Source organism: Amphiura filiformis, chromosome 10 (assembly GCF_039555335.1).
Source record: "Amphiura filiformis chromosome 10, Afil_fr2py, whole genome shotgun sequence".
Taxonomy (NCBI): Eukaryota; Metazoa; Echinodermata; class Ophiuroidea; order Amphilepidida; family Amphiuridae; genus Amphiura; species Amphiura filiformis.
The window spans coordinates 43,630,151-43,752,046 of NC_092637.1; the positions used below are offsets into that span (position 1 = coordinate 43,630,151).

The following is a 121,896-nucleotide window of genomic DNA, read 5'->3' on the forward strand; positions in this document are numbered from 1 at the left end:
ATTTTATGACACTGAAGTAGCACTGAGTTCCCAAATTGTTATTGCAATTGTTATTGCCCCTGGTCTTGATTAAATAGGAGAAAAATTATTTGTTGTTGTTTTATCATTTACCTTTAATTTAAAGATGTTCATTTTCTGTAAATTTTAAAATTACTGAATGAAGAAAGATACAAATTTGTGGGTAAGTTTTTTTCAAAAAGGAAGGAAATGCGTGCAAATTGGACTTATGGGGAATAAAAAAATTGGAGTTTCAGTCGTGCGAGGTATGAAGGACTTAGGTAATGTTAGAACAAAGAAAGGATTAACAGAATGTTCTTCTTGCCAAAACCATGCAAATATATTTTACTGACCTGACAGTTTCGGCCAACTTGGTCGAAGGCCACCATCGGAGTGATGGTACTTGATCTTCCTTCTGGTTGATTGGTCACCAACAGAGCGCACTAGCGCCCAGAAGTGGATCGTATACGTGACTGAGAAAATGGGCCCCATATCTCAGTCACGTATACAATCCACTTCTGGGCACTAGTGCGCCCTCTGTTGGTGACCAATCAACCAGAAGAAAGGATCAAGTACCATCACTTCGATGATGGCCTTCAACCATGATGGCCGAAACTGCCAGTTTAGTAAAATATATTTGGTTTCTATTGTCTGTATTGATTTGTTATGTTGTGCCACATGCATGACATGGGTCGATAGTGGTTCACTCCTGGCACCGCCACTGGAAATATACCTCAGTGAATAAGTGAATAGAGCACATCCAGATCTTGCAAAATATATTTATTTCTTGGCTAGCGACCCATGTTCAGAAAGTCTATTCTAAATATGAAAACAAAGGAAAGTTGTACATAAGTATTGGGAGCGCAATTGTTGAAATGAGGGGATGTATTATGTGGGAAAGGATTTTGGGAAGGGTAAGATATCTTTTTCTGGGTTTTAGTTGCAAAATTTAGCCAATAACACATTTTATTATTGCTTCTTGACAAACATGGGGAAAAGTGCCCTTATTCACTGTATACCAAATATGGTCTGAACCTTTTTAATTGTTATACAGGGTTTTTTAAAAGACTTGGGCTTTGCGCAAGCGCGCGAAGCAAGTTTCTAAACCAGCCTGTCAGATTTTAATTTCCTTGATTTTATTTAAAATTCGGCCACCATTTAAGGTAATTTTACTTATATTACACAAAATCTAATTTTAAAAACTGGTGAAATTCGTTGAAATTTAACCAAGAGACGACAAAGTACGAAAACGAATTTTTCATGTTTACATTTCGTAACCGTCACTTTGCCGTTTACCATTTAAAATTAAAAAAAGACCCAAACAATAGGAAATGATGTCCTTCGCAACCGGCAGACTGTAATGTTGTGATTGCCGTAGGCTTACATAACCTTTAAGGATCCGATTTTAACCGCAGAAAGGTTTCACACACTGACCATAATTATATTAAAAGTTCAAACAATAATGGGATAGCACATAGGAGGAAATTCATTTTTCGATATGGATGCACAGTGTGGCAGAAGTATTGTGCAGCCACTGTGACATCCTTAATATTATATGCTTATAGCAGATTTTCAGCAAAATTTGTCGTTAAAATGAAAAAATGAAAAAATAAAAAAACAAGAAAAGAAATAGAAATTAAATTCAACTTCTGCAATTTTTCATGAGCAAACGCGCAGCATAAATCTAATGCGAACGGGGGACATGAGACAAATCTTTCTTTTTATTTGTACCAAGGCCTGAATACATTTGGAGCAAGGTGGATGTTTGGCACAAAAGTTTTGCTAAAACATTTTGTTCTTCTGAAAATGTATAACTTGATTCGATGCCTAACTCACAAAAACAAAAAACCCATAATTATTATTTATAATTTCTTTTGTTTCTCTGAAAAGCACTTACAACATCTTGTCCGTGTGGAGTAAGTCAAACTGCATTCACAGACGATTACACTGTTGGATCAGTAACCTTTGAGAGAGGACAAACGGAGAAAGAAGTTTCAGTGACTATCAAGAACGATGATATGGACGAAGTTACGGAAATATTTTGCCTGACAATCGCTACGGACACTGGAAGCAATTCAACAACATTGATTGAAATACCCGGAAATGATTGTAAGTTGTTTTAGACCTAAAATCGGGTTCGTGGGGACCCCGGTGGACGGGGACTCATAGACATGTGTCACAAACATGACAAACGTCTCTTACGTAACAAACACTGTCAGAACATATATTATTAAATTTTTTAACCAACACGGTGAACCACGGAATTGTTTGATTAAAATGTTAACCAACAAGTTTAAACTTTTTCACCCACGTTAACAGAAGTCTAAACATGTTGGATACAAATGTTATCTCAATGTTAATGTCTATATTTTCAAGTGTTCAATAAAAAATATACATAATAATAATTATTATTATTCCATCTGTCTTTACCCGATGCAATCGATCATAGCAATAAACACCCCTCCTTAATAATTCGTCAATAATCAATATCCTCAATACAACACAAACCCACATTATACCATTCCCAACCATTTACAACCAAAATCAAATACCAATTTATACCTTTCACTTTCAAGCCAATCTTGTTCAATCCCATGCGTTCCCTGTACACCTCGCCTACTCCAATACATATCCTTTAAGGGGGTACTACACCCCTGGCCAACTTTGTGCCTGATTTTGCATTTTTCTCAAAAATTATAGCGCATTGGTGACAAGTTAGATATGCATGTTGTAGGGGCAAGGACTACAACTATTGCTCTGAAAATTTAGCAACTCAAGGCAAGTAGTTAATATTGATTTATTGATCAAATACTGATTTTCCCTCATTTTTGACTGCAACTCCACAACTGCTGTCTGTGCCGAAATAAAATTTCCAGTGCAGTAGTTGTAGTCCTTGCCCCTATAATATACATATCTTACTTGTCACCAATGCGCTATAATTCCTCAGAAAAATGCAAAAATAGGCACAAAATTGGACAGGGGTGTAGTACTCCCTTAAATTTAATATTCTTCCCTTCGTTACTGATGAAATTCTTTGAACATATCAAACCCCTTGCATTTTCTCACATCACATCCAAGCTCACATTGGCCGGCCCATTCCTTTTTAAAGGAATTATTGGCTAGGTTTATCAAAACAATAAATGGGTACTAGATTGGCACAATTTGGAAATCTTAGGTAAAAATCCGAGGTCTAAGTTTATAAATGGGCCATTTGAATTATGTGTAAACTTTGACCTTTGAATTCCGGGATTGCCCAAGGGCGCCTCTGGAGTCGCAACCCTCAATATTGAGCATGATGCACTTATGGTCCATGGCAAGCCCGATTCGACCTTTGTGGCATTAAACCCAGTTAACAGGAAATTAATCCAGTAAATCGATTCAATAAAGCAAATAAGCTCATGCATTCGATCACTAACGGCAACCAGCTTCGGTCGATTACCCCAGCTGCAGCGTGTGTAAACTCTAATTTGCATAGAGGCTGTACGTAAAATTATTGATTGGCTCCAAACAAAGGATTTGAACCGGTGCACGTAATCATGGCGCAGTGCAGTCCATTCAATCAAATGTTGTCATCAACCTATTTGATCGCAGTGCATTGTTATGTGTGTGAGACGAACTGTCGCGGTTGATTGCAATCAAACAAACGATGTCTTATGTATTACTTTGTTCCGTGATGAAAATCGTGATGTTTTATTTCATCACGGTTTAAAACAAACGATTTCTTATGTATTACTTTGTTTCGTGATGAAAACCGTGATGTTTTATTTCATCATCACGCTCTAAAACAAACGATTTCTTATGCATTATATTTGTTTTGTGATGAAAATCGTGATGTTTTATTTCATCACGCTCTAAACAATAATTATAGTTACATGCATTTCAAGAAAAAATCTTATTAAAACGGTAGGCCCTATGTTGTTTAGAAAAATGTAGAAAGTGATGATGATGATGATGTCGATGATGATGATGATGATGATGATGATGATGATGATGATGATGATGATGATGATGATGATGATGTCTCCAAAAGTGTCCCGGTTTTTTTTTTCTTGCCCTAAATCGTGCGTATCTATTAATAAGGCACTTCAATAATCAATAATCAGTCCGTGACGGTCTCCACTAACTAGCTACTAACTTGGGTTATGGGCCCTGATTTTCATGTTCTCTGTCACTTACTCATCAGCGAAGTACGACCCTTTGTCAATTACCTACAGTACCAAATTTCGGCATACTATTTAAAAACTCATCATGATGATCGAACAGAGAGTACTTTAAATGTAGCTTGTACCGTTTTCGTGTGGCATTCTTCAGAAGTGAGCGGTCCGTTTACCAACATTTTCGGTCAAATCTCCATTCAATTAACACGGGATTTGGCTAGCTATGCCTTGCCCTCACTCACTGTTTTACCAAAGTACGAATATTTCTGAACATCTAACCTAGCTGTAATTTTAGGTCATGTTAGAGAAATATATTTGCTAGCAGTTTTTTGAGAGTACTTTTAATATTGGCCGGTTATTTTTCACACATTGACGTTAACTAGGCAAATGCCTATCCTTTTAACGAGAGCACTGTGTATTGTGTATAGGAAAACGGACAGTAACTGCAGTATGGTACCCGTAATTCCATCAGGATGCCCACCAAGCTCGCACACGTAATATCCTTATTCTTCACGACTTTTAAAGGAGTATTTCGTGATCCTAGCATCCTCTTTTTATGACATTTTTTAGTATATATCCACGGAAAAAACTTTTTCCCAAAATTTCAGTTGATTCCGATTTTGTGTTTGCGAGTTATGCATGATTATGTGTATTCCATTGCTCCATAGACAATACGTTGTAATTTCGTTCTGGTGCACCAGAACGAAATTCAAATTTCGCGATATCTTTGCTAAACGAATTAATCTGCAAGAAATATTTTGTACATAAACATTATGTAGCCAGAGTATTCCAGTGATATAAAAATCTTTTTTTTTTGAGAAAAGTGGGGGATGAGGCTGTGGATCACGAAATGCCCTTTTAATAATGGAAAAAACTATATAGGCCAATCAAAAAAAAAAAATCACTAATTGTAACAGAAACCATTTAATTTCAGAAAAGTATACTTAAGAAGATATTAAAAATCCCCGAAAGTCCAAGTAGTGGAAAAGTGCCTAATTTGCATAAATCCAAAATGGCCGCCTATGTAGGGATGAAATTTCAAATTTGGTCAATTGTTGTTCAAAACCATACCAGTGTATTCCTTTCGTCATAAGGAATCAGAAAAAGTATAGCTTAGCCTATCTCCGATAGATATTTCCTTAGTTATGGGGGAAAAGGTCAAAGGTCAAAAATGATTTTAATAAAAAAAATGGTTTTATATTGCTCCGCTTGCAGAAACATTAAAAAAAGAATATCTCAGGTGGTTTGTTACCTTGGTAACATGGTAAAGAAGATCGAATTCTATTGAGCCCTGTTGACCTTGACCTATTTTGTGATGTTACCTATGTAACAAAATATTCAAAACAATGCAACTTTTTCCATTTTGAGTTATTTTTGCCAACATTTTTGAGACCAGTTGGATTAAAATTGGAGCATAATTTCCATTGTAAACGACAGTGGACCCCAAAATTTGACCTATGACCTTTTTGCCTATAACTCAAGAACTGTATGTCGGAGACTGTTCGAACCAGCCTGTACATTTTCTGAATCCTTATGATGAGAGTAATACATTGGTATGGTTAAAACAAGATTTGACCAACTTTGTAATTTCACCCCGCATAAGAGGCCATTTTGAATTTATGCAAATTAGGCACTGTTCCACAACTTGGACTTTTGGGGACATTTGATATTTTCTTTCATACACTTTTATGAAATGATTTGTGATTAAATGGTTTTTGTTACAATTAGTTGTGGGTTAAGCCTTGACAGTGGCGTAGCGTGGGTCATCCGATGGGGGGGGGCACCGACCATGATTGGGGGGCACCGGGTCTGATGGGGGGGGGGGGCACAAGCCGTTTTTTAGATTTTGCATTTACGCTACGCCACTGAGCCCTGATTTTCCTTCATTTGATTGGCTTAATTATACGGTCATACTCAAGTTCTACCTGACTTTGATACACAATTTTGTTTATTTTATTATATATATGCTTTTGCCCCATTTCGTTATAGTCTGCTACCGAGGTATTAGCTATGGTTGTTACGGCACTGTTATTGGAAACACCTATTTCGTTGATATATGGGATACAATCAATTCACGGTTAGACGTTGAAGTAACGGTCGACGGTGGACAATCTTTTGGTTTATATCTGTCTAATCGACACCGATCTCAGATTTCTGATCCAAATCAGCTCTACTACATACTCTGTAAGTATGTACAATGTATTATTTCTATCATGAAAGTAAACAGTTGGACATGCGGTCAGGGATCGATACGAAGGGATAAGCATCCTAGACTGCTGCCCTCTTGTGAAATATGTATCCTAGGTCTAGACAATAGGCGGATTAGCGGCCATTTTGTCTTCGACATGATTTTATTCACGTGTCCTTATACTTTAGTACACAAATATATAAGTTAACAGGTTTACAATTTTAAAATTATATTTTGTGTATACAATATATTCTGTAGTAAATCGATCAAATGACGGTGATTGTTCAGGTATTATACATGTATGCTTGATATAATTAAATTGTCTGACCAGCTAGTATTCTCCTACGCCGTCAGTGTGATTCCAGTCACTCCACGTACCGTGTTGCGAAGGTGGAGGAGACTAAAGCTGTATTGACGAACACGCATGCGTTAAAAACGATGTAGCCTTAGTCGAACAATAGCGTGACGTAGTTTCCGGCATTGTTCCTATGCACTTTCACCCTCCTGATGCGGTGGTGGGCTGTGGCTCCCAGTCATCATGGTCTGTCAGCCCAGTTTGTCAGTACATGATAAGCAGACAGTCTCGACGGTCTCGGGACAGACGACGGTCTCGGCGTCGTGTATCCCGACAGTACATAATTAAATTTGCGTCCGTGCTAGATCACCAGCAATAATCGACCCGGTATATTATTAGGGTATCAACCTGAGCTAATAAATTATATTAAGGGTAAGGATTAAGATTTTGGAGTTGACTGAAATTTTAAGCTTAATAAGCTTACCTCTTCATTAAGTTTACGCTAACCTTTCCATTTCAAGAAATCATTTCTCAATTCTCCCAGCTGGTTAAAGGTATACGGAGATGTGCCACGGTTTGGGGGCACCATTTCAGAGATGGCTGGGTTTTCAGTGGAGTCCATTGTGCCCAATTTGGCGCATTTGGGCAAAAGTGCTCTTAAAAGTGCCCAATTAGGGCACATTTGGGTGCTTTTGTAAAACATGTGTATACTGATGGGTTGCAAACAGCAAAAAGTAGGTATAGAGAAACTCTGCATCTGAAAGTCTGCGTGGCACATCCCCCAACAACATTTTTCGAAGATTCCCCCGGGTCAATTTCCTGAAATACTAAATCATACTGTTTTTGAAGAGATATAAAATGTATCCTGTACACGGAAGCTTGATCAATGTAGACAGTGTGGCGACTAGTACAGAACTCACTAGAAATCTATTTTATCATGCATTTATCAATGTTTATCATGTTTCTTTAGTTTTCGACCTGCACATTGGTGAGGATCGTACTCCAAGCGGCGGTAATGATGGGGATATAGTATCCTATTCCTCCAGGGTTATATGGCCAGTGACTATCTGGATACTATAGCACCTGCCTCTGCCAATTTCATCCTTGATGGTGAACCCTCAAAATTCTGGATTCGATATGACAAATCAACAGGCACTATCAGCGTTGGAACACCCGATGATTTTGATGTTCCATACTGGAGTTACGAACACGGTGCAGGCAATGCTATTGACGTGCAATATGTTTATATTGCACCTTGGTATACCCCTGCGCCCTTTAAAATATGCCCTGCATATGGTAAACCCTTTTAGAATTCTTAAAATATGTGCGTCTCGGGTTGTCTTTTGTGTGTGTGGGGGTGTGTGGGGGTGTGTGGGTAGGGGTGTTCGGGTATGTTGTGTGGATGTATAGTGTGTGTCCGGACCGGGGGTGGTTGATTTGTACACGTGTAAAGATTGGAGCTTAGAAAAATATTCCAAAATCTTCTTTTCAATTAAAGAAATGTTTGTCTATTTGCCTCTTTTCTGTGGCGTTTACATATCACAAATTTCTATTTAGACACAGGTGTTCCTGTAAGGAAAATCCAGCCTGTGATTGTATCTTCTAGTGATTACCAATATGAAGCGATCCCAGATAAAGCGTTTGATGGTGCTCCGAGTCCTAACGGCTTTTATGACTCCACGATTTTCATATCAGGTTGGTGTACAGATATAATGAAAGACAGAGATAAAAAGACTAGTTCGCGTCTGACGTCAGGGCAAAGGCGCGCCGTGATTGGTTGCCGACCTGCGCACTACGGCATTTTATGTCTAGTTGTCAGAATTTCAGACGCGAACTAGTCTTTTTTATCTCTGTCTTTCATTATAACATTATTTGTTCAAGCTGAAATAAATTCAGAATCTTTAGCGATGTAGATGTTAAGGAGTATGGACAAAAGGTCTTTTGCACAGTCGTCCATTATGGGCAAGTAATACCCATTCGGATCCGACAGATTAATTGCTGGGATTTCGAGGCGCAAAAAAAAAAAAATACTGCATTTACCATGTGGCATTTATTTAAACGACCTATTGACTCTGATTACGATCATGTAATACCCAGTTTTGACTGTTCAAGACAGCAATGTCTCTGAATGTCGAATCGGTATTGTTCCTGATGGCTGCGTTCGAGTGAGTCAGCTATATGTGATTTTTACCAAAAAAAATGTATGTTTTTCATGTTTAAACCGATTATTTATAGGAATATATTATCTGCCAAAGCTTTCACTGAACAGTGATGCATGTCGGGAGAAATTCACGTGGTCGGGAAATGTTTGTACTGACTTTTCATAGTATTTAATAACAGTGAATCTTTGAGTTACATTGTTAATGTCATTTGCTAGTGGTAGTCCTAAGGTAAGATTATAAACCTAAGCTTTTGTCTTGTTCTGCTTGGTAATCCTGTTTTAGCTAGACAAAATTTGTAGGTTCACTTTGCCCCGAGTTCCACCTACACGCATTCCTCCATCCACTTGTTCGACATGCAATTAAAATCAATGACCGGATTAGGTTTAGGATTATCATGATTATGGTTAAGATTAAGGTTTAGGGGGCTGTGCAATAATTATGCGGCCTGGGAGGGTAACATTGGTAGGCCGGGGGAGCACTGGCGGCGCTACGGGGGACAAGGGGGGCATTACAAGTATTTTTCTTGCCCCCCAGTTTTCCACTTTTTTCGGCCATTTTGGGCAATATTTTTCGATTTTGTCCACCCTGAAATTCACTTTGCCCCACATGCCCTCCCCCCGAAAAAAATCCTACAGCCGCCACTGGGGGCAAGCAATTCTGACACACATATTTTGAGGAGCACCATTTAAATAACACGCTCTAAAAGACTTGAGAAACCACTACGTTCAAATATGCTGTTGCGAGTCGTTAATGACTCACGGCCAAAAACACCTTTTACTCAAATTCACTTCAGAATGCAATACAAAAAACACACTTTTTGTATAAGTTAACAAAATCTGAATTTTTTAATAAAAATATATAATAATTGGACATTTTTTTCTGGCATATAAACATGCATGCATCAACAAGTTACAAGGTTAATGCTTCAATGTTTACAAGTACTTATCCTATCATCTTCTTGTTGATGATTACAAGTGAAGACCTGAGCGCAAGAAGACCGTAAATCTACTTGGCCCCTCTACATGTATACACTAAAGTTGCGTATAGTTTCGTATAGTTTGATAAAATATGTTTAAAAAAATTCCTGGTTGCTTGTTTCACCTATTCCAACTGTTTTAATAGCAGTATTAATCACCTACCCCTTGCAAATAAAGAAATATGATTTAGAATAAATAGCGCCATCTATAGTTTGCATTTAGTTAATAATGAAGCCAATTCTATATACATCAAACAACCGTGTGACTGAATGGGGTACTCAAGAAGTCATAACAATGATAAGAGACTGTATACAATTTTAACTCTATTAGGCAAGTTGTCACATACATGTCCTAACCTGTTAAGGATACGATACACGATTTACCGACAAGTTACTCATTTATTTTGAAGAAAAATAGTTTCCACAGGCTTCGATGGTACTCGAACCAACGATTCCAAGCATCATTGATTATTATCAGTCCCGGTCTTTACCGCTCGGCCACGGAGGCAGATGATCAGAGGAGTGTAATAATAAAACATAAATCTCATAATGCTATCTTTAGCCTTTTGTTTACATAAGAAAGATGCATTTTGTAAAGATAGATTGGCCGTTTTATGCATAAATAGCACGAACGTTTGGAAAAGGCCTCAAACAAATAATAAAGACACTATCAGTGATGATTAAATTGCAAAAGTCGGGGAATATCTGCGTCGCCATGTTTTGTTTTGATTTTAGAAATTTGACCTTAAAATTTACGACGTTAAGACATTATCATATGAAATCAACAAAAGATATTTCAGCAGTATATGGCCACATTCTTTATCTAGAGTGTTTTGAACATGTATGTGAAATAGCTTCAACAATGGTTCGCTGTATAATGGTAAAAACAGCCTTGACCTAAAAAAGGGCGAGAGGTGCCATATTTACCGATTCAGGCTAAATTCAAAATTGGTATAAAACGTTTGGTTTTTGATCGATTACAAAAATTCATTTTTGTCATTAAAAGAAATTGTGTCTGGCGTGACACTACAATTTTTATTCCTAGAGCTCTTTGATTTCTTCAAATATTTTTTATAATGATAGAGTGAATCCCCTGGCCCTCTATAATTACGCACAAAAGATCGCCTCCCCTTAACCACACACAGCTGCACTGAATTGAAGCTCACTTGCATCTTTTGCCATGGTAGGGGGGTAAACTTTAAACAATTTTTAGCAATTTTAAAAGTATTAGAAGTAGAATATTGTATTTCGTACTTTGTTCTCTTTCATTTAACTCAACTAATTGGTTCTTTGCATCTTGTTTATTTTTCTAAGTTCCCTGAACTTGAATTCAGAAGTTTGCATTACTTAAAAAGTTGACGCAACGACTTACATCAACTTTTTAAGTAATGCCAACGAAGTTGATTAGTTGACGGAACTTTTTGGGCTTTTTCAGCATTTTTTAAGTTCGGATAACTAAAATGAATTTTGTTTTGGCAACTTTTACACTCTTTTTGAGTTGTCCAAACTTACTCTTTTTGAATTGCGCCAATAAGGCGAACAAGTATGAGTGTGGGAATTACCCGTGATAACGGTGATACGGTGAACATTAAGAGTGATTCACAACCTTCATGAAATAGCTTTAATAAGTAAAAAAAAAAAAAATAATTACTCAGGGCACATCACAAAATTTCCTGGTCGCCACGTTTACATCATATATTTATACCATTTAAAGTTGCCAATTGGGAACCAACAAATTTGGCATGTCTCCAAAGGGAAGTGGTAGAGATTTTTTGGCGGGCCGAGAGGGGGATGGCAAGCAATTTTTGGCAGGCTGAGAAGGGGCAAGTAATTTTTGGCACACCATTTGAAAATTTTCCGTGGGGACGGGGGGGGTTCGTAATTTGTGCACATCCCCCGGGCTAGAGTTTATTGTGTCGAGCAAATGAAGTGTAAAATTACACAACCTAATGGAAACAATCCATTTTGTTTTTTGTTTTTAAATATTATTGTAGGTGTCACTCAAAACCCGTGGTTGTGGATCGACATGGGCCAAGTATATGAAGTGAAATATATACGCATGTACTTCACAGCTAGTTCATTACCTTTAGATACTGATATAGACCGTAAGTACGATACTAACCTAAAAAAAAAAAAAAAATAGTTGGCACACTTTGACAATATTGCTGGAACTCTTCATTGTCGCTCTGCGAATTCAGTGAAATTAGTATATCTATGTTTGATGAGAAGTACAAACCTTCCCCTTTCCCATGCTCCAAACCAATGTTGGGGAGACTCGAGAGCTCAATGTAAAAAATTCTGTCATCAACATTGAATTGGGGGAGAGGGGTGGTGATTTTTAGTTAGTATGCCAAAGTGTGCCAACGTAATTTTCCTTGATTGTAGGTTTGATTAGGCCTATATTTCGTGGACCGTAGTCCAAATCCGAATATAAGGTCATCGGTAATCCCATCCTCCCAGGTTAAAAATCAAGCCCAGTGGCGTGACGAGGGGGGATATAGGTCAAAGGGTCACGTGCCTTGGGCGCCATCCTTAGGGGCGCCGAATATAAAGTTTTATTTTTATCTTATACAATCTGCTTGTGATAGACAGGAGCCGGTTGTCTTGTACTCTTTTTGGTGTCTGCATCTATGCATTATATACTGGACAATGGCCATCTGCTAGGCTATCACGTGAAGATTACATCACATTACTGGTACTGGTTGCAACTAAATTTTGGCATGGTAACGCTTTGTTAAGTTATTGCTATTATAGGTTGTCCATTTTTATTCTTCAACGCAGAGTGTTGGGAAGGATGTTCCATCAGGGCTCTTAACATGATATTGGGAAGTGCTTCTCACGCATGATCGCACACAGTGACGCGGGGCATAAGTGGTACCCCATGTCTATAAAAATAACTGACTTAGGCCAGCGTACGGCAATAACAATTATATTGACATAGGCCAGCATATGGCAATGTCATTCCCGACATGCTTAGTAGCCAAGTCCGTTATTATTCGGATGTGATCCACACACTATGTACACATTTACATTTTTACTAACCATGGTAACAAATATTCTCCAGCAAATCGGTTATACGATGGAACTGGTAGGTATATTATAAATTCGGGACATTAAACACCTTCCTGACCAGCCAGAATATGGTATGGGTGGTTGAACGTGGAGGGCTGGCTTATTTATGATGAGTGATGACGCTATCTGCGCATGGTCAAAGACGATTCCTTACTAGCCACAGAGCGTCCGCTGGAATTAGTTAGTACAGGAACCATTCGTTATACTGGAACAAATTGGCTGCTGGTGGTATCTCATGTCACGGCCCTGCAAGGTGCTAACACTTCAAAGTGTTCATAGTTCTGGTCGCTGGGGTTCAAATCCCCGCACAGGCATGGATTCCTACGTAATATGTATCATGTTCGCTTCCATCTAGCGATCAATAACCTGAATAACCATTGTGTAATTCAATTCACTGCACAAGCTCATACACATGTGGTTCTTTGATGTCAATCGCATACAATATAACCCGTGATCAATAATGAACGTTGGTCAAAAGACAAGCTTACTGAAGTGAAAAATAATGTAAATGCAGATTCATCATTTATGCATATTGCGTTAAAAATCATAAAAAGCGATTGCTTGATCAACCCAAATGATTTTATTAGCGTTATTTCTAAACCAAATTTCAAAACCACAAAGTTTTTTTACCTGACTTTTGACCCAGAAATGTATGAATTTGATGAGAAATTGTGATGAAAAATAATGTTTTATAAGTCAGATTCAGAAAGAGAAAATCTCATTACACATGTTAATTACATCACAATCCAAACATAGATGGTCAGGTTCATGGAGTATGTTGTATGTTTTGTCATTTCGTTTTTCTATAGGGATTAATGTTTTATCGTTAAAATCGGACATGAAAACCTATCAAAAGCACAACTAAAACGCGTGCATCGCTATTTGTTTGCATAAAACAAATTATAAGAATTGGACAGAAGTGACCTAACACTTATAAAAGCTGTATCTTGAGAAAGCGAATGGTCTGATGCTAGAATCTTGGCAAGGACACTCTGGTGAAATAAAGAAAAGATTAATATATCCGATTGATTTGGTGTGACTTTTGAGCATTTTAAATGCTTCAAAATTTAAAAATGAACAAAATGCGAGTAACTATGATGTCATCACCATGACAATAATATTCATGATAAATAATTATTGCTCCCTAAAAAAGAAATGGTTAACAAATGGTTTGAATACATCGCACGACCTTATAGTAACTGTATCTAGAAATGTGTGCAAGTTACTTGTCAATTTTCATGATGCAGTCATGTCTACAGTAGAATTCACCACGACCTTTGCAGGACTTAAACCCCATTAAAAGCTATTAAGATAAGGATAATGAACTGAGTGCAATGCATTAGTCAAGATAATCGCACGCGCCGTGGAGTTATTGCATTTAGCTCGAGAGCCGATAGGCTCGAGAGCTAAATGCAATAACTCCATGGCAAGTGCATTAGTCAAGATAATCGCACGCGCCGTGGAGTTATTGCATTTAGCTCGAGTGCCGATAGGCTCGAGAGCTAAATGCAATAACTCCATGGCAAGTGCGATTATCTTGACGAATGCATTTGTACGAGTACATTATCCGTCATATACTTTGAGTGTATTAAAACAATAGGCAATATTAATTGCTGCATTCATTATATTAGTTTGAATATTAGGTAAAATATCTTAAATTTTAAAAACACCGTCAGGTCATTGACCAGGTAGCATTTACTAGTAACTGGTCAAGAAAATCAATCACTGTATAAGTTAGCTATCAATGGTATCGATTGCGCCATACGTCATACTTTAGTAACTTATTCACGCATGGTTTGTAACCAATTGACTTTATGTTGTGATCATTTAATATCGTGGTTCCGAACACAGAGAGCACTGAATCAGTTGACCTGGAAACAATCGATTTTGACGTCCCACTACATGTAGTACTACGTTGAATAGAGATGAGAGAATACACTTATATATCAATATCAACTGGACTTCATAGTTCTACAATTTGAACTTTGAAATCTACTAATATTGTTAAAACACACGACAGTGGAATTTTTCAAGCACGATCATGATAGCATTTTCAAGCATGATCATAGGGCTACATATAATTCATTTGTAAAATGCTGAATATTTTTTAGTGGTGTCATCTTGTATAATTATGGGCCACCTGTTTTTATCCCTTTTTAATTAATAGAGCTCGATTATTCTCATTTGATGTTTGATTTATTTGAGTTCATTAATCATAATTTATGGCAATGATAGTTGCAAAATAGAACAGTTTGTAACCTATGATTTACAAAGTGCGCATGAAAAATACCATACCCTATAACTATTTTAACACCACAGAATGTATATTCGTACTTTTTGGTGGTATATATATCGAACATAGTTATATAAGTTATATAGTAATGTAGAAGTAGTATTTCTAGTATTTGAGCGTGCACGTATTAATCTATTGTTTAGCGTGCGGGTTTTAGATAATGTATTGTTTAGCGTGCAGGTTTATATAAACCTGCACGCGAAGTAGTTCGCGAAAATAATGCACGAGAGAAGAATACATAACGATGAATAGAAACGGGCACTAGAAGTATATACCAAGATAACACTCATTGAAAACAGCTCAACTGATTAAATCAGATCTTCTCTGGTTGTGCACATGTGTCTGTTTTACATGTGCGGTATCGCAATGAGCTGGTATTATAGTTTCAGTTGGGTAACCGATTATAAAGGAAACGCAAGGAAACAATGGTATGTGGACCTTTGTTCACGAAATGAGACAATGGTCTGCTTTTTGTTAACCAGCATTTTTGAAAATGAGCAACATAATGATTGTTCACTTAATTTTTGGTGTTATCTGTCGTTTACATATTCTTCCTAAAACACAAAAGTGCGACTATTTCCAAACACCTAAATTAGGTAAAAATTTAGGACATGTTACAAAACTATATTTTCTAGAATTTCATAGAATAATTTAAATGTAGCTTGTACCGTTTTTGTGGCATCCTTCAGAACTGAGCGGTCCGTTACCAATATTTTCGGTCAAATCTCCATTCAATTAACACGGGGAGTTGGCTAGCTATGAGCTAGCTATGCCTTGCCCTCAATCATATTTTACGAAAGTGCGACTATTTCTGAACATCTAACCTAGCTGTAATTTTAGGTAATGTTAGAGAAATATATTTGCTAGAAGTTTGGAGAATACTTTAGATATTGGCCGGTTATTTTTCACACAGTGATGTTAACTAGGAAAATGCATATACTTCTAACGATACACTATTTGTAAAGGTCGCGCGTCAATTGTGAGAGCTCTGTGTATTGTGTATAGGAAAACGGACAGTAACTGCTGGCAGTATGTCGCCAGAAACGAGCTTTTTCTACGGTTACTGACAAGCTCATTAGCGCGATATGGGATATTCTTTACCTCGAGTTTACTGCCCTCTGTTGACGATAGGGCTTCGAACTCTTATCAAGGCGATCTAAGAAGTGCAGGGCCGTGATGTTATATCGCATCGACTTTGACCTTTAGTCTCCGACATTGCCCTTATGAACGCATATCCTCCTGGTTCCATTCTGGTATGGCGCATGGGTGTAGGGTCTGCAGATAGCTATTTTTGTTGGCCCTAATTCTGTCATAGCTGATCATCTGAAAACTATCTGGTTGATCTGTGTGTGTGGTTTGTGTCTGGCTAAGATGTGATTTGTTGCCATGGATAATATCATGAGTCACTTTAAATAGGGGGGGCTATCATTTTTTCTTTGGAAGGGGGTCATAAAAATTTGATGACCAAAAGTTAGGGAATAACAAGATGACCACAGATAATGTGTGTATTTTATTCAAAAATACTGATTTCAATAACACTTTAGCCTGTTTTGTGTTGGTGGTCGGCAGACTTGTAGTATTGGGACCCGTCATGAGTACGGGTACGGGTACGGGTCCGAGCCATAAGTACGGGTACGGGTCCCAGACCATGGGTACGGGTACGGGTCCCAGGCCATGGGTACGGGTACGGGTACGGGTCCGAAGCCATGAGTACGGGTACGGGTCCGGGTCCGAACCCAAAATAGGGTGCGGGTACGGGTACGGGTCCGGAGCCATGAGTACGGGTACGGGTACGGAAATTGGGGAGTACGGGTCCCGGGTCCCAGTATGGGTACGGGTACAGGCCATGGGTACGGGTACAGATATTGGGACTAGAAACATTGTATGAGTCCCATTATGGGTACATGGGTATAAACAAAGCTATATGGTTATTGATTATTGACATTAATTTATTGGCTATTATACCTTGCTGTAAATACACTCTTTGATGTAATTTATACCACAACAAATGAATTAAACTACATTTCGCACCAACAGAATTAGAGAAATTAGTTTTGTCATAAGCATATACAACATTTTAATTTGTTGTGTGTGCCATGAGTTGCTGAGATATTTCTATTTGCTAAGAAGTACTTCCATTTACAGAAAATTGTAGAACTGGTTTTGTGGAATTAATCAAATACAAAAAGAGATTGGTGATGGTCTTAGTGAATCTAGCTTAAACATTTTGGGATGCCAAAATCATGCAAACTATGTCTGTGTATTGACACACAGACTGTACAATACTAATTTCAACATACATTTAGCAGTGATATAGCATTCAAGTTATTATTCACCTCAAAACATCAACTGGATTTCAAATTTGATCCCAAATTTGTAGACTTAATTGTCAATATCAAATTTAGTGAAGCCTTTCATGCACATCCACACATCCCAGCACACATCCACCAGATTATCCATTAGCTTAATATAATTATTATCATTAATTATGCACATCTGGATAATTATTAATGTTTTGCCTATAAGCTCCAATAAATCATTTATGTAAACATGGTATTGCAAAGGAAGATCATTTGACTCAAGTGCACACACTGCCCAAGTACATGTGGTGGGAAAATGTAGTTTTGATGTGTGCACTTGTGCTAGGGGAGTGTATTTGGATGGGGAATATTAAAATGATGAATAAAATAACGCTATAATAATGATATCAAAACATGATAGCTTGAAATTCACCACAAACATCAATTTCTTGAAATGTTTTACTTCAGTTTGCATCAGTCACAGAGTGTGAATGCTACATGTGGTATGTATGAGTGGCATACAGTGTGCATAGGCTGGATGCTGTCACAATCATGACATTGTAGGTATCTACCTTGTGTGTAGCAGACATGTGCATTTTGTGTAGCCAGGACTAGATTTACCTTTTTCAGGGCCCTGGGCCAGGCTACAATTTAGGGCACTTGCTATCTGGATCCATGCATGTGTTACTCCCCACCCAACCCCATCCATGTAAGCTATTGTTTTGATTATGTCTATGATCAGAGGACTCAGTGCATGAGTGGAGTTAACAGGCTTGTGAGAAGTGAGAGTAGATCTAATCACATTTTCTTACATGCATGTAGGAAGACACTGTATGGTATGGTACCCGTACCCATGGTACCCGTGTCCACGTGTACGGGTACGGGTCCCGGGCCATGAGTACGGTTACGGGTACGGGTCCCAGGCCATGAGTACGGGTACGGGTACGGGTCCCGGGCCATGAGTACGGGTACGGGTACAGGTCCCAGGTCATGAGTACGGGTACGGGTACGGGTCCCAGTCCATGAGTACGGGTACGTGTACGGGTGCGAAGCCAAAATAGGGCATGAGTATGGGTACGGGTACGGGTCCGGAGCCATGGGTACGGGTACGGGTAAGGGTACGGAAATTGGGACTCGAGTACGGGTACGGGTACGAGTACGGGTACCGGTACTACAAGTCTGGTGGTCGGGGTCATAAAAATTGTGTTGCCGAAATAGGGGGTCGCAATTTTATTGACGCCGACTTTTTGTAAATTTGGGACCTCTTTCCGAAGAAAATGATAGCCCCCTTGAAGCCCACATGTGCACCATTTACAAAGCAAATATCTTGGACCTGAATTTGGTACGGCTTGGCTCTCCAGCGCCTCCCACTCTAGATTGTTTATCATTTCAGAGACGCTGGGTGATCTTGCCTATTTTAGTCGTTACAAACGTTTGTTAAACCTTTATGCATTAACACCCCAGCAAACACAAAACGTTTTCGACATCATTCGCAAATGATTATAAAAGGTTGTCAGAAAACGTTTAAATGTCGGGTTATATAAAGTGTACATCAATGGTATAAAACGTTTTCATAACATATTTGTTGGTAATTTACTGCCCAGCAAACACAAATGTTTTACAGAAAACATTTAAATGTCGGGTTATATAAAGGGTATAAAAACGTTTTAATAACATTCCAAAAACATTTTTGAAAACTTGGTACAAACCATTCTAAACAGAATGTTATTTTGGGGTTGAAAAAATATTTTGCAAAAAATGTTTGCCCAAAATATTTACAATAACGTTTTTAAAATGTTTTCACGACCTTTATATAACCCGACATTTAAATGTTATTAAAACGTTTTGTAAAAAACATTTTAAGAACATTTCTGTGTTTGCTGGGTGCAAATATTTTAACATAATGTTATTTAAGTGTTGACAAAATATTTGGCCAAAAATGTTTGCAAAAATAGTTTACAATGACATTTCGAAAACATTTTAAAAATATTGTTGTAGTGTGTTTTCATACCAAACGTTTTACAACGATTTCATGACCTTTATATAACCCGACATTTTAATGTTATTAAAATGTTTTTACCTAAACCAAAACCCAAAATATAACTTATTTAAAACGTTTTAAAAACGTTTTGTGTTTGCTGGGACTATGTTTCAGTTTAACCAATGCTACTTCCACCCACAGGTACTGATTTGGACGACGTAGACATCTTGGTTGGTTCTTGCCCGACTATAGATTCACCTGCACACCAATTTTGTTACAATACAGGCGATGAAATAGATTCAGGCGGTTTCGGGGGAACGTTTTCGTATCCGGGTCCGCGATGCAACCCTGGTACCTACGGTCAATATGTGATCCTTACCAAGGCTTCGTATGGATTAATTTGGGCTAGCGAAGTTGAAATATACGGCAATGAAGGTAATTCATGTCACTTTTTACAGTGTTGCAGTTTTACTTCTGTCAATGTAACACATGACAAAACTTGGCCCAAAAATAAACTGCCCGTGATCACACAATTACATTCAACCGTGGGGTCAAAGGTTACGTATATTAAAAAATGTGATTTTGAGCTCAAACTGCCTCTTCTCCCACAAATAATATAGTACGATAATGTTACCTGCACTCATGCATTAAAATTAGCCAGTGTCTATGAGATGCTCACAGATTTGGGGTCAAAGGTCATCAATGGGTCATTTTTAGTCTGACAGTACTTTCCAAATACTTCTCTGCCACAAATAACATAGAAAAATGATGCCCTTGCATATATGCATTGACATTAGCCAATATATGTGGGGTGTGTTTGTAGATTTGAGGTGAAAGGTCATGAACTGGTCATTTCTGGTATGAGGCAAAATACATTTAAAATTCGCCATCTACAAGTAGATGCAACGTAGCTCTGTAATACCACTCCCGAATATAATTTGTCACTATGCAGTATCTATATCCAATATTTAAATGACATGGGTCAAGGTTCATATGTTTAAAAATTTGATTCTCAGCCGTAAATGTATCTCCTTCCTCAAATTACGTACTTGTACATTGTGCATTTGCATATAGGTTCTATGATTGACATTAGCCTGTGTAATTTATATGTCCGATGCGTTCACATACAAGCCTCAAATAAACAGATCTGGACCAGGAGCCACACATTTGGAAAAGCAGCTCCTGGACCTGAGATTATCTAGTGAACCAGGAGCCGATTTTAAAGAGCTAACATGGCTAAGAGCCATTTACATTTAAATTTAAAACATTTCAATTTCAAATACAAAACCTACTTTAACTACCAGGCTCTATTTTAGCCTGATTCGTATGATTTTGGTGTGGACCAGGAGCCAAAATGCTATGACCATTGGGCGATTGGCTCCTGGGTGCCTGTATATTTTGAAGCTTGTTCACATATTTCAGGTCAAAGGTTATTAAAGAGTCATTTAATTCTGATACGAATATTTTGGTGTACATGTGCACCACATGCATTGAGATTAGGCATTGTCTATGTGATGTTCGTTTTACTGTTTATATGGGGCAAAGATAGCATAATCTGTGATAACAACATGTTTAGTTGTCATTTCGTCATTTGACATCTTGCACATGTAAAACTTTTTGATATTACGCACGTTTACCTTTTGCTTATTTATTGTGGTGCAATAATTATGTGTACCCCTGGGGGTGAATTCTCAAAATGGTCTGCCAAAATCGCTTGCCCCCCTTTGGCCGTGCCAAAAATCTTTGCCCCCCTTTCGACGTGCCAAAAACCTTTGCCCCCCTTTCGACGTGCCAAAAAATCTTTGCCCCCCCCCTTACACGTGCAAGATTTTGGGGAACCCGAATTTAAAACATTAAATTGTCTTATCATATAATGCGAGCGCAGCGAGCAGGAAATTTTACATATTTGAATGTGTTCCTAATTTTTTCCTACGCTTTTTAGGGCGTAATATAGAAACGGTACCAAAATATCTGTGCCAAAAATTGCTTGCCACCCCTTTCGACCTGCCAAAAATCGCTTGACCCCCCCTTGACCTGCCGAAAATGCTTGCCCCCTTCTGGCCTGCCAAAAATCTTTTCCCTATAATTCACCCCGGGGTACACATAATTATTGCACCACCCCTTATGATCAGTGGCGTAACTAGGGGGGGCAGGGGGGCAACATGCCCCGGGCGCTACCGTTAGGGGGGCGCCAAATTGACCAATTCAGCCAGGACCAGCATCAATTCTGCGCCCCTCCAAGGGATGAAAGTTAAAATTTTCGCGCGCTTCGCGCGCATTTCAACACAAAATCAATTCAAAGAACATTTTAAGATCGATATTCAACTTCTAGTAACCAAAATTAATTAGTGGTAGGCCTTATTTGTCCAAAATTTCGCGCGCTCCGCGCACAATTCTTTCAGGTATTAAAAAATTCGCGGGGGGGGGGGGGTGGTAGGGGCGCCAATTTCGTTTCTTGCCCCGGGCGCTACCAACCCTAGTTACGCCACTGCTTATGATTGCATATAGCGTGGTAAAACAATTTTTACCGTATAAATTATGGGCACTAATTTTGTTTTTACATGTTGCATTTTTGCAGTTTCTCATTTGGTTCAAGCCAGATTACAGTTTACTCAGTCACATTTTGAAGTTGATGAGAACGATGGTAGTATAATGATTACGACTAACCGCACAGGGCTAACGGAGAGCTGCACGTCAGCAGGTATTGTCATTTAATTTGTATATCTTGTCTCGCATTTTTATCATTTTCAAAAAAAGCGTCAATTCTCCAAGAAAAGTTTCGTCGAAGTTAAGGCCATAATGATCTTAACGATCTTATGTTATTTTTTGGCACGTTTGTAATATTTACACCTGCCCCAAATTGCTCCTAAATTGAATCAGCCAAATTGATTGCATGATGTAAAAAAAACTCAGTTAACTATTATAATTATTAGTATATGGAATTTGATTTCCGATAGTGGAAATATTTACCCAGGATATTTACAATATATATAGCTAAGCCTATTATATATAATGACCCTTGCAATCATCGAAATATGTCATTTATGAGAACTGTTATATATGCCACTTACACCAATGTGTAATGTTTTCTTTTGTTAGGCTTCTATACTGAGGGTATAACAGCTACTACAAGTGACTTCATAACAGTTCCGTATAACCTCGATGAAAGCAGCTTATTCTCATTCTCACGAGGGGAAAATAAAGCTGCAATCAAGCAGTTTCCCGTTACCATACTTGATGATGATTTATGCGAACCTACGGAGACGTTTAAAGTTATCCTGACCGGTATTAAAGGCGGAACAACTGGCGTGCAGACTTGGGCAACTGTAACAATCAATGACAATGATGGTATAAAATATATTGATAATGTAGGGTCTAGTATAATAATGTAATGCCATTTCAAAACGCGTCTGTCCAGTTAAGTTTATACTTTACATGCTTGTACGACAAGTTTAGGTCCGCTTGTTTTAAAGTCCGCTACTCCTACCCGGCACCTCCTTACCTAATCCAAACACTAAAGTTCGGACTAGCGAATCAATTTTATTTTTCTGTCTAGTAAACCCCGTTTTTCAGTATTATTAGCGAACTATAGTTTTGACGAGATGAAATGTATATTATGAGTTTTTACAAACCTAATAATTAACCTCCTCAAGATAAAAAAGATTTGTGTTTACATTAGTGAAACTGTGTAAGGTAATTTTCTGGAAATGTTACGATACGATACGAAACGATACGATACGAAACGATACGAAACGATACGATACGATACGATACGAAACGGTCCAATGACATAATTTATATAGCGCATTAGCATGAACAAAACGCTTTTACAATGATCTTATAAAGTAAAACTTACACTACATCTTAGCCTGCAATAAAATGTACAACTTAACTAAAAATAAAAAAAACTTAAGATCAATTCCTTAAATGGGTTGTCAGATTAGATTTTAAAAGTGGCCAGACTCATCTTATTCAGTATTCAATAGTGGTCCAAATTTATATCAGTTTCACCAGATTATGAAATTGCGATATTATCGTCTTGCTTCGCATTATCCAAGAAATTTCCAATAAAAATACTCTTTTTTGAAAAATAGTTTAATAAGAACTATCGCAGAGCTTGTGTTTTGTGCGATAAAATATGACTGAAATTTTGAAGTTCGTGTATTAAGCTGTACATATTTAATTATATTTCTTTTGACGTAGGTGATTCAACCCAATTATTTATACTATATTATAGAAACCATGATCTCAACGCAGATAAAGTGAAGACCTGAGCGCAAGAAGACCGTTAGTCTACTTGGCCCCTCAACATGAATACACTAAAGTTACGTATAGTTTCTTAGGTTTTTATATGTTTAATACATGTTCCAGGCTGAAAGCATCATAAAAGGTTGTGAAAAATTAATTTTGGCCCCTGAACATATTATAAAACATTACCAAACTATACGAAACTATACACAACTTAAGGTCCGTTCATACTACCACCGCATTTGCGATGCGTTGCTTTGCGATGCCGATATATCGATTACTTTTGCCGCAACTCAACGCAACTCGTCGCATTTGCAAGTTAAAATGTATTTAACTTCATTGCGATATCGCAATGCAGTAGTTTGCAGTACGATGCGATGCGGCAACGCACCCGCATCGCAAAGCACCGCATCGCAGATGCGGTGGTAGTATGAACGAACCTTTAAGTGTATACATGTGTCTTAATGCGTAATTCGAGTTTTTACTTTATGCTCATTGAAGTACTGAATGTTCTTTTACCTGATCAATTTCCGGGTCCCGATCTAAGCAGTCAAATGAAACATTTGACAAAGTCCCGAGTCCTCGAAAATAATCTTGCTATTTTCTTTGAAGGTGTTATGTTCTCGATAGAGTATGATACGTACAACATAGGTGAAGGAGATGGGACAGTAGACATTGGCATTCGACGCACGGGACAAGGCGTAATGCAACCAGGCAGTGCAGGTATGTATCCACAGCTTTTACATTAAGGCACAACATATTTTTTGGTCCTATAGCGCTATCGGTGCCCGAAGAGGTACCGATGGCACTTTTTATCGCACCCTGAACATTTGTAGAATGCATTTGTTTTTTATTGAACTGAAAAACAATAACTCTATGCAATTACAATTTATCATATCTTCAGGGAGTGATGCTATGAGTCATAGGTGCATCGATAGTTCTATAGGACATAGGACCATATTGGATGTGATGCCTAAGTCAACCATTCCATTTTATATCAAAAATATACAATACAAACATAAACTAAACACAAAAGATTGTTAACATAATTACGACAATTATTTCGTATTATTTTAGTTCTATTTTAGAGAACGTCAGAACCACAGTATAGTGCAAAGTCGAAATACATTTTTTCATTGAGCGCCTTTTGAAAAAACAAGATTTCTTCCAAAATCTATGATCGGGGGTCTTTCACACACCAAATATAATTTAAAGTTAATTAGTCGATATTGTCATGTCTGCCAACATAGAGCATCGTGTTCAAACAGGAAACAGTATTCCTGATTACCCTACTTGCAGCATTACCTGGTATAACGCATGATTATAGATTTATGTATTTATGTGGACCATCTGGTAAAGGCGGGGCAGATGACCCATGATAAAAACAAAATCTCGTTACAGTTGGTTCCGATCAGGGTAATAAGCCCGATTGTTGGCTACACTTGACTGTCCTGTAAAAATTGCCAGACCAGCTATCTACGGCGACCCCCTTCGTTCATCAGGTCACTTGTGCCTGGCCGAAGTATCGTCAGCGTTATCTCCTAGATTTCAGCTGTTAATGCCTAGATATGCTCGACATTAAAAAAAAATAAGCGACTGATACGCAGCATTGTAAGTTGCCTTAATTCTTCGTTGTCTCTATTTTCACAGAACTTACATTTGCTGACAACACAGCAACTTCTCCCGACTTCAACAATGCACCTGTGGTTGTTGACTTTGGAGTATCCACCAATGACGATACCGAATATGGACGCGTGATTGTTAAGGAGGATGATGTGTATGAAGACACTGAGACATTTCAGGTGTCTCTTGGAACATTGACACCTGCAAATGGATGCAGTAAGCCTGGGGACAAAGCGACAGCATATGTTACTGTGCAAGATAATGACTGTAAGCCATGGCAATCCTATTGAAATTCTTGTTGTATATAAGGATGTCAAAATTGACTAGTCAAAATAATGATCAAACACATGTTAGTACATGGTAAGTTTCACGTTAAATAGCATACCCGGCAAACACAAAAATGTTTTAAAAACTTTTTAAATAAGTTATATTTTGGCTTTTGGTTTAGGTAAAAACGTTTTAATAACATTAAAATGTTGTGTTATATAAAGGTCATGAAAACGTTTTGTGTGAAAACACACAACAATATTTTTCAAATGTTTTCAAAATGATTGTTATTGTAAACTATTTTTACAAACATTTTTTGCCAAATATATTGTCAACACCTAAATAACGTTATTTTAAAATATTTGCACCCACCAAACACGTAAATGTTCTTAAAATGTGTTTTGTTTTTTAAAACGTTTTAATAACATGTAAATGTCGGGTTATATAAAGGTCATGAAAACGTTTTTAAAACGTTATTGTAAATATTTTGGGCAAAGAGTTTTCGCAATTTTTTTTTCAACCCCAAATAACATTCTATTTAGAATGTTTTGTAGCAAGGTTTGAGAAATGTTTTTGGAATGTTATTAAAACGTTTTTATACCCTTTATATAACACCACATTAAAACGTTTTCTGTAAGACATTTTGTGTTTGCTGGGCAGTAGATTATCAAAAATGTTTTTTAATGTTATTAAAACGTTTTATACACTTAATATACCCTTTATATAACCCAACATTTTTGATAACCTACCAACACTTTTATAAATTTTTGCGAATGATGTCGAAAACGTTTTGTGTTTGCTGCATGGGTAGTACCTCATAACTAATGGTCTTAGTTTGCTCACGTAAAAATAACGAGGTAGAATACTGCTGATGGTCCTCCTATGCCCGTACAAAACTCAACCACCCAACTCAACACAACAGACTGTAAATGCTGTTAAAACGAATTTAACTTTATTGTGATACTGCAATCCAATATTCTGGGAAGAGACTGCAATGCCGGTAATGCAACTCTTGGTCTTGGGACACCTTACTTGGAAATCGTACTGTCCATGTAGTTGCACTTCGTTAATTAGATGTTTTCCCTGTCAAATCAGAGCTGTCAAATGATCAAATGTATAGTGATTGATATTTAAGTAAAATGTGCTTCAATGAATATTTGAACACAAATTGTTCATCTTTCGAGTTATCAATGTTCATGAATTTTCCTGCCGCCAGATCAAAATAAACTATATCTTGAATGTTTGTTACAACAGAATACTAAACATTTGCATCGTTTGTTTGTTTTTCAGCCCGGTTCTGGTTTAACATGTTGAATAATGATGCAGTTATATCTATAACAGAAGGCGAATCCAGAACCATTGATATCTTACGATTGGGTACCGAACAATCAAAAAACCTTGGTGAGTAAAATACACGAAGAAAATATTTTGGATTAAATTTCTTAAAAAAGAAAACGATAAATGTTGAAGCCTAAATCAAGGGAATGTTATGAGCCTTTTTAGAATATGCACAGCACACAGTGAACAAAGGTATTGCAACATCGAAGAATTTGGCAAACACATTACACATTCAATAAGCCCAATCGGCATCGGCAGTTTTGGGACACTCTATTGGGAAAATTCAAAAAATTGGTTTTTGTGCGTACAAAATATAATCTAAAATGTTTTACAAGAATGAAAAAAAAACCCCCATAAAACATGAGGTTTGAATAAATAAATAATTTAAATATTGACAATAATAAATAAATAAATGAATAATAATTACAGCAATTTCCCCGATATGTCAGAGGTCAAAGTGTCCCAAAACTGCTCTCAAAATGGCGATTGGGCTTATTTCACATTACGTACTAGATGGCAATGTTCTTTGCATGTCCAGATGCCTTTACAATTGTTACCAAATGGCTTAAATTGTTTGCGCGAGTTATCCAGAAAATGTGGGGAGAATGAACAGTCTGAGAAGACCAAGGTCCTTCAAGGTCTGGGGATTCAGAAGAAACAACGGTCATGTAGATACCCCATAAGGCACCGGATGACCTTAAATCACATCAAAAGCATTGTCTTGTGTGTTCAGTACGTGTTTAAATGTATAGTTATATATAGAGTAACCACGTGACCTTAACATTACAATTGAAATTCCTGAGTCCCCTAACCCTGTCAAGACGTTGAACATCTTTGACTGTTATTTTCGTTCAAACACCACTTCCGTGCAAGCGTCTTTCATTACCATTTGACTTTAATACCTTGCAGAAACCATTTGGCGACCATTTTAAAGGCATCTAGATATTTTGTAGACTTTTGTGGACTAAAGATACGGTTTCTGCTTTCAAACGAATTTCTCTTATTTCGCCATTGTAAGCACCGGAATAAGCGGTATGATGTTACTTCGGTTGCCACCTTTCATCCTATTGTTAACATGACCTTATTTATTTCATGCAGATAGCATTGCCATCTAGTACGAAATGTGAAATCCACGGGATATTGGATGAATTGTCAACCTACAGTCTGCCGTATATTTTTTTTTTTCCAAAGATGTTGCAATATTTTTCACGGTTGTTTGATGGGATCATTTATTAGTTTTTCAAACAGAAAATCATGTACAACCACATTTTAGGCTTAAACGGCTAAATGTGATATCATGCTAATGTATACAGATGCTTTTGAGTCATTCTCTACTTTGAATGCCCCTCTTTTACAAAATTATTCACTTTTATAGCATTTTTATGTATCTATTAATGACAAAATTGGTGGCGCTATTTATTTACTGGAAATTACTCTTTACTCTACAGATAATTCCTTTTATTGTTTGATGAAATATGTTTATAAAATTTCCTTGTTGCTGGTTTCACCTATTCCAGCTGTTTTAATGGCAGTATTAATCACCTACCCCTTGCAAATAAAGAAATATGATTTTGGATAAATAGCGCCATCTATAGTTTGCATTTAGTTAATTCTATATGCATCAAACAACCGTGTTTTTGTTTAGTGTTTATAGTTTTAACATTGGATAACACTACTTTCAGTTTCTGTTTTCGAATTTTCTACTGTAACATCCAATGTTTGGTTTGCTAGTCTCATTGACTAGTCTGAGAAATTGTGAAACCCTCGTTAATGGAAATGAGAAACAGTTCAGCCTAGGCGGCTTCGTTTCTGTTTATTGGAGGCAAATTCTTTCTTTTAATTGCTTAGTTGTGCATCCAAATACAGAAAAGTATTCCCCAAAATGTTGGTTAACAATTCATTTTCGAGCCATAAATATATTTATCAACAACTCTTTTAACGATCACGTAAAAATAATTCGATTTGCAGATATTGTCATCAGTGGAATAAATGCTGATACAGCTACTGATTTCAGTATTTCACCCACTCCTAATAACGACGACGTATCTTCAGTAATGTTCGACAGATCTGATGATAGTGAAAGCATCACTATATTAACACTGGACGATTTTGACATAGAAAGTGATGAAGTTTTTACTCTTACCCTTCGCGATCCACTATACCCTGAAGGAAACCGGGCTAACCCATTTACTCTCGCCGTGATTATCGTGGACAATGATGGTATGATGACAATATTTAACGTAAATAAATGAAACACGCTCGATTTATTGATCACACTACGCTGAAAACAACATATTAATCCATGAAGACCAATATTTTAATAATTTCAAAAGTACTACAATTAATTTTTACTGACTTAGAGAAGTAGCTCACGTTTACTTGTAAAACATCGCTCATTAACTTGAGTGTAAATGCAAATTACTATGCACAGCGTCAACTACTCGTTATTTAACCATGGTTACATGAACCGAATTTGACAACCTCACTACACTGTAAAAATATTTTACTCAACACTGAGTAAAAAGGTCACAGCTCAACAGTTGAGTAAAAAATTACTCAACATTGAGCTCATTATAGGTCACAACTCAACTGTTGAGTAAATAAATTGTGACCTAAATGAGCTCAATATTGAGTAATTTTTACTCAACTGTTAAGCTGTGACCTTTTTACTCAATGTTGAGTAAAATATTTTTATAGTGTAATTTGATAATAAAGTACGTATCAGGGTTTGTCCTTCTTTCACCACTTTATTCAATTGCAAAGATTTTTAAACTCGCATACGTTAGCTTTCGTCTACTTCAGGGAGGCTTCATCATAATATCAGATGTGATCTGCTCCATTGCTTTTCCAGCGGTACCTACTGCTGGTAATCTCTTTCACAATCGGGGTTTTCTTGTGATCAAGCCTCCGTCGAAGGAGACCAAAGCTAAAGTATGTGAGTACAATTTTGGGCTTGACAAACATAATCTTTGCAATTGAATACTTGTTATTACAAACCTACCAAAACATATACATATATATTATTATTTATTGTTCATTCGCGCTTGTATGCATGTTCCAAATATGCAAAAAGATGTTGTAGTTTCTTCTAGTTTCGAAAAGTATGTCTCAATCCTAACTTTTGGATGACAGTGAATTGTCTATTTATTTTTGATTTATAGTCTTGTAATTTGTCCATTGTCCTTAAAAGTTTTTACTGTCCAAGTATTCTGATACTAAAACGTGTGCAGGTCTGAGTGATGTTACTCTGGCTTTGATACTATTCCAGCTCGTTATGCGTGGAAGCAGACGGAGTTTTCCATTGAAGAGGAACAAACAAAGCTGAGAGTATGCTTAACCAGAACTGGGTCCGGGGACATTCTGTCAGATGAGAAAGTAGTTGGCAAGTACATTTACTGAAATTAAAACCACATCTTCTATCGTTACAATAACATGTGATAGTTTGATGAAGAAAAATACCATGGATACGACATTGCATTCATTTGTAGTCGATGGTATAACATGCGGCAGCTTTAGTTTTTCTTGATAGCCTTATATAAACGGGTATTTCATTATAATAAAACGAGTATGTATTTATTATTTACATTTTTTCTCATTCATATCAGGCATTACGCCCAGCAAAGAAACCGCAGATCTAGACAGTGATTTCAAGCCCCTGTCGACGATCACATTTACCAGAGGCAGTACCGAGGCTTGTGGATACGTTCAGATTGTTGAAGACACAGAGGTGGAACCTTCTGAAAGCTTCACATTGATTATTACTGATGGACAAGATATTGTCATAGGTGCCGATAACATTGTTAGAGTCACCATTACAGATGACGACAGTAAGTTCAACACATTAATAAATACCTAGAGGCCAATGACTAGATTTATTGTACAAAATGGTAAATATCAATGCACGCGCCGTTTTATTCTTTCTTGGACAATGCATAGGATTTTTTGCTCAGGTACACCTGAGAGAATATATACATCCAGTTGAGACCTTGCAATTATTTCAACCTTTGAATCTAAGTAGATGTTCGTGACTTTTCATTCATTTAAAACAACGGGGATCTAGTTGCAAAAGTAACTTGAAAAAAAAAGGACTTTTACTTATATTATACTTAAACTGAATAAGAATGAGAATAAAAGATAGGATTTTGTCCGTTGCATATCGTGTCATAATGGATGGTCTGGCCAATATTTTAATCGTAGACAACTTGTGGTCAATTTGGTCCCGGTATTTTGAGCGAATGGGGTAACAAATCAAGAAGCATTATTAAAAATCAGAATATGAAAGTTGCACTTTTGGGTCCCACTGACCAGTATTGATTAAACAAGATATTCCTGAAAAAAATTGGTGTCAGTTCCAATTTACAATGTAATTATTATTTGAATGTAATGTTAAAGATGGTTCCGAAAAATCGCCAAAAGCAATTCGACAAATAAAAAAATAGGCAAATGTGGTGACTAATTTGCATATCTTGCGACAAAATTTGCATCGGATCTTACGACTGCCGCTTACCACAACCTCATCAAGTTACATCCCTATACACCTCGCCAGTTCTTCGAAATGGCAAAAAAACCACTTAAAAACAATTTTAAAGTTAAATATGCAAATTAGTTACCTAATTTGCGCCAAAAATTGCATCAAGTCTTAGGGCAGCCACTTACCACCACCCTACCAAGTTATACCCCAATATACCTCACCAGCTCCGTGAAACTGCCGCTTACCACAACCTCATCAAGTTATATCCCTACGCTTCACCAGTTCTTCGAAATAGCAAAAAAAACCAAAAAAATTTTAAGTTCAATATGCAAATTAGCTACTTAATTCGCATATTATGCCCCCACAAATGCATCAAGTCTTAGGGCAGCCACTTACCACCACCATACCAAGTTACACCCAGATACACCTCACCAGCTCCGAGAAACTAACCTGGAAGCCAAAGGCATTTAAAAACAAAGTTCACACAATACAAATGTATAAGACCCCATTATAGCATAAGGCAATTTATAAGTCATTTTAAATGATTTTAAATGTGACGTATACAATTTGTCTATAACACAGGGAGATATAAAATAGCTTAAAATGTAGGGATTTGGGTACTTTTTGTTCAATTTTCACAGAAATTTAAGGATTTTGACCTATGTTTTTGTTTGTCTGTTTACCCCTGGGTCGCTGAAACAAAGAATTATATTAATTAAATCACCTAATTTATAATTAATAAAGGACAAAGAAAGATAAAAGCAAAAGTATGCTTCATTTAGTAGTAACATCCCTGTTGTGTACAAAAAATAACTCTATACGACAATGCAAATCAGGATCAATTCATGAACTTAGTGCACATGGAAATGTTGAGTATGTAAATTAAATGGAACAGCCAAAATGCCAATGGGTATGTAATTTAACTAGAACAGCCTTAAATTGATATCGATATTAATATTGACGTCACAGATTCGATTTGTCACGTGATCGCCAAACCTGTACTAAAGGTGTCAGTTCTGCAGGAACTGACACAAAAACCGCAGTGATTTATATATAGTGCGCTATGCACAAGCACAACGCCTAGACGTTGATCCACAAGCCTCAGCACACTTTACAGGTTAAATGACCCCCGAAGGAACGACCTTTGTATTCTGAGATGAAGTCGATTGTGTATCAAACCTCCAATATTTCTTATCAATTTTAGTCGAAATAGAATAAAATGACAACAACATCTTGTTTTAATACCAGCTGTGGTAGGATTTGCCCAAGACGCATACACATTTGACGAAGGTGATACTGTTTCAGATGTCCTCATAACTAAGATAGGAAATGGACCTGCTTCAATAAGTAAGTATGATAGCAAAAGTATGAAATATACTACAATAAATAAATGCAATAGAGTTGCATTTCACATGTGACAAACAGAAATTACATTCCTTTTTTCCAAACAAAACAGACCTTGGCTAAGCGTATGTACCAACACAGACGTGCCAGCACCAGTTGTGGGGATTCTGCAGTATATACGCATTTGGACAGCACGAATCACACCTTCGACAACAAGGACGTTGTGATCTTAGACAGGGAGCGCAGGTGGTATGAAAGAGGAGTAAAAGAAGCGATCTATGTCAAGAAAGAACAGCCTTCACTCAACAGGGGAGGCGGCCTGCGTCACAACTTGGCGGGGGCCTACAATTCCGTTATTAAGAACATTCCAAAGAAGTTTGGCTCTAAATCTACGACCTCTGGCAACACCATCTCGCCACTGGTCAGTGACCAATTGCCGACAGACCAACAGACGGCCTGAAGATGCACCTAGGATAGGTGTGAAACCGTTGCCTCTCAAAACCATGAGTCCAGTTGAATAGATTTAACGAGTCTAATTTTATATTCCTTTTTTCCATTTTTCAGGACTTGTTGTAACAACTGACGTAGGAGGCCTCGAACAGAATAGTGATTTCCAAATAGATTCTCTTACTATTACCATACCGGCTGGGTTATCAAGTCAGACCGTTCCAATAAGAATCACCGATGATGCAGAAGTTGAGTCTGATGAGAGCTTTACCCTGATTTTGACTCGCGACGACTTTGGTAGCATATCCCAGGCACAAACCATCGTCACGATTGTCGACAATGATATCGATTCAGGTATTTTTGATCTTACTCAATTCAGAACAAATCACTTGTATGTTCAATGCTTAGCCGCTACGAAATACATATAGCTTTCACTTCATTATAAAGGATTGAATGATATGAATGAGGAGAGGACAAAATTGCCAACGCATCACACAGCCCTAACACTTAAATAAGATGTAGCGCCGGTCCTGAGTGGGGCCAGTTTCACGAAGACTGACGAGCGATCTTACGGTCGACTTAATAACATTTTACGTACAATAAAAAAAACACAAGATTGATCGTAAGTCTAACCTGTAGGCACTTCACAAAACGACCCCTCATCGTCACAAACGATCATTTCTCCTTGGATTTGTCACCCAAAGGCCAAATTAGTTTCAACTGAATGACAGGTTGTATTCAGTACTGATTTCATTACTTGTTTTTTTTATAATTTATCTCTCACCGAAAGCTTGCGTCCTTACTTTGAAAAGTTCAGCCTCCGGGGTGGGGACATCATTATTGTTTTCGTGGGTATGCTCCCCCAGAATTTTGAGATGATGGGTCTTTTGAAGCTGACCGAAAAAAGCGGATCTTTTGGAGTTGAGAACGGTCAAAATCAAGAGTCTTTCAGTCTTTCAGTTTAAAAAATAGCGTGAAAAACCCCATAAATGTGGGGAATGAGCAATTTAGGGGTCTTTTACAGCTGAAATTATCAAAATCAAGGGTCTTTTAGAGATCCTTTTGGTAGCATTCATGGGTCTTTGGGAGCTGCGCTGTCCAAACTCAGGGGTCTTTCCGGGGAGCATAGCCGTGTGATCATACGTATTAAGTGCCCCTCCCAATTTTATATGCAAGTTGCACTTTAACCAGGTACTCCCAGAATTCAAGAGCAAAGTTTCTCGCATAATTTTTATACAGGTCTTGGAGAAGGTGCCATTGCTGGCATAGTTGTAGCTGTTGTCATTGGGGGAATAATCACTACCATCGCTGTTGTAGGGTTATGTTATTTTGTGTCTAGAAGAGCCGCTGCATCCCATGCAGCCGCTGCGTTCCGTGCAGCCGCTGCAACCAGTGCGCCCGCTGCAGCTGCAATAGTTCCTGTGGGAAACACTGATATGTTTACCCTTGCCTATGGTTATAATCCAAGTGGATACGGGCTGCCAAATCAACGCAATGTAAGTAATCCACTATTCGCTACTCTGATCTAGAAAACATCACACTACAGGCCAGGAAAACAATTGCCATATTGTTTAAGGCCCAATATAGCGGGATGTCATTTTGAGGTACGGGATGCATGGTATTCCGAACTAGTTTTTTGAGGTTTGGGAAAGGTTGAACGCAATTTGGACCTCAATCATTGCCGAAATTGGTAATTTAATTAATTGAACACAAGTTGCCTACGTTAATGAGTCCATCATTTAATATTACTGCAAATCCATGTGATACGAATTATAGTATATGTGTAGGCCTACGCAAGAGCAGAATTTTGATCCGCTCCGAGATGATTAAATCAATGGAATACGGCATAGGATAGTAGGTTAAGAGGGAAAACTTTGTTACTTGTTTAATAGGCACAACGTCTTGTTGGTCCTATAGCGCTATCGTCGCCCAAAGAGGTACCGAGGGTTCAGTTTTTCATACCCTGAACATTTGTACAGTTCATTCGCTTTTTTATTTAAATGGAAAACAATACTACTATGCAACTGTTAATTATTATGCTTGATACAATTTATTACATCTCCAGGTAGTAATATTAAGAGCCATCGATACCTAACCGGGCACCAATAGTTCTATAGGACCAAATTGGATGTGGTGCCTTAACCTTTAAGATAAAGGTGCTATTTCTGAGATATCAAACGAAACCAAAAGAAAACATTTTTTTAAATTATTTATTATGTTTTGTTTCTTTCAGCCCTACATCTAGACACATGACTCAAACACAGTGTCTCCTAAAGAACTATACAATCGGAAAATGAAATCCTTTGAGTGTGTTGAACCAAACAAAATCGAATAGTTATGCAATTTTATTGTAAAACAGCTTTCACTTACATTTTGAATTTTAAAATTGATCGCTTTGTTTTAGAAATAGACGACTTTTTCAATTATAGTAGTTCATTTAAGGTATTTTCTATGGATTAGTTGATCTGTGACTGGGCATAATGTACATTATTATTGTCTCGTATAGAGTGGATTCAAAATGAGGCGTGATTGTCAGCTGTGATAGCTGATTTATTACTTCATAACATACACTATTACATTTTAAGTCGTGCAAATACAATTTTCTGACGATACAGTTCTTTTAGAGACGCCCTGTGACAACCTCGTAAACCCGAATGGAGGATGACGGATATTACTTTACAATCATTATATATAGAACATTTTAGAGTAACGAAGGGTTAATTATAATATGAAGCATATACCATTGATTTTTGATACTGCAATTTACAGCGCACGATTTTCGGAAAATGCGACGTGATATAACGTGACGTGATATAACTCTGTGCGCAAATGCCAACGTAAGCCAACGCGCTGCAAGAGTGCGATGAAATGATGAATATAAAAACAGTAAATTGCACCAACCAGTGTTGTATATATAATAATAATAATAATAATGATAATGATAATGATAATGATAATAATAATAATAATAATAATAATAATAATAATAATAATAATAATTTTATAATATTGTTATTATCATCTACATGTAGCTTTTCAGAATAAAATATTTTGAAACATATTTTCATACACAGGGGCGGATCCAGGAATTGTCAATAGAGGGGGCGCCGAGCCACCGCCGCTGCCGTGGCGGCTCGGCGCCCATACAAAGTCAGGCGCCGCTCTGCAAATGATACACAAAGTCAGGCGCCGCTCGAAAATTAGAGGGGCGCGCCCCCTCTAAAATCCGCCCCTGATACACATCACAAATCCAATATATATAAAATCAACGTCCGGTCCCTTTGGTTTTCAAGTTATCACACTTTCAATTTGTAACAACAAAACAACATTATTAACGCATCCTAAACGGAATGTGTTTAAAAAGTATTACAGCTAGGGATTTACAGTGTTGTAGTGGTAGCTATTTCGAAGGAGGAAACTATAGCAACAGTGTGTACCAACGTTAGAATGCGGCTACTTTTTTCTTTTAATGACAACAATGTTAAAGCCTATTGTACCTTAAGTAAATGATGTTATCTGACTCAAAATGTTAGTGAAAACTTTTGTTGAAAATGTTATTGGAATTATTTATTGGATTTATATTAGTGGATTTATATATATATTATATGGATATTTAGTGCTGCAGAATGGTGCACCATATCAAACCCATTGTGCATTTTGCTGAAAAGGACATAACTTGGTACAGATGTAGCTAGTGCTTAACTGAATAGGACAAGGGCCAATTTAATTTCTTTCCCAGATGGCGAGAAAAGCTCATCAAAGTTTATAAAGCGGTCAAATTCTAAACTGCGGGTATCTTGTGGAAAACCATACCAAAATACATGTATTTCTCTTGTCACAAGGAGTTAGAAAAGTATAGTTTGACCTACCTGTGACTTAAGGTTATACGTTGTTTGAGCTATAAGCATATTTTGCCCTCCATATGGGCCAAATCCCTTAAAATACTCCGATATTAACCAAAATGGATTCAAATAAATTATCCTCTTGCAAATAATAGTTTTCCATTCTTTACAATGTTTTGTTACCTATGTAACTGGGTTAAGGTTTTAACCCTGGAATTATTGAAACTTTTGGGTCTCATAACTTCTAAATTCTTGGTCTAAAGTGTATAAAAGTATACATGTTTAGAATGGCAAAGACTTGATAAATTCATCTATGAGTCAAATTTGGGCCGAAATGCTCATTGTTGGAACAATGTGAGACCATTTCTCTACGAATTTGACCCCTATGGTGGCTAAAATATAACCTTTGACCTTTTCCCTTCTAACTCAAAAACGTACGTTGCAGATATTTCCAGTAATAAAAATCAAAGCACTTGCGCACACATTATTCCGATTCGCCTTTCTCCAGTTGTTTAGTGTGGTTTTCATCAATATATGAGCAACTTAGAATTTGACCTCTGTATAAACTTTGCTGACCTCTTCCCGACATCTTGAAAAAAGATTAAATTGGCCCTTAAATCAGTTTGCTAAGCCTATCAAGAGCTGCATCTGTGCCAATTTCTGTGCTTTCAGGTACATTGCACAGCTTTAACCATTCTGCAGTACTAACTTGAAATCATGTACAGGAAAACATTTTAAATTAAAAACACTTGAAATTAGTCTCTACATTGCATTGCGTGCCAATAGCATAATTGAAATTATTGTGTGTACTATTACAGGCAGGCCGGAGCCGATGACCTCGCAATTCAATATAGACGAATCCATTTTCACGCATTCCTACACCTCAATGGCAGCCATTACTGGGTCCCCCTTTCAGGTCTATTCCACCTCAAATGTGAAATGATGTGGCCTTGGCGGGGATATTAAACTGCATTTCATCACCCGTGTTACACGTAGACAAAAGAAAGTTTACAACACAATACAATTCAACATCGATTTTTAAGCGGATTTAACCCACCCAATTTGGCAGTAACAACACCAGTTTGGTCATGTTGGTGCAGACAGGACCCAGTAATGGCCGACTGCATTCTGACCATCACTTGGCTCGTTGAATTCGTCTATAGCGTGGAGACCTTGAATTAATGAGTCCTGAAAATTCACTTAGCGAAGGAATCACACAAAATGTACTATAAACATTTACATAATCAATATTTGTAAGCGCTCTTTAGCAAAGTCATAGTTCATTTGAATTTACAACCGTATGACAAAACAGGCGAAAATAGTAACCTTTCGCACAAGATTTTCAATTTTAAGAGAACTGGCCATTGCTCATTCTAATGACGATAGTGTATGAACAATATAAGTGTGATTTTTCAGTTAATGACATAAAGTTAGAAAAATATTTTAAGGAGCATACGAGGTTTTGACTTTTAAAAGCTATATTTTGGTCAAAAATGTGCTTGGATAGGTAGTTTAATTCAACAAATTTACCACATTGGCATTGCTATAACATTGGATTGCGTTATCTGTTGACCTAATTTTGGACTATAACTTGGCTTCTGAGCTCCACATGAAACGTTTAAGTAAAAAGTATTTTTAATTTGATGAAAGAAACATTTTGGCGTTTAAATAATCTTAACCGGACGTTTCATTCCAGAGATATGGCCTCTCGAGTGTCACGGTTTTATATAGGTCTGCTAGAACATGTTAAAAAGTTTAAGTCCAAAAAAATAAAAGAAAATAAAATAAAATAAAGTAAATGTAGATATTTATATAGCGCTTTATGCCGTAAACAGTCTCAAAGCGGTTTACATTTATTCCCCCGTCATTAGAATATGTCGGAAGCACGTTTGCTGCCTACAAATGGCGCATGGTTCATCAGTACAACGACTGTGACTACCCCTAACAGCTTCCCATTGCACCTGGGTGGGTGATACTAACAGATTTTAAGGTACTTTTTCCTAATGTATTTATTTACTAGCGTTATCTGGAGCAATATATTTGCTTAAAGCGATTTTGACATACAACAAAAAATATAAGACCTCAAAACCCATTGAAATTGGACAACATGTTCAAAAGATAGGAACAGTTAAAGAGTTTCCAAAACAATAGGAAACAAAATTAAATATTTCCTTTGTTTGACTGTATCTTAAAATCAATATTTCCGACTTCCTACTTATTTTGCTTGATCACATCACATATTAGATGACATAAAGACCGCTGCATGCCAATGATGAGCGAAATGGGTAGTTATTTTTCAGGATAGTTGTCGAATACAGGATTCCGTAGAAGGTGACAATATTGATCAAACATGTGATATCAATAACAGCAAGACTGCACAAGAAGAAGTTAGACAAGGTCTGCATGCTTACGTCAAAATCAATTTATTTTTTATTTGTGTACATCTCAAAATCGCTTTAATATAGAGCCTTCGAGTTTTAAACCATTTCAACTTTAACTTTTATTGACACTATTTCAACTTCAACTTTTATTTTTCATAATTTACATGAAAATAACATCAAATTACATCAAATGGACAAAACACTCTGGTGAAATTTGTTAATAAAGACATTTTATCATCGCTATATTCATGATACTATATAACAGTTGTGTTTGCATTGTTTTACATTTGAATGTTTTCTACTGCAATTGTTTACACATTTTACACATCATTATCTTTCCAACTTGGAGATTATCGGGAGACATTTCACAAAATGAGAGTTATCCCAAGAGCCATTCACTCTTTCAAACTCTGTACTTCCGTGACGCCATTACTTAATCTATGACCCGCGTCACGAAAGTTGGTATCACAATTGCTTATTGGAATTTGAAAATGGTTGAACCCAGTACCTACGTAATGGCAGACCAAAATATTGTCAAAGCTGATGTTGCAGCAATGTAGTACGAAATATAATACGTATTGATCGTATAGGCGAAAAGGATAACTTATATTTGAATATTCTATCTGTACTCTAATTACGAGTATTATTGTTATGATAGGTAAAGCTAATTACATTTCTTTTTGGCAATGTGATTTTGAGTAAATACTTTAGACGAATATGTTTCTCCAGTTTTATAAATAAACCTACATCGTGAAGAAGAGCCATTTTGTTGAAGAAAAAAAAAAAAGTACTATTCTTTTTCTATTTTTAACAGTTAAACTGACTTTCAGTCCAAAAAATATATTCGAATAATATTCTTATAAGACGCTCATTGTGGTCTCAGTTGTCCTGGATTTTTGGCTTTACGACCAACCTCGTCGATATTTAAGCGACATGCCAATCTAAAAGCTTTGTAAAATGCCCCGCGATACAGTCGACTACTAAATCCATAAATAAATGTATTTCCCATGCAATTTAGAACGAGAAGCCCACGTGCAATAGTAAGCATTGAATCGGCGGCGTGTTGGCTTAACAAGTGTATATCATAAAATTCACAAACATGTACAATTGCAATTAACCTGTCAACAAAATGACACATGAAAAAGAAAATGCAATTTATAATCAACACTCGCGCTACGTGATTCCTTACATTTGCCATGCTCGTATTACTTGCATTTGACACAGTGTTGGTAAGAATGGGGCGATTTGCAAGTTGTTTAATTATTTTATAATACGCAAATATGTTTACAATGAGTAGAACAAAATATAGCACAATTGGGTATATTAAAATAATGACATTCAACTTTTGCGATGTGGGTCCACATGATCTGTGTACGTTAGGATACGACTGGTACTCTTTCGTATCTGGCCAAATAAGGCAATATACCTGTAAGTTATTTGATTTGAATGTATGCAGGCCAGTAAGAGCGATAGCTGTCATGAAACCAATCCCGATTGCCGTTGTTAAGTTTTTCTTACTACGAATCACTTGGTTTCTCAACGGATGACATATAGCGATATATCGCTCAAGTGCCACAAAAGTGATATTAAATATCGAACAGTAAAATACTAGATACGGAATGAAATAAAGACCGCTACATGCCAATGATGATCGAAATGGGTAGTTATTTTTCAGGATAGATGTCGGATACAGGATTCCGTAAAAGGTGACAATACTCATCAAACATGTGATATCAATAACAGCAAGGCTGCACAAGAAGAAGTTAGACAAGGTCTGCATGCTTGGTATCTTGGCAACTGTGTACAGAAATCCTCCATTGGCTGATAATCCGATGAGAACCATCAGCGGACATATCACGGTGATAACAAGTTTGTCTGTTCCTGACCACAGCCAATTCTCGACACCTTCTTCTGTAATGTTCACAGTGGTTTCCAAAGTGCATGATATGCTGTTGTTACCTTCCATTTTTCTCGCGAGCAAAGAACCAGTCCAACCTATTCAAACACCTTCCACCCACGAGTTTTCTGTGGCACGATACTGGGTTGTTTTTGGTCCAAAGATAACTGTAATGGGTTCCTAACCAAACAATGAAGAAACACACAGAGTACCAATGTCTATATTTCTTCAAAAATTATATAAGATATCATTCAGTTTTCTCTTCCAATCATGTAGCACCGGCTGTAAAATCTATTGTTTTTGGTCCAAAGATCTCTTACATAACTGGGTTCCTAACCAAACGCTGACGAAACACGCAGAGTGTCAATGTCTATATTTCTTCAAAAATTATATAAGATAGCATTCAGTTTCCTCATCCAATCCTGCAGAACCGGCTTTAAAATCTCTCTCATTCCTTTGCTCTCCTTAATACTCCACACGATTGGATGAGAGGCAGGGAAGGACAATAAGAGGAGGGGCGTGTGCCAGGTCACATGCAAATTCTCTCATTAGGCTGTATAGCTACTTATGTCAAGAATAAAAATAGAGGGAGGTGTATAAAAGATAACTGACACCTTTACTTAGAGTCCGAAGTTTAACGTTTTCTAAAATCCGTTTTCCGTGTTGTAATCCGTGTTGTAAAATTTGTAAATCCATGTTTTATGAATAAAACTTAAAATGTATAAACAATAACTATGAATGATGTTAATTGACACACACAACTCAAAATTGTTTGTAACATTTATTTCTCTTATCTTTTAACAATTTTTGTCACGTCATACAAAACTGTCATTTTCGTACCTTCGATTCCGTGATTATTTCCCATTTTCCGTAAAACAGAAAACTTCGGACTCTACCTTTACTCAACCATCCAGGGTAGTTATTTCCGAATGGCCGATGCTCTCACGTGACCATTACACACCACACCTAATGGTCCTACCTACATCACTAGGGCAGTACACACACCAAATTGAATTTGGACACTGCGAAGAGACCTTTTCAATGGATTGTTAAGAAACTGTTAGTTTCTTTACATCTCTTTTTTCCTTTCTTGATTAAATCTTTTCTCACATCTATGTGAGTAAAAAGAGAGCCCCTTAACCATCTCCTCCGCCCAGAAAGGAGTTATTAGGGGCTGTGCAATAATTATGATCGCCCCTCGGCCTGGCAAAAAATATTTGCACCCCTCCCCTTTGCACAAGGCAAATTATTGTGATCACAATTTGCAAACCTTTTAAGGTTTAAAAATGGTCTAGATATATGTTACGAGTGCAGCGAGCAGGTAAATTTGCATAAGCGTTTCCGTACTGTTTTCATACGCCTTTTTAGAGCGTTTTTCTTAAAAGGCGGCCCATGAATGTATGTCGAAAATAGTTTGCCCCCTTCTCTCGGCTTGCCAAAAATTGTTTGCGCCCCCCCCACCAGGGCTCATAATTATTACAAAGCCCCTTACATAGTTATTGCACCCTGACTAATAATTTTAATAGTCAGTTCTTGACTTCTCGTTTATGGGGTATTCCGTGAGGAAAGACGAAACCCATAAAAATATTGACATCTGACTCCCTGAGGGATATCACATAAAACAGAAGTCAAGAATCAGCATAGGTTGAAGCTATAATCGTTTAAAGTTCACTCACCACGTATTATCCTTGTGAATCTGCCTGCTTAGCTCATTGTATTTATTCACTAAATTGGGCATATATCATGTAATACTCCCAGTACGAGCGTACAGTTAATTGTTTTTTAGGTTTGTTGTGTTTTTATCAATGAAGTGCATTAGCTTATAAACGTGTTTTCAATGAGTTAGGGGTCAAATTTTAACCCTTAACAAGCCCACATGATGGTCAATCTTTGTGAGCGCAAAATATTGAGAGCAAAATCTGACATGTTTGATTCTTTTTTAAATCAGCTATACAGTTTACAATTAACGTCGAAAACTGAAAACGGTCAAAATATTGTGTACATTTGGATTTATGGACAATATTAGTTTTACATGATTTACGTCTTCTGGTGTTCTAAGTCAAAAGAATATAAAAGTTATATAATTGTATCAGTGCCATTAAGTTGAAGGAAATAATGTTAACTTCCTTCCCGCGTCCTTGTACCATCAGCGTATAGTATTAATTCAAACAATCAATAAAGCATATTTCCAAAATCAAATAACACATGAGGCCAGCAGTGATTGTCCCTGGAAATTATAATAAAGCTGATGAAATCACCCACCACTAATTAGAACAGAATACATTTCACATGCGCCCATCTCCCAAAAGCTCACACAAAAACAAGTCTCCGAAAATCAAAGTTGTGGAACAGTGCGTAATTTGCATAAATCCAAAATGGCAGGCGATAAAATTTCAGAGTTGGTCAAATCTTGTTAAAAACCATACCAATGTATAAATCCTCTCGTCATAAGGATCCAGAAAAAGTATAGTTTGGCCTATCTCCGATGTACAGTTCTTGAGTTATAGGAGGAAAAGGTCAAATGTCAAAAATTGGATTCCACTGGGACGAAATTTAAAAATTCTCTGATTTTGATTTTTTTAAATTGTGTCAGATTGCTAATCTTGCAGAAACATTTAAAAAATAGTTTGCCATTTCGCAGGTGATTTGTTACCTTGGTACCATGGCCACTTACTGTTCTCATTTTAATTAACTTTTGCCAAAGGAACAATTTGAGACCGATTGGATTAAAATTGGAGCATTTTTAAATTGTGACTAGTGGTGGGTTAAGGAATCATGATGCTTCAAATTTCTTAGGAAACAGGCTTATTTGATGCAGTGTGATCTCCATTTTGACACCATTTTCGTCCAAATCGGCCAAAAAATGAGTTGGTGCCGGCCAAAACAAGTATTTGGACAGGGGGGTCTGTGGGGGGTCTGAAAATTAATATTTTCAACAATAATCATTATTATATGCCTAATTCTGTTAAAGTTGGTGCTGATTTGTATGTAATTGATGTCTAGAATTCCATTTATGAAAGTTGCATAAAAATTGGAGTTGTCGTTTTCTTAAAATGGCTGTTTTACCCCTATAAGCCTGTTTCCTAAGAAATATGAAACATCACCCTTTTTAAAAGGCTGTTTAACCTACCCCTTGTGACTCAAGAATTGTATATGTCGGAGACAAGTCAAACTAGCAATACATTGAGAGCAATACATTGACTTTGAAATAACACCCCCTGCATTAGCGGCCATTTTGGATTCATGCAAATTAGGCACTGTTCCACAACTTGGACTTTCGGGGACTTTAGGTGTGTTATTTGATAGGCTTCTCTGAAATGAATGGTGATGAAATAAATTCTGTTCTAATTAGTGGTGGCTTATCCTCCCTTATTTTTCTTAATTTGACAGGAATATATAGCTTCAATAATATTCATTGTATTCAAAATATTTTAACCCTCTGAGCACTACCTGCCGATCTAACATTGCCGCTGATTGGTCAATTACGTGATCTCTTTTCTTTAATCACCAATTAGAATGGATTTTTTTTGCGTGGTGAAATTGTTCTACTGGAATTTTAATTCAGCACAGACAACAGTTGTGGAGTTACAGTCAAAATGAGGGAAAACCAATATTTGATCAATAAATCAATAACTACTTGCCTTGAGTTGCTGAATTTTCAGTGCAGTAGTTGTAGTCCTTGCCCCAATAATATACATATCTTACTTTTCACCAATGTGCTATAATTTTTGAGAAAAATGCAAAAATAGGCATAAAATTTGGCAGGGGTGTAGTACCCCCTTAAAGCTCTTGAATGCACATCAGCGTGTAGTACATGGAGTTTTATTATACATAATCAATGCACTCCGCGTACCTTTGAAACTGCTTTTCTGATTGGCTGCTTTGATATAGGAGTTATGAATATTTTTTTGTTAATCTACATGTATAAAACTACAATGTATAGATGAGTTGACTTCTGACGTCAATGCCTGGCAGTATGCGCACGCATCATCACAATTTCCATTGTATTTTGCCTGGCAGTATGCGCGCGCATCATATTCTGTTCAGGGCTCGTGTTTTTAAAACTCCCGCCACATCACAATAAGACTATTGAACAGTGGAGTGGTTGCATGGGTCTCACTCAAGCATAAAGATATACCAGTCCCTTGCCTTTGTGTTGATAAACATTGAGGTCAACTCATCTATATGGCACAAAATGTTGTTATACACAGCGTGATCACGTATTCGTGTGTATATCTTCATGTATTAGATAGTGACAATTTATAGTCAACTGTTGTTCGGTACTCTGTATTGTTCATAACGATATCACAACAAACACATACATAATTTTCTTTTGTTCATATTTTACTCATACACTGACACTTCGTCGGCTGTATTTCATAGTGGCGTATAGTGGGGCACTGCGAATAAACAGCTTTTCGAGAAAATCGGGTTTGAAGAAATGCCAATTTAAAATCGAGTTGTGTAAATCAGACATTCATTATATTTTGTAAATTATGTGAAATTTCTGTAGTAAACTAAATAGATTTTATTTTTATATATTTTTCAAAAGAAATAAAGGCACAATATTACTGGCAAAATGAAAACAATAAGTACAAAACTATACGTCACTATGGAAAACACACAGAACGCAATACCCTAACCTAACGTTGACCGTACGCCACCTACCGTACGTGTATTCCCTTTACTTTTCGTCGGCTTCATTCCATAGTGGCGTATAGGTCCGATACGTCACTATGGAATGTAGCGAGGTGTACGCCACTATGACATGCAATGTTTTTCATTTTTGCCGATATTTCTTAATTATAAAATGTGTATAAAGGGTGCCGTATGGTCGATACGCCACTATGGAAAACACAAAAATTCATTTTGTAACGATACGCCACATTTAATTAATTAATTATAATTAAATAGTTATTAATTAATTAGCTAATTTTGACTGCTTAGACTTAGAAAAAGGAAAGAGAACATCATTAAAAACATATGTGCCCATTTAAAAAAAAATGACCAAAAATCAATGGAAATGCAGCCGACGAGCTTATTGAAAGAACAAAAATACAAACGTCACATTTGGTAAAATTATGCTACACACCGGTGGTGCCTATAATTAATTTCCACCGGTGGTGCCTATAATTAATTTCCCGAGTATCTAGTCTAGAATCGACTATATAGATTTCATGTATGTGTACATTTTCTCCTTTCTATGAAGACTGAAAACCTGCGATAGAAAACAGAACATAACCAAATTAATTATTATTACTATATCACTTTTTTGGCGCATCGGTACTGGATTCGACTCACGCAAAAGTGTGGCCGAGGATGCCATGCCCAGTTTAAGACCATTTGTAAACCGACTATATACGCCAGTTTAGTTCGGAGACCAGGTTGGTGGTACGCATCCAATTCGACCAAACATAACCATTAATTAATTAATTATGTCATCCGAAGATCCCATTTTTGTCACCAAATGCTGTTTACCATCACAAACGATGACAAATAATCCCTCTTTATGTTGGAGTAAAAGTAAAACATTATTATTTACTGAAAGGGCCTCATTTGCTTAATGTTTGTTACCAATAAGTCTTTTTAAGTATCTAAAAGTAAGACCTTTATTTAGCACTAGTTCGGAAGTGTCTAATGCACTCATACGACATTTTCATACATGAGTATCCTCTGGCAAAATAGGACACGTTGTAAAATGTTTTTAGTTCGTTGTATTACCTTAACATGCTAGAACTTCAAACCGCATACAGATATCACCATACCAAGCTGTGGGCCGAATTCTAATGAATGACGCACGAACCGGAGAAGGAAACAATGCAAGAACTACTGTACTTGAATCAGTGTTTCCATCAAACACCTGCAAATTTTCAAACAGCAAAATTAGAAACCAATTATTTCATAGAATTTCATAGTTTTAGGGCTTCCCTTTAATTTAGTGCTCTTTGAGCACTATTGGGTATTGCCTGTGCTTTTTGCCAAATGTTATAAATAAGTAGTTCAGCACCTCTCAAGCTAATTATTTACATTTATTCGCCCATTATAATCTTATCAAACATCAATCAATAATCACCCGATATTAGACGATGGCAATTTTTTTGTAAGTTCTAGAAATATGCGCAAGTGGCTATATTATTTGTTTACCCTTTATTGGCTTAGTTTATCCGGTAATATGTCTTACAATACAACCAATCCTGACCAGAAAAGCATACATGACTCGTTTCGGAGCATGTCTTCTAATTGATTTATAGAAGAAGCTTTATTTTCCTGGTATTAGGCAGGTCCACTAAAAAGTAAAGTATTTTTAAATTGATGAAAGAAACATTTTGGCGTTTAAATAATCTTAATCGGACGTTTCATTCCAGAGATATGGCCTTTCGAGTGTCACGGTTTTATATAGGGCTGCTAGAACATCTTAAAAAAACACACCAGAAAGTGCAATTTTAAGGTACTTTTTCTAAAATTTATTTATTAACTAGCGTTATCTGGAACAATATATTTCCTTATAACAACTTGAAATAAGATCATCCTGAAAATTTAAGCAATTTTGTTAACACACAACAAAAAATATAAGACCTCAAAACCCATGGTTTGTTTGGTGGAACCTCAAGCATGATCATAGATGGCCGCCATGGAAAATATTTCCATAGAGAAGCTGAACAATAAGTGCATTATTTTAAATGAATAGCGTTTTTTTGCATTTTACATCCTATTTTGGTCGGTTAATGGGTACTTATGTGACGACGACACAAAATATAAAATTTCAAGGTCAAAGGTCATCTCATTTGCATAATAATGGGCGGCCATCTTGGATTTGGGGTACATGTAAATCCCAGAGTTTCTTGGGAAAACGATAAGCTATTTGAATGATTTTTTTCTTCAATACATACAATAAAGTATGTTACAGTGCGTAACAGAGCACTTTTTTGAGATTTTAACACTTCAAGTGTCATTTTTAGGTGCGAAAATCAAAAAATTGAAATGTTGGCCAAATCGGGCAAAATTTCAAAACATATCGTACCGCCACAAAAAAAAATGGAGTACAAATTGCCAAAAAGGCTCTGTTACGCACTGCAGTGTGGTTACCAGAAGAATATGTCCGGATTAAAACTTACAAAAGACACCATTTTCTGGAATATATGGTTTCCTCCCCCCTTAAACATTGTTAGATCTTTTAAGGTCAGCACATTTTATCTTCAAAAATGATTATATTTCATCATGATATAAGTTTGGCAACATTAATCACTACCAATTTTGAGAAATTGCTCCAACTCAAAGGTTATCTTTACTACATTGAGCAATATACTGTATGTGCATGGAGGCCATGTTGGGTAGCATATCTAAAATGGACATGGTGGTCAGAAGTGCAAAATTTGAGATGGGATTTGGAAGGCTTAAACATTCTTTAATTTCTTCTGTCTTCAAAAATAGTTAAATTTTATGACTATGTAAGTTTGCTTGTCTGAATCAATCCAAATTCGGAGATAATTGCGTTTCAACACCTGATGCACAGAAGGGTGTCACTTCAACCTGCTGTAGTTCTCATCTCATTACATTAAAAAAAAAAAGTTGATCCCTTGATAAAGGAAGGTCCTCTCTATTTACTGACCAATCAGGATATAGTTTGGTTAATGTTTTTTGGTAGACAACCAGCTGTGTTAGGTCTAAATTGGGCCAATGCAAATACTACATGCCATTTATCAGGTCTGGGACTTCCTGCATTGAGCTGTGTTTGCATAGACAATACATGGGTGAGTGCACACATACAATAAATGGGAAACCGTTCTAGTAGCAAATGTATTGACAGTGGACATCCCTACTATTATAGCGCGTTGGCATAGTAAGCATATAAAATGGCCTAGACTATAAACTTGTATGCCTAGAGACTACGGCAAGGTTACGCATAACCAACATGGTGTATTCACCATAACTAAAAGGATAGTGATTCCTTAGCACAGCTAATCCTAGACTACGAATTATTCTTACACGTGGTCTAGTCGAAATCAGGCAAATTTCGCTATTATGTGCGTGTCTGTTGAACCCTTCGATGTTTTCTTCTCATATAAAACGTGGTTTATTTTGTCCCAACATTCATTTTGTAGCTTAGATTAAAAAGTATAATCATGGGTAATTTCAATATCCTGACATATAAGATAACAGAGCTGTGATGATGAAGGTAAAACTTTTTTAATTACCCTCTTATTATCATTCTTGTTGTTATTATTAAATTGAACGTAAAACTGATCAACTGGACTCACTTTTATTTGACCTGTGACAAGGTGGTGTTGCCAGAGGTCGTAGATCTTGAATCGAACTACTTAGGAATGTTCTTGATGACATAATTGTAGGCCCCTGCCAAGTTATGGCGCAGACCTCCTCCCCTGTTAGGTAAGGTTGTTCCTTCTTAACGTGGATTGCTTCCTTGACGCCCCTTTCAAACCACCTGCATTCTCTATTATTGTTGTCACAACATCATTGTTGTCAAAAGTGTGATTTGTACTTTTCAAATGCGTGAACACGGCCGATGCCCGCAACCAGTACTAGCACGTCTATGCTGGTACATGCATTTGGCTAATGTCTGTTTGGTTTCCCCTATGTCAAAGTCCTGGCAATCAGCGTCCTTGCGTTGTATTGCGTAAACTAAATTGCTTTGTTTGTCTTTGGACGGCTTGTCCTTGGGGTGAACCAACTGCTGTCTCAAGGTGTTAGTTGGTTTGAACGAGAGAGGATCTGTTGTTTTCCGAAAATTCTCAGACAGTTCAGACACGTAGGGGATGGTGATATTCTTGTGTTCAACCGGTGTGTCGTCGCTTCGCGTATCGCGAGTGTTGGAATCTTTGGAAGCTTTGGTAACAGAAAGCGCTTTGTGGAAGGTCCACTTGCGATATCCGCACACACCCAGCGCTGATTTAAAATACGTGTTCCTCTTCCCTTAGGGTCTCATTCGAAGAGATGGTGTCCGCTCTGTGAAACAGGGTGCGAATTACTCCCAGTATGTGTACTAGGGGTGGTGGGAGTCGAACAGTAGGTACTGATCTGTATGTGTGGCTTTACGGTATACAGATGTTAAAGTTTAGCCATCGTTTCCGACATGAACCGAACAGTGTAGGAAGGCAAGTTTTCATTCTTTGATTGGTTCTTGGGTAACCCTGATGTGCTCGTTCACACAATTAATATGTTCAAAGAAGGGTGTAAACTGATCTTTCCTTAGCTTCACCCAGGTATCGTCGACGTAGCGAAACCAGTGCGTTGGTGGCGTGCCAGTAAACGAATCTAGAGCTGTGTGTTCAGACTGTTCCATGAACAAATTTACCACGATCGGTGACACAGGTGAACCCATCGGGCAACCATGGCGCTGTCTATAAAATTTGCCATTGTAGATTAAATAAGTAGTGTTCAAACACAGTTCCAATAATCCGCACACTTGCGATACACTAAGTTCCGTTCTATCCTTCCAGGTGCTATACTTCTCCAAACAATCGCGTACTTCCTTGGGTAAAAAATGCCGACACGTCATACGAAGTTATCGTCTCTTCCTAACTGTATGTCTTGGATCTTATTAACGAAGTCCTGTGAATTGATGATGTGGTGCTCCGACTTCCCAACCAAAAGGCCATTTTATATGCCAAATGTTTGGCTACATTGTAGGTAACTGAGTCCACACTACTGACAAATGGTCTCAGAGGAGCATGTTCTTTGTGAATCTTGGAAAGGCCGTCAATTTTGTCATCAAGAACATTCCTTAGAAGTTCGACTCAAGATCTACGACCTCTGGCAACACCACCTTGTTACAGGTCAACGACCTATTGCCGCCAGATTATCAGACGGCCTGAAGATGCACCTTGGATAAGGTGCGATACTGTAGCCTCTCAAATAAAAGTGAGTCCAGTTGATCAGTTTTATGTTCAATTTAATATAAATGACAACCTTCACAAATGTTGTTGTTATTGTTATTATTATCGTCATCATAATCATAACGAATAAAATTCCTTACCATATCCGTCTGAGTGTCTGGAGTCTGCACAAACTTCCAATAGTTACCATCGTGACTGTACTGGACTTTGAATTCGGTCACCCACTGTGGTGAGTTTGATCGTCCTTGAATCATTACTCCAGTAACCAATGTTTCTTCTGCCATCTCGGCTTGGATCCACTGGTTGATATCACTGAATGCGGCACTCCAAGTCCCAGTCATGTCAGTCTTTACTGGGTGGTTCAGACGAGCATAATAAGCCCTATGGTATAATACCTTCGCTGTGGCATATTCCGTGGAAGACTTGAGTTGACTGTCGTGTATACGTCCATCCTCAACCCCAGCGGCGTTTTGGCAGATATTAGCTGTTATGGTATTTTTATTCGAATTTGGCAACATTAGTTATTTGTTATGTTGTCATTTTTATTCATTACATTATTGAAAGCTAGAGCTTTATTAACATAAACATGAACAAAGAGACTTAAAAAGTGCCTTTTACGAAGTAGAATATCGATAGAAGAAAGGAATGGAAAAGAGATAAACAGCAGGAAAACGGCGGGTCTTAAGAAGGTGGTGATATTTTCTTGACCTCTTAGTAGAGAGGCCACTTTGAGGCTACATAGGGTCCCGTGCCGGCCGGGTTAGATTTAATCGTCAGAGTCTCCTCTATACCCGCCTGGCACTTCTGAAAAGTGACGTGAACCGAGATATTTTGATTAAAAAATGTGTTTTTTTTGACTTTTCTCAAATATTTACCCAAAAATGACAAACCTAAAAATAGCCATCCGATCCGATTTATGCTTCACACAAGAAATAGGCCTAACTGATACGTTCAACTTGTCGTGCATATTGGGCCAAAACTGTCAAATTTTAGACACATTTTCAGATTGTTGGACGCCCCTGAAATTAAAGTTGTAGCCCCCGCATGTTCTGGTGTCGCCACTGCAAAAGAGGGAACCTTCCAACCCCTTCACATAGCGTCATTGCTAGTATCATCTACCATGGTTTTTAATAAATATGGACTGGGTGCCTGACTGGTCAGTCTGGAACGACTGTGCCATCTTGTTGTCATACTTTGAGCTATCTAGAACATATGTCTTCCTGGAGGGCACTAAACTGTTTTTTGTATGTGCGTGCAGCGCCGAAATTTGGAAACTAAGAACTGTTTTTTGGCAAAATAGAGACTTGATGAGCTGAAATGTCAACATGGGGATCAAGTGAATTAAACTGTGGAGCTAAAAATGGGGCTGAAGAAGTGGTGTATAACTGCCAGAGATAGTAAAAAAGGGACCCTTGATCGCCGCACATACCCATGATTACCCATATCACCTTTACATGAGAGTGCCCCCTCTGGGCATGTCTTACCTTTACAGCCTAGAAGTTCAAATCGCAAGCTGATGTGACCATTCCATGCTATAGGGACTATTCTGATGTAAGATGTTTTTACTGGTGTGGGAAAAAGTTTGGTGACGACCGTATTTTGATCAGTATTTCCATCAAATACCTGTGGTAAAGAAAAGAAGGGTATCAATATAATAAGACCATAATTATGCCATTACTCTATAGAGCTCGATTTACAATCACTGACACTTCGTACAACTTTGCACACACTTAAAAAATAGTTATGTTTTTAATACTGATATTAAAGTCAAACTTATGTTCACTAAGAGATAACGGGATGGGCTTTTAAAGATCAACCAAGCACTGGGTGGCGTGATAAGAGCAAAGAAGAAGTTTTTGGGCAATCGCACAGTTCTTACAGTCAAAATGAAGATACACTTACCATTTCTCCCAGATTTTCTGTTTGCTGCACAAACTTCCAAAAGTCACCATCATTACTGTATTGAACTTTGAATTGGGTCACCCATTGTGATGCATCATGCCGCCCTTGTATTAACACGCCGATAACCCATGTTTGGTCGCCTAAAGCTGTCTGGGGACATTGGTTGCCGTCATTGGTCTGAACGCTGCATGTTGGGTCACCTAGAGCAGCCTGGATCCATTGGTTGCCGTCATTGGTCTGAGCGCTCCATGCCCCAGTAGTACCTTTCTGTTTAACACGGTTCAGTCGAGCATTGCTAGCCCCGTGGTAGACACTATGATCAAATTCAGTGGAAGCTGCGATTTGGCTGTCACCTATCCGACCATTCTCTGCACCAAGACGATCATGGCAAGTGGCTTTAGCTACAATTAATAGTATACAAGTATATCTTTATTGTCAGTTGGTATTTTTTTCCAAGTGCACATTTATTTTGAAACTACATAACGGTGTCATTCATCACACCCAACATTCCCGGCGATAGAGAATACAATTCCCTAATATTTGACAACCAGTAGAGGAAGTTTTGAATGAGAAAACGGACATTTTGGTGAGAAACGGCCAAAATGGAAAGAATTTAAATTTTCTCATTCTTTTGGAATGAGAAAATTTAAATTCTTTCCATTTTGGCCGTTTCTCATCAAAATGTCCGTTTTCTCATCCAAAATTTTGTCTAGTGTTTACAAGGATCATCGAGTGTTGGGATTATGTGTTCTTATTATCAAGTTGGTTGAGTTAAGTAGCATTGGAGGAAGTTTTGCAATGATTATATCAATAACGGATTCATTTACTTAAAATATTAAAATGATTCAACACATTGATCATAAAAAAATGTATAATACTAGGCTCAGCCCAGTATGACATTTTGCTGTATTGTATTTGCCATACCTTATCTCCGCTTTACTAAACAGCTAATAATAACCGAGTACATTACCTGATGCTTGCAGAACTGCTCTTGTCACAAAAATCAGCACGAAGAGTGAAGCTGAATGAAACTGAATTGCAGGCATTGTAGACTTTTTTCGTTTCGTGAGTCTGAAAATGCACCCAAAAATCCAATCTTAGATCTATATATTACAATATCGTCGGCTGTATCGCATACTGACGTATTCGACATTTTTAACATTTTTGAGAAAATTGGTATAAATAGTTTATGTTCTACTCTATATTATAACTCTTTGTTACATGGAATATCGAAGCGATTGCCGAATAGGGTGCAACTCTACTAGTCTTATTACAAGACTGCCCTACCCCAACCCTAAATCCTAACCCTAAACAAGTCTAGCAAGTGGCACCCTATTCGGTAATTGTACCGGAATAACTGTTCAAAACACAAAAACCTACAAAAGATGTTTAAAAAAAACCAGAGCTGCCAGACTTGTTTTCAAGGCAAACCGTATGGAACACATCGCCCCTCTGCTGAAAGAGCTTCACTAGCCACCAGTAAAAGAGTTAATTACCTTCAAACTACTCCGTGTTATAAAATATGACTCTAATTCTAGGGTTAATGACTTTAACACTGTGCTAATAAGTTAGCGAATAAGTGATGTTGAAACGTCTTTATACATTGTACACAATAGTATGCATTACTGTGTAATAAACAAAATAGAAGCAAAAAGAAAATTGAAAATTTACCTTTTCAAATATTCCAGCAACAAATTTCAACACAGTTCTTTCCACTGATTTCTCCGTTAGAAGCCTGTCTGGTGTATTGGTTTCCGTGGCGGTCTATCAGAATAATGCCAACCCAATGCTATTCGCATCCCTTTTAGACCATCAGCACAAAAAAGAAAGTAGTTGCTGTGTTGGAGGTGTGGTGTGGTGGGGTTGTGTGAGGGAGCGGGTGGGGTGGTGTGTGTGTGGGGGAGGTAACTATCCGAGTATAAAGATTCATATAGCGGAAGATGTTAGTGAACTTCTCACTATTTGGGGAGGGGATTTTGCAACCGACTGATTGATGATGATGATAAATACAGTGACCTCCATCTAGATTTATTACTCCGTTGTTAATTGAATATTTATTATTTTGTAATAACCCTGCAATGTGTGAATAACATGTACAATATATTTTCTGTTACTAAATAGTAAAGGGTATTCTGTAAAAGCTAGCAAGGTCACATGTTCAGTGTAATTGATTTACTTTAGTGGCCAATCAAATTGAGGAAGTCCAATATGCTTATGCATGGGTGACATTTCAGTAAAATCTACAAGTTCCAATACGTTTCATAGAATCGTGTCCATGAAATTCTCCAAGAATACTCATCATGATCAGTGCAATACAATGTAATGTAATGTGCGCTATTTTTTTTGGATAAAATAAGCATTTTATGCAACTTTACTGAATTGTATACGTTGTGTGCATCACAGCAAACACAAAAATGTTTATAATACGTTTTAAACATGTTAGATTTTGGGTTTTGGATTTAATAACATTAAATGTCGGGTTATATAAAAGTAATGGAAACGTTTTAAAACCCTTTGTGTGAAAACATGCTACACTAATACCACAGAGAACCTATTCTTGAGAGGGCACTATTCACGTGGTTTCTTTTCCAATGCTAAAAGATCACGAATTTTGGTGGTTTTCAAATGAAAAGTGTCCGCACTATCGGTTGATTACGTAACTGTTATGAATAATTTATTAGGTTTTTCAATGCAATCGCCTCGACCCATTAATACATATTATCTGTATTATCAAAGTACTTGGAATAGCAATCCGGTGAGTTCACTGAACTACGCCCTAATACTGATGGAGTTTTAATGGCGTTTCTCCTCTCCATACACAGTTGAACAAATACAATAGATGAAGGTCAACACGTATGACCTCCTATGTGACATGTTATATGTGATGTACAAAACCTGAATATCATAAAGATCAGTATTCCTTTGTGCATATGAACTGCACGTTTATGTTGCTAAATATTACTCATTATATATTATGACAAATATTGGTATTATGACAATACGGTATCCGCACTATCGATTGATTACGTAACTGTCATGAATAATTTATTAGGTTTTTCAATGCAATCGCCTCGACCCAATGATACATATTATTAGGGATAACCATCAACATTTCATGTTGCCCCTATTGCTACAAAAGATTGTTGTCTGGATAGAACTCACCAATAGAAGTATTTTGGTGGTTAAATGGTCAAAATCGGTCAAAAACTTTTCGAATTATGAATTTTCAAAGTTTCCCATTCTGACCGGTCATTGGAACGAAATAAAATGACAAGGTCCAAAAATATCAATTGGGAGCAAAATTGGCATAAGCATATTATTTACCTTTATATATTTCTTTATTTTAACATATATGCAAACATGAAACAAGCATATTGTGAAAGTATCAAAGGGTTTCTTATGAAATGGCACTTTACTAGTCAATGGCATAAATTATTTTTTCAAACCGAGGCATTGAAATCATGCATTTAGCGAACATTTGCCAAAAATTTGCCGATATGGCACAAAATCAAAATTGCACTAAGTCCAGGTAATTTTTTTTTTCACAACCAAAAATGTCAATGTTATTGGGTTTAATATGACCAATTAGTAGGTGTATGCAAATTAAATCTTAAGCGTCATTGAAGGTCATTGACTCATTGACAACAATAGAGGTTATCCACTTCACTCATCATGCTCATGTGTGACTTCTAACAAAAGGTGCTGGTTCCCGTAGTATTCCTCATTCAAAATAATTCAATACATGACCTCGGAGTTACCTGCATGACTTTCGCGGGCTATTTTGAAACAGTTACGGTTGCACATTCAGGTACTTCTTTTGAAAGTTCTAAACAAGGTATAGCCAGCAGCAAGTTGTAGATGTATAGGCCTAAATATAAGAAAACGTTTAGGGTTGAAATCAGGTGAAAAATACATCGAATGGGCACGGTGATTTAATTTGTAACTCGAGATCTACTTGTTCAATTTTTAACCTTTTTACAGAGGGTATGATAGAGGTATTACTGGCAACTCTGCCAAATTACAGCTCAGTAGGCTACGTTTTTTACCTGAAATTATTGACATGAATATTTTGTGCCATTCTTGAGCAGTGCTGAACTCAGCCACTGGCAATTAAGCGCACTGTGGCGATGGACCAATTTTGACTCGCACTTACAGGAAAATGAAATAAGTTATGTTGCTGTAATTTGCAAGATAGTTACAAAATATAATTGGCATTAACTTCCCCAATGTTTACAGAAAAATATTGAAAAATAAAAGAATGAGATCCATTTAGAAATGTCTGTGCAAGCAGTGCACAGTTGAGCTCCCTGCATGTCTATGGGAGTGTTCTAATCAAGTTGATGGTTCATTGGTCATCCTTAATATTATCTGTATTATCAAAGTACTTGGAATAGCAATCCGGTGAGTTCACTGAACTACGCCCTAATACTGATGGAGTTTTAATGGCGTTTAATGGCGCTAATCATCTCCATACACAGATGAACAAATACAATAGATGAAGGTCAACACGTATGACCTCCTATACATTGTATATAAAACGACTAATAGATCCTGCTATCATGGCGTCAGGTCAATGTTCATCATATCCCGTATGTTTCTTGCAATTCACTCATATTTGAGACAAATTGCTGTGCCCATTTTATAGGTGCACAGGTAGATCCGTGTTGTTTTTATTTTAATTTCTGTTTAATTAAAGAATTAAGGTTTTCCACTGCACGGGGGCCACAGGGGTGATACTAATTTTAATGCTATATTTTCAAAACGAATACGTGTTCCCGGTTGGCTCTATAGCGATTTCACATAAAAGGTATTTCTAGTACAATGCAGCGTCGGACTCTAGCTGAGAGCGTAGCCTAAGTCATTATAGACTCCAATAATGGCTCTCCATACACAAATGAACAAACACAAGGAGGGTAGTCTCCTCCGTGGCCAGCTTGATTTCGATGGAGCGAAACCAAATTGGCTGCGGAGGAGACGGGTAATTTTGCCATGCAAATGAGCTGAGTGTCGTAGACCTGCTAATACTTTTAAAATGTTTTAAAAATGGTATTGTAAAATATTTTGGCAGACTTTTATTGCAAAATTTTTTGTTAACACTTAAGTAACATTATGTTAGAATGTTTGCAGTAGGTTATCAATAAACGTTTTTGAATGTTATGAAAACGTTTTATACCCTTTATATGTCCTTTATTTAAAGACATTTAAACGTTTTTTGGTAAGCTTTTCGAACCTTTTGCGAATGATGTCGAAAACGTTTTGTGTTTGCTTATGAGTCAGCTAAATACAAAAATGACAATTCAATTAAGCGGCTGCTTGACATTTGGAAGGAAACCCTACCCTTCAAAATAAATTTAATTAACGTTTTTAAATTTCTTTTCCAATTAATATTTAGTATATAATTTTATGAACTTGTAGGCACTTGTGTGCATTTTATGCAAAGCTTTTAGAGTTTGTACGCGGTGAGAACTTATTATTATTATTAGTATTATTGTTATTGTTATCATTATTATTATTATTATTATTATTATTATTATTATTATTATTATTATTATTATTATTATTATTATTATTATTATATAAAACATCATAGAATATTGAGCTTGCAGTACCTTTAGAGCCCAACATTGTTAGCGCTCACGTGAGGAAGGTAAACAAGTATGCCGGCCTTGTGTCCGATTTGAAAGATAAAGGGCTCACTGTTGATTTCCTTGCTCTGGAAGTAGGAAGTAGAGGATATATTTCACCTGAGAATTTGAAGGCGTTGAAGCAGCTTGAAATATTTTAACCCTTGTCCAGGAAGTGTTTACTCGAAGCGTGAACATGAACTTTTGATGATAACCAACAGATTTACAATAATAATCAAAATATCATCGAATGTCTAGCTTCACTGACAGATCATCGACTGCAGCGTACCGTCTTTTCATCTATTGTGTCCGATTTGAGCGCTGACATATTGGAAATGTTGCCAATTAATATTCATGAAGTCGTGCGATCAACACCTTTTGTTGTATTATATGCTTCTTTATTATTAGGTATTTTTATTCATACATTGGGAGTATTGCGCTGTATCGATTGGCTGGCAAATCGGATAGGTTGGGTCAGCAATCGCAATATCAATATAGTTATAGCTTGATTTGATTTGATTTGATTTCATTTCATTGACTGATGCTTTCCTTTAAAATTTTACTTTTTTTAAAATATAAATCAGTAATGTTTGATGACGTAGACTAGTAAGGCGTCAGACTTTTAAGTCTTGACGCCTTACTAATCTGTGCCAATTTAAAACCTTTTCTTAATGAATGATTGCATTGCGATTCATGAAAAGTTGAGCAGCTAGTGTACTACAGTTGATTTCAGATCAGTTTCCCTGTATTGTCGAATTTCACAACAAATGGTAATTGCGGGTTTTATGTAGATGCTTGAAATACTATTTTATTTATATTATTCACTTCATGCTTCTTAATACACATAACTCAAATTGAGATGGTAAGGATTCAGAAAGAATATAGTTTGACCTATGTGCGAGGTACAGGTCAAATATATTCATTCATTCATATTTTTTTTCACATTTTATTTCCATAAAAATCAAAGACATTACAAAAATATATAAATATAAACACGGTACATATGGAGGAAAAGGCTGGAAGACCAAAAAGGTCTGAAAGTTAGCCTTTACCTGAAATCAAATGAAATTAACAAAATAATTCAACATTACATAACATAACCAAAAGACAAGGGAACGGGAGGGGGGAGTGTTCACGGAAAAGATTAATTATATTTAGAGATCAGATTTGTTTTGAATTGATTACAGAAATGTTTAACAGATTTTGAAGCTTTCAGATTTTTATCTAAAGAATTCCAAAGAATGGGACCTCTTGTACGTATGGCATGATCAGAAAAGACTTTCTTATTTTTGGTTAGATTTAGGTGATTTACATATCGTGTCTTGTAGTTATGTATGTCAGAACGTTTGGTAAAATAATTATCAAATGAACAGGGCAGCTCATTTATAGAGTGCCTGTACATGAATGTACCTAATTCCAGTGTGTACATATCTTCAACTTTTAATATGTTATAATTAGCAAACAATAGCCCATTTTTGAATTTTTACAATATTTGAATGTTTTGAACTAGTGTGAGTGTACCAAACTATTCTTAACCAATCACAAGCCTCCAAGTAGGCTTAGATATATTAGCATAATACCAATCTCAGGACTAGTAGGATCTAGATCACCAACAGAGTGGGTGGGGTCCCTAGAGATGATCTGAATCTAGGAAAAGGGATGGTTTAGCTAAGGTAGGATCCCAGCAAACACAAAAACGTTTTGAATAAGTTATATTTTGGCTTTTGGTTTAGGTAAAAACGTTTTAATAACATTAAAATGTCGGGTTATATAAAGGTCATGATAACGTTTTAAAACGTTTTGTATGAAAACACACTAGAACAATATTTTGAAATGTTTTCAAGTCTGGTACTTATGGATATGAGCAGTCAAGGGTGAACAGTACAAACAACACATTACACACCAGTGTACGAGATCAATTAATGATGCTTACCCGCCATAGTGAGGCGGATATGTGAAATAGATGTTCACTTCTGGCAGAAATCATAGAAATTGGTTCTTGGGGGTTCTGAAGTATGCTGATTTCAAAAATCTACGGATACAAATGATACGAGTATCCGTTTGGCGGCCATCTTGGATTTCAAAATGGCCGCCCTTGAAATATATAGAATATTCAATATCTCAGCCTGTGAAGGTCACATGATGCTAAAATTGGTGGCAATACCCATATTTGTATTGCCAAGGGACCCATAAAAGTATTTTTAAACATGAGAACTGTTACCTTAAGGGATCAGCTTGAATTTCAAAATGGCCGCCATTTCAACACAGTATGTTGAATAGATTAGCTTGTGAAGGTCACAGGATGCTAAAATATGTGGCAATACTTCAGCAAGTGAAGGTGGCCAGCATGGTTCTCATGTTCAAAGAAAGAATCAATGATTCTATCTCTGGCCTGACATGATACACATTCTTGAAAACAGCTGTACATTACTTTTCATACCTGTGATCTTCATCTTGGACTTTGAGGATTTATTTTTGCCCGACCTGTGTAACACAGTTGCCTTTTAAGAATTGAACAAAAGCACCAGGAAACTGAGCGTGAAGCTGCATAAGATCTCTGACATGGACTGAAAGCAATTTTACTCAGTGATTTTAACCCATAGCAAAGATCCATGGAACAATTTTCCCGTCGTAAAGTGTTTCTACATACAATGGGAAATTTGCCTGACGCTATGCCACGAATTGGAGGAAGAGTAGTTCCAGTTGCAGTGTTGTACTCAAATAGCTGAATTGCCGATGATTGACTTCCATATGATGACACCACTCGCAGAAAGAAGTCTTTCTGACGGAGTTGTACTTTATTGATGTGTTTTGTATGCCTTTCCCCTCATGTTGACTGCAGTGGTAACTTGATGTGCCCATTGTGTTCTTGCTGTGTGAGATCCCTTCTGAAGACTGTCAGCTTTTCCTTTTGTTGTGATATTTGCAGTAGCCAGCAGGGTAATCCAACCACTACCATCCTACCAGTCTTTACTTTCAGCATTTTCATTTCTATAGGGAAACCACCCATTAGTACAGTACAACATACATTTTCCTCACTATATAATAGCTGCTGGGCCAGGACCACTGCATCTTCTTGGCAATTGCATACAAAGGCTGGTCCACCGTCATCACTGGCACCTGACCAGGATTTACATGAGTAGCTGCTTGCCTGATGACATCCATATACCATGCTTAACCATAGCAACTGAATGCGCTACATCTCTAAACAACGGCAGCTGTCCATTTCTTGTTGGTGGTTGAGGAACTGAATCATGTAAATTAGCCAAGTAAGCTGACCAAGATGGTTATCCACTTAGTTTGCATTTCATCTTAAATGATTATTGGTGATTCAGGAATCACACAACTGATTACATTTTAGGGGGTGTGGCATGGTGTAAGGCAGGCCTTGTGGAGGTATCAAAGTGTAGGTCTCAGGCAATGGCTTGATGTGTTTGGATTTAGGAATGGCTGCATTATCTAGAACTATTCTATTGTCCTGGAGTGGAGTACCAGTCTCTTCTGAATACAAATGCTGGGTGAGAGACGGTGTGGTACCATGGAATGCAGCACATGCTGAAGTTGACGTTGGGTTGTGATCTATGATGTCCAGGTTGCCAGTGGTATACAAACAATCGCTCATATATGTCGGATAAATAACCCCATTATGATCATAAATAATGTCTATGACCTTGCAACACGTAAATGCCCTTAACAAAAAGAACTTCGATGAGACCACGATTTCTGGTTTTGATGTGAATCAGAAAGCCTAAGTACATAGGTAGAAGTGTTTCACGTACCACAGTATGGCGTACAGAGTGAATCCCGGTCCTGCATTGCTTCACTGTGTTGAATATAATGAGCTGCGTCAAAGAAGAGACATCACTGCTGATTGTTTTGTTATGTGCTAACGGAGTCACATTTTAAAATAATTACGGCAGCAGTTATTATGAATAATAATATATATGGGACTCTTGACATTACAAATATGGGTATTGCCACCAATTTTAGCATCCTGTGATCTTCACAGGCCATGATATTCAACATACTTTGTTTAAATGGCGGCCATTTTGAAATCAAAGCTGGTCCCTTAAGGTCAGTTTCATGTTTGAAAATAATTTTATTGGACCCTTGACAATTCAAGTATGAGCATTGCCACCATTCTTAGCATCCTGTGACTGTGACCTTCAAGATATTCAACATTCTATGTTCAAATGGCGGCCATTTTGAAATCGAAGCTGGTCCCTTAAGGTAACAGTTTAAAAGTACTTTTTTTGTTTCCCTTTGAAATACAAATATGGGTATTGCCACTGATTTTAGCAACCTGTGACCTTCACAAGCGGAGAAATTTAACATACTATATATCCAAATGGCGGCCATTTTGAATTCCAAGATGGCCGCCAAACGGCTGCTCGGATTATTTGTATCCGTAGCTTTTTGAAATCAGCATACCTTAAACCCCCTATATACCCATTTTCATGATTTCTGCCAAAAGTGAACATCTCATCCAATCTATGTCACATATCCGCCTCACTACCAGCCTAATTGGTCAAACTATATTGAAATGGGTTTATAATAGTTTTAGTATGAAAGCAGGATAGAAGGTGACCATTACTTATAGGCCTATCAAACTGTGGTTATCTAGGAATTTCATCTGCTTTAGAAGTATCACTTACTCACACCAGGATTTTACCTCTGCATAAAAACCTTTAACTTTCTCTTTATATATTCTAATGATTCACTTTATGCATGCTATTTACTATCTCATTCACAACAACAAACAAATACATAATTTCCATTTGTTCATATTTTACTAAATTAAATAAAGGGCGGGTCCCGGACAGAACCTGCTTCCAGTCAAAAGCTATCTCATTAGGCGATGGAAATAATATATCCGAAAATGCTAGGAATACCCGAAGTATCGAATCATGCTGTAAACACCATCTGATCTCTTCACTATACCGTGCACATGGTATAACAATATTGATTAATCGAATCAACTTTGTGAGAGATCAGTGTTTTATGTCTTATTGGCTTTTAATGCGGCGTTCTGAATAGTAAGCGTGCTAACTAGGAATTAAACAATATATTAATTCCGTACAGCTTAAAAAACATAGCAAAGACTTGCAATTAATGGAGTTCATATCATTGTCTTTCAGACTTGAAGGCATGTATACTTCATATGTACCTGCACTTGGTTCATATTTTACTCATATTATGGGGTTGATCACACACGCACACTGATAACACTTAATGAGAAAACAAAAATACAAACGTCACATTTGATGAAATTAATAATCTAGGCACCGGTGGTGCCTATATTTTATTTCACGAGTATCCATTCTAGAATCGACTGTATAGATTTCATGTATGTGTACATTTTCTTTTTCCAAGAAAACTGAAGGAAACCTGTGATAGAAACAGAACAGAACCAAGGTAATTATTATTACATTATCATTACTGATATAGGGGATTCGACTCATCAATGATTGGAAGGTTATGTGCTCGAACCCTTGCCGTACCATCGTGCCATCTACTTTCATCTCAGCCTCATTCTTTGTAGTTTTGCGGGTCAACCTTGAACAGCGTCATTCTTTGTAGTCCTACGGGTCAACCTTGAACAATATTATATGAGGCGAATCCCGTATTGAGCGCTATTGCTTTTTACGGCCGATACCTCACCAACCTGGGGTAATTTGCCTTATCAAATTTATAGTTTTGTATATTCTATGGTGTCAAAATATCATCAAAACTAACCTGTTGGAGACCAGGTTGGTGTTACGCATCCGAATCGACCAAACATAACCATTAATTAATTATTATTGCGAATCCATTGTCAACCAAAGACCTATTTTTTTTCCAAACTGTCACCAAAAGACCGCATATATTTCTAAACATTTGTCCCTAGGCTGTTTACCATCACAAATGATGACAAACAACCCCTCTTTATGTTGGAGTAAAAGTGAAACATTATTATTTCCTAGGATTTTACTGAAAGGGCCCCATTTACTTAACGCTTGTTGCCAATAAATCTTTTTTTAGTATCTGAAAACCTGAATCTGAAAAAAATGTATACACTAAAGTTACGTATAGTTTCTTATGGTTTGATAATGTGTAATACATGTTCCAGGGTCAAAATCTCATGAAAGGTTGTGAAAGATCTGTTTTGGCTCCTGAACATTTATTATACATTATCAAACCCTAAGAAACTATTCGTAACTTTAGAGGCCAAGTGCGCTCAGGTCTTTTTCTGTATCTAAAAGCAAGACCCTTTTTTACGCACCAGTTCGGAAGTATGCAAGGCACTCATACGCCATTTTCATATATGAGTGTCCTCTACCCAGAAAGGGAATGTTGTAAAATCTTTATAGTTCGTTGTATTACCTTAACATGCTAGAACTTCAAACCGCATAGACATGTTACCATGCCAAGCTATAGGACGAATCCTGATGAACGACGCACGGACCGGTGAAGGAAACAATGCAAGAACTACTGTACTTGAATCAGTGTTTCCATCAAACGCCTGCAAATTTTCAAACAGCCACAAACAGCCAAATTAGAAACCAATTATTTCATAGTATCAGAAAGTCTATTATCTATTTCATATTTTAGCACCTCTCATGCTAATTATTTTCCATTTATTCGCCCATTATAATCTTGTCAAACATCGTGATAGAAGACCAATTTGGTCATACATAAATTCTAGACAGTTCATTGGTTGATAGCCACTTATCATATTTACCATCAGCCTCTCCGTGTGATAGTTTTTTACCATCATAGTGCTGCGCCGTAGTGCGTCTGCGCCAAGCCGATTTAGTTATGGGGTGGACATCAAAATGTTAAGTATGTCACGGCAAAACATGGTGTTATTTTGATGAAATAATGTATTCCCTATCTTAAATAGTATTTTTGAGCAACAGAATTTACGTATGACTGATATAAAACAAATATTAACTGTCATTAATTCGTGTAATGGTCGAAATATGATAATTCGGTGAAAAATGTATTGTTTCACCTTGTGATTATATTTCGATAGTAGTAGTAGTAGTAGTAGTAGTAGTAGTAGTAGTAGTAGTAGTAGTAGTAGTAGTAGTAGTAGTAGTAGTAGTAGTAGTAGTAGTAGTAGTAGTAGTAGTAGTAGTAGTAGTAGTAGTAGTAGTAGTAGTAGTAGTAGTAGTAGTAGTAGTAGTAGTAGTAGGCATGTCCACTAAAAATTGAAGTACTTTTAAATTGATTCAGACCTAACTTATTGGCTGGGAATTGATGAAAGAAACATTTTGGCGTTTAAATAATCTTAATCGGATGTTTCATTCCAGAGATATGACCTTTTGAGTGTTACGGTTTTATATAGGGCTGCTAGAACATGTTAAAAGTTAAAGTCCAAAAGGATTACTAACAGAAAGTGCAATTTTAAGGTACTTTTTCTTAATGTATTTATTAACTAGCGTTATCTGGAACATTATATTTGCTTATAACAACATGAAAATAAGATCATCCTGAAAATTTAATCGATTTTGTTGACATACAACAAAAATATAAGACCTCAAAACCCATGGTTTGTTTGGTGAAACCGCAAGCATGATCATAGATGGCCGCCATGGAAAATATCTCCATAGAGGAGATGAACAATAAGTGCATTATTTCAAATGAATGGCGGTAGTCTTTTAAAAACATTGTTCAATCTTTTACGGTCAGCACATTTTATCTTCAAAAATTATTATATTTCATCATGGCATAAGTTTGGTAATATTAATCACTACCAATTGTGAGAAATTTGTCCAACTCAAAGGTTATCTTTAATACATTGAGCAATACACTGTGTCAGCATGGAAGCCATGATGGATAGCATATGAAATGGACATGGTAGTGAGAAGTGCATGGTTTGAGATGGGCCGCGGTAGGCTTAAACTTTCTTAAATTTCTTAACATCCTGTAAAAAAAATAAAAAAAAATAGTTTCATTTTATGACTATGTAAGTTTGCTTGTCTGATTCACTCCAAATTCGGAAATAATTGCGTCTGAACACCTGATGCACGGAATGGTGTCACTTCCTAGTTGTAGTTCTCATCTCATTAAGTTTTCATTAAAAAGTTTTCTCTTTATGGAGGAAGGTCCACTCTATTGTCTATGGAGAAACTGATCAATCAAGAAAAGGCATGTTAAATGGCGTACATACTTGTTTTGATCCAAATGTAGGATATCAGGGTGTTTCAAGAAATTCCTGATTCCACCAGAAAACATTCACCAAACTTTTTCCTGTTTGGTCAGTAAATAGAGAGGACCTTCCTGCATGAAGAGATCAACTTTTTTTAATGAAAAATTTAATGAGATGAGAACTACAACAGGTTGAAGTGACACCATTCCGTGCATCAGGTGTTCAAACGCAATTATCTCCGAATTTGGAGTGAATCAGACAAGCAAACTTACATACTCTTAAAATTTAACTATTTATGAAGACAAATGTGTAGGATGTTAAGAAATTTAAGAATGTTTAAGCCTCACTGCGGCCCATCTCAAATCATGCACTTCCCGTGCACTTCTCACTACCATGTCCATTTCATAGGGAGTATAAAAACCGGGGACCATCATGGCTTCCATGCACACAGTGTATTGCTCAATGTAGTAAAGATAACCTTTGAGTTGGAGCAAATATCTCAAAATTGGTAGTGATTAATGTTACCAAACTTATGCCATGATGAAATATAATAATTTTTGAAGATAAAATGTGCTGACCTTAAAAGATTGAACAATGTTTAAGACTACCGCTTTTCATTTGAAATAATGCACTTATTGTTCATCTCCTATGGAGATATTTTCCATGGCGGCCATCTATGATCATGCTTGAGGTTTCAACAAACAAACCATGGGTTTTGAGGTCTTATAGTTTTTGTTGTATGTCAACAAAATCGATTAAATTTTCAGGATGATCTTATTTTCATGTTGTTATAAGCAAATATAATGTTCCAGATAAGATAGTTAATAAATACATTAAGAAAAAGTACCTTAAAGTTGCACTTTCTGTTAGTATTCCTTTTTGGACTTAAACTTTTTAACATGTTCTAGCAGCCCTATATAAAACCGTGACACTCGAAAGGCCATATCTCTGGAATGAAACGTCCGATTAAGATTATTTAAACGCCAAAATGTTTCTTTCATCAATTCCCATCCAATAAGTTAGGTCTGAATCAATTTACAAGTACTTCAATGTTTAGTGGACATGCCTAGTAGTAGTAGTAGTAGTAGTAGTAGTAGTAGTAGTAGTAGTAGTAGTAGTAGTAGTAGTAGTAGTAGTAGTAGTAGTAGTAGTAGTAGTAGTAGTATACTCATCATAATCAAAAATTCCTTACCATATCCGTCTGGGTGTCTGGAATCTGCACAAACTTCCAATAGTTACCATCATGACTGTACTGGACTTTGAATTTGGACACCCACTGTTGTGCGTCTGGTCGTCCTTGAATCATTACTCCAGTAAGCAATGTTTCTTCTCCCATCTCGGCTTGGATCCATTGGTTGATATCGTTGAATGCGGCACCCCAATGTCCAGTCGTACCAATCTTTGCTGGGCGGTTCAGACGAGCATTACAAGCCTTGTGGTATAATACCTGCGATGTGGCATATTCAGTGGAAGCCTTGAGTTGACTGTCGTTTATTCGTCCATCCTCAACCCCAGCGGCGTTTTGGCAAGCATTAGCTATTATGGTAATTTTAATCGAATTAAAAAATATCAGTTATTTGATAATGAGTTTTATCATTATTGCATTACATTATTGTGAAAGTGTTAGAGTGAATGAGTGTGAAAAGTTTTGAAAGTTTGGACAAGACCCTTTAACTGAATCTTTTGGGCAACAACCTGTGGAGAGAGTGGAGAAGAGGGATGGCATGATTTTATTCATAAACTCCATTATTCTGCTTCACAAAAGAAATAAACTCCATCATTTTGCTTCACAAAAGAAGGAAGTCTCCGACAATCGCAACATTATACCTTATGACCTGTTAGAAAAATAATTTTCAAGCACGAATCAAGTGGTTTTATTTAAAACAAACTGATATTGACCATGAGAACGAACATAAACAGCTGCCCCTCAACACGCGATATTCAAAATTCCCGGGCTTCGAAATTGTCTGGTGCTATGACGTCCCAGTTATACAATGAAGGCTGACTTCTATTGAGCAAAAATAAACAATATGTCATTGCACTAGACAATTTCGGAGCGTGTATTTTGAATATCGCGTATTGAGAGCCATCTGTTTTAATCGTTTTTATGGTCAATAATTATGAGTTTGTTTTAAATAAAACCATGTGCTTGATAATTATTTTTCCATCATTCATCATGTTCATGGGATAATGTTGTGATTCCCGGAAACTTCCTTTAACTGATACGTTCAACCTACCATACCTATTGGGCCAAACTTTTTAGACACATTTTCAGATTGTTGGCGCCCCTGAATTTAACATTGTTGCCCCCTCCTGATAACCAAATCTGGTGCCGCCACTGCAAAAGATTGAAACCCTTCGAACCTATTTCAAATAACGATGGCTAGCAACATCTTTGAGCTATATATAAGGCACACAACTTAAATTTTGGTAGGTACGTGCGGCTGTGGAGTTTTAAAAAAATGAAGCTGCCCCTCAACACGCGGATAGAGTCAAAAAGGGACCATTGATCGCCACACATACCCATACCACCTTTACAAGTGAGTGCCTCCTCTGAGCATGTCTTACTTTTACAGCCTAGAAGTTCAAAACGCAAGCTGATGTGACCATACCATCTTGTGGGGATTATTCTGATGTAAGAAGTTTTGACTGGCGTTGGAAAAAATTTGGTGACGACCGTATTTTGATCAGTATTTCCATCAAATACCTGTGATAAGGAAAAGAAGGATATCAATATAAATAAGAATACTCATTACTCACCCACTTCTATAGCGCTCTATTCACAAACCCTGACATTTCGTACAATTTTGCACATATTTAAAAGAATTATGTTTATGCTATAAATGAGCTAACGTAATGGGAGTAATATTGCCCAAGTCATTAGAGTAAAGAAGGAATTTTTAGACCATCGCACAGTTCTTACAGTGAAAATGAAGATACACTTACCATTTCTCCCAGATTTTCTGTTTGCTGCACAAACTTCCAAAAGTCACCATCATTACTGTATTGAACTTTGAATTGGGTCACCCAATGTGAGGCATCATGCCGCCCTTGTATTAACACGCCGATAACCCATGTTTGATCACCTAAAGCTGTCTGTGGACATTGGTTGCCGTCATTGGTCTTAGCGCTGCATTTTGGGTCACCTAGAGCAGCCTGGATCCATTGGTTGCCGTCATTGGTCTGGGCGCTCCATGCTCCTGTAGTACCTTTCTGCTCAACGCGGTTCAGACGAGCGTTGTTAGCCCCGTGGTAGACACTATGGGCAAATTCAGTGGAAGCTGTGATTTGGCTGTTACCTATCCGCCCATTCTCTACACCAAGACGATCCTGGCAAGTGGCTTTAGCTACAATTATTAGTATATAAGTATATCTTTATTGTCAGTTGGTTTTGTTTTTTCGAGTGCACATTTATTTTGAAACTAAATAACGGTGCCATTCATCATCTGTATCATGATAAAACAGTAAAAACTATTTCATTGTTGTATAATTGATGCATTCTTTTGATTTCACGAAGGAACTTGAAAAACTTGATGTTATCATTGATATACATGCACAGTCTTTCCTAGTAAAAGTAGCACAATTGTGATTTTACCCTTTCGTCGTTAACTAAACATATCTTAAGATTAAAACAAGCAAATTGAACAAAACAAACGGCATTTGAGAGCTAAGACTACGCACTTGACGTTGATGTAAGCATCATGTCACAAAGGTATTTTCTAATTGCTATAGAGGGCGCTTTTCACTCGCACAATTTTTTTAGACAGGCTGTATATCCTAGATCATAAAATATTAAGAATTTCATTGATGATCATTTTTGTATAACAATAAAGAAGCAACAAATAAAGAACAAAATCAGCTCAGTGGGTGCAAAGTAAGAACTTTTGGTTCATTTTCTTATAGCAACTAATGTTGATGTTAGAAGAAGCTCTGTCTCACCCAAAAATGAATGAGTGATATATTGTAGTAATGCGTCACCCACCTTGGTTAGAAAGATGGTTATAATTGACGACTGTAACCGTATTTTACCACATTTTTACTCGCTACATAGCTTGCGATACACATCTCACACATAACACATTTATTCACAATGTAGGCCTAGGCCAGTTGACAGTTACCAGATCAAATGGTGAGCGCGTTGCAATGATTATATCAATAACGGATTCATTTACTTAAAAAAATTAAAATGATTCAACACATTGATCATAAAAAAATGTATAATACTAGGCTCAGCCCAGTATGACATTTTGCTGTATTGTATTTGCCATACCTTATCTCCGCTTTACTAAACAGCTAATAATAACCGAGTACATTACCTGATGCTTGCAGAACTGCTCTTGTCACAAAAATCAGCACGAAGAGTGAAGCTGACTGAAACTGAATTGCAGCCATTGTGGACTTTTTTCATTTCGTGAGTCTGAAATAATGCACCCAAGAATCCAATCTTAGATCTATATATTAGAATATTATGTGTTTTCAAATTTAAAGAAACATCAGAGATATATTATGTACAAAATATTTTATCTCTATGCTTAAGGGCTGGGGTATGAACATTTGGACAGTATTTATTTTGGGACATTAAAGCACATCAGACATATCGAATCGCATTCTGAATACGAAGAATATCATTCTGATATCAAATAATTTTGATTTTTTGAAATTCGCAATTTAATATATATTTTATAAAAAAAAAAAAAAAATTGATATTTTTGATATTTAACAATACTTGAAGTAAACTTTGTAAATCTGATGATTTATACTTAAAGTGTATGTAGGTGGGATGAAAAGCCGACGATCAATTGAAAATTTTGACCTTTCGTATTGAAGATATGGATTTTTTCCCCAAAACACCAACAAAAATTAGGTCTTTTTGGGAAAAAAATCCATATCTTCAATATGAAAGGTCAACATTTTCAATTGACCGTCGGCTTTTTCTCCCTGCTACATACACTTTAAGAATATGTCATTAGATTTATATAATTTACTTCAAGGACTGTTATATATCAAAAATTTGAAAAATATCATTTTTTATAATTTGTCATAAAATTTGTATTATATTGTGATTTTCAAAAATGAAAATTATTTGATATCAGAAAGACATGCTTCGTATTCAGAATGCAATTGATAGGTCTGAGGTGCTCTCATGTCCCACAAAAAATACTGTCGAAACGCAATAAACGCTCATTTTAGATCCCTTAACAAACGTAAATTAAGTCTGTGATTATGTTTTTATGCAAATAATGTAAATAGTTATATATTCCAAGCGTCGACTCTCCGAGTTTGTATGTTCACCATGGTTTACGGATTCGTATTTATTTCCATTAAACAACAATGAAATACCATAATAAGACACACACAAAACAACAACACAGAAACATGAATATATAAACTATACACATGAATAATAAATGAGAAGAAAAAATATAACTACATAACTATTCAATATATTGATTGAATAGGTAAATACGGAACAAGAGACTGAAAGAATAAAGTTAAGGGGGAAATAAAGATTTTAAAATATGTGTAAAGATACCAAATTAAATGAAATAACAAATAAAAAAGGAATTGAGAGAATTGAGAGGTGAAGCTGGAGTGAAAGAAGAAGAACTAGACTTCGCTGTGGTCTAAGACCACGAACACAGCCGTGTGGTGACCCCTGAATCACCTTTGACCCCAAAATATATGAAAACCCCATAGACATTGGCTAATGTCAATGCACGTGTCCACGTGGCATCACTTTGCTATGCTTTTTGTGGCAGAAGGGGCATTTTGAAGGTATATCGTTTTATACCGGAAGTGACCCCTTACTGACCATTGACCCCAAATGTGTGTACACCATATAGACACTGTGTTATAACAATGCATGTGTGCAAGTGGCGTCACTGTCCTACGTAATTTGTGGAAAAAGAAGCATTTTAAAGGTATTTCGTTTTATACCGGAAGTGACCCCTTAATGACCTTTGACCACAAATAAAATAATACCACATATAAACTGGGTAACCACAATTCATGTGTGAACATACCGTTACTGTCCTATGTTTTTCTTAGCAAATAAAATTTTTTGAAGGTTTTTCGTTTTATACCGGAAGTGACCCCTTAATGACCTTTGACCCCAAATCTGTGTACACCCCATAGACACTGGGTAATAACAATGCATGTGTGCAAGTGGCGTCTCTGTCCTACAGAATCTGTGGAAGAAGATGCATTTTAAAGGTATTTCGTTTTATACCGGAAGTGACCCCTTAATGAGATTTGACCCCAAATAAAAAAATACCACATATACATTGAGTGACTGCAGATCATGTGTGAACATACCGTTACTGTCCCATGTTTTACTTAGCTAATAACAATTTTTGAAGGTATTTCGTTTTATACCGGAAGTGACCCCTTAATGACCTTTGACCCCAAATCTGTGTACACCCCATAGACACTGGGTAATAACAATGCATGTGTGCAAGTGGCGTCTCTGTCCCACATAATTTGTGAAAGAAGATGCATTTAAAGGTATTTCTTTCTTTTTTTATACCGGAAGTGACCCCTTAATGAGCTTTGACCCCAAATAAAAAAATACCACATATACATTGGGTGACTGCAGATCATATGTGAACATACCGTTACTGTGCTATGTTTTATTTAGCTAATAAAAATTTTTGAAGGTTTTTCATTTTATACCGGAAGTGACCCCTTAATGACCTTTGACCCCAAATCTGTGTACACCCCATAGACACTGGGTAATAGCAATACATGTGTGCAAGTGGGGTTGCTGTCCTACGTAAGTTGTGGGAGAAGATGCATTTTTAGTTGAAATCACGTTTTTGACCCCTGTGGCCCCTGCGTGACCTTTTGACCCCGCGAGTTTCATGTGACATGTAGGGGCACGGTCAATGATCATTGTGACAAAGTTAGGTTAAAATCGATGTAAGAATGTGAGTGCTAGAGCAAATGTAATGGTTGACAGAAAGAAGAAAGAAAGAACCTGTAAGAAAAAAGACTAACGTCACGGCTGTGTAAAAAAGGTCGGGGTGGGGGGGGGGCAATTATGATGACATTGAAAAACAACTTAGTCGTTTCCCTCTTGGATTTTAACCAATCCAGAATTAACCCTGACGGTCTGGAAATGTTATAAGCGCTCTAAGCCTTTTGGAAATAGCGTAAATGGTCTCTGTATTGTATTGTATTGTATTGTATTGTATTGTATTGTATTGTATTATATTGTATTGTATTGTATGGGACGGTTACCTACAAATTTGATGTCCTTAAGATCATGTCGGAGATATAGGGATTGGGGAGGTTTCCACCAGAGGTTTCAAGCTTCCTGGTATTGACATTGGACCTGTGATATTTCCCGAACTCTTTGTTACGTGGAATAACGAAGCGATTGCCGAATTTTGTGCAACTCTACTAGTCTTATTACAAGACTGCCCTCCCGCAACCCTAAACCCTAACCCTAAACAAGTCTAGCAAGTTGCACCCTACTCGGTAAGTGTACCGGAATAACTGTTAAAAACACAAAAACCTACAAAAGATTTAAAAAAAATACAAAACAGAGCTGCCAGGCTTGTTTTCAAGGAACACATCACCCCTCTGCTGAAAGAGCTTCACTGACCACCAGTAAATGAGCGAATTACCTACAAACTACTCACATTCGCTTATAAAACCACCCCTTCGTAGTCCGTGTTATAAAATATGGCTCAGTAATTCTAGGGTTAACGACTTCAACACAGTGCTATTAAGTTAGCGAATAAGTAATGCTGAAACGTCTTTATATATTGTACAAAACAGTATGCATTAGTGTGTAATAAACAAAATCAAAGCAAAAAGAAAATTTAAAATTTACCTTTTCAAATATTCCAGCAACAAATTTCAACACAATTCTTTCCGCTGATTTCTTCTCTTTAGAAGCTTGTCTGGTGTGTTGGTTTCCGTGGCGGTCTATCAGAATAATGCAAATCCAATGCTATTCGCATCCCTTTTAGACCATCAGCAAAACAAAAGAAAGTAGCTGCTGGGTCGAAGGTGTGGTGTGGTGTGGTGTATGTGGGGAGGGGGGTGGGTGGGTGTGGGTGTGTGTTGTGGGGTAACTATCCGAGATTCCTATAGCGGAAGATGTTAGTGAACTTCTCACTATTTTGAGGGGATTTTGCAACCGACTGGTTGATGATGATGATGATAAACACAGTGACCTCCATCTAGGTTTATTACTCCATTGTTAATTAAATATTTTATTATTTTGTAATAACCCTGCAATGTGTGAATAGCATGTACAATATAAATTCTGTTACTAAATTAGTAAATGGTATTCTGTAAAAGCTAGCAAGGTCACATGTTCAGTGTAATTGATTTACTTTAGTGGCCAATCAAATTGAGGAAAATCAGGGCTTAACCCACCACTAATTGCAACAGAAACCATTTATCATCATTCATTTCAGAAATGTATATTAAAGAAAATATAAAAAGTCCCCAAAAGTCCAATTTGCTTATGCATTTGTACGGTGAAATTTCAGTAAAATCTACAAGGTCCAATACGTTTCATAGAATCGTGTTCATGAAATTATACTCATCAGTATACGACCCACATCAAAGTGGTGTATGTGGGGAGGGGGTGGGTGGGTGTGGGTGTGTGTAATCGTGTTCATGAAATTATACTCATCAGTATACGACCCACATCAAGGTCGCAGTGCCGACATGCCCGAGGCCGGGGACTCCCATAGTAAAGTTCTTTACTAATGGAGTTCCAATATATATTTGCCTCGCAGGTCAAGAAAGCAATGGGTAACATTAAGGGTAACGGGCTGTCTCTATCGGAATTTGCATTTTGAATTGATCCACATGTTAAAACTTGAGTAACCTTAATGTAATGTAATATAATGTAATGTAATGTAATGCAATGCAATTCAATGCAATACAATACAATGTAATGTAATGTAATGTAATGTAATGTAATGTAATGTAATGTAATGTAATGTAAAAGGCAACCTTTTCGAACCTTTTGCGAATGATGTCGAAAAAGTTTTGTGTTTGCTGGGATTCATCATGAGCCAGCTAGATACAAAAATGACAATTCAATTAAGCGGCTTCTTGACATTTGGAAGGAAAACCTACCCTTCAAAATAGATTTAATTAACGTTTTTAAATTTCTATTCCGATTAATATTTAGTGTATGATTTTATGAACTTGTAGGCACCTGTGTGAATTTTATGAAAAGCTTAAAGGGGGTAACCCTATTGGTTTTGGATATGGATTGTCTTTAAAATTACAAAATAATATCAAATATTGCCCCCTTTATGCTGATTTGTGAAAAAACGAGAGCATTTTCACCGTAAATGTGAATAAATAGCCAAATTTGCAATCCAATACCTTGGTATACGTGAATTACATTCTGGGCAGGCAAGCAACAACAACAATTCCCGTTCGTATGACGAATGCTGACATGCTGTACAATGCCCGGCCCGTATTGAACGGAAAATATTTGTGTTTTTTCATACCGTTTCAGAAAAAACGGAAACAAAATATATTCCCCTTGCAATACGTACATTTCAAATGAATATAAAAAGTTTGGGTTAAAAATGGAGAGGGAAAAAACCCGATACCGGGTATCTCTCGGGTAACGCATAATGCGCTAACCAATTGAGCTATTCAGCCCACACTACGTCCATCGTGGAATTTTTATAACTAAATACGGCACACCGTCTCCTCAGCAGTTAGTGTGGTTCGCTTTTTTCACAGAATGTGTATGACGCGAAACCAAAGTAGCTGTTGAGGAGACTGATGATTCGCAATTAATTCCCTGCCCAGAAATCCGAAGTAATTTTTATTATTTACAAAATGGTAGCCTGTAAAAACCGCTGTGTGGCATGATTTCTCCAGAAATACATCGACTTGGAGCGTCAAATTTCAGGATAGTAATGAGAAAATTAGTATCTATTATGTGATACCAAAACCTCATCAACAATGAAAAAAATCGGGGGATGATGCTGTCGATCGGGTTACGGACCTTTATAAGAGTTTGTATGCGGTGAGAACTTTCCAAACTTCCAATCTATTGTGTCCGATTTGAGCGCTGACATATTGGAAATGTTGCCAATTGATATTCATAAAGTCGTGCGATCGACACCTTTTGCTGTACATGTATGCTTCTTTATTATTAGGTGTTTTTATTCATACATCGGGAGTATTGCGTTGTATCGACTGGCAAATCGGATAGGTTGGGTCAGCATTCGCAATATCAATTAACTGAGATCAAAAAGAAACTTTTTTTCATTTTTTCACAACTTGTAAATCACAAGGTCATATCTTAAAATCTTGTCAATCAAAATGAACTAAAATTACACTCAGGATTACTTCAATACTCTACTTAAAACACATGACAGTAACCAAACAGTTGTCCAACTGACACAACAGCAAAAAGCACTGACACGGAACAGCTTCCTGGACCACTTTCACAGCCCAATATTTGGCACCCAGCACAAAAAAATCTGTGAGTATGCATAAAAGATCCTGTCACAGATGATGAAATGGTGCTGCTTTTTTCTTTTCACACACTTTCTTCAAGAAGCAGGTCTTAATTGTTTCACATTATTCCACTTACTCTTTGGGATTTATCACATGTGCAGGGATCTTGTACTCATTCTCGCAGATTTTTTGCTGGGTGCCAATTATTGGGCTGTGAATGTGGACCAGGAGGCTGTTCCATGTCAGTGCATTAGCTGTTGTGTCAGTTGTATAACTGATTGGTTACTAACATGTGTTTAGAGTAGAGTATTAAAGAAAACATGATTTTGATGGACATGATTTTAAGGTATGACCTTGTGGAAAGTTATAAGTTTCTTTTTGAGCTCAGTTTAATTTGATTTGATTTGATTTCATTGATTGACTGATGCTATTCCTTTAAAATTTTACTTTTTTATATATATAAATCAGGAATGTTTGATGACGTAAAATCGATAATATGCTAGAATGTCTGGTAGAAATAATCATATTATCGATTTTTTACTCCATATATGTGCTTTTATCTCAATTTCAAATTAGCCGCCTTTGGCCGTCATGGACCAGATCGTGTCACATATTGTACTTGTAGTCTTTCAACACTTTCACAATTTCAGCTGTGCATTTTCAGCTGTGTAACTTGCACAAAACATTACGACGCAGAGATTTCCCGTCTGATGCAATGTCATCATCGTATTAATGTCTACACTATTTATGTTATTTGTTTACGAAATACGTTATGTTTATGTAAACAAAGGAATAAACACTGTAACATATTCAGGTTTATGGTTTATCTACTTCTACTTTACAACTACCCAGTTGGCGCAGATCAGACTTAAATTCAACAGAAGATGGAAGTAAACCTTTTTTAATGAATGATTGCATTGCGATTCATGAAATGTTGAGCAGCAGGATCACTAGTATACTACAGTTGGTTACAGATTATTTGAACTGTACATGTATTGTCGAATTCCACAACAAATGGTAATTGTGGGGTTTATGTAGATGCTTGAAATAATATTTAAATTGTATTATTCACTTCATGCTTCTTTTAACGCATAACTCAAATTGAGTTGGTAAGGATTCAGAAACAGTATACAGTAAGCCAAAAAATTAAGGTACCACTTATGTTCACCCCCTGTATATCATAAACAAAGACAGATATGTCATAATTGGAACCAGCAGCCAATAGCTGCATCTTTTGGATCGAATTTAAGACCTAATTTTTCAAATTGTTCCAGAAATAAAACACGACGATCCAAAACCCAAGGAAAATGCCAATTTAAAAGTTGCATTTTGCTCCTTTGCAAGTCTATGTCTGATGTGTACACAAAACGCTCGCGAACAATAGAACTAGCGCCGCGCTTCCATTGATTAGGGCGTTAAAACTAGCGTCGTGCTTTGGATTCATGATTAGAACACAAAAGTGCAATCAGAGCTAAAGAGTACAGGTATTGGCTGCTTTGTTTTAATTTTGACATACTCGTCTTTATTTAGAATATACAGGGGTGAACACAACTGGTACCTTAATTTTTTGGCTTACTGTGGTTTGGCCTATTTGCGAGGTACAGTTTAAATATATTTGAATGTTTCCTAAAATGTTTCACATTTTCCAATACGTTTTAGGGAGAAATACCGAAACAGTGTTCAAATTATATGTGCCAACATATTCCCCCCTCCCAGTAAAAGCTTGATTGCTACTCGGTAAATTGTTTGCATTACTTCATGTGTTTAGTGCATTCATAGTCAACTGTTTTTCGGTACTCAGCATTGTTCATAACAAATACATCATTTCCATTTGTTCATATTTTACTCACATTGGGGTTGATCACACACGCGCACACTGATAACATAGTTTATAACGCCCTTGAGACTACAAACTTGAAAATACAAACGTCACGTTTGATGAAATTATGCTAGGCACCAGTGGTGCCTATAATTTATTCCACGAGTTTCTATTCATAATTCTAGAATCGACTGTATAGATTTCATGTATGTGTACATTTTCTTTTTCCAAGAAAACTGAAGGAAACCTGTGATAGAAAACAGAACAGAACCAAGGTAATTATTATTACGTTGTCATTACCATGATTACTGCTATAGGTTGGTGCACCGATACGGGATTCGACTCATCAATGATTGGAAGGTTATGTGCTCGAACCCTTGCCGTACCATCGTGTCGTCCACTTTCACCTCAGCCTCATTCTTTGCAGTCTTAACCTTGAACAGCCTCATTCTTTGTAGTCCTGCGGGTCAACCTTGAACAATATTATATCGAGCGCTATTGCTTTTTACGGCCGATACCTCACCAACCTGGGGGTAATTTTCCTTATCGAATCAATAGTTTTGTATATATATTCTATGGTGTCAAAAATATCATCAAAACGTTCCATTTGATCATTAGCACTAAAGTTAATTTATTACAACAGAGAGCGATATTACTATTTAGTTATCTTACACTGACGTGACCAGTTTAAGATCATTTTGTAAACCGACTATATACGCCAGTTTAGTTCGGAGACCAGGTTGGTGGTAACGCATTCAATTCGACCAAACATATTACCATTAATTAATTATTATTGCGAGTCCTCTGTCAACCGAAGATCCCATTTTTGTCACCAAAAGACCGCATATATTTGTTAACATTTGTCCCTAGGCTGTTTACCATCAAAACCGATGACAAATAATCTCTCTTTATGTTGGAGTAAAAGTAAAACATTATTATTTACTGAAAGGGCCTCATTTGCTTAACGTTTGTTGCCAATAAATCTTTTTTAGTATCTGTATCTAAAAGCAAGACCTTTTTTTTTTAGCACTAGTTCGGAAGTGTCCGAGGCACTCATACGACATTTTCAATTTTCATACATGAGTGTCCTCTAGCAAAATAGAATACGTTGTAAAATGTTTTTAGTTCGTTGTATTACCTTAACATGCTAGAACTTCAAACCGCATACAGATGTTACCATCCCAAGCTGTAGGGCGAATCCTGATGAACGACGCACGAACCGGGGAAGGAAAGAATGCAAGAACTACTGTACTTGAATCGGTGTTTCCATCAAAGACCTGCAAAACAGCAAAATTAGAAACAATTTACTTCATAGTATTCTAATTGCCTTCTAATTGGTTTATAGGAGAAGCTTTATTTTCCTTTATTATAGCGCGTTAGCCTAGTAGTAAGCTTATAGGCCAAACATTCCTTTTGTTTTTGCTATCCTCTACGCGTTGGCCTAGTAGCAAGCTTATAGGCCGAACATTCCTTTTGTTTTTGCTATCCTCTACGCGTTGGCCTAGTAGTAAGCTTATAGGCCAAACATTCCTTTTGTTTTTGCTATCCTCTACGCGTTGGCCTAGTAGTAAGCTTATAGGCCAAACATTCCTTTTGTTTTTGCTATCCTCTACGCGTTAGCCTAGTAGTAAGCTTATAGGCCAAACATTCCTTTGTTTTTGCTATCCTCTACGCGTTGGCCTAGTAGTAAGCTTATAGGCCAAACATTCCTTTTGTTTTTGCTATCCTCTACGCGTTGGCCTAGTAGTAAGCTTATAGGCCAAACATTCTTTTGTTTTTGCTATCCTCTACGCGTTGGCCTAGTAGTAAGCTTATAGGCCAAACATTCCTTTTGGTTTTGCTATCCTCTACGCGTTGGCCTAGTAGTAAGCTTATAGGCCAAACATTCCTTTTGTTTTTGCTATCCTCTACGCGTTGGCCTAGTAGTAAGCTTATAGGCCAAACATTCCTTTTGTTTTTGCTATCCTCTACGCGTTGGCCTAGTAGTAAGCTTATAGGCCAAACATTCCTTTTGTTTTTGCTATCCTCTACGCGTTGGCCTAGTAGTAAGCTTATAGGCCAAACATTCCTTTTGTTTTTGCTATCCTCTACGCGTTAGCCTAATAGTAAGCTTATAGGCTAAACATTCCTTTTGTTTTTGCTATCCTCTACGCGTTGGCCTAGTAGTAAGCTTATAGGCCAAACATTCCTTTTGTTTTTGCTATCCTCTACGCGTTGGCCTAGTAGTAAGCTTATAGGCCAAACATTCCTTTTGTTTTTGCTATCCTCTACGCGTTGGCCTAGTAGTAAGCTTATAGGCCAAACATTCCTTTTGTTTTTGCTATCCTCTACGCGTTGGCCTAGTAGTAAGCTTATAGGCCAAAAATTCCTTTTGTTTTTGCTATCCTCTACGCGTTGGTCTAGTAGTAAGCTTATAGGCCAAACATTCCTTTTGTTTTTGATATCCTCTACGCGTTAGCCTAGTAGTAGCTTATAGGCCAAACATTCCTTTTGTTTTTGCTATCCTCTACGCGTTGGCCTAGTAGTAAGCTTATAGGCCAAACATTCCTTTTGTTTTTGCTATCCTCTACGCGTTGGCCTAGTAGTAAGCTTATAGGCCAAACATTCCTTTTGTTTTTGCTATCCTCTACGCGTTGGCCTAGTAGTAAGCTTATAGGCCAAACATTCCTTTTGTTTTTGCTATCCTCTACGCGTTGGCCTAGTAGTAAGCTTATAGGCCAAACATTCCTTTGTTTTTGCTATCCTCTACGCGTTGGCCTAGTAGTAAGCTTATAGGCCAAACATTCCTTTTGTTTTTGATATCCTCTACGCGTTCGCCTAGTAGTAAGCTTATAGGCCAAACATTCCTTTTGTTTTTGCTATCATCTACGCGTTGGCCTAGTAGTAAGCGTATAGGCCAAACATTCCTTTTGTTTTTGCTATCCTCTACGCGCTGGCCTAGTAGTAAGCTTATAGGCCAAACATTCCTTTTGTTTTTGCTATCCTCTACGCGTTGGCCTAGTAGTAAGCTTATAGGCCAAACATTCCTTTTGTTTTTGCTATCCTCTACGCGTTGGCCTAGTAGTAAGCTTATAGGCCAAACATTCCTTTTGTTTTTGCTATCCTCTACGCGTTGGCCTAGTAGTAAGCTTATAGGCCAAACATTCCTTTTGTTTTTGCTATCCTCTACGCGTTGGCCTAGTAGTAAGCTTATAGGCCAAACATTCCTTTTGTTTTTGCTATCCTCTTCGCGTTGGCCTAGTATTAAGCTTATAGGCCAATCATTCCTTTTGTTTTTGCTATCCTCTACGCGTTGCCAAACATTCCTTTTGTTTTTGCTATCCTCTACGCGTTGGCCTAGTAGTAAGCTTATAGGCCAAACATTCCTTTTGTTTTTGATATCCTCTACGCGTTAGCCTAGTAGTAAGCTTATAGGCCAAACATTCCTTTTGTTTTTGCTATCCTCTACGCGTTGGCTTAGTAGTAAGCTTATAGGCCAAACATTTTTTGTTTTTGCTATCCTCTACCGTGTGGTAGACGACAGGCATATCCAATATTTTGAGTAGTGGATGCCGGCGTGATCCATTCGAAAAACGACGCAGACCGTATCCTTTGCCGTGTGATATACGACATGCAGAAACTAACTAAATCAGAGCTTACAAGCTAGACCGCTCCCACTGACTAAGAATGTCCTGTAATGCAGTTAAGTTACCAATCAGAAGACAAACCATGGATATGTGAAGTATCGTCATCATAATCATAACGAATAAAAAAATCCTTACCATATCCGTCTCAGTGTCTGGAGTCTGCACAAACTTCCAATAGTTACCATCAAGACTGTACTGGATTTTGAATTTGGACACCCACTGTGGTGCGTCTGGTCGTCCTTGAATCATTACTCCAGTTACCAATGTTTCTTCTGCCATCTCGGCTTGGATCCACTGGTTGATATCATTGAATGCGGCACCCCAATGTCCAGTCGTACCAGGCTTTCCTGGGCAGTTCAGACGAGCATTACAAGCCCTGTGGTATAATACCTTCGCTGTGGCATATTCAGTGGAAGCCTTGAGTTGACTGTCGTGTATACGTCCATCCTCAACTCCAGCGGCGTTTTGGCAGGCATTAGCTGTTATGGTAATTGTATTCGAATTTGAAAATATCTGTTATTTGTCAATGAGTAATGTTGTATCATTATTGCATTACATTATTGAGAAAGAGATAGAACTGCTACAGCTTTATAAACATAAACATAAACAATGAGACTTAAAAAAAATAGTAGCCATATCACTATAAGAAAGGAATAGAAAAGAGCTAAACAGAAAAAGTGGGTCTTAAGAAGGTTCTTAAAGGTAGTGATAAATTCTTGACCTGGGTTGAAAATAAGAAGGAATGTATTAAAACTGGTGAATGAGTGTGAAAGGTTTTGAAAGTTTGAACAAGACCTTTAACTGAATCTTTTGGGCAACAGGCAACCTGTGGAGAAGGGGAAAGACATGATTTCATTCATAAACTCCATTATTTTGCTTCACAACAGAAATAAACTCCATCATTTTGCTTCACAAAAGAAGGTAGTCTCCGACAATCGCAACATTATGCCTTATGACCTGTTAGAAAAATAATTTTCAAGCACGAATCAAGTGGTTTTATTTAAAGCAAACTGATATTGACCATGAAAACGAACATAATACAGCCGCCACTCAACACGCGATATTCAAAATTCCCAGTTATACAATGAAGGCTGACTGAGCAAAAATAAACAATATGTCATTGCACTAGACAATTTCGGCGCGTGTATTTTGAATATCGCGTTTTGAGAGCCACCTGTTTTTAATTGTTTTTATGGTCAATAATTATGAGGTTTTTTTTAAATAAACCATGTACTTGATAATTATTTTCTATCATTTATGTCATAATGTTGTAATTGCCGGAGACTTCCTTTAACTGATACGTTCAACCTACCATACCTATTGGGCCAAACTTGTCAAATTTTGACACATTTTCAGATTATTGGCGCTCCTGAATTTAACGTTGTTGCCCCCCCCAACCTGATAACCAAATCTGATGCCGCCACCGCAAAAGATCGAAACCCTTCAAACCTATTTCAAAAAACGATGGCTAGTAACATCTTTGAGTTAAGGCACTCAACTTAAATTTTGGTAGGTGCGTGCGGCTGTGAAGCTAAAAAAAGGAAGCTGAAGAACTGGAGCATAACTGCCGGATAGAGTCAAGTGAGTGTCTCCCCTGAGCATGTCTTACCTTTACAGCCTAGAAGTTCAAAACGCAAGCTGATGTGACCATTCCATGCTGTAGGGATTATTCTGATGTAAGATGTTTTGACTGGTGTGGGAAAAAGTTTGGTAACAACCGTATTTTGATCAGTATTTCCATCAAATACCTGTGGTAAAGAAAAGGAGGATATCAATATATATAATAAGAACATAATTATGCTTGATTCACAAATCACAATCCTGACATTTCGTGTCCCTGACCATTTTAAATGTAACAAGAAATGTCTTTAAAAAGACAACGCCATGGATGAAGATCATGTTTCATAATTTTGCATTGCAAGTACTTGGAAAGCTAGTAAATTTGAATGTTTGGCACAACTAACCGGGTGCGAAATATTGGCATTTATTGGGAAAAAAATGTTGGTATTTATACAGCGCCTTTCACATGTGAACATGTACCAAAGCGCTTTACATTTATTCCGCCGTCGTTAGAATATGTCAGCTGCCATACAATGCCCAAGGCATGCTCATACCTTTGGACGGCGCTCAATGGACAGTATTCATAACAGCTCCCTATTTCACACATGGGTGGAGAGGAGTAATCGAGATAAAGTGCCTTACTCAAGGGCACAACACGATGGCGTCGCCGGGGCTCGAACCCGCAACCTTCCGATTATGAGTCGTAGCCCGTTCCGCTCGGCCACCGTGCTCTCTTGCACATAATTCAAAGAATTATGTTTTTAATACTAATATTAAAGTCAAGCTTAAGTTCGCTATAAATGAGCTAACGTAATGGGCTTATAATTAAGTCATCCGAGCTTTTTTGAACACTGATAAAAGTAAAGAAGAATTTTTTAGACAATTTCACAGTGAAAAAGAAGACACACTTACCATTTCTCCATGATTGTCTGTTTGCTGCACAAATCTCCAAAAGTCACCGTCATTACTGTATTGAACTTTGAATTGGGTCACCCAATGTGATGCATCATGCCGCCCTTGTATCAGCACGCCGATAACCCATGTTTGGTCGCCTACAGCTGACTGGGGACATTTGTTGCCGTCGTTGGTCTTAGCGCTGCATGTTGGGTCACCTAGAGCAGCTTGGATCCATTGGTTGCCGTCATTGGTCTGGGCACTCCATGCTCCAGTAGTACCTTTCTGCTCAACACGGTTCAGACGAGCATTGTTAGCCCCGTGGTAGACGCTATGAGCAAATTCGGTGGAAGCTGTGATTTGGCTGTCACCTATCCAACCATCCTCTACACCAAGACGATCTTGGCAAGTGGATTTAGCTGCAGGTAATACAATTAATTTGGGTACTTTTTGTTTATGACACAGTTTCGTGATAAAGTTATGTACTCTAATATACAATGTTTATAAATATTATTATTCATAAAAGCTTAATATAAAACAGTCAATATGAAACTGAATGTCATCTATGTGATTTGTGAGAATGATACAGAAGGTATAAAAAACGTTAAATATAGGGACATTTTTAATTCAATCAATTTCAATTTTTGAAGAGTAGTGCTATATACCTTCTGTCATGATATGAGCAGTAAAGGGTACCACTGTCAATAGGCATAATGGGTACCAGGTCAATATGGGTATGGGTTATGAGTACGGACACCGGGCCATGAGTATGGATGATAATAATAATAATAATAATAATAATAATAATAATGAATTCCGTTGGGGCATATCACCATCAGACACCCTTCTACGTCGGCGCCGAAGTAAACTGTTCAAATAAAGAAAGTCCGCATTCACGTAACCTGTCCTACACCAACATCTGATCTTGTTATGACAATTTAATTGATAAGGTCGTGTGCAGAATCTTGTCCAATTTGATACCAAATTTGCTACCAAACACTCTAAATTCAGAGATTGATACCAGTATATGAAATTTTCAAAAGTTGCAAATTAAAAACGGACCACGCGGACCTGTAGAGGTGAATAGCAGAGCGCGACCATTGACATAGCCCGAAACAACCTCTAGGTCATATCGATCGCATCGTGCCCTAGTATTTATCAGTAAAGCACTGTAGCAATACATGCGTTTTAAATTAACAATTGAATAAAGCGCGCACTTGGGATAGTCGACAGGGGCCCAACGTGGGCAAGCAAGCTTCACCAAATTACGACACTAAGGGTCTTTTTATCTTTTCAGTTTCCGTAACTCTATTGTTCAGATACGAAAACGCAAGGGATTCAGTAAGTTTACTGTAATCTGACCTCATTGTTAACTCTGAAGTACCAATCAGCTTATTTCAATAGAGGCAATTGCCTGTGTCAATAAAGCCCATAAAGGCTGGAGATAAAATAGTATTGAACACTGGTGTACGACCGCTGTTTTAATGGTCTAGCGCCCTCTCGTGTTTGACAGTGATAAATTGATTCACATTATTATGACAAAATGCAAATCCGAATGAAAAGGTCCACTTTTTTTCTGTAAAAACGTTGAAAACAAGCCCTTCAATCACAAAAGGTCCGCTTATGAGCCTGTCGCCCCCATTGCACTTGTGCAGGGCTACAGTGTCGCCCTTCACTCGTATCAATGTCTATCTCCCTATTTTGCTTCCTCCTGCCCCCCCCCCCCATATGATCAGTCTCCACACTCCCTCCCCGTCCCCCGGTCCCTACACTCTCCTCTCGAGTTCTTCTCTTTCTAGTCTTTCCGTCTCTCCCTCTCCTCTCTTTCTTCCTCACCCCCTCCCACTCTCGCTTGTTCAGTCTCAACTTAAGTATCTCCCTCCTCCCTCCCTCCCCTCGCTCATGAAATTTATCAGTATGATCCATGACTGAAAATAAGCTCTGCAAAAATAAACATTTAAAATAAACCCGAGTCTTGCATATAGGCCCAACCAATTATCAGATTAGCTTGCCATGAATAGAATACATTATCTTTGCTCCAGTGCAAATTCTTTTGTATTGCATTTCAATATAAAACATGATTACCAAATCACCACATGTACGCGCCTCATTGGGAGATTTTAGACGCTCGTTTCATCGCCAATATGAAAGACTTTTGCTTATAACTTGGCAACATGGTTAGTATATATTTCAATGCAAGACTTTTTTTAAGAGCCACTTACGTCTAGGCGTAAGTGCATATACACCAAACACAAGTCAATTGAAGCCGTACAATTTACCGCGAATTTAGGACCGTAAAATTTAGACTCTTCTTTTGTCTAGATTGGCACCCAACCGCACATCTCAAGGTTTTATGTAAAAGATCAATATAACTTACCAAAACGAAAACTGAAATTCACGAGCTTCAAATTTTCAGTAACTAACAAAAGGCTAGAATAAAAGATTGGTCATACCTGGGAGACTACCACTTCAGAATAACAATGACTTACAAAAACTATTACGGGTACGGAAACAGAAACTGAAAAGATAAAACGACGGTAAGCAATTTCGACCGCGTGCATAGTGTTGATTTGCAACTTTTAAAAATGCACCAAATGCCATAAACAGGTATCAATCTTTGTCACTTTTGAGTGTTTGGTAGAAAATTTGGTATCAAATTGGAGCTAACAAGATTCTGCATACGACCGTATCAATTAAATTGTCATAACAAGATCAGGTTTTGGTGTAGGACAGGCTACATGACTGCGGACTTTCTTTATTTGAGCAGTTTATAAATGACTTATACTGGTCATTGTCACCCTCACCCCATTTACGCCCTTGAATACCTGATGCTTGCACAACTGCTCTCGTTACAAAAATCAGCACGAAGAGTGAAGCTGGTTGAAACTGAATGGCAGCCATTGTGGACGTTTTCTCGTTCCGTTCAGTCTGAAATAATGCACACAGAAAATATCAGATCTATACAACATACATTTGAGGGGCTCAATATAAAAACTTTGGGTTATTTTGAGAAAATAGGACTTTTGTGTGCGAATTTTCAATACAATACATAACAATTTCACATCTTAAAACACTGATTTAACAAATTTACCAAGTTACATTCATGATGATTCATGTTTGTAATAATGACCTTTGGTGACCTTTACATTTTTCAGCAGCGCCCTCTATTTTTACCAAAATGTGGGATAGGTCGTTTTATATTGAGCCCCTCATTTATGATTAGGTTTACTTTTTGCCTCTCTACTTCTTCAGATGATCATCAAGTAGATAAAAATAAGGTTATGTGATTATAAAGAATGACGCTTATTATATGCAAACAATTCTTGCCCGAACCAGTGAATGACAAAGAAGAATTCTACAAGTTGTAAGTTAAACATTTATCCAATATCATGTCGATTTCATACTACGTACTAGATCGCAATGTTCTCAACAAAATAATATCAATCCATCTTTTGGCGTAGCTGTGATTTTTGCCCGAGAGGAGGTGGGAAAGCATATATGTGGCAGGTTTGCAACGCTGCAACACAACAACACCCGCCCCGACAAAAAAATCACTGATTTTAATTACAATAATTACACACCCACACCCCGCACACACACCCCACACCCCACCAATACATACATGTACATGTACATGTACATGTACATGTACATGTACATACATACAATAAATAAAATATATCCGAGACATGACAATTCAATTAAATTTTGCAACCTTTTCAACACTTTGCGATATGAGATAAAACAACCAGCCCCCCCAACAAGCAGAAAATTTGCCTTTCTTTTAATGTTCCAGCTACACATTCCAAGACAATTCTCTCCACTGCTTTCTTCCTCAAAAGGTAGTCCGAGTGTTAAGAATATTGCATCACTTACGATAGACCACTTCTTCCCATTGGTTGTTTTTGCCGGGATTTGGCTGTTCGAGCTCTCCGACACAGAGGGGGCGATTAATATTGCAATCAATTGTAAAATCACAAAACATGCCATATAGTAGGCATATTACCTCTAAAATAAGCGCAGCAGAAACACGTCATGTGATGTTTCTACATGAATGAGCTTTGTTAAAGCATCAAAAATCCAAAACCCAAAAGATGCTCGTAAATGGAATAAAAACCTGCCACAAAATGGCTGTAATGACAACATTGACACATTTCGAGATTTTGAAGGTTTATTTGGACGCTTGAAAAAGCAGCGTTAATTTAAGTATCACAGATTAAATGCCTATCTTTCCTGACTTCTTTAAAGAAAACAATATTAAAAAATATATCATTGAATAATTATAATAAATTAGCCATTTTGGCCAATCTGTAGACAAATTAAAGCTGAAAAAATGACTAAGTTCAGCTAATTAATATGCAAAATTGATGCCAATAGAAAACCGCACATGATATCAGATGCGGTTTTTTTGCACACATAGGTATACAAAGATCTTTCAATTGATAACAAAAGATACACAAAAAGTAATTAATTATGCAAATTAGCTAATTAGCTAATTACGGCTAATAATGTTCATTATGTAAATTAGGCATGATTAATTTTGGTAGTTTTTTTTTCAATATTTAATGAAAATCTATTCATTCATCATAAATTTGTCAAATATGGATCTGTTATGAAACTGGCTTAGAGCTATTGTGGTTTGGAAAATTACTCCATAATCTTTGATAATATTATGTTTCAACTAGTTTTCCTCAAGTGCTTCATTCGATGTCGACGAAATAATTTACATGCCAAGAAAGATTAGTATTTCAGCAAAATGGTGGTAGATCAGACTATTTCAATTCACTGTTATATGCTTGCATGCACAGTGTGGCAGAATTATTGTGCAGCCACTGTAACCTCCCTACATATAGCTGAGGAATTTTAGGTCTAATATAACCAAAACCCGGAAAAATAGTACTAAGCTGATTTTTTCAGGATAGTTCCATAATGATGTGAGAAACAACATATCAAATGGGTGTGCTAAATATTTTACGGGCAAAATACGGGCCTCCATTTTCAATTTCAGTTGCCTCTTATCACTCACATTATGACACACCTAAAATTCCTGGACTAATAAAATATATACCTCTTGATAAAACAATAATTTAAAAGTCAAATTGGTATTTTTTCTGTCATGTCTGTGCTGAGAAAATCCATGTCTGGAACTGAAAGGCACTGTACAAACCCTTATGCCAGACGTGAGAAGTGGGTATGTGCAATCGATGGAACAATCCCGGTTGAGAGAATCTAGAGAGTTTTAGGAATCAGGGAAAACTTTGTGAGGGCGCTGTTCATAAGGTAAACGACTGATGTTCATACAAATACTAACCGGGTTGGAAATGTTGTTACCACGAATACCACCAATGGCATACTATAAGCTAAATTGAAAAATGTGTGTTAAATAGGTCTATATTTAATTTATACTTAATTTATACTTGTACAAACAAAGGGATCAATGGAAATCACATCCACCGAGTTTCGCATCAATCCAACAATCTATATTCAGACGACTTTGTGATTACGTTTTATGACATGACTTTGAACATTCTGACAATCCAACAACATATACTTATTCCACCTCAGGTTCAGATGACCTTTAACAATTATAATCAAAAAGACTGACTACTCAATCCCAGGGGTTCCCTGGCTCAATTCAATCTTTATTTTCTGAATGTGTTTGATTATAATTGTTACTACTAACTGCCCAGTTGCACTACCAAAATGTATAAAACCAAAGCAACTATCTACCCCCCCCACTAGTGTCACTCCCAACATAAATTAGTGATGGTATAAACTAACCCTAGTTAACAGTGCAGGTGCCTAGGCACCTTATACCCAGCTTGGTTCCTGTCTGGTCAGATAATTACTCATTATAATTGTTGAATTAGGGACGCACCATTAGATTCTCAGGGGGGGGCATGGGAGTTTGGGTCAGGCAGAATTTTTTTTTTTCGCCGCCGAAGGCGGCAGAATTTTTTTTTTTTTTTTCGCCTCCAAGAGCACCAAATTTTTTTTTTCGCCGCCAAAGGCGGCGAAGCTATTTTTTTTTCAATTTTAATGTACATTTTTATACAAAGTTGGGTAGGGGAAGTTTTTTTTTTTTACTCATCAGTGAGGCAAAATTTTTTTTTTTTTTCTTACTAGTGGGCAAAGTTTTTTTTTTTTTTTCTCACTAGTGGGCAAAGTTTTTTTTTCAAAAACTCCCATGCCCCCCTGGAAATCTAATGGTGCGCCCCTTAGTGGTCACTTGTTGACAGCTTATCAGTAGCCTGGATCAGCAGGGGTGCATTTATATCATTTTTCATAGAGCAATTGTTCAAAATATTTAATGTCAAATGGTTCCTAAAAACCTTATTTGTGAATGGATTTTTATTGTCGACAAAACAAAATGTATGTTTAATATATCAATTATTTCATTAACAGCAATTTCCTAAGTTTCCATCCATAAATAATCACAGAGAATCATCTGTTTACAAAATAAGTGTTTATTTTCAGATTTCCAATTAACCATTATCAGTATAGCTGGTAGGGCCTTGCTAGACCTTGCTAATAGTTATAGTCCAAGAACGAAACACATTGTACGTAAGGGACGCACCATTAGATACTCGGGGGGTAGGAAGTTGGGGTCGGGGAAGAAATTTTTTTCGCCGCCAAAGGCGACGATGTTTTGTTTTTTTGCCGCCTTTGGCGGCAAGTTTTTTTTTTTTTTCATGCATTTATACACAGTTAGGTGGGGAAGGTTTTTTTTTTTTTTAGTGTTGGTGGGGAAAGTTTTTTTTTTTTTTTTGCTCATGTAGTGGGGAAGTTTTTTTTTTGGAAAAACTTCCTACTCCCCCTGAGTATCAAATGGTGCGTCCCTAAGAGTCTTTTTGTCAGCGAGTGCTTTAATTGTTAGCAATTAAGATAGGGATAATTCACTGAGCAGGGTGCATTAGTCAAGATAATCGCACGAAACCGTAGACCTCATAAACAGTTTGTGTAGTCTTTTATAATAAATTTGTATGCAACTGCCCCCGAAATTTACACAAATAACTGATAGCTTATATTATCCAAGTTTCGGAATTTACAGAAATATTATCCCATCTCGAAAAAATTTAAAAACTGTGCGCTATTTTATAAAATGTGCATTTTGTGCAACTGAATTTGTATACGTTGTGTGCATTCATTTAGAATCAGCTGAATACAAAAATGGCAATTAAATTAAACGGTTTGACATTGAAGAAAACCATACCCTTCAAAATAAATCCAATTAACTTTTTCTTTCCCGATTATATATAACGTTGTGTGTATTCATTTAGAATCAGCTTATAATAATACAATAATACAAATTAATCAATGGCAATTCAATTAAGGGCTGGGGTATGAACGTTTGGACAGTATTTATTTTGGGACACTAGAGCACATCAGACATATCGAATTGCATTCTGAACATGAAGAATGTCATTCCGATATCAAATAATTTTGATTTTTTGAAATTCGCAATTTAATACACATTTTATGGCAAATCATTAAAATTTATATTTTGATATTTAACAGTACTTGAAGTAAACTTTATAAATCTGATGATTTATACTTAAAGTGTATGTAGGTGGGATGAAAAGCCGACGATCAATTGAAAATTTTGACCTTTCGTATTAAAGATATGGATTTTTTTCCCAAAACACCAAAAAAAATTAGGTCTTTTGGGAAAAAATCCATATCTTCAATATGAAAGGTCAAAATTTTCAATTGACCGTCGGCTTTTCCTCCCCTGCTACATACACTTTAAGAATATATCATTAGATTTATATAATTTACTTCGAGGACTGTTATATATCAAAATTTGAAAAATATCAAATTTTTATAATTTGTCATAAAATTTGTATTATATTGTGATTTTTAAGAAATAAAAATTATTTGATATCAGAAAGACATGCTTCGTATTCAGAATGCAATTCGATAGGTCTGAGGTGCTCTCATGTCCCACAAAAAATACTGTCGAAACGCAATAAACGCTCATTTTGGATCCCTTAAACGGGTTGATATTTAGAAGGTAAATTATTATTATTATTATTATTATTATTATTATTATTATTATTATTATTATTATTATTATTATTATTATTATTATTATTATTCGTAAAAAGTGTCTACCTCCTGGTCGATTTACACCAATTCGCACGGATTTTTCGAGGTATCGTATTCAAAACCTTTGTATCGGTCATATTTTTGAATTATACGAATGTGTTATTTGAATTACCGCCGAAAAATGGAATTAATACTGTGCTTTTTCCGATTTTTGTATTGAAATTTGCTAGTTCAATAAACACGCTATTTATCCATCTAAATAAACTTAGATCTATTTTTATTATTTTGCAACGTGCAAGTTCAATGGGTTGGCATAATAATTTGAAAGTTTTGTAATTTTTAGTGTTAAAACAAAGAAATTAGAGCTCTTCAAACAGGAGAATGTCATGAACTAATTAGTATGCATAATTGGCCACGGAGCATTACGCGCACTGGTTTTTATGCATATTTACTTTCACACAGAGCAGCGTTTAAGCGTGCTCGCGACTGACTGAATAGTCGCGCTCTGCAATTCATCTCTACAGCTCCGCGGCCGCGTGCATCTTACTATAATTCACCAGAATCGGTCCATCTGTCTGTTTGTTTGTCTGTCCGCCTCTTTTCTCGGAAACTGGGGATCGCACGTTCCTCAAACTTGGTGGGTAGGTGCAGCTTGGTATGAGGAAGAACAAGTTTATATTTTTTAAGGTCAAAGGTCAAGTCCAATTGAAGTCTAATTTCAAATCGCTCTTATGGAGCTCAAACTTGGTGGGTGTATTGACCTTGAACTAACAAATAAAAGTTTCCATGGTGACCTTTTCGTCAGATCTGTGGTTAAGAGGTCATAGGTCAAAAAAGGTAGAAATAGTCAGGTCAAATTGCAAAAAGCTGCAATTGAGCTCAGCTGTGAGGAAAAGTGATCCCAGCCAAAGGACACACCCTGATTTTGAGATCTGCAAAAGCCAATAACCACGATAGGCGAAAACCGCGAAATACGGGTAACCACCTAGTCTTTTTTAATTTGCGACTTAGACAAATTTCATATTCTGTCGGTCCAACATCCGGGCTACAGGGTTTTCTTTAAGCATTTTGCTGAAGGGGTATTTTCAAAAAATTTTGACCCTTTCAATTGTGAATTTTTCCTCTGAAGGAGTCAAAAACATTGCCCAAGGGGTATTTTTATAATATTATTTTTGAAGACATTTTTAACAATATGTGTGTTTATGGAGCCATAGGCGTAGATCCGGAGGGGGTGGGGGATATCCCCCAATATTTTGCCAGGGGGATGGTCCATACAATCATCCCCCAATGTTGACGCCTGTATGTCATGTATGTGGGTTTCTGACCAAATTAACATCATACGGTATTAGGCCAATTTAGCCCCAAAAATGCAAATTGTTCTTTCTCCAAAAGGTGCTGGATTCACTTTACTTCAAGACATTTTTTTCACCCCCCCCCTCCCTGAGATTCAAAATTTTGCAAAATTATTATTCCAATTGAAGACATATTTGGTGCATCATTTAAACAGAAAAAAGGACCCGAACCCAATTTGCAAGATTTCAAACTGACACTATACAATTTTAGAGTCTCGCAATCACTAAAACATATACATGGATCGATGCTGACAAAATGTGATGGGCCCTACATACATGACATATCGGGAGTACGTCCTAAATGCCAAAAGCCGAGAAAAAAATGCACAATATCGGGTGTTTCTCTATTCAAATCTTGCAATATCTGAACGCGTACGTTTTCAAAATTGTGTACGCATTGGACTTTGGGACTATGGATTTGAAAGAGTCAGAAAAGTGCCTGAACGCGTAAATACGCGTGTTTTGTGCGTTAAAGAAAACCCTGCCGGGCTATCTCTAGTCTTGGGCCCAAGCTTCACGTGGCTCACGGTTTGTAATGAACGACATAAACCGGCTGTGAAGGAGACTAGTCACTCCAGACTGGAGTGGCAACATCGTCAATTTCGGAAAAAACAACACTCGACCATGGACTTTAATTGTCGGTTTGTCATTATATAAAACGATAAATCAAGTAAGTAACTTCCACTCTGAAAACTTAGAAACTTGTTTGATTCCACTGACTATTTGCGATCGAAATAATTATACACAACACCAATGACAGAATTCATCAAGAAAAAAATCGAACCAAGGACTTGTTTTCACTCAAATTTGAGTCGCATCATCAACCGGAAGTGACGTGGCACGGACCGACAGAATACTGGTATCAATCCTTGTCAAGGGGTTTTGGAAGCAAATTAGACGTAACAAGATACTGCACACGACTGTGTAAATCAAATCGTCACAGCATAAGCAGGCTTAGAATTATTACAGGTTATATAAGTGAGGGCGTCCTTATTGTGTTGTGTTTATTTTCACCTACACCATTCATACCTTGTCAGCGTGGCGTACTGCGATGTAGAAATTTGTACATAGTCTTTATCCTCGTATCACATGCAGTCAAGAAGGGCGAATTAACCGAATGCTTCTAAATATTCATTAGAGTGGAGTCAATTGTAGAACCTACGAAGTTGTCACTATGGAAAGCCAACCAAATAAAGTAGCACTTTGGTGTGTGCCACGTTCTCTCTCCACTGTATTCTGTAAAAGTATCGCTGAAGTTGAAAACTCTGTCATCTTTTTAGAGTACTACATTGCTGCTGCTCATAGTGGTCCCGAGCAGATTATATCAGTATCATCACACCCGAATGACCCCGTCATAGGAAGAATTGGTCGATATGTTCCTGAACCTAACTTTACCTATGCGTATGTGAAGGAAGAAATTGAGAGTGAAGCGCAGGGTAAGGAATTATATTTTGTTAAAGATATGGCCTATGCATTGGGAGGAGAGTTTGGTAGACTTCCAGAAGGATATCAACATACATTTTTGATGCGACATCCAGCTCACGTTTTCGAGTCTTATAACATTTTAATGACCGAAAAAATGGGGATGCCTTCTCTGAAATCTGTTCTACCGCAAGGTTTTGCCTTCAAAGAAATATATGATCTTTACGAGTACGTTACAAAAGAATTGAAGCAAATGTCTGTCATCATTGATGCCGATGACCTGAAGGCCAACCCTGAAGGAATCATGCGTTCTTACTGCGATGCCACGGGGATTTCTTTTAGTAAGTCCATGCTATCGTGGAAGCCTGAAGTCCTACCACCACACCCGTCCAAATGGAAAGCTTCGTCGATAAATTGGCTTCAAAACCGAATGTTTGGTCTCTATAAAGAAGCTTTAGGGAGCTCCGAGTTTAAGCGAAGCGATTCTAAACCGATTAATATAGAAGCGTTGTCTGGTGAGGTGAAGGAATGCACCGAGTTCAGTTTGCCTTACTATAATAAATTATTTGAACTCCGTCTTAAAACGAAATTATAAACGGATTTCACTTTTAAAACGAACTTGAAACATTTTAACACTTTCTATTAATGATCCCGTTAATGATGCTGATGTTGTAATTATTTTTTACATAAACTGAACTCTTCAAGACACTTTTTTCACAACTTGTGAATCACAAGTTCATATCTTAAAATCCTGTCAATCAAAATGGACCAAAATTACACACAAGATTGCATTAATACTCTACTCAAAACACATGTCAGTAACCAATCAGTTGTTCAACTGACACAGCAGCAAAAAGCACTGACACGGAACAGCTTCCTGGACCAGTTTCACAGCCCAATGTTTGGTACCCAGCACAAAAAATCTGTAAAAATGCATACAAGATCCTGGCACAGAGGATGAAATGGCGCTTCTTGCTGCTTTCCACGCACTTTCTTCAATAAACAGGTCTTGTTCCACACTATTCCACTTACTCCTTGGGAATTATCACCTGTGCAAGGATCTTTAACTTATTCTCACAGATTTCTTGTGCTGGGTGCAAATTATTGGGCTGTGAATGTGGTCCAGGAAGTTTTTCCATGTCAGTGCATTTTGCTGTTGTGTCATTTGGATAACTGCTTGGTTACTGACATGTGTTTAGAGCAGAGTATTGACGTAATCCTGTGTGTAATTTTGGTTCATTTTGATAGACAGGATTTTAAGATATGACCTTAATTGTGAAGATTCTTTTTTAGCTCAGTTTAGCTCCTTAATGTTCAACACAAAACAAGGTCACAGATGTACATGAACATGATTGTAATCAACGGGCTGCAGCATCTATTCATCTATTCAATTTGAGCGCTGACATATTGGAAAACGTTGCCAATTAATATTCATGAGAGTGTACATTCAAAGCCTAGTTTTCGAAATTGAATGACTTGTGTTTGGCAAGTGTGAAAAACATATCTGACTGATCATTTTAATCGTTATACAGTACTATAGACACGTGGACCTGCAGCAGCCTTAACGTAATCGATCAGCATGAGCATTCAATTGATTTAAATGAAGCGCCTAAAGTCAGGTGGGTGATAACGAACTGTACATCGACGGCTAAATTGTGTCTTTTGTGCTTTCGGCTACTAAATCACACCCTTGGGTTGTATGGGAACAAAAGGTACCTCTCTCTCATGTAGGCACTTTCACGTGACTTTCGTTTGAACACTTATTGACAATAGCCTGCCTATTATAGCGTTAATACGTTGTCAGGTCAGTTACCGATTTAAGATTAAATACAATTGATTTTCAAGGCTTGATTCCAGAGGGGCGTAAGTTAGTAATGGAAACAGCCATGCAGAAAAGAATGTACTCACGCGTACACTAGTGTATCAATCTGAACTAGGGCCACGGACAAACCGCGGCACGTGAGGGGGCGACCATGATTATAGGACCATAATTATGGGCTGATGGGGGGGGGGGGGGGATTGTGGGCAGCCGTTTTCGGCAATTTTCCTTTGGATTTTCTAAATTTTCAATATTTAAAATATTATCCTGGATGTAGGCCTATTTATACCCTGATTATGCAATATGTAGGCCTACAACAATAACAAAACCAACAACCAATCCAGATATCGATAATATAACATAACAGTGTTTTGTGTTACAAGATTCTCAAAAATTGTTCCCAAAATCGGGCTAATAAAATTTAATCGGTACTGCATTTGGTTCTTCCCATGGCAACATTATTTCTTTGGTCGATTTGTAGTACAATGCAAAAAAAGGAGAAAACAATCACTCGGCGTGGTTTTATACGGAGCGAACATTTGAAAAAAACTGCATGGAACGCGTTTTTGATCTTGTGAACATGGCGCGTAAAAATGATTTAAACGAAGGATTTTCAAACGGATTCTAAAAATGTGTATAAACACACAAAACTAATGTAAAGATACATCCATGCACCAACATTTGACTCACTGCGATATTTGATTGCTGAGAAAACGCGGTTTTAGAGAACATCTTTATACGTCTTTTATACGTTTTTTATACGTTTCTTCGTGTAACCTTAATGGCGGAAGCCCTTTGTCCCGAATAAGAGGTACCTCTCGATGAATAGCGTGTCGGCAAATCAGATCGGCGCAAAGGAACAATGCGTTTATACGTAATCTATTGCCACTCTATGTCTATAAAATAGCTATGCTGTCAGGTCAATTACCGATTTAATGGCGGAAGCCCATTGTCCCGAACACAGGTAAATCAAATCGGCGCAAAGGAAAACTGCGTTACGTTGCCACTGTATGTTTATAAAAGCTCTTTGGTGTAATTTTGATAAGGATAATGAACTGAGTGCAATGCATTCGTCAAGATAATTGCACGCGCCGTGGAGTTATTGCATTTAGCTCGAGAGCCGATAGGCTCAAGAGCTAAATGCAATAACTCCATGGCAAGTGCAATTATCTTGACGAATGCATTTGCACGAGTACATTATCCGTCATACACTTTGAGTGTAGGCCTATTAAAACAATAGGCAATATTAATTGCTGCATTCATTATATTAGTTTTAATATTAGGGAAAATATCTTACATTTTAAAAACACCGTCAGGACATTGACCAGCTACGTAGTATTTAACTGGTAAAGAAAATCAATCCCTGTATAAAAAAGTTAGCTATCAATGGTATCGATTGCGCCATACGTCATACTTTAGTAACTTATTCACGCATGGTTTGTAACCAATTGACTTTATGTTGTGATCATTTAGAGCACTGAACCAGTTCACGATCGATTTAGATGTCCGACTAGTACTACGGTGAATATCAACTGGACTTTATAGCTCTATAATTTGAACTTTAAAATCTACTTATATTAAAACACACGACATTGGGATTTAACAATTTGTTCAGTATTATCATAGGCCTTCAAACACATGTGTTTGAAGGCCTATGGTATTATAAAGCATGATCATGATATGATGCGCTAGTGTGTGTTTCCCGGGCCCGGCTATGTTATTTTAGATATAGGCCTACATGTATATCATTTGTAAAATGCTGAATATTTTGCAATGGTGTCATCTTGTATAATTATGATCCACCTGTTTTTGGCCCTTTTTAATTAATAGAAGCTCGATTATTCTCATTTGATGTTTGATTTATTTGAGGTCATTAAAAATAATTTATGACAATGATTGCTTTGCACGAGCGATTGCCGAATAGGGTGCAACTGTACTAGTCTTATTACAAGACTGCCCTACCCCAACCCTAAACCCTAACCCTAAACTCCGTAAACGAGGACTGGACTCAAGTCTAGCGAGTTCGGTAATTGTACCCTATTATAGAACACCGTTTGTAACTATACCATTTTAACACCACAGAATGTATATTCGTACTTTGTTGATGGTATATATATCGAACAGACAATTATATAGTTATGTGACCTCTGTGTCGAAAGCGTCACCTAACTCTACTATATGGTTATGTGAAAGTAGTATTTCTAGTATTTGAGCGTGCACGTATTATCTAGAATCTATTGTTTAGCGTGCAGGTTTTAGATAATGCATTGTTTAGCGTGCAGGTTTATATAATTTGAGCTGTGAAGGGTAGTTCGCGAAAATAATGCACGGGAGAAGAATACATAACGATGAATAGAAACGGGCACTAGAAGTGTATATTAGCATAAAGTCACTTTATTATCATCATGTATACCTAATGATGTTGTATCAATCAATATCTAAATTATCTTTTTACAAGTATGCTTTGATCATGAAGACTGAATGTATTTTTTGGCAACACAGCCCCCCTATTGATTTGTTTTCCTGTCCAAATTGATTTCTTGCTTCATCATTCCATAACTAGTGTTTTCCTACCCATGTTTTGAGAGCTGCGAGCGCATGGGTATCACATTTTAATTAGCGTGACCCCCAGGCAGCAGTAATATATAAAACGCACTCGCTGATATATCAAATGTTCTGGCTGAGATACATGAGGATTAATATAACTTAGAAAATATCACTATAAACCGACATGGCGTCACCAATTTTCCATCAACAAAAACTACCACGCTCGATCTACCTCAACTTGGATGAATATTGGTCAGCATTCAAATCGGGACGAACTAATTTCAAAACGGATCACGGGCAATTTCGAATCATACGTTGTTAGAATTTTGTTTGAAAGTCTTTGTTATCAAATAAGTGGGCAGCCGTTGCGGGTACTAGGTGTATTGGTACCGGATTTACCAGACCCCATTATAATTTAAGGCGATAATGTGTGATTTGCATAAAAATATTAATTCCTATTTAATTGTTAGTTTTCACTGATAGCTATTGATCTCAGTGTCCCCTTTTAATTTCGGTGTCAAACAAAAGAGTTAAAACGAAGAAAATGCGATCAAGCAAAATCAGTCGGAACTCGGAAATAGTGATTTTGAGATATAGCCATACAAAGGAAATATTTCCTTTTGTTTTCTGTTGTTTTGGAAACTCTTTAATTGCTCATATCTTTGGAACTGATCGTTCAATTTCAATGGGGCTTTCTGCAAAATCCAGATATGTAAATGCCTTTTACCATCCTATAAGAAACTGAAAATTTAATATTTCCGAGTTCCGACTGATTTTGCTTGATCGCATCATACGGCGGATCGTATTATTATCATGATTTACGGAAGCTTCACGCAGCTGATGAGATGTACAAACAAGACGTTAGACGAACAACGATATACACACAGTTTATGCGTCAAGTCGACGTACAGCACCTACAATGCGTGTATAGTATAATCTCGCCGATCGTATTATTATCATGATTATTGGCCGAGCTACACGCAGCTGATGAGATATACAAACAAGACGTATAGCGATATGCATACAGTTTATATAGTATTCAATGATTCAATATACACACGCACGGGATGCATCCTGCATTCGATCGGTGAGCTTAGAATAAAACCGGATATCGTTGTAAATATTAAATCTTACTGTAATTAAAACACTTCAGGCTTAGTCTTTCACGGGGCATATGTACACCAAATTGCCATTACAATGGTGCAAAAAGTAGAAATTAAATTAAATTTTTAATTTATCTGTCTACCTGGATGATATATTAGTGGGTTAACTCCTTATTTTTCTTAATTTGACTTCCCCCCTCCTGGACCCCATCCGCTATATGCGTTCGATCGCGCACACGGTCCCTCATACAAAATGCTCCCTAAACATGTTGGCACTTCATCAGAGGATGATTTAAGCACTTCCCAGCAAGTCTTGCGGTTAGCACAGCTGTGTGAGTGAACATAACACCACTGCCCACCCACTGAATACACACGTGCATGGTGAAATTTGAATTTTGAGAGATATATTTACAATAAAAACACCTTCAAAAGGTCAGTCGATTTCACATTTTATGTTATCTACAGCAGGTGTGAATTATCCTTCATGCATACATCACTTTAGATTTGAAATCGACCAAGTAATAATGACACACGGGCAATTCTAAAACAACATCTTTTGCACAGAGTTCAATGGGATTTGAAAAGTAAAGTGGCAGTTGAAACTCTAGTGATAACACTTTTACAGTGCATGATGGGGCTTCCTTAAATCATCCTCTGGCGCTTCATTATCACTAAAATTTCCCAGTTGGCATTTCAAATAAACTAGTTGAGAAGGCCTGTCCTAAATAAAGACAAATATGTCAAAATTAAAACAATCAGCTAATACCTGAACTCCCCAGCAAACACAAAACGTTTTCGACATCATTCGCAAAAGGTTATTAAAGGTTGTCCGAAAACGTTTAAATGTCGGGTTATATAAAGGGTATATTAAGAGTATAAAATGTTTTCATAACCTTAAAATACATTTTTTGATTATCTACTGCTCAGCAAACAAAAATGTTTTACAGAAAACGTTTAAATGTCGGGTTATATAAAGGGTATAAAAACGTTTTAATAACATTCCAAAAACATTCTTGAAAACTTGATACAAAACATTCTAAACAGAATGTTACTTTGGGGTTGAAAAAATATTTTGCGAAAATGTTTGCCCAAAATATTTTCAATAACGTTTAAAAACGTTTTCATGACCTTTTTATTATACGACATTTAAATGTTATTAAAGGTTTTAAAAAAACATTTTAAGAAAATTTCTGTGTTTGCTGGGTTCAAATATTTTAACATAATGATATTTAAGTGTGGACACAATATTTGGCAAAAATGTTTGCAAAAATAGTTTACAATAACATTTTTTGAAAACATTTAAAAATATTGTTGTAGTGTGTTTTCATACAAAACGTTTTAAAACGTTATCATGACCTTTACATAACCCGACATTTAAATGTTATTAAAACGTTTTTACCTAAACCAAAAGCCAAAATATAACTTATTTAAAATGTTCTTAAAATGTTTTTGTGTTTGTTGGGTCTTTAGCTCTGATTTAAGATCTAAAACCTACTGAAGAGACGAAATCAAAAGTTGCACTTTTGTGTTCTTATCAATGAATGCATGACGCTAGTTTTAACGTGCTAACCAATGGAAGCACGGCGCTAGTTCCCTTGTTCGCGAACGCGTTGTGTACAAATCAATAGCGCATGCAATGGAAGAAACTGCAACTTTTAAGTTGGCACCTTCCTTGGGGTTTTGGATCGTCGTGTCTTTATTTATTGAACAATTTCAACGAATGAGGTCTTAAATTCGAGCTAAAAGATGCAGCTATTGGCTGCTGGTTCCAATTATGACATATCTGTCTTTGTTTAGGATATACAGGGGGTAAACATAACTGGTACCTTAATTTTTTTTTGGCTTACTGTAGGTCTTTTCATATAAAATGTTTGAAAATATAAAATTTATATCATTAGTTGCCTATTTAAATGAACACACTTCACAACAACATTTGCTCCAGAGACGTTGGACTTTTAATTGCAACTTCAAATACTAATAAAATAAATAAATAAATTCAAGGTAAGCTTTCAACAATACCACTAAAGAAAATCACTGCAAATAAAACAGTATGCGTTTTTTAATAAAAATCTTATTTGAAACTAGGTTAGCATAAAAGGTGTGCTAAAGTATACAGAATGTTGCACTGATTACAAAAATAAATATTTGAATACTGCTAATTGTCCAGAAAATGATCCAATTACGTGAATTAAGTAACAAAGTACCAAATTGGAATAACTCAAAACAATAAGTACCAGTAAATTAATATGGACGAGTTACATCAACTTACATGTTGAGTTACAATAACTCAACTAATTGGTTCTTTGAACCTTGTTTATTTTTCTAAGTTCCCTGAACTTGAATTCAGAAGTTGGCATTACTTAAAAAGTTGACGCAACGACTTACATCAACTTTTTAAGTAATGCGTAGTTTACGGAACTATTTGAGCCTTTTCAGCATATAGTAAATTCGGATAACTAAAATAAATTTTGTTTTGGCAACTTTTACACTATTTTTGAGTTCTCCAAACTTACTCCTTTTGAATTGCGCCAATAAGCCGAACAAGTCATTTCTATGAGTGTACTGTTAAATGTCAAAATATTAATTTTTAATAATTTGCCATAAAATTTGTATTATATTGCGAATGTAAAACAAAATTGATATTAGAATGAAATTCCACGTATTCAGAATACGATTCGATGTCTGATGTACTCTCATGTCCCACAAAAATACTATGCAAACGTTAATACCCCAGCCCTTATCGAATGAATAATTGTGTGTTCCTTTGATATTAAATAAACTTTAATTATGTATTGCGCTTTCCTTTGTTACTAAAATATCTTTTACGAGTGAAAAGTGTTTTGCCTTTATTGTTTGCTTCCTTTGATACTAAACATTAGGAAACTAATCAAGTTTGGAGAAAACCTTCTGTTAATAAAATACTATGCTGAGCCACCAGCCTGGGTGGCTCACGCTCCAACAATTTCAAATGATTGAGCTCAGTAATACATCAAAGAATGTCTTCCAATTCATGAAAACAAATATATAATCAGCTAATCGGATTAAAAGCTTAGAGGGAAGGTCTTGCTGCTCAGCGAGTGTTTGTAATTATCAGAAGGTTTTCTCCAAATTCATTCTCTAATGATAAACATTACAAATGAAATGCGCTTTGCTTTTTATACTTTATAAACTTCACGGATGAAATTTACTTTCCTTTAATACCACATAAACGATTAAAATACGTTCTGCTTGGATGCTGAATACACTTTACGAGTAAAACATGGTTTCTTTTGTTACTAAATCAATTTTAAGTGTGTACGTATACCTACTCTTGTCGTTAATAGTAAATAAACTTAAATGCAAAAATAGACACAAATTTATCGAGGGGTGTAGTACCCCCTCAAAGAGTGAAATATGCTTTCCTTTGATATTAAATAAATTTACCGAATGGAATGTACTTGTTAACAAATAAACGTTACAAACGAAATATTTTTTCCCTTTTTTTTCAGAGGAAAAAAACATTTATTCAAGTTAAACTTTAAACAGGGGTAAACATTAATCATATACATGATAGGCAATGATATTACATGATACATACGGTGAAATATAATTTCATATACACAAAGAAGCTCTCACACAACGCTATGCAAGTACAGAACCTCACATTACGAGGTTCTGCCACTACATATCGCTATGCAAAAACCTCGTGTATGAGGGTCTAAATCTTATTCTCTACAGAGTGAATTGAAAATACCCCATCTTTTATACAAGATGGGGTATTAGACTGGTTCGTTACAAACGAAATATGCTTTGCTGTACGAATGAAATGTGCTTTCCTTTGATATATTTCATTTTGCTATTTCATTTTACGAGTAAAGCATGCTTTCCTTTGATACTAAATAAACTATACATTGTATATCACGGCTGTTTGATGTGATCATTTATTAATATTTCTAACAAAACTATAATGTTCAATATTAGACCTGAATGGATTTTCAAATTATTCATCTTTTCTGCTTTTTTGTGGTAATTTTAATTCTATAAACTGTGCATTTCTGTGCAAATTGAGGCGCTATTTACATACATTTTAAATTTATATTATCCAAATAATATAATTTCTACCTCACATTTATGAGTTGTTTTTTTTGAAAATTCCCATGTCATTTGTAAGTCTGTTTGCTGTTTACGTTTTTACCAGGTGGTGGCCGCATTGCATTCCCTAAATTCAGTAAATTTTTCGTCGTCAACCGTGTAATTGAATGGGATTAGTTTGAGATGTGAAGACGCTTGGAATGTCAGAAACGAATAGGCCTATGTTGATAAATAATATAAATACAAGCTAAAACCGTTGGGGTTCGATAATGAACCCCACAAAACTAACCGACTATATTGGAAAATGCCATACGACCGGGCGGTTTCGCAAGTTGCCGGCTCGATCATGTCATCCGCCGCCTGGTTTTTACACGTGTCTATTCCTTGTAATAGGGATGCCCACTCTCAATACAGTTTCCACTAGAACGATTTTTCATTTACTGTGTGCGTGCACTCACACACGTATTGTCTATGGAGAAACTGATCGATACAAGAAATCCCAGGCATGTTAAATGGCGTACATACTTGTTTTGATCCAAATGTAGGCCTATATCAGGGTGTTTCAAGAAATTCCTGATTCCACCAGAAAACATTCACCAAACTTTTTCCTGTTTGGTCAGTAAATAGAGAGGACCTTCCTGCATGAAGAGATCAACTTTTTTAATGAAAAATTTAATGAGATGAGAACTACAACAGGTTGAAGTGACACCATTCCGTGCATCAGGTGTTCAAACGCAATTATCTCCGAATTTGGAGTGAATCAGACAAGCAAACTTACATACTCATAAAATTTAACTATTTATGAAGACAAAATGTGTGGGATGTTAAGAAATTTAAGAATGTTTAAGCCTACCGCGGCCCATCTCAAATCATGCACTTCCCCGTGCACTTCTCACTACCATGTCCATTTCATAGGGAGTATAAAAACCGGGGACCATCATGGCTTCCATGCACACAGTGTATTGCTCAATGTAGTAAAGATAACCTTTGAGTTGGAGCAAATTTCTCAAAATTGGTAGTGATTAATGTTACCAAACTTATGCCATGATGAAATATAATAATTTTTGAAGATAAAATGTGCTGACCTTAAAAGATTGAACAATGTTTAAGACTACCGCTTTTCATTTGAAATAATGCACTTATTGTTCATCTCCTCTATGGAGATATTTTCCATGGCGGCCATCTATGATCATGCTTGAGGTTTCAACAAACAAACCATGGGTTTTGAGGTCTTATAATTTTTGTTGTATGTCAACAAAATCGATTAAATTTTCAGGATGATCTTATTTTCATGTTGTTATAAGCAAATATAATGTTCCAGATAAGATAGTTAATAAATACATTAAGAAAAAGTACCTTAAAGTTGCACTTTCTGTTAGTATTCCTTTTGGACTTTAACTTTTTAACATGTTCTAGCAGCCCTATATAAAACCGTGACACTCGAAAGGCCATATCTCTGGAATGAAACGTCCGATTAAGATTATTTAAACGCCAAAATGTTTCTTTCATCAATTCCCATCCAATAAGTTAGGTCTGAATCAATTTAAAAGTACTTCAATTTTTAGTGGACATGCCTACTTGTAAAGATACTAACAAGATTTCAGATGAATAGCGCCATCATTGTTCAACTTTTCTTTAAAAAAATGACTCAGTTTTACATGCCATCAAACAACCGTGGTATGGGTAACATGTTATTTCATATGATACTAAAATACTTTAAGTGTTTTCCTCTAATAATAAATAATAAACTATAAGACTTTTAAAACACCATTGAAAATTCATTCGCGTAATTAAAAAAAATAGGGTAGGTAGGTCAGGGGATAAATAAATTATTTATATTTTTGGTAAAAGACTGTTAAATCTTTAAGGGGGTACTACACCCCTGGCCAATTTTGTGCCTATTTTTGCATTTTTCGCAAAAAATTATAGCACATTGGTGACAAGTAAGATATGTATATTATAGGGGCAAGGACTCCAACTACTGTACTGAAAATTCAGCAACTCAAAGCAAGTAGTTATTGATTTATTGATCAAATATTGGTTTTCCCTCATTTTTGACTGTAACTCCACAACTGTTGTCTGTGCTGATATAAAATTCCCAGTGCAGTAGTTGTAGTCCTTGCCCTATAATATACATATCTTACTTGTCCCCAATGCCCTTATAATTTTTGAGAAAATGCACAAATAGGCACACAATTGGGCAGGGGTGCAGTAACCCCTTAATCTGACCTGTTTTACCATATTAAAGGGCAGTAATACACGAGAGACGGTTGCAGTAGATAATTTCTTTATTTTAACCTTTTTATTTTAACTTCAAACCGTCACAAACTACTCTTTAGAGAATTTATTTGGTAGGGTATGTCGGATTACACGAATCAAACAACTGTTTTTAAAAACTTTATGGATGACAATGTATTTATTCTAGTCTAGAAATATAAACAACAATTTCAATGCAGAATTTAAGTGTCTTTCTTTTATCATGTTCAAAGCGTGGTCATGTCAACATTGTCAGGGTTATATCGACACAAATGAAGAATGTGTATAATTTGATTACTTAAAAAATGAGTTGGAAAGGATGATGCATGACCATGCTTTGATATACTGTGGTCTTCCTAAAAGAGCTTAGTAGGTTTTTATGATGTGATTATTTCTGATAGCCAGACGATGGCGCTTCGGTATATGAAGTAAGATCCAAACCAACCAACTTTCTTCCAAATACTCGTAGTCTTGGATGGGAGGAGTTTACTCTGAAAATTAACCAATATACAAACATTGTAATGGATTGAAATTGCATACGCTGGCGAAGTTACGTTATTAATCAGATTAATTACCATAGCAATAGGTGAAAACAATTTTTAACATATCGCGCTGCACTACAAGCAGGTTACACTCATTACCTGTGTATGACTGCAATCATAGATTGAATGCAATACTGGTCTTTTCAAAGATACTAATCTTACAGGTGCAAGTGGTCAGCATAATAAAGGTTCAATGCAGAGGTACCGCGTGAACGTATCAGTGCAGCGCGGTGTATTCAAAAATTGTTTTCACCTATTGCTATGGTAGTTAATCCGATTATTACGTAACTTCGCCAGTGTATTATGCAAGTTATGTCAGAAGTTATGTCAGGAGAAGGAGAGTTCATAAGGGCAATGCCAACACAATAGGTCACAAACAATGGCGACAATGGGTAGCTGAATAAAGCCACGACGGTGTTTCTATAATTAAAACAGCCATTGTCGTTCTTTTTTTGATCGTTTGACCGCTTAAGGGTGGGGCATGAACATTTGGACAGTATTTATTGTGGGACATTTGCGCACATCAGACATATCGAATTGCATTCTGAATACGAAGAATGTCCTTCTAATATCAAATAATTTTTTTAAATTCGCAATGTAATACACATTTTATGACAAATGTTTAAAATCGATATTTTTGATATTTAACAGTAATCAAAGTAAACTTTATAAATACATTTATTTATTTATAAATCTGATGATTTATACTTAAAGTGTATGTAGGTGGGATGAAAAGCCGACGATCAATTGAAAATGCTGACCTTTCGTATTATTCATATCATCAATACGAAAGGTCAAAATTTTCAATTGATCGTCGGCTTTTCCTCCCAGCTTCATACACTTTAAGAATATGTCATTAGATTTATAAAATTTACTTCGAGGACTGTTATATATCAAAAATGTGACAAATATCAAATTTTAATAAATTGTCATAAAATTATGTATTATATCTTGAATTTCAAAAAATGAAAATTATTTGATATCAGAAAGACATTCTTCGTATTCAGAAGGCAATTTGATATGTCTGATGTGCTCTCATGTCCCACAAAAAATACTGTCGAAACGCCCAAAACGCTCATTCCAGAGCCCTTAACCATAGAATAGTTCATACGCTGTATTTTGAGTGAGTGCAATATATAGTGGTATCGACAATTGTTTTGTATTTTTGCAATATGTGTTTTAACTTGTTTACCTATTTATTGGTTTTGAACTATTTAATTAGTGATACACGTTTTGCATCTGGGACTTGTAAAATAACTTAAATACACAGTTACCTCTATTTTATTAATCCATATTAAATTAATCTTAATATTGCCCAAATTGGCGTATACGACTTAGGCCTGAAAAAAACTGTTTGATTGGCGTAACATAAAAAAAAAGATTTAGGGCAGGTAGGTTGGTAGGTAGGTATTTGTATCTTTTTAAATGTCAAAATGTTATTGGAAAATCTTTTAGCAACAATTGTCTACACAATATTCTGTTAACATTTAATCAAACTATGCCAAACTATACTTTGATCAGCTCGTAATCGGCGGGCCTTATAACATCGCGTTTTAATATAAAAAAAACCTTTATTTTGACAATTTTCTTGTGACATCTCGCCAGATACATTGCGAATTATTAATTCAAGACCAATAATACTTTGTCTATTTTCTTTAACACACAAAATATATACTAGACATGTCAACTAATAGCACTCTTAACCTGGGTCTATTTTTCGGCGTACTGGTAAAAGCCTAACATTTCCCGCCTATTACGAGCTGATCAAACTATATGTTTTGCATTAAGGGACCGATCGTTATTTACGGCAGAGGGGTGGGCGTTTTGGAAAAATGTTGCGTTCCCCCCTCGCGTCCGCTCAAAATTTCCGGATTCCCCCTTGTTTTCCCGAATGTCTCAATTTAAAACTTAACAATCCCCAAACCTGGTTAAACAAAAAAATTCGCAATCCCCTTTCAAGATCAAAAAAATGTCGGGTTCCTCCTCAAAATGCCCATTCCCCCCTATCGTAATTAACGATCGCTCCCTAAGGTTTCAAAAACGTACTTTGTGGAACTCCGCCTCCTCCTGAAACGTAACCAAAATACGAACATTATTTTAAATTGCACTGTGCAAGTTATAACAGGAGGACGAGAGATCGTAAGGGAAATGTGGGGACTATTAGGTCACAATATGTGCTTTGCCTGAAAAATTCTCCAGATGGTTCCCTGCCACTGACTATCCATCCTCAATGACCCTAAGAAAGCCCCCCTAAAGTCAAGAGCTACAGATAGTTACTCCTGAATCATGCTTAGTATTCTCCTGTCCATCTAGTGATTTGGTTTTGATTCATTTTTTGTGCGAATGGACGGATGGGAGGGGCTGGTATGATTTGGTAGCCCAAGCCCTTCAGTGCAATTCCTCTCCTGTCATATTATTATATCTTTTTTATTATGCCGTCACATTGATATTCTATTAGGTTGAGTTTTTGTGCAATGGTAAGTGTAGGAGTGCATCAGTGGATGTTGGTGGGTGTGTATGGGTATGGGAGGGGGTGTGGGGGGTGTACAGGGATGTGTTTGAGATATGGTGTTGGGGTGAGTTCGGTTGAGTATGAGCTACAGCTATTTATTAATTCTTTGATTGTACCTTTTAAAATTTTCATTGAGTATGTATTGTGCAATAATTCAAGTTTTTTGTATGTATTTTATTGTTCCCTGCCTTTCTTTATATAAATTTGATTGTAATTATTGTAATTCATCATGCAATTCAGCCATTTTGGTTGCTATTTGAGTGTTTTAATAAATTATACCTGAAATAAACAAACAATATTGCGAATGGGTGGATGAATGGATCTACGACGGTATTATAAACATCTCAAAAAAAGTAACTACCCCCCTTAAATAAGCAGAAGTTAGTCAATTGCAACAAATGAGGGGACTTTGACCATTTGTGATCGAAATATACACAACACCCATGACAGAAATCATCAACAAAAAATTGAACCAAGGACTTGTTTCAGAACTAATAATTGTTTTCACAATATTTCAACATAGCGAGAAGGATGATTTATTAACACGCATTTCGATACCCCATTCGTCAAATGAGAAAAATACCCGAATTTAAAAGTTGCAGTTTACAGCGATCAATGGTTAAAATGCCAGCACAAATGGGGTATCAAAATGCGCGTAAATAAACCATCCTTCTTTTTATGTTGAAATATTGTGAAAACAATTATTAGTTCTGAATCTATAGGCGTATTTATAACAGTTGATTTACTTTTTGTGCAGGCTATATTCACACTTAAAAACCATACAGTTTGACAACTTCACTTGCATATTATTGTACTTACTTGTCTCACAGTTGGTCCCTTAGTAGCCTGGTGGACAATTGCATGAGTAGCCATTGACTAAATATGTGCAACTACCACCATTTAAACACGGGTTAGGGTCGCATTCGTTGATGGAGCGTATAAATATTGAATCTAAACTTATATACTTCTATCAGGACATACTTTTTCGTTATTATTTCTTTTGTCTTTGTTTAGAAGTTATTTTTGGACAAAACAAAACAATACCCTCCAATGTTTTACTACTTCTGAAGCAATTAATGTTTTTTCCCAAAGAAAGAATCAAGGGTGATTGGAAGTTGATGTCTAAAATATTTAAATATAATTGTGTTCATTTCCCCTTTATCCAAACTACAACTTATAGATATAGAAATATAAATTAGCTGTGATTAAATTTCCTTATTATTTCTTTTGTTTTTGCTTAGAAGTTATTTTTAGACAAAAGAAAACAATACATTTCCCCTTTATCCAATCTACAACTTATAGAAATATAAATAAGCTGTGATGAAAATTTTGATATGTTAAAACCATAGAGTTTGACAACTTCACTTGCATATTTGTACTTACCTATCTCACAGTTGGTCCCTGAGTAGCCTGCTGTACATGTACATGAGTAGCCATTGATCGCATCTGTACATGTACCACCATTCGAACACGGGTAAGAAGCGCATTCATCGATATCTGGAGAGTATAAACATTGAATCTAAAATTATGCTTGGTAGCCTGGTGGACAATCGCATGAGTAGCCATTGACTAAATCTGTGCAAATACCTGCATTCTCACACGGGGTACTGGCGCATTTGTTGATATCTGGAGCGTATAAACATTGGATCTAAAATTGAGTGGCCCAGTATAAAAACGGCCCATGGCACATTTTTCGTCATTGGGAGAAATCGGCACTGTAAATGTACGAATGTTCAATAAAATACATAAGAAATTTAATGCTTAAAAGATTAAATTGACAACATTCCCGAGTTACATTCATGATGTGTTATGTTTGTATGGATGACCTTTGGTGACCTTTAACATTTTTCAACAGCGCCCTCTATTTTTCAAAAATGTGCCATGGGCCATTTTTATACTGGGCCACTCAATTATGCTTCTAAGTACGACATAATTTTTCGTTATTACTTCTTTGTCTTTGTTTAGAAGTTATTTTAGACAAAATACCCTCCAATGATTTACTACTTCTGAAACAATTAATGGCTTTAGAATGTTTCATATGTTTTTTCCCAAAGAAAGAATCAAGGGTGATTGGAAGTTGATGTCTAAAATATTTAAATATAATTGTGTTCATTTCCCCTTTATCCAATCTACAACTTATAGAAATATAAATAAGCTGTGATGAAAATTTTGATATGTTAAAAACCATACAGTTTGACAACTTCATTTGCATATTTGTACTTACTTGTCGTACAGCCGGACCCTGTTATGCCTGCTGTACATGTGCATGAGTAGCCATTGACCAGATCTGTACATGTACCACCATTCGAACACGGGTAAGAAGCGCATTCGTCGATATCTGGAGAGTATAAACATTGAATCTAAAATTATGCTTCTAAGCAGGACATAATATTTCGTTATGATTTCTTTTGTCTTTGTTTAGAAGTTATTTTTGGACAAAAGAAAACAATACCCTCCAATGTTTTACTACTTCTGAAGCAATTAATAGAATGTTTCATATGTTTTTTCCCAAAGAAAGAATCAAGGGTGATTGGAAGTTGATGTCTAAAATATTTAAATATAATTGTGTTCATTTCCCCTTTATCCAAACTACAACTTATAGAAATATAAATATAAATTAGCTGTGATGAAATTTCCTTAGAAGTTATTTTTAGACAAAAGAAAACAATACTTTCCAATGATTTACTACTTCAATCAAGCAAATTTAAAGGGAAGTGTAATGGGCGTGAACCCGGTTTGGATTCCAGAGGGGGTGTGCCTGTAAAGAGACACAGCCATCAGAAAAGGACCAGCTCAGATCGCGCGCCAAAAAAGATTGCATTTCAGAAATTTAGCATTTTTTTCTCAGCCTTGAAAAAAACCAGGCAGAGCTGGGAATCGAACCCGGGACCTCACGGTTATAAAACTCGGTGCATACCACTGAGCCAAGATACTATTAGCTGCGAGAAGTATGATAGTAATCACTGATATTGCTGAATAGAATATATCAATACTTATAGCCCTGTATATCTAATGACGATGCAATTTAAATTTAATAGACGTTCCATATAGGCCAGTAAAAATCAGCCCCAAAATCTCTAAAGGTCAAAATAATTGCAACATGAATTCTATTTGCAGAAAATGCTGCTATTAAGTCTCTATTTTAACATACTCAAAGTCTACCAAAATCAACCTCTGCGAAAGATGTGTAAAATTGACTTTTTCAAAATGGCAGCCAAAATGGCGTAAAATAATAACAGTTGTGATTTCAATATATATGAGTGTCCACATGGGAATTGGATAACATTTTGAACTACAAATGCTCTTATGCCCTAACCGTTTCATAAATATTTATTTGTCTGCGTAGATTTTCAAAAGAGCATCAATCCATCCGTTTTAATTAAAGCTTGTCTTTTTAAGAGAGCCTATACTCTGTCTAATTTGCAACTCATTTCAATGGCATGCCTATACCCGGGGCATACGTAATACACGTTCATAATGCTATACATTTTAACAGCCTATTCCCTATAAAAAGTCTACTATTAAAATCACAGTCATTTAATAATCTGCAAGTAGTCGCTTTTCAACTACATGTATTTATGCGATCGGCAACATAATATGTGCAAGTGAAATCCATTCAACAACCACCTCAAGTTTAACACATTTGAATCGCATTAATTAACAAATCGTCGTTCTTTAAGCCCTTGTCTAATTTGTGTTTAGCCCGGTGTTTAGGTAAAAGAAGCTTATTATTAAACTTACTTGTTTCACAGTTGACTCCAGTGAAGCCGGTCACACATGTACAGGTGGCGTCTATACAAGTACCTCCATTTTGACACGGGTTAGCGCATGTATTTTCTTCAGAACTAGATCCAGAACTAGAACTAGAACTAGACCCAGATCCAGATCCATGTCCTTGTCCTTGTCCTTGTCCATGTCCTTGTCCTTGTCCTTGTCCTTGTCCGTGTCCGTGTCCGTGTCCTTGTCCTTGTCCTTGTCCTTGTCCTTGTCCTTGCCCGTGTCCACGTCCTCGTCCTCGTCCTCGTCTTTGAGCCATTACGGAAGTAACAGCTGCTAAAAGTAGTAACAAGATTAAAACTCGTGCGTTGTACATTTTCGAAATGCCGTTCTGATTCCTCCAAGTCAGTTCAATCCTTGACTCTAAATGTAAAACAAAAGAAACATATGTTCTAACAAGCCATCGGAGAACACTATCTCTACCAAAAAACATTGCAAGAATTCTTCGTGTCTTTATCCTTTTTCAAACTTGGTCCCATTTATGGAAAGCTATATTTTTGAATTATAATCAATATTTTTTCTCCTACTGAAAGTACTCAGCTTCTTCATTCTTATTTAATATTGGGAATGAAACACGTTATTTTCAAAAATACGTGTGGTAATGCATATAATGATCACTCCATTAACATCAGAATCGGCATAATGGAGAGAAAACTGAAATACTTTGGCCATATTATCAGGAAACATGGAGGTGTAGAAAAACAGATTTTGCAAGGGGCTATGGAAGGCAGACGAGGAAGAGGACGTCCACCAACATCTTGGACTAATGACGTGAAGCTGGTTTCTAACCAAGGAATGCAAGGTGCAACGCACTTGGCATCAGATCGAGTGAGATGGCGTACTCTTGTAAAGACCACAGCAGCGCTACACAGAAAACTAATCATAACATTTTGATATCGAGAATGTTTTGTACATTACATGTATGGGATGTTACAAAATGCAGCTTTTTTAAAGCATCATTTACGAAACATTGCTTACGATTTTAACCAATATCTGTTTAAAGGCACACATTTTCTTTTAAACAATTTGGTTTAAGGGCGTACTACACCCATATATTGATTTGATTGGTCTAAAAAAATATTTTATCATTTCAAGCTAGGCGATATATGCACTGATCATTTGAAATAAAAAAAATATGTATAAACATCGCGAAAGTGCCTCTTTTCACCTATTTGTCTTAAAGTTGACTGGTTGTTAAGGACGCTACCACGTAGTCTCCGTCACAACCGGTTTCTGCCGTTTCTAACATTCATCGATATTCACATACAGTATTAGACTTGCTACCAGTCCAAAATACGACCTGCCTATGTATGTTTAGGGCTGACACGTCAATTTGTATTACCAATAGGAAATACACAGGTCAGACATTTGAGAATAATTCTTTAAGATTTGGTAAAAAAAATTGTAGCCGCCTCATTAATATGCTACCTAATTAAAAATTTTGTTGAAATAAAATTAAGGATCGAATGTGTTTTAGTGTCAAAAAAGGCAAAATTACCGTCAAACTTTCGCCGAATTCTGCACCCTTGCGAAGCCCTCCGGCGGGTGCACAGTTAAATCGGGAATAAAAATATCCGACCTTTGCGATCAAAAACAACAAATTACAACATTGGACCATGTTTGGACATACTATAGGCAAAAAAAACACTATTGCCAAATAATATAGAATAGAACATTTGACATCAACTTGACAAACTAATGAAGAAAATGTGCTCCATAAACATTAGGTAAGTGCGCTAAACAATTCCTATTCAAATGCGTGTATAAAACTGAACAGGGCCGGACGGCTACAAGACTACCGCATAAGTTCAAAGTTGCCAGATTCAAACATGAGCATGTATGCCTAGCACCTTCTCTTGGTAAAATCCCTGATAAAATCAAGATTGTGACCGTCGTGTTATTAAAATTGAATTTTAAGCGTTGGAACTTAACACAAAAGACCACACGGGTATGCTCTCCCGGAAAGACCCCCCTCCATTTTTTGGATTCCGCAGCTCCAAAAGACCCGTGACCAAAATAGAGCTATAGGCGCAGGCGCAGGCATACGTAAACACGGAAACTTGACAATTTCAGCTCTAAGACCTACATCGCTCGATCATTCTTCACATGTCTGGGTTTTTTCAGGCGTTATTCACCCAGAAAGCCAAGAAAGACCCAATTTTGACTATTCGCAGCTCCAAAAGACCACCTTTTATATTTATTGGCAGCTCCAAAAATGATCCCTTTCCGGCATGTAGGCCTACCCCGGTACGCCGTCAGCACCCCGGGAGATCAGTCCCCGGACCCTTCTAAATTCTGGGGGAGCATACCCCAGGAGCATACCCACCAGAAATGTATGTTGCCCCCCCCCCGTGAAGTGGCGTCATGGAGGATCATGGGCGTAGCTAGGACTTTTTAAGGGGGGGGGGGGCAAAGGAGTGAAAGGGGAAACCCTCATTCAAGGGGGAAATCTTTAACGAAACAAAATAGGCTCAAAAGTACAAAAAGACCCTAGTAAAACTCTTCAGGGCGACCGCATCCAAAGGGGGGGCGGACTTTCCACAGGGGGGTGGGGTAGCTTCCCCCATTGCCCCCCTTATGTACGGCACTGGACGTATGAGAAATTTGCTCATTTCCGCAAATTAAGACATTTTAACAATTCCGCAATTTTAGACATTTTAAATGGTAGGCCCTAATAAAGTGAGTAGAAAAAGTGAATAATAAATAATAGTAGACCTATTACACCCCATAGATATTGGCCAATGTCAATGCACATGTGCACGTGGCATCACTCTGCTACCGGTATTTCTTTTGTGCCAGAAGAGGCATTTTAAAGGAGTATATTAATACTTGGCTTTTGCAATAATATAGGCCTACGTGCCAAAACTTGCTTGCCCCTTCTCGGCCTGCCTAAAACTGAATACCGGTTGCCATGTAGGCCTAGGGGGACAATGTTTTGGTAGGCCTATGTCGATAGAGGGGGTTGGCATGTTAAAAGTGGGGAGGACAAAGATTTGTTGGCATGGGGAAAGAAATTCACCACCCCAGATGGCGAGTTGCGATAATATAAACTTAATCAGCGGTGAAAAGCACGAGTATAGGCCTACAATTCCGCAAAATAATAGGCGTAGGCCTACATTTTAAAGGTAACACGGAAAAATGAAAGTTAAAGGTTGTAGCCCGGGGCAGTCATATAATTAAAATATTAGATGATGAAATAAGCATGATAAGGGGCTCACTGGGGATTTCCAACTGGTGTAGGCCTACAAACTGAATTTCTTATAATCTTACCCCTTCCCCGGCCTTTATAATCGCCTTTGTTGTCCCTGTTTGTTGTTATAGTAGGCCTATTAGTGGTTTAGCCAAACGCTGAGTATTAAAGACAAAATCTCATCCCGGGAAAAAATCATCAGACATTTTACACGAATCTGATTACTAGCCGGGATAAGCCTATGATAGGCCACCTACATTATATCGGGCTTCAACTTTGTCAATTGGCCTACTGCTGTTAGGATCCTATGCCAAATACATTTCAAAAATATTAAATGACAATTTAAATGACTTATCCTTCACTTTTAGACATTTAGGCCTATAAACAATTTTAATTTTTCACACTTTGCTGGGATCACTGGATAGGCCTTTAAAATTGTATAGATGGGAATGTCTAAATTCGAGCGTAGGGCCTACGTTATATTATAGGCCTGAGCGTGCCGGATAAACGTGCAGGAATTTTTTCATGATTTTGACTGCGTTTCTATTCTGTAGGCATACCCGTGACGTGATTCCAAAGCCAAAAATTCCCCCCTTCGATCTGCCGAATTTTCCCAAATTCCTGTGCCCCCGGCCCGGCCCGTCTTGGCTTGTCTAAAATTTGTTTTTTCCTTCTCCGTGGCTCCGTATTGGGATTGCCCCATACGCCGGAATTTGATCTTAAAAATACCTAAATATTACCAAAACTCGGCAACTCGTATAACGCAATGGATTGTGGGTGAACACTTGTCAAAATTGTCGTGTGTCAAAATTCGGCTACCGTATATCGTGCAGAACTCTATGGAAATATACACAATATTTGATTTTTTGCCTTGGATAGCGACAATCATAGGTAAGTTACAAATGATATGACTCCGCTTAAAATATGCTATCACTGTATCAATTTTGGAGTTCCTAGTTGAAATGGGTTAGAAAACAAAAGGTAAAATAGTTACCAAAATCGCAAATTTAAGCTTAACGCACTTACGAAATATGGTGGGTATAGGTGACGAGAAATGCAATTTTTTCAACATTTCTGTAGTATGGTTGTGGTAACCTGTTACCTATGGCTTAATTAAGTTTCAGTGAAATAATGTCGCTAGTTAAAAATACAAAGTATAGCTCAACATTGAAAATAGAAGCATTTTAACCAGTTCGTTTTTGATAGATGTGGAGCACTGAAAATCACCAAGTTCATGAAGCCATCAGGAACCACTTATTCCCATTTTACATATCAACATTATTTCTCTAATGCGTTAGCAACACATATCCAAAATTTTAACGAAATCCGTTGATAGCAAGCTTTCCAAAATGAAGTGAATTTAAAACATCAGTGATGTACCACCTTTTGGCTTCTACCTTCAAAAGCATGTAAGCTACATTGATACCGATGCCACCAATAGAACGAGAAGATTTGCCCTTCATTTTGCATACCACTATGTCCAATTTTTTTTTTTCATTTCTTCACAAAATGCAAAAAACCCGTAAAAAAATGCGATGGGTGTAGTACCCCCTTAACAGGTTTAAACAGAAAAGTTTAAGATCCGTTAACTTTTCACAAGTTAAAGCCTTTAAGCAAGTGGGTTAGTTACGGAAAAATCCTAGTTGTTTAAAGGGACATTTACAGATTTTGTGGGCATGGTCAACGGAATTTTTAGAATGTTAATATTTTGATCTCATGATGTGGCGCAATCAACTTGAAATGACAAATGAAAATTGCAACAATATTTATTTTGACAAAACAGCATGACTTGTGAAAGTTATGAATTTCTCATCACTATAGGCCTGTACTCAAAACTATATGTTTGTGTGTGGGGGGTGTGTGTGTGAATATATCGTTTTGTTGCAAGCGTATTCTGATACAAGATAAAGTAAGTCTAAATTTTATAGCGGCAAATGCCTGCAATCCTAATAAAGGAATATTAATTAATATGATCAAGGCAGGACCTTGGAACGAACTGGGCATAACAGACATGATCACTTGACGTGCCAAAATAGTTTTCTTCATATTTAACTTGTCTAGTTTGTACTATAATGGTCGGTTATTATACAAGTCTTTTTGCAAACATTGAAACTTAAAAAATTACCAGAATGTCCCTTTTACGATACATCTCGCCGATTCTCGCGCCGCGGAATTTTAACCAATTATTGTTTAAAATGACAAAGCATGGCGGGCCACGAGTGAATGCTGGTCGTGCCGCTTATGGTCTCCTGAAACTTCGTTCAAATAAGGTAGGTTTGAGTCAATCAGGTTGCACCAAACTCGAGATTCGTTTGATAAGTTATGCATAGACATCTTTGAGACATAAAGTATGGATATTTATGGGTTTATTTGCTAGATTTAACAACATCATTGGGATTGACATTCTAGCGATACTGTACTGTACTTTTCTACGTGCACGGTGCATGTATATCACCAATGTGTGTACCGCGATGTTCAGTATAGGGCATATATACGTATCCAATAGCTTACAATGTAGACGAGATGGATACCGTATCGAGTGTGTGAATTTATTAGGGTTGATGCATTGTATTTTAGCACTGTATCGTAATGCATGCGAGAGAGAAAGGCTTATACTAGATTTTAATTTTTTACTCGGATACATTGCCCGGATACATAGCGGGTTGAACTGATAAAAAAAACCCAAAATACTTCATGCTTGAAATTGTATTTTTGAACGAATCTCACAGCTGACCAAGATCTGATGACTTCAAATCTATCATGAATTATATTTTAGTATAAAATAAAAGAGAAAGAAAGAAAAAAAGAAAGTCCCAATCATATTGACCTATTCATATATTTAAGCAATTATTGTTTAAGACGAGCGTCTTTTAAGCAATAAACGTTTACAATCATTAAACAATTGGTTGTTTAAAGTCTTAAACGTGTTTAAAGCATTTAAGCATTGATTGGGTTAAGGTTTAAGCAATAATAAGATGTTAAACAGTGGTAAAGTTTAAGGCTTTTAACCAATTATTAGAAGAGAGGGCCACGTAAACAATGATTGGTTGAGATTGGTTAAGGATTTCTATATCGGAGGAAAAGAGTGTACCTGTTCGATCTAGATGGCAAAAAGAGAGAGAGAGTGATCTTACCTTATTTATCTTCAGTGATCTTCCTTCGGTCTGTACGAGGCAACAATGCTAATCGAAATGAAACATAAGGATACGAACATTTATTAAATAAGGTTATTTGCCAGCTGTTAATACGGCTTAATTGACAAGATTGACGTCATATGCTGATGTTGCTCCGCCCATTAGGCGGCGCTAACATGATTTATTTTAAGATGGTCACACGCAGAACGGTAGTCAGTCGATGGCTATTGTTAAACAAGACCCACTCAGTCACTTAAATAGCCGCTTGAAACGAACAAATTCGGTGTTGAAATTAGCAAACGTTTTAGTTACACCTTTTCAATTCATAATTAATTTTCTCGCTCAAATGAAACGCAATAATTTTCATTTCTTCGGTAAATGTCAGGATAAAACTATAATGCTTGGTATAACAAGATTTTTTTAAAAGGTAAATCAAAGCACTATGTTTTTATCTGAAATTACTGAAGAAAATAATATTGCTTAGTGACGTGTCATGTCAAAAGGAGACACTTTTGGGCAGGATCGTAAAAGGAGAAATAGCCAAAAATCTGCCCGGGTGTGATTTTTTCACAATTTGGGTTTGTTGCGAATTTGTGATGTTATTAATGTTGAAAATATTGCCTGGCATCTTGTATTTTTGAGACATTTGTCAAGGTAATTCTTACTCTCAACATTGTCAATAATATTTTTAAAGGCCGATATCTCAATGTCCAATTTTATAATACCATAACTTACGAAATCAATATCTTCACTTAGGAATGTCCAGTTTCATTGGGGAAAACGGCATTGTGGAGCAAAATACTTCTATATTTAAGATATGTAAAAACCGCAAAATTGATTACCTGCCCAAAAGTGTCTCCTTTTGACATGATACGTCACATATTTGACCAAGAAAATGAATTTCATAGCAAAAATGTGTATCTGATTTCAACATGTATCGATTGACTTTTAGCGCGACTATACATAACAATAGAAGCT

General features: G+C 36.8%; 4 protein-coding genes across 5 annotated transcripts; 1 reads left to right on the forward strand and 3 right to left on the reverse strand.

The window, feature by feature from the left end:
* Positions 1 to 50,400: 50,400 nt before the first annotated feature.
* On the reverse strand, positions 50,401 to 54,081 carry LOC140161910 (lactadherin-like). The gene is made up of 5 exons (XM_072185204.1): positions 54,006 to 54,081; positions 53,036 to 53,436; positions 52,618 to 52,756; positions 51,274 to 51,617; positions 50,401 to 50,571 (listed from the first exon to the last, which is right to left on the reverse strand). The coding sequence occupies exons 1-5, from the start codon at positions 54,079 to 54,081 to the stop codon at positions 50,401 to 50,403; spliced, it is 1,131 nt and encodes a 376-aa protein (XP_072041305.1).
* A 25,104-nt stretch (positions 54,082 to 79,185) lies between these two features.
* Positions 79,186 to 89,092, reverse strand: LOC140162294 (EGF-like repeat and discoidin I-like domain-containing protein 3). The gene is made up of 7 exons (XM_072185532.1): positions 89,021 to 89,092; positions 87,970 to 88,072; positions 85,163 to 85,563; positions 84,300 to 84,438; positions 82,826 to 83,169; positions 80,203 to 80,341; positions 79,186 to 79,311 (listed from the first exon to the last, which is right to left on the reverse strand). The coding sequence occupies exons 2-6, from the start codon at positions 88,043 to 88,045 to the stop codon at positions 80,204 to 80,206; spliced, it is 1,098 nt and encodes a 365-aa protein (XP_072041633.1). The 5' UTR covers positions 88,046 to 88,072; positions 89,021 to 89,092; the 3' UTR covers positions 79,186 to 79,311; position 80,203.
* A 6,627-nt stretch (positions 89,093 to 95,719) lies between these two features.
* LOC140161911 (uncharacterized) lies at positions 95,720 to 96,562 on the forward strand. Its single transcript, XM_072185206.1, has one exon. It carries the CDS (start codon positions 95,720 to 95,722, stop codon positions 96,560 to 96,562), a length of 843 nt encoding a protein of 280 aa, XP_072041307.1.
* A 10,353-nt stretch (positions 96,563 to 106,915) lies between these two features.
* Positions 106,916 to 121,001, reverse strand: LOC140162904 (uncharacterized). Of its 2 annotated transcripts, XM_072186212.1 has the most exons (6): positions 120,919 to 121,001; positions 114,559 to 114,957; positions 113,042 to 113,155; positions 112,201 to 112,314; positions 110,352 to 110,372; positions 106,921 to 108,254 (listed from the first exon to the last, which is right to left on the reverse strand). In XM_072186212.1, exons 2-6 carry the CDS (start codon positions 114,908 to 114,910, stop codon positions 108,250 to 108,252), a joined length of 606 nt encoding a protein of 201 aa, XP_072042313.1. In that variant the 5' UTR covers positions 114,911 to 114,957; positions 120,919 to 121,001; the 3' UTR covers positions 106,921 to 108,249. The 2 variants fall into 2 exon arrangements, with proteins under 2 accessions (XP_072042314.1, XP_072042313.1); XM_072186213.1 differs by lacking the exon at positions 110,352 to 110,372 and having other exon boundaries at positions 106,916 to 108,254.
* Positions 121,002 to 121,896: the final 895 nt, after the last annotated feature.

Bases quoted from the DNA above. Each gene is read 5' to 3' on its own strand.
- LOC140161910 (XM_072185204.1), bottom strand. From the start codon at position 54,081: ATGCCTGCAATTCAGTTTCATTCAGCTTCACTCTTCGTGCTGATTTTT. The intron at 53,437-54,005 runs GTAATGTACTCG...TATTAATTGTAG, and splicing joins AGCAGTTCTGCAAGCATCAG to CTAAAGCCACTTGCCATGAT. The intron at 50,572-51,273 runs GTAAGGAATTTT...TTCATGGAACAG, and splicing joins CAGACACTCAGACGGATATG to TCTGAACACACAGCTCTAGA.
- LOC140162294 (XM_072185532.1), bottom strand. From the start codon at position 88,045: ATGGCTGCCATTCAGTTTCAACCAGCTTCACTCTTCGTGCTGATTTTT. The intron at 84,439-85,162 runs GTAAGTGTGTCT...TCTTTACCACAG, and splicing joins CAGACAATCATGGAGAAATG to GTATTTGATGGAAATACTGA. The intron at 80,342-82,825 runs GTAAGGATTTTT...GCTGTTTTGCAG, and splicing joins CAGACACTGAGACGGATATG to GTCTTTGATGGAAACACCGA.
- LOC140161911 (XM_072185206.1), top strand. From the start codon at position 95,720: ATGGAAAGCCAACCAAATAAAGTAGCACTTTGGTGTGTGCCACGTTCT.
- LOC140162904 (XM_072186212.1), bottom strand. From the start codon at position 114,910: ATGTACAACGCACGAGTTTTAATCTTGTTACTACTTTTAGCAGCTGTT. The intron at 113,156-114,558 runs GTAAGTTTAATA...TATACTCTCCAG, and splicing joins TGGAGTCAACTGTGAAACAA to ATATCGACGAATGCGCTTCT. The intron at 110,373-112,200 runs GTAAGTACAAAT...GTTACGTTTCAG, and splicing joins AGGGACCAACTGTGAGATAG to GAGGAGGCGGAGTTCCACAA.